The sequence below is a fragment of the Tetrao urogallus genome, assembly GCF_951394365.1.
Source record: "Tetrao urogallus genome assembly, chromosome: Z".
Taxonomy (NCBI): domain Eukaryota; kingdom Metazoa; phylum Chordata; class Aves; order Galliformes; family Phasianidae; genus Tetrao; species Tetrao urogallus.
Window position 1 is genome coordinate 59386427 of NC_136816.1, and position 144179 is coordinate 59530605.

Here is a 144179-nt window from a genome sequence, read left to right on the forward strand (position 1 = left end):
TAATTTGTTAAGTGCTTATTATGTATGCAAATGCATCACTTTAAACTCCTAAGTAAAAAAGATGAGGTGAGAGTTACACTACTAGAAGAAGCTTACCAGTGCTAAGTTTCTTATCTGTGCTCTTTTGTTAATTATAAATTTGTACACTTTAAACTCATTGGATTAAATAGCTACACAACAAATTTACAGTGAAAGTTTACGAAGCACCCTCTTGGCTACTCCAAGATATACAGCAAGTCAAACTTTCAGGGTACCTCTAAACATTTTCTGCATAAATACGAATATATCAATCTGCAGACACAACTTTCCTTTGCTTATTTGAGTAAAGCGTGCAATTACTTGGGCTTGAATATTTTGTGCATACATTTCCAGGTCTGCCAAAAATCCCCTTCAAGTTCAAACAGTTACATAATTAATGGATATATCCCCAGCGATCCACTTGACAATAAAAATTTCTTGGAGTATCAGCTGGACCCAGTAAAACAAGTTGAAAGAAATTCAATGAATTTCAGTAATTATCATTCAGAGTTCTGCAGATGCTTCTGTCTTTTGAAATGTCATTACCTCAGTTGCCATGTAGTATTTGGTTCATTTTCAAAGTTTGAATGTTCTGTAGCTGACAGTCCATTAAAAAGAGAAAATTTTGAGTATGATATTTTCTCTTTGAAAATCAGAGTGATAAAAAACTGTGATTGCTACATACAGTTGTCTTATTGCATAATTTGGGATGAAAAGGGATTCCGCATATATATAGGCACACAAAAATATGATTAGGTATTTTCCATATTAAAAATGTTAGAATCTTTGAACTCAGTTACTCTCCAAGAATGAGTAACACTTGAAAGTACATCCTTGAGTATCACAAAGTGACATAAGGCCATTTTCTTCCTTTGATTCATTCAGATGTGTGTTTAATTTGATTGCTCCATGTTCTGATCTCTCTCTCTTTTTTTTTTAATGCACTGGAGTTTAGAAAACATTGTGAACACTGCATGTTTATCTAAGTTTTAAATTGTACAGTCACATTTTTGAGGCAGACCTGAGGAAAAAAATCTTTTTTTTTGTTTTGTGTTGTTTTTTTTCTTCATTTCTCCATTTTCTTCTTTAGCGGCCTCTTGAAAAATCCAGCCTGCAGAAGAGAAATGAAGTGAATAAAGAACTACTTAAAGCTAACAGCCCATATTGGTAGCATTTATATGCTAAGCTCTTACCACTATTTTCATACTTGCAGAACAGTAAATAGTCATTTAATTTTTTATAAGTGAAGTACAACATTGCTTTTCCTGGAACGGAAAAACTAAAGAGACGTGTCACAAAAGCAGACAAAAAGTGATTGCTGAATCATTGTTATGTGCACATGGTGTCAATGATAAAAATGCTTAGTAATATCTAGAAGTCAGATAAACAAATCATTCTTAATGCATTTCAAGATTTTTTCAACAGATTATGTATGTTATAAATTAAAAACCTACAGCCTTTAAACTTTAATATAGACAGAATATTTAGCTTGGAGAAGAGTGCCCACTTGTGGCAATAATTACACCACAGGCTTATCTTGCACAAAGAAAACCTTGCCACACATAGGCAGCACAAAAGCAAAATAACCTTACAGTTATTTTCATAATATACAGTTATTTTCATAATACACAGTTATGTATATATCAGTATGAGCTTCAATGATCAAGCATTGCAGGTTACACCTCAGAAAAATGTAATGTTACTAGTCATTCTGTCATTTCTCCAAGATCCATTCCAATTTACCTATTGGATAATTTTAGTGTCCAGGTTCGTATTATAAGGAGGATGGGAAACATAAGCATATATATATTTTATTTTCATGAAGATGTGTAGCTTACCTTCCACAAAGCAAATATGAGCAGTGCAAGAATCAAGAGTCCAGCGAAGATACTCAGAAGGATAACCCATAAGGGGACTGAACCTGGAGGGAGTTCTTTGGAAATCTTAATCATGGTCTGCAAAGTGTTCAGAACGTAAGCAATAAATAAATTGTCCGTTTAAAATATCATCAGAGCAGCATGACTGTTATCATATGCGCTGAGTTTCCAAGGTACTACTTCAATCTAAGAACAAGAATTTGCAGGAAGGAATGGAGCAAAAAGCATTAATAATAGGAATAGTAAAGAAAACACAATGTATAAAGTAGAATCACTTATAAGTAACCCAAGAGGGCTTTGAAAATACTACCAATTCATTAAAAAGATCATTTTAATTATTCTTTTATCCGCAGATACAGGAAGCATTTACGCTGCAACAGGCAGAAGTAATTCAGACACATCCCAGGCACACGGGTTGGCTAATTCTGACATTTGGCTCAAATGTGAATTCACTTACTTCTATTTTGAGTAGGATAGTACATTACAACAAATGGCAATCAATTTGCTAGTAATGAATGAGAACAAATGATCCAATGAAAGATATTCTATGTAAATCCCTGAATTATCATGTTGTTACCTCCAATTTTTGATGGTCATTTCTCAAAATCAGTGATGAGTTTTCACTCCGAAGTAATGCTTTCACAACAAGGGTTAAGCTGTGAATACTTGCCTGGAAGAAGAAAGAAATGCCAATGGTTTACAGTAGGTATTTTGAAGTATAAATCTTTGCAGAAATGAGAAATTTGGAAGTGAAACTTAATGCTCAAGTTCTGGGAGAGATAATGAAAACTCAGATTCAAAAACTGATCAAAAATCCCTTACAGATTCAAAAAGTCTTTCCAGCTTAAAATTTACTCAAAAGTAATATGCTTCAATATAACCCTCCATACATCTGCTGAATTAGAATTTGTGGATAGGCTAGAAACTAGTTTAAAAAAAAGAAAAAGTCAATGCAGAAAAAGTAAGAGTTTTCTTTCTAACATGTTTTGAATTTCCTTTACAGTTCTAAATACTCTAAGGTAAATAAAACATGGAAATTAATTTGTAGAAATCTAAACATTTTTTAATACTTGAGAATATGCAGACAAGAAAATTAAAGATATAATTTCAATAAACAGCGCAAACACTGATTTATTTTTTCCAAACTTAAAGATGGGATTTACTTACTTTTATGATGGTAGGTTTCCATACTCTCAAAGAAACATTCACTTGAGATATGTCAGATGGGGCCAGGGCACAATCAATAGATGCACAGCTGAATGTATCACACTCCTGTTTAAAAGTCAGCAACATGAACTAATAGTAGTAGATTTTTCACATTATTAAAATAAAAACGTGTAAACATACTATACCTATAGATCATTGTTTTGTTGTGATATTAATCCTCAAAGGGTATTAATTTTTTTTATTATTATTTTTTTTTTAATACAAAAACTACACCACAGTATGTAGAATGAGTTGAGATTCTTATGATACGGTAGAACAGCTCCCTATGCAATCCCTTAGCCTGTAGAAACCTCAGTTACTGCAGCTGTGCAGCAGAGTTCCCTGACAGAAGCATAGCCTGTAATTGCAAGCCATACTTTTCTGCCAGCACAGCTACAGCTTAAACATTCAAAATTGTGGGATATCTAAATTGAGATAGGAGAATTCAGGTGTCTTTACTTACCAGCTGGAAGTACAGCAGACATGTTTGATAATTTGGAAACATGCTAGCCCGGATTGTTACCACCCCTATGAAGGATATATGATAAGCATGGCAAAACGCTCATCTCTTGGCATGGTTTCATTCGTAACAGAAACTGAGCTTGTGCCACTTGCATCTCTCTGCTGAGTAGGTAGTATGATGTCTTTCTGCTCAATATGGCAACATAACTATGTTCCTCTGTCTGAATGTGAGAAGCTAAACTTTTTCATACTGCTCCAGCAACTACATTTCTAACAGTTGTATTTGAAAATATTTTTAACTGATTATCTGAAAAGTTGCAAAGGAAATGAGAATTATCAATATTATTTGACAATTACAGTGGGAAAATGAAGGTGAGGTTTACTCATCTGTCCAAAGTGCTGCCATTATTTACACATTTGTTGAATTAAAAACCAAAAACCAAAACAAATAAAAAACATCAAAAAAAACCCAAAAAACCAAAAAACCCCCAAGCCATAAATTCAGTTCTACATACAGTTTTGTAGCCAGAAATAATAAAAATATACAACTAGTCCTACATAAAGATACCTTTTAAGGATATTAAACAAAGTGATTTTTCAGAGGATGTAGTTTGACATAAGTTTTTATATACTAACTTCAGAAATGCTCAGCTCAATGTTAATAAATGTAAATCTAGGTTGAAAGCATACACCACAGGGAGGCTTACCATAATTGTATCCTTTGTAGGTTCTTTTATTTTTGGCAGCACAAATGATTTTCCAGAACCGATCTTTAGGTGATCTACGGGATAACTAGATTTGCAGATAGCATTCTGTTAGAAGAAATAAAAAAAAATGTACTTATTGCTTGACAATCCAACCTGTTACCATTAGAAGGTCTTGGAAACAAGACAACATTAATAATATTTTATATTTAATAACATCAATATTTGCTAATTGTAATAGTGGTAAGCAAGTAAATGCAATAATAAAACCAGACATTGCAAGAGGGCAGAAAAGCAAATTCAAACAGCATGGATATTTAAATATCATTACATAAACAAACAAGCTTTTTATGAGATAATAACTTAAATTTTATCCAGTTGCTTAAACATCTGTAGAAGCAAACAAGGTCCTCCTGGAAGATGACTGCCACATGATCCAGCAAGAGAGCAGGCTACTAAGAGAGCTAAATAGTTTTTGAATGGGAATCCAGAGCTTTCTGCCTTAGCAAAAGACTAGTAGATGAAGTGCAGGATGCAGGAGCCAGGGAAGAGGAAAGAGTGCTGGATCACTGCTGACCCTTCATGACTCCTGCAAGGGCACCTGACAAACCATTTGATATATTCAGTGCAGAGGAAGAGTGGAGAGCTTTTTCCTTTTGCTTCTTTTTTATTATTATTATTATTTAGTTTTACTTTACTTTTTCTTTAGATTCAGGATATTCACTTTCACATTACCATAGCGAAGAGATATTGCGAATTTCCTGTGGTCCATTTTGATTTGTGAATATATATGGAAGCTTAGGTGGGTTAAATGTGGTCATTGGTTAGGAATGACAATAATGGGGGAAGGAATTAAAGAACAATCATAATTTCTTTGTACACTAAACATAAAATATTCTGATTTTTTTTTTTTTTGTTTTAAAATGAACCTTGAAATTTCATTTTTTACCATTTATTTTCTTTTTCAATGGTGCTGCACATTACAACTAATTAAACCATGTGGGAAGAGGTGTGTTTCTGTGGAAAAGATGAATGACAGAAAAGGTTCATGTCACCACTTAGTGATATTTGTTGAGCTATTCAATTAGTAAAATAGATCCTAGTTTAACATCTAGAGTCATGGGACTTGCTGGAATTGTGATCTCATCCATCAGCTGTGGAAGAGTGAAATGGAAAAATGAGGACTGAAGACATGGCTTATTACTCCTTCAATATGTCACAGTGCCCCAGATAAGGAAGAAGACAGAAGATTGCCCGTGCCAGAGAACAGACATACAGGAATGCTAATTTCAGAATGAAGAATATTGAAGATGTCATGGACATTGAGCTCTAGATTTAAATGCAGGGCTAGAGTATTCACAAGAAGCACTGCTAAGAATGGAGACAATCAGAAGCTCAGTAGCCAGAACTAAGAAAGAAAGTTCTGCCCCTGGTATCCCAGTCTGAACTTCTCAGCACTTGGCAATATACCAAATCAACATTTTTATATTCCAATTATTGCTCAAAGCTGTTTTAAACTTGTTCATTTCCTTCTAATAATTCTTTTCTGTCTTCCTATGAAATATTCACATATTACTAAAACAAAAGCATCTAATCTTTTAGTCTAAAGAGATGTAGGCTATGAAGCAATATATAGCCCCAAATGTTTGCACTTTTTAACATGAAAAAAAAATGTTTTAAACTTAATAGTAAAAATAATGGTAAAAATACAAACTGCATTCTTACTTGGGAATGTGACAATGCTGTAATGTAGAGAAGAGTGTTTTTGGCCGTTGTTACATCAGGATACAAGATTTGCAGTGTGAGATTTGGCATTGGAAAATGTTCACCTTTTTCAATCTGTAAAAATGAAAAAGTATTTTGATTAATACCTTCTTATTTTATTGGTAGTTGATTGTATTTTTTTACTTTTTCCCCCTTTAGTAGTAAGCTGCTTGATGAGTTATGTTTATGAGACCACAAATGGTATGATCTGCAGTCTACCAGCTGTTTTACATTTCAAAATCCTTGCTTTTGAAATGAGATGAATGATATCTAAAAAAGCATCTACAAAAACTCAGGGTTACTGGATTTTAACTTGAAGAATAAGAGAAATAATTGTGAAAAACACTGTAGGTGGCCTAAAAAACACAAAATATTTGCAACTGCTGCTTAGTGAAAGCAAGACCTTTTCCTTGGCTTGCGTTTTATAGACAAAGTTGATTCAGAGACTTTTATCCTGACTGTGTGCAGAATCGTAGTTCAGCTTTGCATCTGACACTGGGAAACAAGGATGCTCTCATGATAATGCTAGATTCAGCACTACTGCAACTTGAGGCTGGGCTTCTACTCCTGTACGTACATTTTCCGAGAGATTTTGATTTGCAGTATGCATTCCATTAAGAAGACAATGTTCTTAGATCACAGCATTCACCTGTTCCCAGCTGGCTGGATTTTGGAAATATCTATTCTAAACTGTAATGGCCAAAGACTAAGTTTACTCGCGTGTGCAGTCGCTCTAAAATACACTTGAATTACTCCACAGCAAACGAACCATTCTGAAAACTTCTGATTCACCTTACTCCAAAGCAAGCAAGAAAACAAGTGTTAAATATTGTCAGAAGTGTCACGTACTCCGTAACTTGAAGCTATCACTTTAAATGACCCAAATTAAATGAGAAAAAAAAATACTTTTATTTTTCCTTACCCTATAATGCAAAGTAACTTCATCCCCTATCTGCTCTGTTGTGTTAATAGCAGTAGGAATGGTTTCATTTGCAGCAATTATAACATGGTGCTCTTTGAAAACACTGCAGGTTAAAAAACAAAAACACACAAACAGTAAGAACAAAAACTTCATAAAAACTCCAAGTGAGATAATCATATAGGTATTTTCATTATTTTGTTAATCCTCCGGGTCTAGTCTTGCAAATAAGAGTGTAATGCTGCTTCCACTGAAAACAACTCTTCCTTTTCTCAGTAGTGCTCTCCTGTCATATACATTTCAAATGCTGTGCACAGTAAAATCAATGAAGTGAACAAATATTGCCTGCACAATTCCTTATTGTGAGAGAGTATGGCCATGTGAAATGGGCAGTGTTCACATAAAAGAGAGAACAAAGCATTCTTTTAAATTTGTCTAGAGAAGGATGGACTTGAACACTTGAAATACACTCCAAATGAATAATTTAATATTTACACATGTACACCATGCCTTGTATTCTACTGATAATATTGATGATGGATGGAATTTAACTGAATTCCAGCTGTTTCTGAAAATATAGTGTAAGATCTGCATTAAAGCTTATCTTAGAAGTGATAAAAACAAACCCCTGTAAATATAAAATTAAGACTAATTTTTGAAGACAGAAATCAAACACCACACCTCACAATATTACAGTGATAAGAACTTGTGTCTGCCCTTGTTTCCCTTCTTTTGTACCTGAAATGCCTTTGAATGAGTACAGTAAGAACAAAAATAATCAAAAGCTGCAAACTGCAAATCAAATTTAAATTGATACAGAGGAGCTACAGCAAAATGCAGTAGTCACTGTCACTTATCACTTCACACGCCTGCTCTTTTCAGTGAAGCTTGTGCTTCGTTTTCATGAGACTGGAAATTGTCATTTGTAGATACTGAGCACAGCTCAAAAACAAAACAATGTTACAGTCTATTTGAACACCTGTCATTTACTATGCTAATAAACAGAAGCACAGTGAAGCATGAATACCTTACAAATATTAATCCTACTTCGTATTTTACAGGAATTGTAACTTGTCCTCTGTTGTCTCTCAAGGTCTCAGGTGGTTCTTCACTGTCACTAAAATAAAACATATGCCACTCATGTCAGACTGTGATACTCATCTGCACATGCAACAGGGATACTGGGGGCAAGAGGTACAAAGAAACTGAAATACACACAGTTCTTGTTATGAAAACCTACCAACCAGTTCCAGTCAATTACTATCTTCTAAATAAAGTTCAGAAGACTATTTCCAGTAAAAAAAAAAAAAAGTAAGTCCTGAACAAGACCCAGCTCAGAAATGCATCTTTGTTGAAATTACAGATTGCTGACTGGATGGAAATTGAACAAATAAGGACCATTATTTTCATACCATCTACGTATTTTGCAGGGAGAGCAAACACTGAGGGCATGTTCATCTCTGATTCATTCAGTTCTATCACAGAAAACATCCTCAATGTCCTTGCTCCTTGAGGGCGAGACATTTTTGATAAACTGCAATTTATGATAACACATATGGTAAGTTTGTAAGAGAATAAACCTTTTCTGAAGGTAAAACCACCACTTTCTGACTCACTTCTGGCTCACAGGATCAACAACTTTTTATTTAGACTACTCAGTCTACTGCAGGACCAAGTACATCTTTAAAGCTTCCAGCTCTATAGGTTGTTCAGGTTGAAAACAGTTAGTTGTAGAGCATTCTAAAAAAATCACAGTGTAAACAAGCAAAGATTGCAACTAACCTTGTAGCATATACATCAACAGTGGCATTTTCCAGGAGATATGATGCATTGAATTGGAATGATATTTTGAAGGAAATCTGTTTGGAGAAATATATTGCATGTATTTAAAGAAAAGAAAAAAAAAAAAAGAAAAAAAAGGAAAGAAAATCACATTAATGAAGTAAGTTTGGGCTGAAGAAAAATGAGTAAAATTATGCTACTTTTACCTGGGATCCTTATTCATACCTTAACCTTTTCTATGAAGGAATTTATTTTTTTGAATTTTCCTCCAACATAGAGATAAATCTAGAAGTCATCACTTATTAAACAGTAGCCTCAAAATTTTCAGAGCCAAGAAACCTCAGCTAGTCTTATTTCATAGTGTATTAGAAAGACATAGTTATATAAACTTCAGGAGAGCAAACTTCTGTCTTCTTAAGGAATTAGTGAATGCTGTCCACAGGGAAACTGTCCTTAGGGAGATAGAACAGAGCTGATAGTTTTTAAAGGAAACCTTAGTAAAAGAGCTCTTCACCTCCCAGTATAAGAAAACAAGCAGAAGAGGCAGGAAACCAGCATGGTTGAACAAGGACCTGCTGGTCAGGCTGAAAGATAAGAAGGAAAATTACAGGTAGTGGAAACAGGGACAAGTGGCCTGGGAGGAATACAAAGATGCCTTTGGACACGCAGAGATGGAAAGCGGAAGGCAAAAGAGAGTGCAGTTTCTCTGATAGATGAGGAGGGAGAACTGGCAACAACAGACATGGCAGTAACAGGGAGAGGCACTCAATGAGTTCTGGCAGTCAGCATTATTGCACTAGTCTTGTCCATGAACCCCTAGGTGGCAGTCAGGGGAGCACTACAAGTCTAAGATAGCCTCATTAGGCTCAGTGTGTACAACTGCACAAACTGGGCTGAAGCCAGTGGGACGAAATTCAACAAGACCAAGTGCTCGGTCCTGTACTTTGCGCCAACAACCCCAGGCAACCCTACAGGCTGGGGGCAGAATGGCTGGAAGACTGTGTATGGGAAACAGACCTGGAGGCATGGGTCAATGCTTGCCTAGACAGGAGCCAGCAGCGTACACAGGTGACCAAGAAGCCCAATGGTGGTGGCTTGGATCAGAAACAATGTTGCAGCAGAAGCCAGGAACGGATCATCCCTCTGTACTCTGCACTGGTGAGGCTGCAACTGGTATACTGTGTTCAGTTTTGGGCCCCTCACTAAAGAAAGACATTGAAGCCCTGGAGCATGTTCAGAGAAGGGTAATGAAGCTGGTGAGGGCTCTGGAGCACAAGTCTTGTGAGGAATGGCTGAGGCAACTGGGATCGTTCAGTCTGGAGGAGGCTCAGGGGTGAACTCGTCGTTCTCTACAGCCACCTGAAGGGAGGTTGTGGAGAGGTGGGGGCTGGCCTTTTCTCCCATGTGACTATGACTAGAGGGAATGGCCTCAAGTTGCACTAGGGGAGATTCAGCTTGGATGTTAAGAAATACTTCTCTGAGAGAGTGGTTGTTTGCTGGAATGGGCTGCCCAGGGAGATGGTGGAGTCACTGACCCTGGAGCCATTCAAGGAATGTTTAGATGTTGTACTGAGGGATGTTGTTCAGTGGGAAATATTGATGATTGGTGGACAGTTGAACTGAATGATTTTAGGTGTCTTTTGCAATCTTGGTGGTTCTATGATTCTGAGTATATGCAGCTGGTAATGTGAATCCTGGGGTCATGAAAGAAATTGCTGATGAGGCTACAAAGCCATTCTTCATCGTATCAGAAAGGTCATAGCTGTAAGGCGAAGTCCTCCCTGATGACTGGAAAATGGAAAACATTACTCTCATTTTTAAGACAGGAAGAAAGGAAGACCCAAGAAACTACAGTCTGGTGATCCTTCTCTCTGTACCTGGGAAGATCATGGAGCAGATTCTCCTGGAAGACATGTTAAGGCACATGAGAGATAAGGAGGTATATTTGAGACAGCCAGCATGGCTTCAGCGAGGGCAGACTATGCCTGACAAATGTGGTGACCTTCTGTGATGGAGAGATGACATGAGTGGAAAAAGGAACAGCAACTGCTGTTTTCTACTTGGACTTGTGGAAGACCTTTGACATGGACTCACACCACACCTTCAAATTGGAGAAATATGGATTTAAGGGTTGGACTATCAGGTAGATAAAGAATTGACTGGATGGCTGTAGCCAGAGGGCTGTGGTCAACAGCTCTGTATCCAGGTGGAGGCTGGTAATGAGCGGTGTCTCCCAAACGTACATCTTAGAATCAGTGCTCTTCAATATTGTCATTATAGATCCCACATAGGCAGTGGAATTGAGTGTAATTTCAGCAGGTTTGCAGACAACACCAAGATAAGTGATGGAGCTGACACAACAGAAGGAAGGGATTGCAATCCAAAAGGACCTGAACAGGCTTGAAAGTGGGTGCATGTAAACAGAATAAGATCCAACAAGGCCGAGTGTAAGGTGTTGGACTTGGATATAGGGGTAATCCCAGATATGAGCAGACTGTGAGAATAATTCATTGAGAACACCCCTGCAGAGAAAGACTTAGGGGACATGGTGGATGAAAAGCTGGATGTAAGCCAGCTTACAGTGCTTGCAGCCTGGAAGGCCAACAGTATACTGGCCTGCATCAGAAGAGAGGTGGCCAGTAGGGAGAGGGAGGCCTTTGTTCCCCTCTGTTCTGCCCTTATGAGACCTCATCTGGAGTACGGTGCCTAGGCTGGCATCACCAGCACAAGAAGGATGTAGAGCTGTTGGAGCAGGTCCAGCAGAGGGCCGTGAAGGTGATCAGAGGTCTGGAGCACCTCACCATTGAAGAAAGGTTGAGGGAGCTGGGATTGTTTAGTTGTTTAGTTTGTAAAAGAGAAGGCTCTGGGGAAACCTCATTGTAGCTTTCCAATACTTGAAAAGAGCTTATACGCAGGAGCGGGGGGGCTACTTTTTACATGATCTGATAGTGATAGGACCAGGGAAAATGGCTTTAAACTAAAAAGGTAAAACTAGGTTATATATTAGGAAGAAATTCTTCATAACGAGTGTGGTGAAGCAATGGAACAGGTTGCCAGAAAAGCTGTGGGTGCCCCGTTCCTGGAGGTGCTCAGGGCCAGGTTGGATGGGGCCCTGGGCAGTCTTAGCTGGTGGGGGGCAGCTTTACTTAGAGCAGGGGAATTGGAACTAGATCATCTTAAAGATCCCTTCCAACCCTAACAACTCTATGATTCTATGATGATTCTATAACATCTGATCAGTGTATTTTCTATAACATACCCAAAGCAATATTATATGTGTTTAGAAACAGAACTTTCTAGTCAGGTGTGCCACTTGCCTTCTGCTAGTATGACTGATATGACTGAAGGAAGTGTATATACACTTTTTACATCATCACATACCACAGGTGACTCTGCAGGTTCCCAAAATCAGATGTTTTCCTGTTTGCCTCAGTGCACTGATTTGCCCACAAGGGTGGGTGATGAGAAATTTATGTTGGGAATAGCTTAAGACAGTTTTTGGGCAGTACTGGACAGTTTTTGGGTGTACTCCAGAAAAAAAAAAAAAATTTAAAAAAATTTCGAAACAAATGCCCGGGCCTTAGGACAACATGAAAGAATTAGGTTTTTAAGGTAGGAAAATTGTTTACCTCTTCTTCAGGTTTTAAAAATGGATATCCCACTTTACAGGTGATGTTGTGATTAGACTCACAACTATCTTTCTGTATATCCTAAATAAAGAAGAAAGTGAAATCATTATCATGCATAAACTTTTTGAATTCTGACTAAGCATATATATTCAAAGGCTGCTAAAGGTTCCTATTTTATTATGTTGGCCACAGTGTGTGGATGCAGTGGAAGCAGATGTTGAACTCCTGGCTAATATCCCATTGCATTTCATTGTTGTGTGACAGATGGCAGCAGAGGAGCATGCAAAAACACAGCTGCTTAGGAGATGCTATCTGAGGCTGGATTAAGGAAGGCACTAATCTGCAAAGCTACAAAGAGAGTGCTTCTATGTCAAAGGAGTATATTGGAATGACAGGAGACATTCTGATAAATAATGAGGCAGTTCTGCATAGATAAGTATATATTCTACATGTATTATATATATATTCAGATAGATCTGAAGTGGTGATTGATGGTTCTGGCATTTATCTGGGATGCAGCTATTTATTGACAAAGTGGCACTGTGAAATCCATCAGCCATTTTTAGATGGTGCAGCAAAGTTGGCTTAAGACAAAACAAATACATCCCTACAGAAGTATAAGCAAGGATAGTACTTCCAGTGAATATTTTTTAATCAAACAAGATGATGTTAGAGCAGTGAAATTAAGTCTTAATACAAAGGCTTCTTTAGATCTCCATAGCAATATAAATTATGAAAAATGTGATGAATGTGAAAAATTCCTACCTCAATGCCAGCAAAAATAATATTTGGAGAATACTGAACCAAAGCTCTGGTATTATAGGCACTGTCTTTTTTGTTCTTGATAGACAGCTGGATGGTGAACCTATCATTGCGTGACTTGACAATGAATGGAGAAGAGCTGTAAAATAAAGTACCATTGTTGGATGTCTTAACTTTTTATATATATTCTTAAGAATAAAAAGAAATATCTTTTAGTGTCCATACTCTATTGTTTCTGTTTTGGAAATCATGGCACAGTATTAGCTTATCATTCTAAAGATTTTATATTATACATTCAAATTTTGTACAGTTATCAAGCAATACAATAAACCCAGAGTAGTTACCTGTCTCCAGCTATGCTTGCTTTTACATTCAGAACAAGATCTGAAATGCATTTATTTTTGGCTCCACAATCTTTTGTGAAAGGAATCTGCAACAATAGTATTTTTATTCTCAATTTTATTATATTGATTATTAAAATCAAATATTTGCATTTTAAATCTTCATCTAACCTTATATAAGCTCTCCTTTCAGACATTCAAAAAGTATTCCCTAATATTAAACAGTTTAACATGTCAATATTAGCTTGGAAAAGAGAAGACTCCGGGGAGACTTCATTGAAGGCAGCTAATAAACAGGAAGGGAGTCAATTTTTTACGTGATCTGAGCGTGATAGGAGCAGGGGAAATAGCTTTAAACTAAAAAAGGCAAAACTAGTTATATATTAGGAAGAAATTCTTCACTGTGAGAAGGTGAAGCACTGGCACAGGCTGCCCAGGGAAGCTGTGGGTACCCAACCCCTGAAGGTCCTCAAGGCCAGGCTGGATCGGGTCCTAGGCAGCCTGAGCTGGTAGGGGGCAGCTCTGCTTAGAACAGGGGAATTGGATCTAGATGATCTTTAAGATTTCCTCCAACCCAAGCCATTCTATGAATCTGTACTGATTCTTCAAAGTGTCAGGTGAAACATATAAGGGAATGATGAGGAAATTCAAGTGATTCATCTAAGTTAGAAAAATAGGCAAAAGGAGAAGTATGAATGATGCCAAGAACTACTAAGATATACAACTAATATTTCCCTGCCAAAGAAAAAAACAGAAGACTGTACAATTACTCTCTATCTTCATTTAACTCCAGACAGCTTTAAAGCTAGGGATTCCTATACTGGTTCCCAAGAACTACTTGAATTGAATTCTTCACACCTAAGCAGATATTTAAAGGACATATCTATTGGATGGGCTTAAAAACTATCTCTCTTTGAACAATACTTTCAGGTCTTGTGTGGGATATGTGTTTTACCTTAAATATTTTGTTTATTAATACAGAATCTTGCTGACTTACATATTCAGATACTGAATTTGGCAGGTTGTTGTCAAGAACAGGTCCACTCTCTGGATCAGAGAAATTGAACTCCAGCAAAACCTTTACAGAGTCCTGAAAGTCAGGCTTGTCCTACAAGATAAAGAAAATAGTATTGCTGTTATGGACATTCACTTTAATACCTAAAGCTAGTTAAGGAGGATAGAAAAGCTAGTTAAGGAGGATAGAAAAAAAAACAACAACAACAACAAAAAGAAGGCTGAGATAAAATATTTTTCAGTCACACTGTCACCATCCTAGCTAGATAAATATTTGAATGCTTACAATTGATGATAATGCATTTAATGTGCAAGCCAATCCTTATAAATAACAACTAATGCTTCTGTGTATGTCATTATCATAAAAATGTCACACAGCAAGAGAGTTTCCACCACAGTTTCATTTAAGAATATCTCAGAAATGTCAGCTGGTAGACTTTCCTTTTTAGTTGTGCTTAAAGAATCAGTAAGACAAAGAAAAACTAGTATCATCTTCACTGAAGTCAAATTGAGGTTGCTGCTAAGAAATATACTGCATACTCAAGCAAACGTTAGCTGCCATTTATCATTAGTTTTGAATTACGTTACTGCTGTGAAGTTGCTAAACATTTAAAATGTGGGGAGCTTGTAATAAACACTCAGTTCACCCTGCACATTAGTTATAATCTGGGCAATTTCATTCCTGTAGTTGCTAATTACATTTCTTCTTTTACAGTCAATTAGTATTCTCTATTCGCAAACCTAATTTGAGAGTTTTTGATTAGAGTTTTATTAGAAGAAATTGCACCAATAATCAAATTAAACTTACAGCCTATGTGCTCCAGCAGTTTTGAATGTGCCAAAACTATTAACTATGATAGTTGCTTAATTCAACTGAAATGTGTTGTGCTCGTTTCTAAGACAGATCCATAACAAAGAGACAAATGTAAACAGAGCATTTAAAAAGTAAATAGTTTGCATCTATGTACATATACAAATATCTAAACAGTAAATGCACTTCATGCACAGTTTTAGGATTAAAAAGTCCAGTTTACAATTAACGGAATACATCTGGATTATTACAGTGCCAACTAGAGAAAAACATAGCCACTTTAAATGATTTACTTGCCAACATGTAGAAGTTATGTTTAATACATTGTGACCCTTTGATAGTTATATTTTTTTGCATTTTCCTCTCATGAGTTTCCGTGAACAAGCTTCGAGATATCTGTCTTTGTGCGTCAAGAGTAACCCAGTACTGTAGACCTGCAAAGGAAATTGAGATTAATATTCTCCATGATTTTACCTCCAGACATTCTTTTTTGCACTCTTAAAAAGGGAGTTGTATTCAATTTTTGGAGAAACAAACTAATGTGGGCATAACATTTTTGTAACATATCTCAGAGCTTTCCTACTTACTGGATTCAAATATATCTTCCTTTGACTTTAGTCTGGTCTTAAAACAAATCGTGGCATTTATGCATATTGTTTTTCTTTTGTTTATCTGACAGTTTTGCTGTTGGATATTGATACTTTTGGGCATAAACTGCATAGAAACATTTACTTCAGCCACATCACGAGACCTTAACAAAAATAAAACAAACAAATGAAAATGTTAGAGGAAGCATCTTGAAGACAATATTAGCAACTTATTTAATTGTTAAGAATGAACATATAAAATTTGCAACACTGAACACTGAAATACACACATATTATAGTCTAAATAATTAACTATACACTTATTACCCATTATCAGTAAGCAACATATTAAAGAGAAAATAGTCACAGGGTCTCTCCACAGTCTGTATTTGTTTCAGACTGATGAAAGGAAGTATCTCAAAAAGGCATTTAAGGAACTCTAAAGAGCTGATTCCACTTCAAAAGAGACTGAAGACCCAGACTGATTCTTAAGGACAGCCTCAGGCAAACAAATTATTATACAAGGGCTAGAGGCTAGTGTGTCATTTTTAGTTTGTGGATAGATAAACAGGCTGGGATTTACTACCATTTTTTTCCCACTTTTAACACCCTTCTGCCCTGCTCCCCTGTAAACCTTTGCTTTGGATCTCTTCATTCTTGGCCTTAATATGGAATATGCCAGTGTAGTAAATCATGAGAAAATGGCAGAATGGCTTCTTTTCCCCCACATTTATGATTTGACATGACAGTGAAGAAGCAGATGAATCCTGTACCCAGAAAATGTAGGGGTGGCAAGAGTTGTATAAAAGGGCTAGGTGGCAGGAAGGAAAAGGACAGGAGGTCTGGGACCCTGGGAAGAGCAGCGTGGGCTGCAAGCTCTTACTTCCTCCTCGTAGTCATCCCTTACTAGACAAGCTCTGCCTTTCCTCTTTCCCATCCTGCATGCACTGTGTGTCACTTAGAACAACAAAAGCTTTGTTGCAGCTGCATGGTGACCAGACTGAGGAGCAGGTCAAAGTTAAAAAATGAACAAGGAAAATAAAGGGTGAGAGGGGACCGGGTGACTTTTGTTCCAGCTGGATGAGATTCTCAGCTAGTTCACTGCACGGCTGCACAAACATTTGGGAGGAGAGCAGTAAGCAGTGGGACTGTTCAGCCAGTGCTACTCCTGCCCAAAGAGAAAGCCAAACTTCCATATGAAGAAGTATGCTAGTCACTCACACGTACTCTCCTATGAAGCAACAATATTAAATGAAATCCACATGAAAGAGTTTTAAGAAAAAATTTGCTTTACCTCACACTTAACGATAGTTATAAGAATTGGCTTAGCATTGCTGACCTGTCTATGGAGCATTTATCACACTGGACTATACGACTCACTGAGAATAAGTGGAATGTATGTGGCATCCCTGTTCATCAAAAACATTTCAAGGAATCTCTGGAAAAGAGTTTTTTGATGTTCCCGCACATAAACTTGTGAATTCATTCCAGTGCTGACAGAACAATAAATTACAGTAATATAAATAAACAAAAGCTGCTGTAAGCATTGAAGGCCAAATTGGAAGAGTGAAAGATTCTTTTAATACTGTCAAGACTTAGATTAGATATCCATTGCAACAAAATGATGAGAAACTTGCAGAACGTAAGCAGTTCTCTCTGGGACAAATCTTTACTGTCTTAATGTGAATATTGGGTATTCTGTATACTACTGTAGAAAAGACCGGTTATGGAAGATTCCAGCTTTTGTAAGAACAGAGATCTTAACAGACATTATCCTACATAAAAGTTGGAAAATGCCACCAAAATTGAAGATAGAAAATATTAATCATAAAATGTTATCAAATAAATGATATTGATTTATTTGATAAAATGTTATCAAATAAATGATAAATTATATCAAATATAAATTTTGATTTTGTTTTTCGTGGGGTAATGTAGATCATAACTTTAAAAGTCTGAAGTTATACAATTATTGTACTTAATGCTAATCATTGCATCCTGATACTACAAAGATTTTGATGCATTCTTTTCTATACTGAAAGTTGTCATATTAACTTTGCAGAACATTGGAGGAAGATAATACAACAGGGGAAAGGGCAGAGGAGGAATGGAGTGTAGAACAGTGTAATTGATTGTGTTTAAAGAAGGTTAAAAGTTTCTGTGATATTTTTCTATGTTAGGTTGCAAAAGTTAGAAGTCAGAAAAACAGAGCCAGAAAAATGACTTTGCTAAGGAGTCTTCTATAAGCTGTGAAATGAAAAAAATTCTCAGAAAATCTGTGGCTTTTAGGTGATCTGTGTTACATTCCAAAGTTGTACACTTTTTTGCTAAAGGGTGAAATAGCGGAGAAAGCCAGCAAAGATGCAATCTGGTGACACAGGGAGCTTTTATAAAGACAAGTCAGCAGATAAATGCTAGGAAATCTGGCAGTTTGAGGATGGTAAACAAGACCTGACAGATGGTTAGAGGGGCAACAGGATGGGGAGCTGGCCTAGAAATTGCCTTACCAGAGAGAGAATTATGAAATAGCTTTAGCTGTGCTTTAGAAATGAGAGATTAAGTGTTATCTCATTTATTTATATTACTGCTATTTTTATCTTCTTCCTTCAATGTACGTTGCTTGTTATTCCATTGTAATTGTGATCTTTTGTCAAACAAACAATGTCACTATTCACCAAATAGTTTTGTTTTTTTTTTTAAGTTTCTTTTGTAGGGTGTCGAACTAGAATTTTATTAGTAGGAGAGAAATGAGTTGCATTGTCTTAGTGATTCCCTTACATTTGAACCTATCTTTCAAATTGCTAATAAAATAATATATGGCATAAAAGAAAATGCTTTCTCCCAACTCCCTTATTTTACTTTGTTCCACAGGTGGAATCAGTTTCTATTCTGAATATGACTTCTGAGGATAGCAATCACCAGATGCGAAGACCCTAAAGCATTCTTATATCCATTAGTATTATCTAGAACATTTTATATTACTTCCAGAGACACATGAAAATATGAAGAGTCACATCCAGTGTCAGAGTGAGATGAAACCAGTACAAAATCAGTATTCTCAAAACAGTCCAAACTGTAGTGTAACCAAGTTATGTATGTATCACAAGATAAATAAATGTTTATTTTCTAGGCTGACAGCTGCTGTGAATATCCATACCAGAAGAGGGCAGCCCCACCAAGGCCTCCAATAGTGACATCAATCAGACCGTCATCGTTTAAATCCATTTCTCCATGCACAGACTGGCCAAAAAATTTCACTTTCTCCCCATCTCCACCAGATGCAATACGCTGTGAAAAGCATTACGAGATTTATAAAGTGCAGGCTGATTAATTTCTTAGGAACATGCAACACGCATTTGTTGGCAGTTAGATGGCTTTTAAACTTTTAAAATAGATTTAAAATCTATTAAATTTTCTTTACAATACTCCTAAAAAGATCACCATGGTGAGAAATATGCTGTAAATATTCAGAATTACAAAATATCTACTTTTCTGGCTGCATAGAATATACCAGGAGGTTTCTAATAAAAACATTTAAATATATCTTCTAACAATATAGAGTCAAATTTGGTTAAATCAGACTGACTTTAAAAGTACCGAACATTTTAAAAAAGAAATTATCATGGCAAGTGAACTCACAATTTGATTCTGTGTTTGAAAGACATGCGGAAATGAGAATTGTCCTACACAGACTTACAGAAGCTGCCAACTTGTAAAATTTTACTTCATACCTGTGTATATTTTTTACTGATTGTGTTGCCATGGCCATGATAAATATAAACAGCTCCCCGATGATCATCCTCTAAGGGAGATCCTATTACAATGTCATTATACCCATCAAGGTTGAGGTCCTTCACTGCAGCAATTGCAGTCCCAAAGCGTGCTCCACAGGGTTCATTCTTAAGAACTTTGCAGGTGTCATGTTTTAATGGTGAGCAGCATGTTTGTTTTATAGGTTCAAGACTCATCTGATACTCAAACTTTGTCTGTGAAAGGACAGATTTAGAGTTAGTGGATTTCCACAAACATTTTAGCAATGCGGGTTTTAGAGAGCTCCTATACAGAAGACAAACTGGTTAAATGAAACAATTATGTACTACTCATAATGACTGAGTGCACTGTAGAAAATGATTCTGTAACTATAACATTTTTAAGCAGGGGGTGTGAAAGACAATCTCACTCCCTCATTTCTGTATCTGCTTATGCTATACGTATGCTTATGCTTTAATTAGTTTTACAGGAAAGCACAGTGTCATAGAAGTATTTGGATGTTACTATAAGTGATCCACTTCATTCTCAACACAGTGAAAATATTTCTTTCAAAGACAGTCTTTTAATTTGAGAAGGTAAGCCAAGCTTCATAGGAATCATAGACGGCAATACTGTTATCTCTTACATAGTTTGAATTCTGTCCTCAGCACAATCAAACTCCATGCCCACACACACATACTCTTCTGGCCAACAATGTCCAGTGTGCATGAGACCAAAGCCACACATACAGCATGATATGTAGCCAATCTTTCCAAGAGATTAGCCCTAAGAATTTAATGATTAGTAAAAAAAAAAAAAAAAAAGGCCATTGCTATGCCTCCTTTGTTTGAAGATGGATAAAAGTAACAACAGGAAAAAAATTTCAAACACTTGCAATTAGAGGACTCTGAATTCTTGTTTTCTAGCCAATGTTATTCACCATCAATCTGTTGTTGGCAGCACACATGTAGAAACTGGAAAAGCTATTTGTCAAATAGACCCAGTTTCTTCAGGCCCTTTTTCTGCCACTGTGTTTTAGGACACCATTACTTCTAGGACCTATTGTGATAATAATTGTTATCACAATTGTAACAATACGCAGTAATGTTGGACTAAAAGAGGGGAAAAGAAGAAAAAAGATATATATAGAAACTGGGAAGGAGGAACTTATCAAATGACTAAAATCATCTGAGGTACTCCTTAATCTAGCTGTGACACACTAAAAAGTTGTTGAATGTATGGGATTTAGATCTAATTTGGGGAGTCACAAAAACATTGGAACAGATACTTTCAGGATGGATGAGCCCTACTTCTCCCTCATGCATGACAACAGAAAGAAAATATGATATAAAAATTAACCTTGTAAATTTCTGTCTGTATTTTGTTGCAGTTTAGAGAGTAGTGTTTGTCTATGCAAAATACTCTACTAGAGTAAAAATGAAAAAGTTTGAGAAGTATTCAAAAATAATCAGTAGTACACTCTCTGTTCTTAACAACATGTTTCTCTGCTTTTCAACACATCATTCTTCCCAGCTCAAATTATAATATTTCATTAAAATAAGGATATGAAAACAGGAAGGAACACAATATGTTGGTCAACAAATATAATCCTTACCTTGTTCAGAGCATACACATACACTTTCCCTTGTTCCTCTTTTTCAGTTCCCATATATGTAGGAGCTCCAACAAGGAGAAGGTCTGTAAATGAGTCTCTGTTAATGTCAATTGTGGTGATAACACCCCCAAAGTATGAGCCAATCTGCAAGAACATAAAGGTATAAATCAGAGGTAGAGTCAGCAGCATCATGCAACAGTTCTGATTCCAAGATCTATTTTACAGCAGCTTACAACAATACCATATGTCACCATTATGAAGACATTTTCTTTGCTATCTAGAAGACCCTTTTGGTCAGTTTGCCTTAGAAGCTTGTTTTCTGTCCAAATTTGTACTTGCTAAGGGGACTGACACCTCTCAGTAGAGAGAGTTTGAATAGAATTGTCCTAGGGAAGCTAGTCACAACAGTAATAAATAGAAAGAGGACAACCAATGTTCTTAGGCTTGCCAAGGAAAAAAAGTGGGATTATAGAATGATTTGGATTGGAAGAGACCTTAAAGATCACACAGTTCCAACCTCTTGCTGTGGGCAGGAGTGCCACCCACCGGATCAGATTGTCCAGGACCCCATTCAACCTAGCTTTGAATGTCTCCTGAATGCAGCTTATCCCCTCCCAGTGTGTAACTTAAATCTCCTCTCTTTTAGTTTAAAACCATTCTCCTTTGTTCCACCTGTTTCCAAAGTGATATGTTCATAGTCTAGGCACAAGGTGTGGGCTGAATCTAACATTAATCTACAGCTAAGCTATACACCCTTTATTTCCTTTACAATCAACATGAAAAGTAGTCCTTTCTATGCTGGATATTGGCCTCAGATGGGCCATATCACTCAAACCTTAAAAACACTTGCTTTTCTTCGTTGACTCTAAAAGTCTCCAAGACTGATTAGCTGAGATGCAGATGTCAGCTACAGAAGATGAAAATCAGATTTGTCCTGATCAAAGATTGTACTGCAGCATAGAGAGACAAGAGTCGGCAGGTCTTTCAACTTGTTTAAGCAAGACATTATATTACCTTCTCTAATTAAGTAGTTACATGTTATTTTTTTTCCTGAAGGAAAAGCTGCTATTCTATATAATGATAAACTATTCAATATTTCATGCTATATCAACTGATTCTCCCCCACAGAATGTTGCTTATCACAACTGTTTCTTGCCAATAACATCTTTTCCAGGCAGAGGATAAAAAATTGCCAGTCCAGAAATGGCTATAACCACTTTCACAGCAGCAAAGGTTTACCCCACATACAGTAGATTTCCAAGAGTCTATGACTGCTTTACTTCCTGCTACATAATAGACCAGAGCATCTACCTAAATTTGTTTCTGATCTTGTAATCTTTCTGATTATGACTCACAGTTCTATTTGGTTCTTCTGCAAGAGTTTTCTCATTTGAAATCATTGTTTCTATTTGTCGTGCTGTATTCATCTCGTATGCTAATCAATCATGAATGCATACTTACTTGTTCTCCTTTTAACCTCTGAAGTACTTGCACTTCTCTTCCTTCCATTTTATAAATGATGACTTGACCAGTATGATTGTATCGTGGCTGTCCTGCTATGTACAGCACACCTCCAGGTGTCAATGCTGAATTTACGGTATAGCCTACGAAGCAGAAAAGAATTCATGATGCAGTACACACAGAATGCATCTGAAATACTTGCTGTGATTCAGATGCTTTCTAATGCCTGGCTCTACAAACAAATGCTTACTCTTAATTGTACTAAAGAACAATACCAGAGTCAAATGAAGGTGTATTTGTCTACAGGCTCACAGTCATGAGCATCACTGTGTCATCAAACTTGTTCACAGGTTGGTAAGTTTAAACTTCAGCAGAATTTTTATAATGTACAGTTTGCTATCCTTAGGGAGAGTAAGAGGATGATGGTACAAATGAAATAGAGTCATCATCATAGGATCATAGAATGGCTTGGGTTGAAAAGATCCTCTAGTTTCAACCCCCTGCTATGTGCAGAGTCGCCAATCACCAGACTAGGCTGCCCAGAGCCACATCCAACCTGGCCTTGAATGCCTCCAGGGATGGGGCATCCACAGCCTCCTTGGGCAACCTGTTTCACTGTGTCACCCCCTCTGAGTGAAAAACTTCCTCCTAGTATCTCCTGTGTATTAATTTAAAACTACTCTCCCTTGTCCTGTTGATATCTATGTGTGTAAACATTGTTCCCCCTCCTGTTCATATGCTCTCTTCAAATACTGGTAGACCACAATGAGGTTTCCCCAGAGCCTTCTCTTCTCCGAGCTAAACAAGCCCAGTTCCCTCAGCCTTTCTTCACAGGAGAGATTCTCCAGACTGTTGATCATCCCAGTAGCCCTCCTCTGGACCCATTCCACAAGCTCTGTATCTTTCCTGTGCTGGGGACCCCAGGCCTGGATGGGGATCTAGTTCATTTTTCTAGCAAAGAAAGATGGGGCCTCACAAGAGCTGAGCAGATGGGCACAATCACCTCCCTCTCCTGCTGGCCACCCCTTTTTAAATGCAACTGAGGATATAGTTGGCCTTCTGGCTGCAAGCGCACACTGTTGGCTCATGCCCAGCTTCTTGTCCACCAGGACCCCCAAGTCCTCCTCTGCAGGGCTGCTCTCAAGGGGCTCTTCCATCAGTCTGTATTAATACCTGGGACTGCCCCGGCCCAAGTACAACACCTTGCACTTGGCCTTGTTGAACCTCATTAGGTTCACATGGGCTCACTTCTCCAGCCCGTCCAGGTCCTTCTGGATGGCTTCCCTTCCCTCCAATGTATCAACCACATCACTCAGCTTGGTATTGTCTGCAAACTTGCTGAGGGTGCACTCAATTCCATCGTTTGTGTCATTGTTAAAGATGTTGAAGACTGACCACTGACAGACACAACTTGCGAAAGGCCTCTAGCCAGACAAAGAACCGCTGATCACAATAGCTGGTTGAAAAGAACAGTTGTCATTGGCTGTCAAAATGATAGTGTCCTGGTCTGACACTGGTCAAAATGTTCCAGGAGCATTTTGAACCCATCTGTCTTTAGTATTCGTGACAGTTTAACAACCTGAGTGAAGACTAATAAAATTTGTAGTTAATAAAAATTATAGTAAAATTGCAAGTACTCTAGTGAATAGGCCTGAATTGGAGATATTAAAAAAAGTTAATGGAAATCAGTAAATAAGGAAAAAATGTGTTTGGTGGAAAAGATTAAATGATTCTTTTGGTGACTTTTCACTAGTGAAAATGTGGATGAAATGAGAGAAGGTATGAGAGAGCCAGGAGGTATAGAAAGAAGAACCCAGTGGAGCACACAAGGCAACAGAGATGCCTTTTGGTATAAATGCCTAAAAGAAAAACAATAGCTTGCCAATATATAATACATTATTATAAGGAGGATGGTGGTAAGCTCTTCATATTGTCCACCAAGTGATAGAAAACTGCTTAATTTTAAGTAAATAAGATTTAGATGGAAATTATATAAAGCTTTTTATGAAGGCAGAGAAAAGCTTGAGAAGAGTGCAAGGGGAATTTTCGAGATCTCTGAACATATTAAAGATCTTTATTGGAGAAAAGTCCAGATATAATTAAGGTTACAAGTTTTCAGATTAACTTTTTATTGATTGCTTCTTAAAGAATAAAAAAAAACATACAATAGACATCTCCATAAATTATAAAACTTCCCAGACTTTTAGAATGTAAGATAATTCATTCTAATAGATAATACTTAGAATGTAAGATAAATGTTACAATATGGGCTAATTTTCTTACCTAGATATGCTGCAAGGGGTTCAATTTTTTCTGAATGTCTGTCACGAAAAGTGTCATTACTTGGTATTGAAATATCACTGTCCTTCACCATGACCACTGTGCCATTCCAGTCATAAGCACCAACTGCTCCAAGCATAACCCAATCCTTGTGTAGAGAAAAACGAAAAGCTATTATCTATGTGAACCTTTTCTCATCACAGCGCTTAGCTGGGCAATGCTTTCTGTATGCGCATCAGATTTAGTCCTGCTTTTCTTAAAATACTGTGGCCTCCAAATTAGAGGATGTCTCACACTTTTTGATAAAAACACACACAATTAAAAAAAACATTGACCATTCAGGAAAAGTAACAGATTGAAATATATCTCCTGCAAGTTTAGCCCATAATGACACACAGGATAGAAAGATGAAAGAGATTTAGCAAACCTAGTCAGAAAGTACATCTAAATGCAGTCCAAAGATGAACTTTTAGAAAGATGAAATTTTCTCTGCTCTGCTGAACTTGTATTTAAAAAGCACCTTTTGTCAAGGACACTGTTTGCTTTGCTGGAAGGTAGGAATGCCGTCTTCTTGATAAAAGAGACATCAGATACCCTGAGTCCTTCAACACAAAAGAACTGAGAACCCACTACTGAAGTCAAGCTCTGACAGCAGTTCAGTTCTATGGTAACTTCAAACATGCACTATACCAAATAGATAACCTTAGAAATCTTCTCAAGGTTCTCTATGAGAATAATACCTGTATGTAAGGTGAAGTACAGCGTTTGAAGGATAATGTACAATCTCATAGCACATAGTGAAAATGGACGCAGAGTATTTCTGCAATGAAGTATTTATGTTAAATCCTGATGAAGGTCTGTTATTCTTTGTTTTACCACTGATACGCTGAGTTGTAAACAAAGCTGCATAGAAGGTTTTCCTATGGATGTCAGTTTGTCTGACTCAAATGCTGCTCAGTTAAATTATTTTCCTTTTGTGCTCTTTTCAACTGTCACTACTTTTTCACATCTGTAAAGTGTAACTATTTCCAGTTTATTTGATCTCATGCTAAATTTCCATTTAATTTGTGTACATCAAGCATAGGAATTTTCTGATTTTCAAAAATAAATAACATTTGCAGGAAGTGATTTATTCTACTAACAAATATTCCCAGGGATTTTGACATCCCGTTTCCTAAGTATTTACCCCCTGAGAATTGAGGTATTCAATATATTAATAGAGCTAACAATGTGTTGTGTTACTAATAATTCAAACCACATCCATTACAGAAATAGTCATTACATATATATCTTCAGTTTAAAGTTCATCAATACAACATAATAACAATTTGTATATTAATATTTATAGAGAACAGTTTTACAGTTAACATATTATAGAATATTTCCCTGGTAGAAAAATAGTATGGGAGCATCACATTTAGAATTAGTGTGAATAAGACACTTATTTTCTCCCACTGTTTAAAATTCTTCTTCATGTACATTGTGCAGAATACTGGTCTAAAGGAAATGTGGAAATATGCAACAGCAAATAAGGAGCAGGGCTGCAGAAAGAATTCTGAATGCTCATTCAAAATCTGTGATATTACCAACGAAAATCTACTTTGTAAACTAACTTCTCTTTTCAGACAGCTTGTTTACCTGGGAGTAATGAGCACTGAAACCAGCCTGTGACATCTCCATTTCAAATGACGCTGCTTGCTGATCAGTTGTTGCTATTAAACAAAAAAAGATGTGTAATGAAAATGCTTGCATGATAGTAAAGGACAACGTAATTAACAAGACTATTTTGTGAATATAACTTTCAACAGATTTTCACAATAAATACAGAAATTAAGATTTGTGTTACCATTAAATGAAAGAAACCATTTCCATTTTAAGATCATGTCTCAGAACTTGTCCAAGTAATACTTCTGGGCTAAAACTGAGATTTGACCTCAGGCTGATGTTAAATATGTTTGGAATGTTTGATTAATATGGTTAAGCCATTTTCCACTTGAGCTAAGCGAACAATAAAATGCATCCATGTAACCCCAGCCTCATACTCAAGCAACTAAAAATTTGTAGCTGGTAGAAGTTTAAATGAAAAACATTTGAATCTTTGTTAAAAACAAATTAGGAAAATCTCAACATTCCAAGATTCATAAATGTTAGGGAAGGGCTTGGGAACAATAATTCTTCCCAGAAATTCAAATGAAAATGTTTCTATTTCTCTTAAGTGACTGAATGAAAAAGGTATCATGTGATTTAGTAGTACTGTCAATATCTTTTCAGGTAGTCACATACCACATACTAAACTGGCAGGCTTTCAGCAGGGTGCTTTGCTCTCAGGTATATAAGCATCACAAGTAAGGTAACTATATTCTGCATATTGATTCCTTCTTGAGAGCATGACATGGTAACAGGTATCAGAAAGGAACTAAGATCTGTGTTCTGAGGCTTGTCCAAGAAGAACTGATAATTTGCTACCAATTGAGCACCGAGGCAAACCTCAAACAGGGTGAATGAGACTGAGGCATAGCCAGATACGGCTGCACAAATTTCAGGCATCAGGACTACTAAATAATACTGAACTTCTGCTACTCAGCAGCTAAACCACAAAGGCTGCTCACTCATGTATGTCTTTGCTAATTGCTGGGATTTATGATTAGCTACAGTAAGCAGACGAACTCAAACACAAAATGTTCCACATACAAACATGGGCCAGTGTGTTTCACAAAATGTAGCTGCTTTGCTAAGTCTGAGAAAAAATTGGTTCTTTTAGAGTATAAAGATTTTAAGTTGCACATTTGCTGATAAATAATGTTTTTCAGTAACAGCATTAATCATGCAACAAAAGATGCTTGTTAATGAGCTGAGAAAGACATGACTCTCATAGCTTCAGGCAGAAGACAATGCTAGTACTGTCAGTATACGCACTTCTGAATTCTGCTTAGATAATGGCCTTTACTCTAACTTTCCATTGAGTTTCAAACTGCCAAGCATCTAATAAAGGATGTTTTGTGAAAAAACATTTGTGCCTGCCTACATATTGGATAAAGCATAAATATGCTGTTAAAATGAGAAGTACATGCCATGAGACACAGAGACATATGAAAAAGATTATGTGTAAAAATCCACTGGCTGTCAAATGTGAGTTTTTGTTGGATTTCATTACTCAGCTCTCTCCGAATTTTCCTTTGCAGTATTTTTAATGACAAAGAAAACAAAACAAAACCAAGAAATCTACAAGAGGAAAAATATCAGATGTACTCCTATACTAGCAGAAGGCTATTTAGATTAAGACTTGAAGCACATTCAGATACAGAATTTCATGAATCCAGTTTCTTCTGACCTCCACATTACATACAGAAATCAGTTCAGCTACACTGTATAGTCTTAACACAATGCACACATACAGTGAACTAAATTGTCCCAAGAAAGCTGTGAGGGACAGAAATAATCTGCTTTTCTTCCCATTCACCACAATGTATCCATGCACAGAGTTGCAAATCTAGAATAGTTCCAGCAATGCTTTGGGTAGAGCAGGAAGCCAGGCCTAAACAATCAACAAAAAGAGGCTTATTGAAATTCTTAATGACTGAGTCTCATCATATTTTGTTATAAAGCTAAGATCTCATCTTACTTTCCACTCTAGTTTGCCTTGCAGACAGAGGAAGCAATTTCTGAGACTTCTGCAGGTGGAAGAGGGGGTATAAATTGTTTCATTTCACAGGGGCCTCATATAGAAATCTTGGAACAGACTGAAGTCCTAATGAAGATTTGGAAATCAAACAGGCTTTTGGGTATGAAGTTATCTAGAACTTGTACAGGCTGAAAGAAATCAATTTTTAACCTTTTTTCTTGATGTTTGGATAACTATTTTTTTGTAATACAGCCAAGTCTATCTGAAACAAAATTTGAAAATATGGCAAAAATATATCAAAGTACAAGAATAGTAATAGTTCATAAGTTTATTTCAAATACAAAGTTGTAACATTCAAGAAGCAGATATTTGCCTCTGCATATTTTGCAGAAAATTAAAACTGAGTTCAAGGAATACTGCAGAACTTGCTGATACTTAGAAGAGGTATGCTGAAATATGCTGAAAATACCACATACTAAAGGAGTCCTATTAATTATACAAACAGATAATATTTCTATTATTCAATCACATTGCTAGATTCCTCTTCATCTACCTAACTACAACTGTACCATTGGAACACAAAACTTGTTTAAATGTTTGTCTTTTCTTTACCAATTTACTAATTTAATTTACTAATTACTAATGCCAATGGAAGGGCTAGAGCGTGCTAAAGAAAGCATTCTCTCGTCAACAGAAAGTTGAGGCCAGCACAGTTTCCTCTGCTATTTGCATAGGCTGGGACTCCATGTGATAGCTAGCATTAGCTACCACAGCTGCAGCACAGGAAGTTCCGCACAATTGTGCGCAAGAACTTCTTTACAGTGAGGTGACGGAGCACTGGAACAGGCTGCCCAGGGAGGTGGTGGAGTCTCCTTCTCTGGAGATGTTCAAGACCTGCCTGGATGCCTACCTGTGCGACCTGGTGTAGGGAACCTGCTTTGGCAGGGGGGTTGGACACGATGATCCCTGGAGGTCCCTTCCAACCCCTACAATTCTGTGATTCTGTGATTCTGTGATTACCTGATGACTACAGACTACTGAAAGGGACAAGGTGAAGCATAACAAAATTACACTGTCTCTTCTGGTTACATTTTGTTGTTCAGTGGGTTGTACTATAATGTGATCCTTGAATCCGAGTACTCAAAGTGCACTGATGTCCAGAAATATCCTTTGTCCTGCCATGGACCAATAAAACAGTCTATTACATTTTCATTAAAATTACATTATATATAATAGGGGTGATTAACAGATTTCATTCTAATAATAAAAGACAATGATTTTTCTTATGTCTCAAAAACTCATGGCTGTTTTCAACTTCTCTTTGAATAACTGTTTTGTAACTGAAAGTGTATTCTTCCTATAAAACATACACTTAACAAAAGAGCTTCTATTCCCTGAACTTTAAAGTACTGAGTAAGCTTCAGTAAGCTAAACTTGGGTTTTCAGAGAGTTAAATTAATCTCAAGTAAAATTGGTTTATAAATGAGGAAATAAAACCCTTCAGAAAGGGAAAAAAATAAGAATATACAAAATGGGGAAAAAAAAATTAGTAGCAAACAACTGATGATAGAAACATTCAACTCACACTAAATGATACACTACAAACACTTATATGTCTAAGAAACATTAACGGAAATTTAAAGACCTTTAATATAATCTCTCATATTTATTTATTTATTTATTTATTTATTTATTTTGACATTCAACTCAACATTATCTTTTGTTCCAGCCATAAACTACACAATTCTAGCTACTTGGAAAGCTGGAATGTTAAAAAAAAATAAGCCCAAACAGATGGATGTTGTCTTTGTATGACACTAAGCCCTTCAGAGTTGGTCACTATAATTTATAACTAATAAACTTCAGTCTTCTGTTACCAGCACTGTACTTGAAACAGAGTTGGATGGTGTTGCCTAATTTGGATGGAGAATGTGAGGAGATATTAGGAGATAACTTTTCTCTGTTAAAATCTGACAATCACAAGCATTTCCAGAAGAAAAAATATATCTTACCAACTCTCTATACAAAATTCACATTAACTTGTACAGCAAACTAATACATTGTAGTTAATAACTAACCATAAAGAGAATTTAAAGGCAAAGGCAGACAAACACATGATCATGGGGCAGTCTAGGACACACTCTTTTACATAAGAGAAGGCGAGTTCAAGTTCACCCAGGGGTAAAATGGTAATGGTTACTATAGTGACCCTTCTTACCCTTCTAGGCTACTGTCTCCATCTGCTCTAATCCATCTGAACATAATTCAAATTATTATCTATGTTTTTGATGTGTACTGTAAAATATCTTTATGATCAGCTGAAAAAATACTTGCATAACACATTTTATGCAGCATAATACACTGAAAAAGAAGATAAAAGCAAGTGGTCTTGTGTTTGCCTCAGCAGTAATGCAGGCATAAAGTAAAATTTTAAATAATGTCCTACCTTCAAGGGCAAATATTCTCTCTCCAAGGGCTTCAACAATAGTTACAAGAGCCAATTCATCTGAGACATTGAAGAAATGCTTTTCAGTAGGCTTACTGGCAATTGATTTTATTTCCTCTACAAATTTCTCAGTACTTAAATTTCCTCTGCTGTAGCTGCCAAGAATCTACAGAGGATTAAAAAAAGAGAACCAAGGTTATGTTTTAAATCCTATTTTTAAAAGATACCTTAGAGGAAGGTAGTCAGAAAATATTAGAAAATCATATCTAACCTTCATTGTTCTATTAAAACCTCCCTCAGATTTATAGCCTTCATTGAATAAAAGCCATTGTTTTGTAACTAGAACAGAACTGTATGAGAGCTCACTATTTTTTTTTTTTTTTCTGCAAGCACCAATAACAGCAAGCAAAGCAATTGTATGGTGTACTATATATATTATCCTCAACTGCTGCTTTCATCCTTTCATCACAAAATTCCTACGATTTGTTGACATAGACCTTAATTTAGAAAACAACAAACAAACAAAAAACAACCCTGTTCCAGACAGAATATATAATTGTACTGACTTCTAAATATGTACCACCAATTCTTCTCACAACACAATATACAAACTATTAAGGACATACTTATTTATGAACAGGATAGTTAGTTTTTGTAATGTATAACTTTGCCTGTAAATACATCATGACATTACATTCAGTATGATGCTACAAGACTTCAGATTTGGCTAATAGTTTCAAAATTGCTGCCGTAAAAATTCAGGATGCCTCAGAATAAAAAGGCTAATTTTTCCAATTCTCTGACAAACACTTATTTTTTCTGGGGGAAAAAAAATAAATCTGTGCACTTTCTTGCTTTGAGAGGGAAACCCCAAACACATTTCAGTGTTGTAGCATTCCTGGACACTGAAGCAATTCAAATTTGGTTTTAGACAGTGATTTTAGCTAAAAATTACTGCATAATCAGCAAGGACATTTTTTTTCAGTGCTCTCTAGCTTTATAAATGCAACTATTGAAAATGCCACCTGTATGTAACTAATCTTCAGTTCTATGATTTTATTTAATTTAAAGACAATTACTTTCTTGAAAATGTTTGATCCCCTATTATGCCATTGTACGGTTACTCATGCGAGGAAAGTAAGCTTTTCGTCATCTGGTAACAATGCCACCAAGGGTCATTCTTTAAGGCATGAAGGGGAAATAAAAAATCTATACTTCATCAGTTTTGGTGCTTGAGATTATTTAGTCTGTTCTCAGAACCGGAGAGTATTAATAAGACAGGTTGTTCTTACTAGGAGAAAAAAAGAGAGAGAGACAGCAACAGAGACAACCCAATGTATCTTAAAAGTTAATGAGAAAAAAACAGATGATTCCAGCATAGAATATACAAATATAGCAGAGGTTACACCAAATCTATCATTAATTTTTCCATAACACTCTGTATGAGTTAGCTTTCATCATATTTAACCTCTCATTCAGCTACTGATATTGCTCAACCAGTATTCCAGCACACAGTGCATCCATAACGCTCCTTTGCTCTTATTGTTTATTTCTAAGTGGATAACATGTTTATACAAACTGTTCAGAAGATTTGAACTAATCTTCTCTGTTCACTATTCCTTTTTTTTTTTAAAAAAAAAAGATTATATTTTATACTGCCTCTTAAACTCTTTTATCTTCACAGAAAAAAAAAAACCACAAATGAACAACAACAAGAAAAAACCAAACCAAACAAAAAAACCCACAAACACAAAACCAACCAAAACTAAACCTTAAACCTTGTCAGATAATTTTTTCTTTCATGCTTTAAGATCAGAAAAAAAAGGTAATTTTTTTTTTGTAAATCTCCGAAATGATTATATTTCCACCAAGATTCTGCGACATAAGCGTTTTAGACAGACATCTGAAAGGTGAAACACTTTTAGACTCCTACTTTTATTCCCATTACTTTTCACTTACAGCAATTGCAAATCTCTGAATGTTTTCATCCTCACACTTATCAATCACTTCTTGTAATCTGTAGTTGTCGTGTGATTCCCCATCAGTCACAATAACCATTACTTTTTGTACTCCTCTTCGTGCACCATGAGCCTCAGTAAATGCCTCTTCCCTAAAGGAGGTATAAAGGGTTTGAAAAAGGCAAAGTCAACATCTTGCACACACATCATTTTGGTTAGTCAACCCTGATACAAAATACGTTACATTAAGTAGAACGTAGGAACAAAGAAATAAAAATTAACCAGGAACAAATACTAACAAGACCAATTGGAATTTAGATGAGAGTTTACAGTCAGTGTTTCACAAGGATTCTTTCAACTGTGACAGAAGAAAAGCACAGTGTTGGATGGTGAATAATTATTTTCCTAACTGAATACACTGTCATCTTAAAAACAGTTTTGGTAGCTTAAAAAAAAAAAAACAAAAAAAAAACATGTCAATCAAAACCCCTTCTCCAAAATCCACATCTAAAAAAAGTCTATTTTCATACTAACACAGCACTTTCAGAAGCCAGAAGTATTTCTTCAGTTACCAGCACGCATCTACAGCAAAACAGGATGTTGTAGACGTGGCAGAAGTAGGCTCCCAGTGAGTGATGGCAGGCGTGGGTGACTCAATGAGCACCGCAGATGGGGAAAGGAACACTGAGGGGGTGTTCATGCAGGCTGGGCATGACATGGTTCTGCACGGAACCATAAAAGTAAACGGTGGAATAGGGTTCTGGAGAAGATGGAAGCAAGGCTTCCTCGTTTTAGAAAAGTACCACCAATCTTAAAGACTGCCCACGCAAATAAAAGCGAAGATTCATCTCGGATGACAACCAAAAATGGAAGTTAGGAGGGACTGCAAGAGCTGAGGAAACTTTGTTGATACTTCCTGTACGTACCAGCCTGTGAGGGTTTGTGGCGCACAGGGACTTTCTGAACCACATACAGTTTCTCAGTATTTGCTAATTGATTCTGCGTGAGCTTGCTTGGGCTCCATGGAATCCCTACTTGTAACAAAGTATTCCTCAAATATTACTGTGAAAAAGTAATAATGTTGTTGGGTTTAAGGCATAGCATCAACAAATCAGATACTTAAACAGTTAATCAGTAGGATGTTGCAGATTTAAACTAGAAGAATATTTGGGAAGAGAGACATGCTATGTCATGGAATAAAGTAAAGCTGTTATGCTGGAAGTAGGAGAAAAGGGAAAAAATATGAAAGGCTTAGCAGTACAGATCGTTGTTATACTTGTGTGTATGAATATAGTTCATTCTTGGGTAATCTGTGCTAAAGCCATCTCAGAGTCTGATCACACAGCACGTGCAGGACAGTCAGGGCATCAGGCCTGGCCAGCATGGAATCATATAAAGCAGGTACTGCTTGACCAAACCGATCTCCTTCTATGACCAGGGGACCCACGTAGGGGATTAAAGGAGATTCAGAGGAGGATCACAAGGATGATCAGAGGGCAGGAGCACCTCTTCCGTGAAGATAGGCTGAAGCAGCTGGAATTCTTCAGTCTTGAGAACAGGCTCCAGGAGACCTCATTGCAGTCTTTCATTGCTCAAAGCGAGTCTAGAGGATAGACTGGGAGGGACTTTTTTTTTTTTTTTTTTTTTTTTTTTTTAAATCGGGGAGTGTAGTAGTAGGACAAGGTAGAATGGTTTCAAACCAAAACAGGACAAATTTTGATTAAACCTAAGGGAGTAATTCTTTACTATGAGAAAAGTGAAATACTGGATGGAACAGGCTGCCCAGAGAAGCCTGGATGCCTCTACAATGGAAGTGTTCAAGGTGAGGCTGAATGGAGCTTTGGGCAACCTGATCTACAAAAAGGCACTCCTGTTGGTCTTTAAAGAACTCTCTAACCCAAACCATTCTAAAATTCTATTAGTTTTTATTTTCCCAGTGCTCTAGAAGATTTAAAGACTTCTGACATAAAATTTCTAGACTTGTTGACAAACGTGGATTTAAATCCCACAATAATCTTAACCTCAGAAGAAAGAAATTAACATTAAAATTTCAGTTTTTTCCCATTTCCTCTGAAAAACTTAATTTCATCTATCCCTCTGCATACACAGCTCCTACCTAACCTACATGTATACCCAAGTCCTTCAATTGCCTTCGCTTAGGACTACAAACTTATTCCACATGTTTTCTCTTTCCCATTTCCTTCATTCATGAAACAGCTGCCTTTTCAGGGTGCCACATGTAACTGTCATTGAGGTTGGACAGGTTTTTTATCCAGCCTCACCTTAAATCTCATTTATCTAGCTAAATGAAGTCATCCTATTTTTGACATCTTTTAAACTTGTTCCTGTCATATTCAGGAAAATATTTAGTGAACTTACCTTGCTGTATCTATTCCAAGGGCTGTCATAGTTTGTGTGCCACCCCTCTGACGTATTCTCAGGGCTGCAGCCATCACTTCTTCTGTTGTTGAGTAGGTATTCAGGTAAAATTCATGGACTACAGTCTGCCCATACTGGACAATTCCAACCTGAAACACAACATTTATACTAAAAATCAACCACCATTAAAGAAAGTAGCTACATCTCTTACAGTGAGGTAAATGCTCATCTGTACCTACAGCCAGGAGAAAAAAATGTACTCCATGTCTTTTCCCCAAGTATGAAGCACCTATAAGCATTTGAGAAATAGAAACTGGAAAACAGTTAATGTCAATGAAATCTTTTCAAGTTTCTAAGTTGTTTCTTTATTACAAATGGGAACAAAGTAAAATGCAAGCTTAACTCCTTGTTCTTCCTGACACAGGGTCATTTGAAATGCAGATCTGCTCACTTCTAGGACAAGGCACTCAACGCCCTAACAAGCAGTCACAAGTTTTCAAAGGGATTTCCTTAAAGAATACGAAACTGTACTGCACATACAACTCCTAATTCTGTCCAAACATAAAGCTCTATAAATCAACAGACTATTTACTCTACACACAGCCTAGAAACAACACTCTGTTGATAAACTTAGGTCATTGGGGTTGAGAGGAAGACCTAAGCAACCATATCTTTATAAAGACAAAAGAGCATAACCATTATCACAAGAGGAGGTAAGCCAAAGTAATATCCCTGACAAGTGTCAGAGGAAAAAATACAAAATGGCTGCTCCTGGAATGAGGGAGTGATGAAAAGACTCAAAAAAAACGCAACCACCCTGGACTGAAAACAAACACAAATGCTTGAGGGAACCTGCTGCAAAAACAAACTGTAAAATGAAAAGAAGATATGCAATATCCTTAAATACTAATTAATTTCCCTCATTCATTTCTGTCACTTTTAATGTTTTGGCAGGTACTTGACAGCTTTTACTGGGAAGAATCCACACAGTGTTCCATTAGCATATTTCAATTTTATGTTACATATGGCAATTTATAGGTATTATTTAGGATAATGCAGTATTACATGGCACATTTATGTCTCACTCATCTATTTTTAAAACCACTCTAGCATGTAGATACTAAGCATCACATTATTTTAGAGGTGGCTTAGTACGTCCTTTGCAATTGCTTTGCAAGTGTTTCCTGGGGTACTTTCATAGCCTCTCAGACCATGCACAATGTTTGATTGCTGGCATTCACTGCTTATATTTAAACAAAAAGGGAGACTTGTAGTAGAAGAATAGATTTTGTCAAATTTTTGGTACTAGTCTTTGATGTCATGAACATTATGAAACACTATCTAAATAAAATTACAAAAGTATAATGCAAAATCTATCCCACCTGAGTCATTTTAAACTTTTCTCTCTAAGTTTTTCTCTAACCGATTTTTGGCATCTGTCTGTGAAAGCAACACTGAGACAACATGCTATAATTGTTTCTGTTCTGTAGATAATACTATATTCATGACTGATTTTTTTTTCTTCTTTTTGTTTTGTTTTGTTTTTGTGGTAGCAGTCAACAAACTATTTCTAATAATTATTTTATTTTGCTAATGATTATTAGGAAGTTATTAGTCTCCTTCATATAATCTAATCTGAAAAGGATGCTGTTGATCATTTAGAACGATTACTATTGACTGATGAAAAACAACAGGTTTTCATCATGCTTGGCCTTTTGGATCAGGAGGAAAGCCTCAATTATTTCAGTATCATGCACAAGAAACACAGCAAGAGATTTCTGTTTGTCAGTGAGACTGCTTTTGTGGATTCAGACTCCTTCACTGAAGATTTTATTGACATCAAGGGTTAAACTGATCACTGACTTCTGCCAAGATCAGGATAATAAGTATCTGCCCATCTTTCACTGTTCGAGAGACTCATGCTGATGTTGTCTTTTTCCTAAAAAAGACACTGACTTGTATCATTTCCTACTTGAGAGGAAGCACTGTACATGATCATAGCAAGTAAACATTTTGAGCATTTCCTTCTCAGGAAGTGAATAGGAAGAACATCTGAGTCTGGAGAACTGTGCTGTGTTGTATAGCTTGTAAATCAGGAAGGAAAAGGGGCATGTGGTTATCTTGTGGGATACAATTGTTCTGTGAGACCCTTCCTTAGCAGTAGTGTTGAAAACACTAGTCATCACATTCTACGTCTTTCATGACATCAGTGATGAGCCACACCTCACAAAAGGTAACATAACTTCTCAGAATAGACAAAACAGTTCTAGGCTGCATGTCCAGGTCTCCTGCAGGATCATAAATTAAAGTTCAAGTTTTAAAATTAGAATTTTATTATATGAGATGGTGATGAAGGTTTGAATCTAACAGAAAACCATTAATGAAATACCAGCGCAGTGCAAATATACCATTATATGATAATAAACATCTTCAAACTGCAGAGCTTCAGCAACCCTATTTTAAATGAACTCATTAATTTAAATCTGGAAAACACAGTAGAGTTATGCTGATAAACATGAATTCTGCTCCACTTCAGAAAAAACTACATTTTTCCCAACATTATTGACCGTAATCTACTGAACATCTTCTTAGTTCTTAAATCTAAGCTCAGTACCCTAGCATACCACAGATCTTATATTATACAAGGGAATAATTCTTTAATTGTCTCCAGTTCCTATGAAAAAGCCATTGCAACAGAGAACATTGCAAGTGAAAAGGCTGTTCTACTTTGGAACAAAACATTCTAAATGACAATAACTTCCCGTTGTTCCTTCTGTTAGTGAAAGCAGACTCTTTTTTGGAGAGCATATTCTGGCTTTCCTAATCAATTACTAAACCATGTTGTACATGGAAATTACGTGATGGGATTCACATCACAGGGGTGTGGGAAGTACAGCCAAACCCAGCTACAATTTGTTTGGTCTACCATGCTCAAAAAGAGTCAGACACAAATTGCCTTTAAGCCACTAAAGGTGTCTTTCTCTGTTCTATTTTTATTTTTTTTAAAACTTCTTTAAAACAGTTCTGTTCTTCTGGATATAAGATATGGCACGACATGATTTATTAGTCCACTGATACAATTCTTAGGGACATAATAAGGATCAGGCCAAATACCTATGGCTGGCTATCTCTTGTGTTAATGGAAAATAAAAAACATGTTTTAAACTTTCTGAGTGCCATTACAGTATAGAGCTATGAAGTTAGAATTAAGCATATTGAAGTATTTTTAAAATATCCTTCTATGAGAAGGCTGTTCATATACAACGGATTGAAAAAGTGCATTCTCATATTAAAAAAAATTGTCTCCATAGAATTTAAAAGAGAAAAAGAAAAAAGTTATTTCTTTGCAGTTGTATTAAAAAGTGAAATAAAGCAGAAAGAAATATTTTTGTCTTCACATTATTTTTCTCATTTAATCCATATTCCATTTCCTCTTCTCTGTTGTCATGTTTTCTTTCCAACTTCTATTCCTAGGCTTGGGATATGTACCTTAACTATCAATAAGGCATTATTTTTCAGAGAAGGGAAAACAGGAAAGGAAAGAAGCATTTCTGAAAAATATTATACTAAATTTGTCTTTTTGCATCTGAGTCTTCTAGCTTTCACTTTCAAATATGCCAAATGGGATACTGAGGAATTTCTGTTCTGTCTTACCACAACCCTAATGGCTATTGTTCATGCACAGGGTAAATGAGAGTGGAAAATAATTCTTCTAAGTCGGTAATCAAAACATAGTTTTGAACAAGTCACACCCAAGCTAAGAAGCTATTCTGTAATCACTTCATTCCTTTCCTGAATGAGAAGAAAACAATTTGAAGCCAGTGAAAGTACACTGGATTTCAATGAGCTCAAAAATCCTAAGAAAACGAACACGGGAAAAAATGGTTAAAATAGAGAAAGTAAACAACTGCTCATTTATTTCTATTTTGTTTCTAGATGAAGGAGAAGAAACCAGCCTGCTCTGCTATTTCTCCTCTTTCCTATTCAACAGTAGTTTAAATGCAGCCTCTGAGAAAGGAGAAAGCATGGGTGGAAGAAGCAGAATAAACTTTCTACTGCCTGTGGCTATGAGTGTGTTCTTAGGGAGCAGGGGGGAAAGAAGAGGGCTGGCTAGGATAAAATTCTTAGGAGGAAGGGACAGGAAAGGTAACGAGTTCTCCCAAAATTCCTTAACTATTTGCCTTCCATTTCCATTTTTCCCATCTTTCTCTACCTTTTCCCATTCTTATCTGCCCCTCAAATGTTTCAGCTCTTTAGTAACCAGATGCCAAGGCTGATGCTCTTGAGTAAATAAGCATACATGTGAGAAGAAAGGGTAGCTATGCCAAAACTTGGAAAGAATGGATTTTGCAGGTGGAGATAGCTGACTGCCGGAATGTGAGCAGGAGATCAGCAAGAAGACCTTTTGTGCAGGACAAAGCAGGAATCCAAAATCAAGTAAAAGAGGTGTGGCAATGTAAAAAAATTTAGAATCTCAGGGTGAGGAACAGGGTGAGGGTGCAGTATCATTGATTGCCCTACATACTCTTCCCATGAAGCCCTTTGGGCACAAGGAGTAATGACTTTCATGCAGCCATTGATCTTTAAGTATTTTCCCAAGATAGTATGTGCACTTGAGCAATCACCACTTTAAGGACCAAGAGCATTTTTTTTTTCCTTCTGTTACATCTGACAGCGTTTTTCCCTCTTCCTCACACTATCTAGGAAAGTGGCATGTATAAAATAAGAGGACACAGTTGTGAAGGTGACAGTTTATACGTAACAATTTACCAGCTTGCATTCAGCACAGCCAATAGGGGACTTGGATGTTAATCCTATTAACTTGGAAAATGACAGAGATATTCCTTGTGGACAGTTGTATCCTTTACATCTGCAGGAGCTAATGAGAAAAAAAAAAAAAAAGATTTTTGGCCTATAGCACATCAAATACCATAAAGGATCATAAAAAATCCTTTGCTTTGGGAGGAGAGAGAGGGTCAAGTGACAGGAGGTTCTTGTCAATCAGACTTTCTATGTTAAAATGTTGGCCCCTTCCTCATTTTATGGTCAAATTGCTGTTTGCATACTCTATTGAAAACTCTGTGAAACATATCACGCCCTGAACTGTGGTAATTGGTTGTAGCTTCTGATGAAACTGCTCTGATTTACTGCAGCAGGGAATTTGGGCCTGTTTAGGAAGAAAAGAAGTTTCTGCCATTAAAGAAATGCAGCTTTAAAGCCATTTGCTATTGTCATTTCAAATTTATATGCTTGGTGCTCCACAAAACAAAATTTTGAACACCGCTCCAGAAATCTTACAATCAAGGGTCTGAACTATGAATGTCTGTCTTAGAGGAGTAGTAATGTCCTTTGTGCTATAAAGACGAGAAGCAACTGTGAAAAGGAAGGGAGCAGGAAAGGACAAAGCTCAGACTGCCTTACTTAAGACACTTAACTTCTGCCACTCAGTTAGAAAATTGGTCTCCTCAAGCAGACTGAATAGCTGGAGAAGAGAGAACCTCCCTGACATCACCACTCAGCAGCACAGACAGACTCAGTAGTAGTTTTCAGCTGCTTTGTTCTTGCACTCTATTACAGTACGGTGTTATAATTACAAAGAGTTCCATAGACAGTGCTCTTATTTAATTTCCTGCGATTTTTTTCTTTGCCCTGCAAGTTAAACAACAATAAAATGTCTATTACTTTACCTGTGTTTGCTGAGGACCTATATCCATGTTTCTCAGAAGACTGTTAAGGAAGGCTGTGACACTCTCCCATGGATAAATGCTATTGGACCCATCAAGGACTATGACGATGTCCAACTGGGTTTTACACTCTGCAACACAGATGGCCACGTAGTAATTGATTTAAATAAGGTTCAAATATATAATTGCAGCTAACTATTATGATTATAATAATTTTATGATGTACTAATAAACATATATCCCTCTATAACGGGTCTGAGCTGACGTGCTTGATGCAAATTGTCATTCAACAACTTTTCTATGGTAGTTTATGTGGTTTGGTATTCCTTTGAACAGCAAACCACTCACTTGCAAACTGATGTTTAAGAATGGGATTAGAAGATCACATAACTGGAATATTTACTGGTGAGCATGCCTTATTAAATACCAATTCCTCTCTGATATTCCAAGGTACCAGGCCTTTAAGATTTTTACATTACTAAATTGGGTTTGAATTAAGTTTTAACAACATGCTGTCATTGTTTAACAAGAGCCTTTTGGCCTTGAGTAAAAAACATAAGCAACTATTTTTAGCAATTGTGTTTGGATGTTACATAGCCCTCTAATAATTGTTTATATGAAGATAAACTCCAAAATTAGAAAGAATTTAGGTTATATACTGGCAATGAAAACATTTACTTAACTTGGTAATGCTACTAGCTAAGGAAAGGAGTTTGTACTTTTTGGTATGCCTGTGTGTATACATTCATCTTGTTTGGCACTTTGTATTTTCAGACACACAAGAGAATTCCTGTGGCATGCATACCTTGTACAGATGGAGCAATTGCTTTCACAGTTTCAAAAGTGGAGCTGACATTGGAGCAGACTCCAGTTGTGTAATGCAAACGCCCACATTTATAAGCATAGAGCGGTCCACATGCCTTTAAAAGATGAAAAAGGGTGAAATATTTGGTATGGTACCTAAGGAAAACACAGACTTCTCTTGAAATTGGCAAAAAGTTCTTCCTTACCAGAAAGCCTCCTTTTGGGTTAGTGACTAAGGTTGTTCCAAGAGTCATGTTTTCTTTTACTTCCATGACGTTAGGCACTGAAGTAGCGTCTATAAATAGATTAAAATGTTAAGTATTTGAGAATGTGGAAACAAAATGTTAAAGTATATATCTGCTACCACAGGGCTTCCAGCTTCTAAAATAAAACACAGAATGACACTGATTCCATCAAATATTTTAGCACCCCTTCATCCTCCTCTTTCAGTTCCAATAACAAGAAAAAAAATTGAGACTGGCTTTTATCCCAGAAAATTTGTCTGCGTTGCTGTCTCAAATAGTTTTCTTTAACTACAAAAATAATAAAGTAAAAATAACAGCACTATAAAAGCAAAACATTATTGTTCACACAGTTTTGACAAATAGAACACATTCTTTTTTTTTTTCCTTGTCTTGCTATACATGAATTATAGCTTCTATGTTTGCAACTTTTTGATTTTTTTTTACATTACTGACATTAAGATTTTCAAGGGAAAAGAATGAAAAAAATAGGGTGACAGGCATATTTAGGAGAATTCATATCAAGGGGAAACCTCTTTCTGTCTGCAGTGAGTATCTCTTGACACTAGACAAAGAAACAGATGAATATTTACCTGCACCTTATTTAGGTACTTCAGTTTGGCTCTTGGTAGCTATGTGATTATCGAAATCTTACTGAATAGGCAATAGGAAGGCTCTCATTGGCTCCAGGGAGCTTTGGAAAGGGTGGCCTATGAATCTATGATCCTTGGTCTTTCTGCCAGAATTTCCAAACCACAGTCAATCAGTGCCAGTCATAACAATATTTGGATAACACAGCCAATGCCCATTCTACAAGTACAAGCATGTTTTCCAAAGGGCAATGAGGAGCTTTAAAATAAAAATGTTTTTGATATTACAAACAGAACTTCCTTCACATTTACTTCTGAAGTCAGAAGTAAATTTTCTCAATAGAAATAACTTTAACACTTATTTCTTAAATAAAAATCTCTTAAAATTCAAACCTCCACATATCAGCTTCATTTGTTTTCATACCTGGTAAATTCAGCTTTATGCAGGGGGATTGGTTGTCCCTTCCTACAGGGCACTTGTACACATCTCCTGTTCTTTTCTCAGGTTGGCCAACTAATGGAGAACCAATAAGTACCCTGCAAATTAAATATGTTATCTGAAATTTCATCTTCCACTAAATGCATGAGAATTGGCAAATAAAATTTACAGACAGAACATACCTGCAGCAAGCTCTTCACAAAGAATGTAGAATGGAAAATACAAAAAGTGTCTAATATTGCTCATTCAGACACATTAAAAAGAAGCTCTTCTGTTTCTTCTTTAAAAAGGAACATGGAAAGGAAATATTCCTATATACCAAATATATATTTAAATAGTATTAGTGGGTGGATTTTCGAAAAACATTGTGAGCAGTATGGAAGGAAAAATATGTTTTATTTGTGTCATTCTTGATTGTTAATATATTTTAGGAGAAAAATTTCAAATGTCAGTGCTGAGCAGGGATCAAATTCAAAAGGGGAGGCTCTCAAACACCAAGCAGAATGTCAGTCAGCAGTTCAAAATACATTACAGATGGCTTTTATTCTGTGCAATTAAAAAAAAAAAAAAAGATTATATGATCAAAAATCTCTATTCTTGCATAATATTTTGTAAGAACTAAAAATTAACATTCACTCCTAGATTCAGTGTTTCAGCAGAAAATGCTTTTTAGAGATGGCTGCTGTTTTTGTTCTCACATCTTTGTCAGCCTTGCTACCCGGTGAATGGCTGACTCCATTAAGTGAAAGGAAGAATACAAGTTAAAATGGAATCATAGCACATGATGGAAACAGAAACCCTGCCATTAAGAGTAATAGTTATGTAAGATTTGCTCCTGGACGCTTAGGTGATTATGAGTAGTTACTGTGAGAACTAATTTTGCCTTTGATCATAGATTAATGATTCCAGGCAGAAGATATATGAACCAACTACAGAATACAGGTAAGATGTTGTCTAAGGATTTTAAAAAGAAGCTGAAAGGAGAATTTAAACCCAGTACACCATCCAGCTTCCAAATGGATATACTGAAAGAGCTTATTGTCATCCAGTATGATTTTTTAATATTTAAAAGCAAATCAAATGGTCTGAGCACATATTATATCTGACTGATCTTTCAAGCTGAAAAAAGAACATTACAGCATACACCAAAACTTAGAAGCATGCACAACAACCTCTAGTGCATCTCTGACTTCCATTTAACTGCAGAAAAGCTGAGTATGCTTGACATCGCACAAGAGGTGATCAATCTCAGTAGGACTATGACCACATATTGTGCTTTTTTTCAGAAAAAAAAAAAAAAAGAAGAGTCCTGTGAATTAAGTGGTTTGAAAAGCCACTTTATCTGTTGGCCCAGTGGACTCTACTTTTTCTTTGAGAAACAAGTGCAATCTGGTTTTAAGAACATCTGTTTCCGTTGAAAAACTCTACCTGGGATATTTAGGTAGAGTTATAGCACTTGACAAAGCACCACAAAAGCTTTTTATATTTAAACTACCAGCCTGCAGCTTTCTTGCTCAGTATGTTGTTACACTGCAGGAAGCTGAAAGCTTGAAAACTTAACAGCAACTTGGGAGTTCAGTGTTCACAGATGTTGACACTCATTGGCTTAGACTGTGGTCTTCCTTCAGCCAATGGGAGAGTAGTAACTTCTGGCTCATATATTTTTTGCATGTACAAGGTTTCAGGACAGTCATCGGCAATATTACTGTACAAATACCTGCTCCTAGAATGGACGCCACTTCCTAAAAGTCTAAATTAGCTCAAAAAAGGTCATTATTTATCTTTCTTTCATTATCTGAATGCAGATTGGTATTTAAACATCCTGCAACAAAGACAGTCAAGAACTAGCACTTTCAAAAGCAGGCTTTGCGATTTCATTTCAGTGAGCACTTCCCATGCTGTGCAGACTCAGACACCGAGCAGGCCTGGTGCCTGAAGAAAGGATCCACTGAGGCACCGCGGAACAGTGTGGCTGTCAAGCGGCCACATGTCCTTCATCCCAGGCTGCCAGAAGTCCCTGGGGTTTATCAAGAATGTCAGATTGCTGGCAAAGCTTGTGGAAAAGCAGAGAAATCAGCTAACAATGATGCAGACCTCAGGGTTCCCAAACCTTTCACCATTCAATTGCTATTTCAGTCCTCCAACCCCATGATTTGCTTGTGATGTTAGTTCTTACGAGGCGAGAGCATAAACTGCTTATCAAAAGACTGACAAGTAATGATAATGGTAAGCACACCAAAATCAAATTTATAATTCAGGAGAATTATAAAAGGAAACGGCAGGTGAAGAAGGCAACGCCAAGTCCCAGATGACAATATATTACCAACTGAGAGATACAATTAGGCCTCCGAAAGAGAAGCTAGGAATTGTATTACTAAACATTTTGACAGAGAAACCTTCTCACCACAGACACCAGAAACTCAGCTCAGATAATGACTGACAGAACACTTCAGGAAAAGATATGTAAAACAGGTTAGGTGCAGCAGGAGCAATTTCACTCATGATACGTTAATACTGGAAAAGATGAACAATTATTTGGTAATATGGAGAATGGTAAATGGAGAAAAGAGGGCTCGGACAGAACATAAAGCTCAGCTCTAGCATGGAGAGAATTTACCCAATTTATGAACTCATTTCTGTCTTTGAGGAAATCACAAAAATATAAATTTTGACTTTGATTTTTTTCACCCAAACTTTGCATGCGTCTCTATGGCGGTTCATCAGTTTAAGAAATCTGATGAAGACTGACAGAAAGCGATCCTGCTTAAATATTGGGCATATTTAGAAACACAGTATAGAACTTTAGTCACTGAATATCTGATAATTCGGAGTTTAAACTTAAGAAAAAAATCAACTTACCATTTTCCTTCCTCATTTTCATACTGTTGAACAGTGTACCCAAACATGTCTTCAAGTGACCCACTGAAAGTCATTGCATTTTTCACATCAACGTTGGATGCACCAATGAGGTGAATGAAAGCTAAAAAAAAAAAAAAAAAAAAAAAAAAAAGTAGCAATATGCATGAAAACCAAGACTTTTAGATAACAAGGTTCAGTTACTGAAGGTAAATGACAAGGGTTGAAAACGGCATTTTAAGCATGCTTACCATAGCTAGCAAGAGACTTAAAATGTACTTTCTCAGACATACATACACAGCTATATTTAGAGATGGACTTCTGCAGCCAAAACCTATATGTTATTTTGAAAAGTCAAAATTACTGAATTACTAGTCAACATTCCCACACATACACGAAAATAAGGTTTTTTCACTTTTCTATGTTCTGAAATTCTAGCAGTGATTTCTTCTACCCTTGTTATGCTAAAGTAAATTTTAAATCATTGATTCATCTGCAGAGTGGTGCCTTTAATACAGAAGAACCAAAACTTAGTCACATTTATAAAGCATTAAGATTAGTTGAACAAAACAGTTATATAGAACTTTTATCTGAAATAAGCATTTTATGATCATTTGCTGAAATTTAACAATTAAAAAATCAAAATTCATAATGTTTGCTGGATGTCAAACCATTCAAATAATGACCAGTTTACTAAAATACTTCTGTTACTCATTACTGAGATGATGATGTTCTCATAGAAAGCTTGTTACTATAATTAAGCTCCCAAATGGTCAATACTAATCTGTCTCTCTCAGCATTTTATTTCCTGCTTACTGCAGTAAAATATCACAAAAAGACTATTTATCACATAGTAGGTATTTCCAGTTTCACTGAACAGCAGAAAAAAGAAAAGTTCGTGTTATTTCAGCTTTATTTCCTCCAGTCAGAGTCAGGAAATACAAAATAGGGAGCATACTAAAGCAAATCTTAGTTTTATTCTTCTGAAAAGATTAATTATAAGCAATGGGGAAAAAAAATAATGGGAGACAGTATGATGGGAAAAAATTTGCAAGAAAAGTAATTCATGCATCTTCTGCCTTTACTAATTGTTTAAGTATAATTTTTAAAAATGTTGCTATTTCTCTTTATGTGCAAAGGATATTTTTCTCCCTCTCTCTTGGTAATCAAAACGTAACTAAATCAATAAAATATCCCTTAAAAAAAGTAGTGAATTGTCATTGTCTTAAATGTTTTTAATAGCATTTTGAGAATAAATATAATTGCTATTATTTTTTGACATAATGAGTACGATGAGAACATCATTACATAGATTCCCAATTTACCTCTTATACAATTAAACAGTTCCAATGAGATTGCCTATGCAATGTCTATCACACAACATTCACTTCATTCATTATTTCTTCACAACAATACAGCTCAGAAAACTATTGTGATTTTTACAGCGTATTCATTATACACTTGGTCCCTGAAGTTTTCTGAATCTGAGATGTGATCCACTCGAACATTTTTAATTTTAAAGAATATATATTCTTTTCTAGATTCCAATGTAACAAAACCTGAAAATGTGAAATGCTAAACAACAATGTTGACATTTTCTTTTTGTCTTCTATCATTTGCTACTACTTCCCTAAAGCCTCCTAATTCTGAGAGAGGTCAATTCAGAACCACAAATAATAATAGCTTTTAAGAAGTAGAATTAGAAAAATTAGAAGTTGCTAGGAGGGGTTAGACTGATCAGAAGTAAAAACGAGGACACACCACAGAGCAGGGAATGGGCCTGTAGATCTTGTTGACAAACTATGTTTTGTATGCTAAATAGCATATATTCAATGGATAACTAGGTTAATAAAACATAAGACCATAATTTACAAACCATATAGAAAGTGCATCTGATTCAGAAAATGTAGATTAAAAGAGTGGAAGACCACACAGGAGGAGCAGCTATATTTTCTCTCTGTGTATCAGCTTCCATTTACTCTTGAAGATCAAATGCTATATAAAGACTTGATTTGATCCAGTAAGGCTTTCATTTTCCCCAACTTCCAACTTCAGTTTAGCTAGAAATCAGATGTTCAGAAGTTTGATTTTATGATACATTGTCTGGGCTATTTTACTATGCAAACACACAACACAACCTCCTGTGGCTTCCATGTTGATCACAATATATCATGATCGTACTGAATAAATGTAAAAGCGTGCAGATGGCAAACTGAAAAGCGGAGTTAGTAGTGATCAGTGCCACACTGATACACTGCCAACTAAGAAAACTAAGAACAACTTCACTTTAATGGTTTTCAAGTTTTCTTTCATTTCTTTCAGTATGTTATAAAAAATTGGCAATTCACAGTTCAGTAAAAAACTGAAATTGAGACTGTGAAAATGATGCTTTATAAGCACTATATAAGCAAGTATACATATAACAGTATTTAGCTTGTATTCTTCCAGATTAGCAGTTTCTCTCTAAGTAGTATGCATTCTCACCTGGTTCAAGGAAACTGATGCTGGAAAAGTAAAAAGAGTACTGGCAGAAGCCAGTGGAAAAACAAAAACTACAGTGATGTTGGAGAGAATCTTGAAAGCTACATGGAATAAGAAGAAAAAAAAAAAAACAACAAAAACCTGCACTTTTTTGAGGCATACGGTGCTTGGCTACATACATAGTCACAATCACCGTAGGTAAATTAAGATTTTGAATGATTCTGTGATGTGTTAACAGAATGACTAAGAAGGTAGGTCAAAGTACAGATCAGGGACGCACAATATAAATGTTTATCAAAGGATAAAACTGAAGTTTAATGTTTTCTATGTTCTCATTTTATAATAAATGAGAAACTGCTGAAGAACTGGGACAAGGACCCTCTCACTGCTGATTTGAAGAGTACAAAAACTTGCTAGTGCACATGGTATTCATAGTTGAGTACAGTCTGTACCTATGCATGAAAGGTTAACACTCAGTCACCAAGACAACAAACCAAATATTATTGTAATAAAGTACTGCAAACCTAGAGTAGTAGCTCATACTTGTCCAGTAGCCACTAATAAGATTTTTCCTTCCTTCTGTTATACTTAACAGAAGTTTTAACCAGACTTTCATGCTGTCTGCCTGATTGTTGTGTTAAACTAGACAAAAATGCTTAAAATAGATTTTCCTGGTACTCGTCTGTGTGGTTATTGCCTGGACCTCTAGCCTCTGCAGACAAAGAATTGCAGAAGAGGCACCCACATTTTCTCAGAATAGTTGAAAGTAAACATAACCAGAATGGCAGCACAAACTTTAACACCTGGCTCTTGACTGCTGAAAAAAAACATCACCTCAAATCACTCACAATAAATGACACCATGGAAAGTAACTGAACCGAGAGAAGAGAGCATCTTCAGTTTGGATATTTTGTCTCTGTATGGTCTGTAGCTAATAACAATTGCACCCTCTATAATCAGAGGCTATTCTTGGAAAGGACAAGTTTGTACATTACATTCAGCAGAGCTTACCATGTTGGCTGCACACCACTTCTCTACATCAGAATTTCGTCAGAATCACCCAGGAAGTCAAACACTTTGTGCTACAGCATTTTAAAAGCCCTTATTAATTCCTCTGTAATTTGCTAGGAGAGATTTAAATAAAGCAAGTCTGAATGCAGCCATGAAAGAAAAAGCAGAAATGTCTTATGAAAGTATGCACAACTAGAAAATAGTGGGAAAGTCCAAAAAAAGTGCCTGTAAGAGAAAAAAAAGAGAAAAAAAAAAGCCTGTAAGAGAAGAACAGTCTGCATCCTTCCTTGGCAGTAAAAGAGAAGTTTAAAATGAAAATTAAAATAACACTAAAATATTTTATAGACTTAGGAAAAGAAAAAAAAAGAAAACAGAAAAAAAGAAAATGCTGCTTTGGTGTCTTGTAGTTATATTAGAATGGTATTTTAAATGATCTGTAAGCAATATAAGAGTGCAGTGTGGAACAGTGTGTTTGATAAAATTGTAATGAAACCTAAGTGACATCAGGAAGGATGACCAAGCTTCTAAAGCTAGGATGCATGACAATTAGCCAGGGGAGTAGGATTGGGAATATTGCCTTGGACTCCCACAAAAGCATAACACGAAAACAACAGAAAATAATATCATTCTTCACAATTAGACTGCCTCTGACTGGTAGAAAGGGAAGATTAAACATGCATTTGCTTGCAAATATTAAAAAAAAGTGGTATTTGTAACATGACGTCTAGCATACAAAAGTAGATTATTTACATGTGCACTGAAGGGGAGAATCTTCATTTTACCTTTTACTTTACGTGTAATAATGTCACTGCAGCACTATACACAACTTATGAAATAGAGAGTCAGTTACTGAGATCCCAAATGGAAGAAAACATGCTTGTGTGGTACAATCACCATCTGTGAGCTGGAAGGCCAAAGTGCTTTGTCTTCGTGCTGAAGGCCACAAAGGCTGTGGCAGGAGCCTGCACTGCATTCAGCTCTGGCTGACTAACTATCGTTGTATTTCAAATAAAGCTGTAGATTAAGAAAAAAAGAATGGAGAAAAGTTTAACTCCTGGAAATTTTTCAGTGGAGCTTAAATTGAGCTATTTACTTTTCAGGGCTACAAAGGAACCTTTGTTTAATTTTGCCTCCAGCTTTTTTCTTTAATCTTTAACCTTTGAAAAGGAAAAGACTTACTTTCTGGAGTGAGCCCGTATGATTAAAAAAGACTTATCATTAAATGTAGATAAATATCCAAAAAAGACACAGAAGTGCATGTTTGGAAATGGTTCCAGGTTCAGTAGCTACTTGCTTTTCAAAGCCAAATTTCAAACTCATTAAATAAAGCTTCCTCTGCCAGCTTTTGTACTGAATAACTTGTACTGGAAAATAGCTTTATAATGTGGTGTCAAGCCTGAAAATACAATGAATCGAAGCTTTGTAATGTGATTTCGAATGAGTAACTCAATGCAACAGTTAAAACTTCTGTACACATAATAGCAGAAACCAAGAATATCTGTTCCACTCAGCAGCTGTCAGAATAAAACCATTTTGTCCAAAGTTTGGAACATTTAAAATCATGCCTCTCACTGGAACATTTCTTAGCATTTTGCAGTTTCTCACAGAAGGGAGAAAGTCTTAAAAATATGCAGTCACTTACAGAAAAAAGTGAGGTCAGCTCCTAGACATGTACAAATGTATACAGGCTTAGAAAATTCAGCAGCTTGCTGAAAGGCAAATAATTCCCAGAAAATGTTTGAGCTCATCTTCAGTGATGTTCAGGCCATCTTTTGGGTGTACTTGCTCCATTAATACTTTACAATTTTCAAGAACCTGAAGTCCTTGTGTCTGCCTCTAGCCACATTCTTCTCTGTTGTCAAAGACCATTCTTCCCACCACATCTGCTTCTTAACAACTATCTACCTATTTACTGATATTTTTTTTTAGATTGAAGATATTTATAGTTATTTGCAATTAATTCAAATTTCAGACAAAAGTGAGGTTAAAAGGTCATGCATATTGTTTTCTGGAATGAAAGTCAGAAGTTTAAAAGGGAACAAAACGTTAATTTTGTGCAAAAAAGTTAACTGAATAAACAAGGATTTGTTATGCTAAAAAAAACCAAAAAACAAAAAACACAAAAACACTAAAACATGTTCCTCACAACACTCTAAAACTACTAACAATCTGTACATTTTCTTCAATGCAAGATTTCTCTAGACTGATAGGAAGGATCAAATATGATGTTTCAATTAATTTTCTACGAGTTTTCCATGTGCCTAGTTACATTGGATCTCAGTTTTGCCAGCTGATGTCCTGCTGCCCGTAAATAAGCCCCTGTGTAGCCTCACTGAGACCAGTACAAGAAGTCAGGTACAGCTGTTGCTTCAGGAAACACATGCTAAAATCCTTAGCAAGCATTAAATCCTGAGTGATTTTTCACCTGACTTCATATTGTTAACTGGACTGCTAATAGGCTTATTTCCAGTAAATTTTGTTTCTGTTACACTAAATGAAAAGCCCACGTAGATTAAGTAACAATCTTACACTTTCTTCTATACAAGGATGCAGCTTTGGAGTATCCAGAGACTTATTATTATTATTATCAGGCTAAATAATTTCTAAATATTTCTAAATATTCTTTCCAGATTTCTAATGATATTAACTTCTGTAACATGTTCGGCAGGAGGAAGCAAACTCAATTTTTTTCTACTCAAACAAGGAGCTCCTTAGTGCTTAGTGCTCCTTTTCTAGCCTTATATAATCAAAAAAATCACTTCAAGTAACAGATTCCCCAACATTATGCTTATGACTCAGTCTGAAGATGTTGCAACAACTGGGACTGTGCAACAACTACTTCAAGAAATGGTATGCCCAACTTGACACAGGACTACTCCCTTACTGTTAATTATCAGCTAGTTTACACACATTTTTGAATCAGAGTTGAAGCTCAGATGAAAGACCCCAGATATGTTATCAGAAATTCCAAGACAGAGGTGTTAATAGGTGTTCAAGTGCAAGCATTATGACTATCCTCCACTCAAAAACAGTTTATTTTGATAGATTGATGACTTAACTGCAACATGCTCATATCTTTCATAATCCAGTGTACTAGTATACAGTTTACTGTACGGTCAAGGAAGACAAAGCACTGAGTTGGAGTAAATTACTACCTGTTAATGTTCAAATGTCAAATATCACTGTCCATATTTCTAAGCTTATGAATCCACCATCCAGGTGGGGACATACACACCTCAGAGTTAATCTCAGATGTGTATAATAAAAGAGGAAAAAAAAAAAAAAAAAAGAAAGAAAAACAACTTGCAAACTACAGTTAATAGGTAGAGAAGGAATACCTTTCCTTGTATTTCTGATAATAAGCCACCCATGATAATTTTTGTTGGTATACCTAAAACACCTAGAAGTCCATCAAGAGAGGGGTGGCCAGCAGGGACAGGGAGGTGATTGTCCCCCTCTACTCTGCTCTTGTGAGGCCCCATCTGGAATGCTGCGTCCAAGTGTGAAGCCCCCAGTGCAAAAAAGACAGGAAGCTGTTGGAGAGGGTCCAGAGGAGAGCCACTAGGATGATCAGGGGACTGGAGCACCTCCCCTATGAGGACAGGCTGAGGGAGCTGGGCTTGTTCAGCCTGGAGAAAACAAGGCTGCAGTGTGACCTCATTGCAGCCTTTCAGTACCTAAAGGGAGCCTACAAATAGGAGGGGAATCAACTCTTTGAAAGGGTTGATATGTGTAGGATAAGGGGAAAAGATTTTAAGTTGAGGGTGGGGAGATGTAGGTCGGACATCAGGGGGAAATTCTTTACCCAGAGAGTGGTGAGGTACTGGAACAGGCTGCCCAGAGAGGTTGTGGATGCCCCGTCCTTGGAGGTGTTCAAGGCCAGGTTGGATGGGGCCCTGGGCAGCCTGGTTTAGCATTAAACGTGGAGGTTGGTAGCCCTGCATGTGGCAGGGGGGTTGGACATTCATGATCCTTGAGGTCCCTTCCAACCCAGGCCATTCTGTGATTCTGTGATTCTGTAACACTCATTTTCTTCATTTGTATCATTTTTTAGCAGATAGAACCACTATGTCGCTCCATTTTCCTATGTTACTACTGCTTAAAAATTATAATTCCATGTTTCCCTGTTCAAAATATTTACTTCAGTGGAGACCTGAAAACTAAGAGTTTGCTAAGAGTTCTTAGCAAAAGGACTTTCACATCATTTTTTCAAAGTTGCTGAATCAAGGGCAGCTAACTATAAGTTGCAGTAGCAAAAAACAAGTTGATTTTTAAAATGCTGAACTCCATTTAAACTGCACAGGTTAATACCATAGCAGCCTAATAGAGAAAACACTTTTACAAAGGTAAATATCCTAGTCAGGTTCTTTCGTTCAAAACTTACTACTGCTCATTGGTGAAAGGGAAGGTAAACCAAAGACTGTATGATTTCTTATCCTATCTAAATAAGAAATCTTCCCTCGCACTGTGTAGTTTAAAGAATATGAATCGGTGTTTTCTGTTTGCAAAGATTTTTAATTTTAACTGAGAAATCCAAGCAAATGACCACAATAGTCCTTAAGTCCAACCATCCATGATCATAAATTATTTCCTAATGTAGAAATGGCCAAAGAAACCACCACCACCTGCCTGCCATGAAAGACACAATACCCTAGAGAAAAACTGAGTATCACCAAAACAAAGGCTTGTTCACTGTTCTAAAGTCTGCTTTTGTAATTGCATGGAACCACCACAAAAACGACTGTTGCAGCACAGGCTGATTCATAAACTGCTGTTATGAACTTTTATTCACCTTACTGAAGCAGCTTTACCCTCTGCGTGATTTAGGACAATCATAGAAACTTTTACAGACTCATTATTTTATATGTTGGTAGCTAACCTCCAGTTTATTTCTGAGGTGAACATCATTTACAAGCAACTGATGAAAACTAAACTTCTGTAAGTGGAATAATGTACTAGCATTTCAGAAAGTGGCATGCAGGGCTTGCAAAAAAAAAAAAAATCTGATGAAGTAAAAAGGTCAACTTTGCATCTGTATCTCACCACTGAAACAAAAGCAATAAAACAATTTTTAAAACAGCAGTAACATTTACGAAGAACAATATTATTACGTTCTGTGTTATATATTTGTAGTCACTATACCTCATTCAATTAAAATTTTAAGAAATTATCCAAAAGCCATGGATTAATAATATTGAGTAGCAACATTGTGAAAACTTGATGAATAAGTGCCTCATAAGTCATTTCTGCTAGTTTTAAAAATAAGACAGTCTAGTAGGATAAAGTACATCACCACCTCTTTTGCTGTTCTGTTGTCGTAGGGATTTTATTAGGAAGCCAGCTGAAAGTGTCACAGAATTTCTACTGCAAATGTTCTTTCTTACTGATCAAGAAACAAATCAGGGAAATTTAGAATTAGCCATTCAGAGATTTTAAGAGGAAGGTTTGTGTCCCTTCCAAAAAAATTAAAGCTGGACCCTAGAGGGAAGAAAACAAACTGCATCTAAAAGTCGCGATAAGAGAGAGCTGTCTACATGCCTTACTGGAGCTCATAACTTATGTTTCCTACCCACAACACATGAAATAAATCTCATTTTAAGATATCTGTCCAGCTCTGCCCTGTTCAGAAAAAGGTATTCAGGCTCTACGGGAGCTCCAGAGAGTACCTTTTACTCTTTCTTTGAAACATCTTCATCAACTTCATCCAAATACCATCAGACCTTAACAGTGAGGAAATTTTATTTTCTTGTGTAAATGCCACTTGTCCGGGGTAAATAGAAGTTTGTAAAGATAAAGTCAGATACTCTGGTTCAGGTGATATTTAAGAATGAATTGGTTTCTGAAGCCAACAAGAACTGCAAGGGTTGAAAAAAGACCCCCTACAAAAGAAAAAGAACCTAGTGCCACCTACTTCAGTAGCACAGTTTTCCAAGCATTTGTTCAAGTACTTGCTATGCATGGTACAAGTGCTCCTTGAACTCTGGCAGTTTGGGGCTGTGACCACTGACCTGGTCATGAGTCTTTGGTCTACTGCTCTTTGGATACTACTATTGCCTTCATATACCACAGGCATTTCTAAACTGTCCAGAGATAAAGAGGATCAATTGTTAATGTCTCAGCTCAGAGTCTTGAGGGCGATCATTGTTTCTGAAGGAAAAACATTTAAAGATCAATGAAATAAGCCTCATGTCTATTTGCAAACAAAATGCTCAAACATTATTTTAAAGAAATCATTAGTTACTGGAAGGCACTCAACTGACAGATAGACAGGCAAGTGCGCATTAAACCCCTATCAGGTACCTAATACAAGCATCTTCAAACCACCAGCTTAGCCATGGCTTGAGAAACAATTCCTCCTGCTCCCTCAACCCTGATAAGAGGCCAGTATTGTAAAAAGTCACAGATGTGGCACAAATGTACATTCTAAGTATTGTAGTCATATAAACAGGGCAACTCAAAATGCCACTAAAACAACAGCAGCAAGCACTCTCTTCTATACAGAGCATAGGATATTGCACTACTGCGTCCAATCTATTGCTCACAATCTCTATAACAATCTCTCTTAACAAGGTCCACGTTAGAGACCTTTTGCTCCCATTATTCTGTCTGAAAGGTTATTCCAATCTTCTTATGTTCCAGTAATAGAAATTTTCTGCTCTCTGACACATATTTACTTCTTGCTTGTTCTTTTGTCAAAATAAGAGTACTTAAGCTAGAGAACCAGGCAGTTTTAAAAGCGTTCTAGAAATAAAACTGAAAACATTTGATTTCAAAATATGTTTGTACAAAGCTCTAAAGATTTTTTCAGTAAGTTTCAATTGTGCCCTGCTTGAAAAGACTTTTAAAAACTTTACAACCTATACGGTCTAAGCATATCTTCAAAGTTTGGAAAGGTTAGACTTACTGTTGTCAGTATATATTGTCATCGTCTATTTTGTCATTTCTGAAATCTTAATAGGATTTCTGTGTGAAAATAGAAATAGTACAGGATCATGCAGGAAGATTTGCATGAAACATGTGGACAGCTTGCAATCGCTTACGCAATCATAAATCTCTTTATCAAGAGGTTTGTATGCTTGACTAGGCAACTAAATGACTGCCTATTATTATATTTGTAATAACTGATGTCTGAGATTTAAGTGAAAAAGCATAAAGCCTTGCACTTTGGACAACTTAATGTAATTGTCAGGTTAATAAAAAACAGTGCTTCCATTGAAACATAAGTAGAAATATATAATAAAAACACCTTTCAATATAGTAACTTCTGACTTTTTCTAGCTGCTTCTTCTCAATACATTCATCCTCAGAAACTCTGTAACGTTTATTTCAATTACGTTGATATTTTTTCATTAAAAATTGACTACAGACCATGCTGAATGCCTTTGTCTTTCACAAAACAAGAAATACTGCTTTTGTATTTGTCACACCACATATGACACTTGTCTAGCCATCCCATCAGAAATTGTACTGACTACATAATGAAAGGATTAGCAAGTTCTCTTGAGCTCCCAGTATCACAATTCCTAGTCCCAGGCTTAAAACTCCTCTTCTTTGGATACAAGATTAACCATATTAGCTGGTGTCTTAGAATAGAAAAATTCATTTGGAAGAAACTACAGATATTTCTAACATTCTACTGCTGCTGCTTTCAAGGATGAAAATTCATATTCAACACAGCATCTCATACTTTCTATTATACTGTAACTTTTCATTCTTCCTCACCGCTCCGGAATTTGGGAACATTCCCTCAAGATGCAACTGCTCCTTTTCTGCCTTTTACCACAACTGCCTGAAGTACCATCCGACAGTGAAGCAAGCTGCTGCTGCCCCAGGTTTGGCAGCTCTGTCTGACAGCAGATGCTCCCCCAGTAACAGGTATGGAAAAAAAAAAATCTGTTTAAGCTCCTTCCCTCTTACCTACACTATAGCAATACAGCAATTTTGATTCAGGAGAGGAATAAATTATACAGGGATAAAGTGCTCATCTTTACAAAAGGGATGGAAGTGTTTTCATAGCAACTATCTGAGTAAGATAAATGACAAACAATGTAATCAGTAAATTTCCCAAACGCACAAATCTGAACACTTATGCCACTATTAAATATTTGAGGTCCCCGGCTGAACACTAGGGTCAGTGAAAAAGATAATTATCTTCAGCAGAACCTGTTGCAGGTTTCAAAACTTCAGAAGCCTTTGAAGGAAACATTAGTGAGCAGTTGATAATCAACTATCAGACATTCTAAATGCAGCATTTGTTACCTAGCAACTCTAACTGAAATTTTGAGATCTGTAGATAAGGATCAAGTCTTTGTGGTAAAGTCACCGTTTCAGCTACAAAACACGACCATGAGCTAAGAGTCATTAGCTTTGTCATGAAGACAGACTCACAGAATGGCTTGGGTTGGAAAGGATCTCAAGAATCATCAATACGTTCTTTGAATACGTTCTTTTTTTTTTTTTTTTTAACACCAACCTGTATTCAGGACTATTTTCTGAATTGCAGAGACTCTGGTTGCAGTATGTTATGCAGGTACAGTCCCAGCTTTAAATCAGTTTTCTTTCCTATCAAGATCAAAAACCTAAAGATCATCTCCTACATGCCAAGAGATTCAGCACCCGAGTCAGTGTGGAACACTTCTGCAGTATATGGAACAAGTGCTTTGCAGAGATGTTTACAAAACAGGGAGCACTTTTAGCCTAGACCAACAACTTATCAGAAAAGGATCTTAAGCCTCATACCTTCCATTCTGTATTACTCCTTAACCCCTGGACTCTTTCCTCGCTATTCTAGGCTTGTCTTTGAGTAGGAATTGCATTCTGGACCAGAGGAAAAAAAACTCCATAAAGTCCTGTATGTACATTCCTGAAAAGAAGGACTAGTTTCAAGCAATTAACATTCTCTAATGGAAAAGCTACTTTGCCAGAGAATTCTTGATCATTTCTAATTTGACTTCGAGTAACTAATAAAGCAATATGAAAGTAATTACATTAGCTATGAATATAGCATTTCACAAACAGCAGGCAATAAATTAGAGACTCCTGCAGAAAAGTCTGAAAATGCTGGCAGTGTTTGAAAGTCCTGCTTCATGTTGCATTTCCCAGGAGACACTGATTATTTTCAAAAAACAACAATCAAGTATCGTTTCAGAGAACTTTTCATCACACTCCATTTTAGGTTAAAAGATGACAATTTTTGATGAAAACTATACTACATTTCCAGTAAAGACAAGTTCATAAGCTTACAGAGAATATGCACTAAACTTTGTATTCTGGATCGCGAAAGCAGTTATTCACGAATCAAAGTCAATGCCCTACATGAGTCAAGTATAAAAAATGTGGTAAGACTAAGTATTGTGCTTATTAAGCAGTTCTTAGGACAACTGTCACAAGAAGCTACACAGTCAATGTTTACTCTTTCCTCTACTGAAATAGCCCAGGCTTGACCCATGTCAGAGCCTGAATTAAGAACTGCAACAAAAACCACAAGATCCAAAAGGGTAGGCATTTTCTTAACTCTACACTAGCAGTACAGTAAGTTTGCAAAATACTCTCCTATAATAAACACAGTAGTCTCTAAATCCAGGCTGTGGCTATTAAAATACCAAAGACACAGCAAAATCAACTACTGCAATGACTTCATTTTTACTTTATTCCCATCACCTTAAAGCAAACAGAAAAATCCTAAATCCCGAAAGCATTGAAGACCTTGTCCTAACATTTAACTTTTTAATAACTTGCAGGCATTTTACAGGAACTGAGATGGAACAGAACACCCACAGCTCTGTCATTCTCCACATTAGCACAGTTTATGGCAGAAGAAATATTAATAGTTATGAATCTGAGCCACCTCAACAGCACCCAGCTCAGCATTTTAATGCCTTCATTTCAAAATAAAAATTTTAACTGCATCTTGAAAAAGGGAAACATAAAAGCATCAGAGAATGAGAAAAAAACAAAGTCTGAAATTTTGCTGTATTTAAGAAGGAAGAAAGTAGATTTCTGAAGAAATTCCTTAATTTCTTTTTAATACAATTTGAAGGAATTCAAATTCTGAATTGTAACAAGGATTCTTATTTGCTAACACTCTAATTGCAGTTGCATGTTGTTAAAACTGCTTTCTTTGATCATCTGTAGAAGAAATAGACCACACACTGGACAAACATAGCTTCATATAAAACAACAGAATGAACATCTTTGGAAAATTTTTCTCCGGTGAAATAAGAAATGTAATCTGCCAAAACAAAATAAAACAACCCTAAAAAAAAACCCAAACAAATAAACACATACACACAATCCCATTTATATTCCCACCTTATCTTTACAAAACGTAGCATGTTTTTTGGATGGGTGATGCAGCATCTGGACAGCAATTAAAGAAGCTCAATTCATATGTAAGTCAGAGAAGGCAGCTATAATACACTTTCATAAACAAATGCAAACAAGTGACAGCAGCTGAGATATGAATTAAATGCTTAAAGTTATATGATCAGGGCTACTTAACATTTGCAAAAATGATACAAAATGATGAAAATTACCCCAGATTATTGCATGTCCTTAAAAGCATCAATGAAGTTACATCACAAATTCAGCTGAAGAGCTACTTGGCTGTTGTTATGATGAGAGCAATGAGAGAATGGTCATAAGCTCATTTGTAACCAGTTCTTAACTCAAAGAGTGTGCAGCAGTGAACACGTAAGAAAGAAAACTTCCCCAGGCCAAATACTATTAAATGGGGTGTAATTTCAATAAATACTTATCTTTTATTTAACTTAATAACTAGCAGGATTATTTTGGTCTTTCTATGATGGCAACATATTATGAAACAGACTTTATCCTATGATATAATAACAAATGGATGAAAATGCCAAAGATAACAGAATTAATAAACTAGGGTCTGATCTCAGTTAGTTTGCAAGAGTTAAGTCTATGAAGTAAATAAACAGATTTATTATCAAGACAATTTCATGATATATTTTAAAGCTTTCTTCCCAACAAAGACAGTAAGTATTAAAAGTTTTGCAATGTGTAATCATTTATTTTGGAAATTGAAACACTGGAAGATAAAACAAGCTACTTGCTCAACGATTTATCTCACAACACAATACAAAACCCAAACTTACATACTACTGAAATTAATAAATAATGGTAAAAAAGCCAACTTCCACATTGTGGACTGGTTTTATTTCATGCATATCTAGTTCACAAGACTTGAGTAAGTGCTAACAGAATGGGAAAATATTTTTCCTCTGATTTGCAGATAACATGCAAGTTCTGTGTGTTATCTAGACACAGACCTTAAGGTGTTTGCCAAACAAAAATCTTTGTCAATATAGGCTTTCCAGCTATTTAAAATAATTTCAATTTTGAAATATATTAACATCCCTGGAACTGTGCCAGGTTAAGCATCTGCATGACTGAATATAGCCTACTTTCAAAACTATGCCATTAAGCTGTTTCCTGAAACAGGATGCAGTTGTCTACAAAGTGCATGCATATTTATTTTACTACAAAAATGCTTACAAAACAAGAAATGCCACCCTTCCATACTTTGGACAACTGGATTTGTACTTCTTTTAGAGAGTTAATGACATGATAGCAGTAGCTAGAAAAAAAAAATATTTGTAACTTTCAAATTCTGTGTAGAATTGTTACTTTAATTGCAAAAATAAAATAAAGAAAGAATCACTATGGTTTTTTTTGTTTTTTTTTTTAACCAAATGCTTGCCTGCTTGCTTCTGCTTTGTGCATGCTACCGTAACATAGGAGACACAGACTTAAAAAAACTGTCACTGTAACTTTCTTACAAAAGTTTACAGTAGAAATTCTCCACAATTTCCTTTTAAAAAATGGAATAACAGTCTTAAATTTGGTCTGGTCTGTAAAAATACCAAACCATTCGATAGCTTGTCTTTTCACATCTGAGGGCTTCCAATTCAGTACAACTTCCTACCAACAAATTAAGGCTGGTGTTTCGGTTTATGTGACTTAGCAATACTTAATATCAAACTCACAGAGCTGGCACAAGTCAGCACTCAGAGCACCGTTACTTTCTTTTTCTATTTGATCTAGCATAAAACTTTCAGGTTTTTGTTATTTGTTCCGTGGTTTTTTCCAAATGAAATTTATTTTTAGTCAGTCTCCAGTTCCCTCCTCCACTGCAACATTTAAACAAGGAATGCTTATTTACTCTCACCACCTTCATCACCACACACTGGTTTAAACTGAACAAACAATATGCTACGGTCAATTTCACATGCGTATGCACATCAGAATCTGAAAGCAGTTTGTGCTTCTTCACCCTAAGATCTCATTGTTCAAGTGAAGAAATCAGACTCATTGTGGCTTTCACTGAACAAATCAAATAACTGGAGAAGTAACTTTATTTTTACTGTTGTCACTGTCTTAAGCTAAAATTCTACTTACAAGTCTGTAATTTTTATCTCCACATGATAATGTATATGTTTTTAAACAGGTAACAGATTATGAAATTACTTCTATTGCTTGTTGTAAAAAAAATTCTAATAAAGACTAGAGACCTGGTTCTTTAAGCCTTACTCATATATTCATATGGCTGCTTAGAACTGGGTACTAATTAGTTTCAGTGCTAATTCATCAGAACACAGTGGTAACACACATCCCTTGACAACTACCCTGTCTACCTCCTCCCAAATCCCCTCAAACAATGTCCCAAAGAGCATTTGGAAAGACTACTGAAACAGACACATTGAGCTTCACAATCTGTCAGGCATCTACTGCCACATTAAAGAGAAAACTGTTACCCTAATGAGTCAAGTTTCTGAAAGATCACTTCAAACATTTCACAGAAAGCCTCTAATAGATGATCCCATTTCTCAACCTTTCTTTTTAGGATATGGTTAATGAGTTCCTAAGAAGACCAAGCATAATTTATGGTTAATGAGTTCCTAAGAAGACTAAGTATAGTTTGGCTGTCTCACATGACGGATTTTCAATTTGTAATACTGTTTTCACACATTTGAGCTAAAATAAAGAGTCTGACACAGTTTTCTGCTTCATAGTTTATTATCTTTTTGTACACATTCCAGAACATTAAGCTGACAGTCTGCTTTAACATGAAGAATAAGCAGCTTTGGGGACTAAGATCTGTTTCTGGTACTGCTGGAGATCCAGGGTGTAACTTGCAAAACCAGTCAGCTCTAAATCTCAGCATTTTAATCATCTTCACCATAGAATAGACATCAATTTGTGTGGTGAGAAGAAACACATAGTATAAGAAATACTATCAAAAACATAAGTGACATATCATGGTAAATCTGCACACAGTATTTTGGAAGGGAAGACTTTTAATGTCATTTTGATGTCAGTTGGAAGGGATACTGTGAAATGAAGCCACTGTTGTCAATCCTCTTCAGAGCTAGACTCATCCTCCTGGTCAGAGAGCTCAGCAACAGGGAAGCGCAGGATAGCTGCTACCCCTGTCAGCTGGCCAAGCTGCTCCCCAGACACATGAAGGCTGGAGAAAATGCGCACTGTGCCCATGTTCTCCCGTACACTATCTACCAATTTAACATATCGGGCACGTGTAGCCACATCCTGGTGCCGGAAGAGCTCATCACTGATCAACAAAGTATCAATGGCCATGGCTTCATTGGCCTTTTCCACGTGTTTTAGGCCATAAAAAGCCCGGTCAGGCTCATGCTGCAACATTTTATAGAAGTCATCTAAGGCTTTGACCTCACCAGCAGCCTTAGTGTCAGAGAGACGGCTAGTTACAGCTGGGTCACAAAGTGCCTCCTTCAGTGCGTACTTATGTCCTGATGATGAATGCACCTGGAGTAAACAAAATCAGAGATTCTTTCTTTAGTACAACATACAATTCTCTTGATTAGCCAATCACAAGTAGCTTCCACAGTACATACTTATCTTGATAATAACCAACTTGTCTCTTCCTTGAACTCTACAACTCTTTTCTTAATTCTTCTCCTACAATGCAAAGCTTAACCTAAATCCACAACTGTATTTTAAGTGTACAAAAAAAAAAATTGATTCTCTTCTACAGAAACTTTCCTGAATAAGCAAGCTCCTGCCTAAGGCAGGAGCATCTCAAAATACTGAGAAAACTTAACCCTCTTTATTTTAAAACATACAAGAAGATGACCTCTTAAGACTGAAGACATCCAGCACAAAAGCATTAAGTCCAGTGTAACTGCATATTTCTATGTTTGTTTTTACACATTATCATCACTTTCCTGTATATGCAAGAGCAGACTTCTTAGTGTAATTTAAGACTACCAAACCTTATGACCATTAAGAATAGGACCCTCCCCATTCTGAAAGTACAGATTAGGCCTGCAAGAATCCTTATGAAAGGGAAAACTTACTTTTTCAATCTGACTTCGCCTATTTCAGTGAAAGGTAAAAACAAACAAACAAAAAACAACAACAAAAAACAACAAAAGACTCCAACCATTAGAATCAAGAATATGAAGAAATATTATGGTCCACACAATCTACATCTAACAGCAACATTAACTAATCCACACCACTTCCCTTCCTCTTTAAAAACCTTAAGAAAGATGCAATGAAATTTACATGTTATACAGCATGGCCAATTAACACTACAGTTAAACTGCTTCTCAATTTGTATTTCACTTTTAATTGTGCATTAAATATGTATTTAAAGCCAATATTTCCTACATTTCCTGCTAAGTTACCCTAGGAAAAAAACATTAATACCGATTACAGGATCACAGAATCAATCACCAAGGTCGGAAATGACCTACAAGATCATCCAGCCCAACCATCAACCACCAATCAACAATAGCTCTCACTAAACCATACCCCTCAACACAAAACCCAAATGTTCCTTGAACACCTCCAAGGTTGGTGACTCCACCAACTCTCTGGGCAGCCCATTCCAGTGCCTGACCACTCTTCAGTAGTATTTTCTAGTGTCCTAAATCTCCCCTGGTGCAGCTTGAAGCCATTCCCTCCAGTCCTATCACCAGTTACATGAGAGAAGAGCCAAAACCCAGCTCACTACAACCTCCCTTCAGGTGGGTATAGAGAGCAATAAGGTCTCCCCTGAGCCTCCTCTTCTCCAGACTGAACAATTCCAGCTCCTTCAGCTACTCCACCTAAGGCCTGTGCTCCAGACCCTTCACCAGCTTTGTTGCCCTTCTTTGAACCTGCTCCAGGGCCTCAATGTCTTTCTAGCAGTAAGGGGCCCAAAACTGGACACCACTGTTTCTGTGATTCTGTGTGTGATTCCGTGTGAAGTTACCCAAGGAAAGAAAAATCTCTGAATGTTGCCTAACTACTTTGTAACTTGAGAGGCATGACAATATGCCTTTCTATTACAGCATCCCTTACGATGCTGTAGTAGAAAATTATTTTCTCCAGTAAGGGTATTATTTCCCCCATCTTCCTTGTATTTCTTTTCTGTTAGCACAGACAACAGCTCTTAACCCACTTCTTAAACTTTTTAAAGACAATGTATCTCCTTACCTGTAAAAACTTGGATCTGTTCTCCAGTAAAAGTTTGTTGTCAGTCTTGACTGCCTGCTGGAACATGTAATCACAGAATTGCTCTCGAACGAAGCCTGGGCTGGCCACCAGGACACACTTCACCACCTCAAAGTTGATGTGCCGCTGGATGGCCTGCACCACCTGTTCGTAAAACCTCTCTAGGGCCCGGTCATGTTGGCTGCAGTTTCCTTTCCGTTTGCGGGGGATGTTCACTTCCACCTTGGCACGAGTGAGGGTCATGCTGGGGGTAACCAGGCAGACGTGAGCCAAGCCTTCCTGCATGACCACAGCTGCCACATCAGCACTCCACGCTGGGTCGCAGGCTTGCTCGATGCGCTCCAGCACCACGCTGTCCCACTGCTTCTTTGCCAGCGTGAACTGCCGGTTGGGCTCCAGCTCGATGGTGTGGTAGGCCCCCATCTTGACATACTCATTCTCCTGGATGTTGGTGCCTTTGACCCGCAGCTGGCAGGCCTGCGAGTCGAAGTCGATGGTCTCCACACAGAGGGTGAGGGTGGTGCGGATGCGGTTGCTGCCCACGCTGCCCGTGGACGACTCGGTCTGCACTTTGCGGATGGTGGAGGCCCGCAAGCTGTCACCCACCTGCAGCAGATTGTAGGTGTGCCACATGTCCTCCGGCTCCTCGGGGATCAGCGTCACCTGCCCCGCATTATCCTTCTCCAGGTCTTTCCTCACCAGCTTCATCCTGCCGGCGCCTTCTCTCTTCAGCCGCGGCGGCAGCGGCCCAGCCGGTCTGCCCGCCCCGGGAGGCTTAGCGGCGGGGCCGAGCGGGACGTACTCGCTACTGACCGGTCAGCCAGGGGCCTATCCTCCTGACAGCTGACGGCACGCGGCCCCGCGGCGAAATCCGGGCCCCTCGCAGCAGCAGCGACGCGGCTCCTCCAGGCCCCTGAGCCACCACCTCGCCTCACACCGTGCGCATGCGCAGCGCCTGCCACTACCCTCCCCAAGCGTACGCACCAAAGCCCGTAGGGAGCCCGTAGAACGCGCGCAGACGGCAGTCCTTTTGCATGGCACGCATGCGCAACGTCTCCCGCGCGCCGCCAACTCAACCATTCGGAGCTGGCGCATGCGCAACGGCGGCAGCGTTCAGCCACTCCCGTCCGGAGAGCAGGGGACTGCTCCCGCCCGTGCTGCGAGTGCTCCGGTCTGTCAGAAAGTCTGAGGCGGGAGGAGGGCTGTCCTGGTGCTGCTCCGTGCTGTGAGGCAGGGAGAGGGGGGGACAACTAAGTAGTTTTACAGGCATGTACGTGTGGAAGGTCATGGGTACGGATAATGGAGATGAGAACAGTACAGCTAAATAGCTGATTTCCTTGCTGTGATAAGAGAACGCTGTGATACTTTAGAATCGAACAGCAATGGTATCTAACATCTGAGGCACAAAAGAGGTGACTAGAGAGATCACGTTTACAGACCGCAATGAAAATCAGTTCAAAGTAACGCTAAAACCTGAACTGTTAGTTTGACTTTACTCTTAGAAAGAGCTTAAGGGTTTTGGTTGAACTGACACTATCTTTCTTTATACATCCTATCTTCACTTATGTTCAAACATGCTCAAAAAACTTGAGCTCCTTGCTGAATCTTCTGGTGGCTGCAGTCGAAATGAGACAGCTCTGAGAACCATAATTCATAAAAAGCTTGATGTTTTGATGTTCCCAATTCAATTTGCAGCCTGGACAAGTTTAACAAAGCAGAAATGATATAAAAAACTGTTGATACTGTTGTGCGAATTCTGCTAATTTTGAAATAGTGCTGAACGCTGTTTTCAGAAGGAACGTTGCAAATTTATTAGGAATGAGGGAAAACTGAGAAGAATGGAGACTAAAAGGATGGTTTTGTATGAAAAAAAAATGAAAAGTGAAAATATTTGATAAAAGAGAAGTTATGCTTCTTTCTAAGTGTATCAGGGCAACTGGAGCAGATAAAGTAAGTTTTGAATGTCTATACCTTAGCCATAACTGAAAAGCAAGAGATATCCTCTTAACGGTTTTAAATTTGCTGCTTTCCTCCTGGTTAAGAGCAACTCTCTGGTTTCCTTTAGTTTCTTAAGAAAATATTCCTAACAAGGAAAATAATTGGACTGAAGGATTTAATGAGATACAAGATTAGAGTTAGCAAAAATCGTATCTCCCATTATGTTGTTATTCATGTAAATCATAGGAATTTCTCTAAAGTATCTGGCACTGGCTACTGATTAGAACAGGACACTGAACTCATATCTGGCCCAGTGACATGCATTCAGTGTTCCTAATCTTGATACTGATGTAAAAACAACTTTATCAGATATTACATAACAGGATTTATTTATGAGACCTCAAACTCTCTTCCTATGAGTACACATGCTTAACTGTTAGCATGAGTACTTTCACAGAAGGAAACTGGACCACCCAAGGGAATAAAACATAAGCACACACATAACTATTTGTTTAATTTGGGCTTGTGCATACTCATAATTTGTATTAACGTTTTGTGGCTTAGGTGGAGACTGCATTTAGCTTCTCTGGAACTCCTTTTGTTTGTCTATGCAAATGCTATACTTATGGTGAGTTTTCTTTATATTCTTTGCAGTTAGGAAGTTGCAAGGGTAGACCTCACACTATTCTGTCAATAAAAATATCCATAGGTATATTAGCATTCCACATTGGTATTTATTTTTCTTCCTTTACTGCCTTGCTTTTTACAAACTTTTTTCCACTTGTTGGTTCTGGTTTAATTTTCACTAGCAGCCTTACATCCTTAGAGATGCTACACATTTCAGAGAAAGTTTGCAAATTGGAAATTAGTATCTGAAAAAATAAGGGTTCAGCTCATGGAAGCAGGTGACTTATTGCCAAGCACAAATGCTGCATAAAAGTAACAACCAAACCAATAAACACTCAATAAAGTTACCTCTCAACATATTAATTTGTTGCTGCATAGGCATTTTGAAATGTGCTTAAATACTTTCTCAAATAAATAATGAGATTTTATACAGTTGGGAACAATGTTCCACAAGTATTTAGCAACTGTAAATTTAAATGGCGTTATGTAAAATTAGCAAGCCCATTGTCACTTACAAAGGAACACATTTATTAGATGAATATGCTCTGCCTACTCTGGTGAAAAGTAATTACTGAATATTGTTATTTGTTTGAATATTAGAGAAAAAGCAGCAGAAGAAAGAAAACATCTCCAAAAGTTTAAGCACATGTAACTAAGTTCGTAAGTGCGTACTAATTTTGTAAAGAGAGCTATGAAGTTAATGTCCATAGAGTCAAGTTTTAAATTTTATGGTGTGTTCCAGTCTTGTTGAAAAACTAAGTTGAGATGTCACATCTGAGATCTTTCTGTTTATCACTTAAAAAAAAGTAATAATAGATAGTAGTAATTGCAGCAATTTATCATCCATTTTAATCACATTTCTGAGTGCAATGCAAAACAAGAATGGTGGCAAGCAAATACTTGTAGGAGTGTTATAAGGCTCTGAACATATTTAAGACACACAATCCTGTATCTTCAAGTTTTGATCATCTACCTTATGAAGAAGGGATGTATTTTGGTCAGACAGGTTATGTTCCTATGAGACCCAACCCGACCCACCACCTGCCCCCACCACTTCTATTATAGGTAGAATCATGCAAAAAACATTAAAGTCCTGGAAAAAAAAAAGAGTGAGAAAGTTCCAGTGAGAAAGATTATCAAATACAGGGGGAACTCTGTTGAGAGATTTATGGATGCTATTATTGTAAGAGCAAATGAGCAGATGAAAGTAGAGAGTAAAATTGGTAAAAAATCAGTTTTCATTCTTTTCCTTCATCCGAAGTCCTGCTTATGCAGTTTCAGGACTCCTTCCTTTTCTGTGGAAATGAAGTTCTACAGCTATTTCTTTTTGATTACTGGTCTTTTGTATTATAAAGACAAGTATATATTCTTATTTAATACCAACAACATGATTACCAGTGAGGAGAGAAAAAAATTGAGAAAGTATCAGAATAAGCATAAGAATATAAATGAAGAATTATCAAAAGTAATGGAACTCCTTTGGCTAGGTTTCTTCCTTCATCTTCTTTCAATCAGAGCTTGCGGAAATTGCAGCAGATCCCTACTGAAACCACATAAACTGAAGCCAAGTAAAAAAAACGTTAACCAACCCTGACAAGTGTTAATCCAACTTCATAAAAACTTGAAGTGAAGGAGATTATGGAGGTGTTTTTTAAGTAATCTACTCTAGGAATTCTATCAATACCCGATGAGTACTAAAATTCTTCTGAATATTCCTTTTTTTTTTTTTTTTTTTTAACCCAGTAAAGTTACCTTGTTCTTTGTTGGACATAGAAAACCAAGTGCATAAACTCTTTATATTGGACTTTATATATTGAATATGTTGGTTTATAGAGCTATTGCTCTCATGAAAGAAATGAAACACTGACATTGGAAAAATATTCTTATATAATAGTACTGTTGTAAAAACATAGATTTGAAACACTCACAGCTTGCTATTTTCTCTCTCTTACATAAACAAGCCTAATTTGTTCAGTCTTTCTTCATTGATTGCATTTCGTCAACTCTTATCACAGAACTGTAGGAATTGCAAGGGACCTCTGGTGATCATCTAGTCCAATCCCTTCCTAAAGCAGATTCCGTACATAGGAAAGAACCCAGGTGGGTTTTGAGTATCTTTAGAGAAGGAGACACCACAATCTCTTTGGGCAGCTGTTTCCAGTGTTCCATTGCCCTCAAAATAAGTTTTTCCTCATGTTTGCATGGAATTTCCTGTGTTGCAGTTTGTGCCTGCTGCCCCTGGATCTGTCACTGGGCACCACTGGAAAGAGCCTGGTTCTCCCCACTTGACACTCACTTTCTAGATATTAATAATTAGATTAATAACATCAGTCTGCTCTTTTCCATTCTGAACAGTCCCAGGTTTCACATCCTATCCACGTAAGGGTGGAGTTATTCCAGGCCCCTAGTCATCTTTGTGGCCCTTCACTAGACTCTTTCTGTAAGTTTCTTGTCTATTTTGAAGCTCAGACCTGGACACAGTATTCCACATTGGCCTCATAGGGGCAAAATAGAGGGAGAGAAAACGCCACCTCAACTTGCTGGTCACACTCTTTTAAATTCACCTTAGGGATACCATTGGCCTTCTCGGCCACAAGGAAACACTGCTGGCTCATGGTCAAGCTGTTGTCTACTGAGATTCCCAGGTCCTTCTCTACAGAGTTCCTTTCCAGCAGGTTGTCCTTTGTTGTCCTGAAACTTGTACAGATACATGCTTTTATTCCTCTCCAGGTAAAGGACTCCACACATCCCCTTGTTGAACCTCATAAAGTTTGTCTCCACCCAACTTTCGAGCCTGTCCAGGTCATGCTGAATGGCAACATAGCCTTCTGATGTGTTAGCCACTCCTCCTACCTTCACATCATCAGCATACTTGCTGAGGATTCTCTTTCATCCAAGTTGGGCTTGTGACTTCTCTGTGCATTCTTGTCTGTTTATTTTCATTTCTCTTACTTCCTTTACCTCTGGGTTTTTAGAGTCCTGGCAAATACTGAGTTAACTAAAACCAAAGTCAATATGAATACACAAACACACTTCTATACTTTTCCTTTACTCTAACATGGTTTTGACTTCTAGTGCATGCTATAAAAATAAGGAATTGGCTGGAGGACCGCACCCAGAGAGTTGTTGTCAATGGCTCAGTGCCCAAATGGAGACTGGTGATGAGTGGGATACCTCAAGGCTCGGAGTTGAAAGCAGTGTCATCTTTGTAGGTGACATGGACAGTGGAATCAAGTGCACCCTGCAAGTGTGCAGACAACACCAAGTTGAGTGTTGCAGTTCACTAGAACTAGAAGCAAGGGATGCCATCCAGAGGGACCTGACAGGCTTGAGCTATGGGCCCATACCAACCTCATGAAATTGAACAAGGCCAAGTGTGAGGTCCTGCACCTGAATAGGGGCAATCCCAAGCACAAATACAGGCTGGACAGAGAATGGCTTGAAAGCAGCCCTGAGGAGAAGGATTTGGGAATATTGGTTGATGAAAGACTCAATGTGAGCCAGCAATGTGCGCTTGCAGCCCAGAAGGCCAACCGTATCCTGGGTTGCATCAGAAGAAACACGAGCAGCCTGCTGGTCGAGGGATGTGATTCTGGCCTTCTATTTACTCTGTTCTCATGGACCCCTCTTAGAGTGCTGTGTCCAGTTCTGGAGCCCCCAGCACAAGAAGGACATGGAGTTGTTGGAACAGGTCTAGAGGAGGGCCACAAAGATGATTAGTGGGCTGGAGAACCTCTCTAGGAGGACAGCCTGAGAGAGCTGGGCTCTTCTGCCTGGAGAAAAGAAGGCTTCAAGGAGACCGTATAGCAACCTTCTAGTACCGAGGAAGGGATCTCCAGGAAAGCTGAGGAGGACTTTTTGTAAGGGTAGGTAGCAACAGGATGGAAAATCAGCTTTAAACTGGAAAAGGGTAGATTTAGACTGGATATTAGGTAGAGATTATTTATTGTGAGGGTGGTGAGACATTGGAAGTCATTCAAGTCCAGGCTGGATGGGGCTTTGAGTCTGGTCTAGGTGTCCCCATCACTAGCAGGTGATTGGAAATAGATGATCTTAAAGTTGTCTCTTCCAACTCAAGTCATTCAAAGAATCTATAATAGTATTTGCTTTATTTTTCCCTTTCTAAGAAAAAGCACATAATTAATTTGCATTATTATTCTGCTGTAATTTTAAATCCCCTTGTCTGTATTTTTCTGACATTGTTTTATTTATATATGACATTCTCTCTTATTTACCTGAGATGCTTTGAATCCTGTTCCTCTTATCTGCAATGCCTTAGCTTTTTTTAAAGTTTATTCTCTTTCACATCAACTACTAATGGAATTGGTCAGGACCCATCCTTGAGATGCACTCCTATTTGATAATACACCTCTTTTTTTTTTTTTTTTTCTTTCCCTTTACTTAATTAAAGTTCTACTTTACTACTTTAATAAATTATTCACTGGTATTACCAGTGGCAACTTTGAAAATCTGAAAAAGAAGTGGCACACTAAATTGTTGTCACTGAATAAAGCAGACCTCTTTAAAGAATGACAAACACATCGTGGCGAATATTGTTGTGTAGTACAAGTAATAATGACATCTATGAACAAGAGCTAAATATTGCAGAACTATGTTCAGATTCCCACATGTTCACATACCAGTTATTTCTTGCACAATAAGCACAGTGAAGAGGAAAAAAACCTTGTCTTGCCTTTTCCCCACTTACTGCTGCCTGCATTTTGATTATTCTTATGAAATGGATTTCTTTCTCTGTACTGATTCAGGTTCACTGTGTTCTAGTTGCTAGCTCAAGAGCTGCTGTGGAGTTCTGTGTCAAAGTTTCTAAGCACATGAATCCCAGTATTGCCTTACACTCTTTCCCACTGGAAAGAGTGAAATCCCTTGGATTTCCCTGATACTAGTTCCAAAGCATTACTACAGACATAATTACTGGGGGAGGGGGAAGAAATTTTTGTTTCTTGTCATACTTGTTTTACTGAAAAAGAAAGTAAATCCCCAACAATAAATGAAACCCTAAAAGGCAATATTACATATTTCAGTTCCGGATGAACTCATTTTTCCTCAAGTTAACCAGGCAGTTAACTGTTTCCTTACATTCCCCTTTACCATGCATGATATCTTTGAATCTAATAGGAGAAAAACAGAAAAGCTCTAAAAATAATAATAATAATTTAAAAAAAGTGTTGCAGGGTGCTTTTCTTTTTCCAAGCCAGTGCCAATTACAGTATTTCTTCTCACCTATTCGTCTTCATCTAGCAGCACTTTTCTTTCCCCCGCACGACTGCATGATTGTTGTACGGATCAAAGTTCTTAGACAAAAAACCCGAAGTTGTACCTCACGAACTCCTGCAGGAGGGCTAAATGGAGCAGAGCATTCCCGGGGCAGGCAGGCAGGGAAAGAGCGAAGGACCAGAGGCAGGGGGAACTCGATCTCTGGAGTGCCAGAACCCCACATTTTCTTCCCCCTCCCGAAGAAAGGAGGACTACTGCCCGGACCAGGGTTTTCAAAGTTAAGAGAGGGGCTTTCCTCACCTGTCAGCATCCAGTAGGAGGCAGCCATGCCTGGGCTCCTGCGAGCCACGGGCCGGGAGCCCGGGGCCGAGATAGGAGCGACGGACGGGAGCGATCTTGCCGCCGGCACGCCCGGCAGTGGCTGTGCTGTGAGTGGAGTTCAGCTCTCTGCGCCTCCCGTCCGCCTCGCAGCCGAGTTAGGCATTTCCTGTTTGTTATTCAGTCCTTACGGCTTTTTTTTTTCTTTTTTTTTTTTTTTTCTCCTTCACATCAAGAGGAATTTTACTTCTCCCCCCCCCATCGCCGCGCAAAACTTTCCTCCCACCTAAGCCACCAAAGACCTCTTAGCGTTGGAAACCACCCCCCTTCTCTTAACCCAGCTCGAAGATGTACAAATAAAGCCAACCCTCTCCCCTTCTAAGTCTCCGACTACAGCCGTTGGAAAGCAGAGCAGACCTTAAAGGGGCATCTGCCGGCTTGTAATTAATTGGTAATGCCTCCCAATAGTCAACCCCCTCAGTACAATAGGAGAGACCTGGGCATGCTTCATTGTCACCTCTCTCCCCCTTCTCAGCAGAAGAAAAACATTTCTGACTACAGGTCAAATTTAGTTTTTCTTTCCTGCAGCTCTGGAAATGAAATAACTCTCCAGAGGGCAATTTTCCCAAATCTTTATGCCTCTCTATACTGTATACTGGGGAAATACCATGCAACTGCCTTTGTCCTTGTCTACTGGACATTCGCATGGCATTGTATTACTGCAGTCTTCATTGGAAAGGGCTCTAGCCACACGATTCATGTTGCAGAAAGCAATGTTAATCATAGAATCATAGAATCATAGAATCACTAAGGTTGGAAAAGACCTAAAAGATCACCCAGTCCAACCGTTCACCTATTCCCAATAGCTCTTACTAAACCATGTCCCTCAACGCAACATCCAGTCTTTCCTTGAACACCCCCAGGGTCGGTGATTCCACCACCTCCCTGGGCAGTCCATTCCAGTGCCTGACCACCCTTTCTGAAAAGTAATACTTCCGAATGTCCAGCCTGAATTTCCCCTGGCGTAGCTTGAAACCATTCCCCCTGGTCCTATCATTAATGACACGAGAGAAGAGGCCGACCCCCAGCTCACTACAGCCTCCCTTCAGGAAGTTATAGAGAGCAATGAGGTCTCCCCTGAGCCTCCTCTTCCCCAGGCTGAACATTCCCAGCTCCTTCAGCCTCTCCTCATATGGCCTGTGTTCCAGACCCCTCACCAGCTTCGTTGCCCTTCTTTGAACACATTCCAGGGCCTCAATATCTTTCTTGCAGTGAGGGGCCCAAAACTGGACACAGTACTCGAGGTGCGGCCTGACGAGTGCTGAATATAGGGGAACAATCACCTCTCTGCTCCTGCTTGCAACGCTGTTTCTGATGCAAGCCAGGATGCCATTGGCCTTCTTGGCCACCTGGGCACACTGTCGGCTCATGTTCAGCCGAGCATCAATCAATACCCCCAGGTCCATTTCCTCTACGCAGTCCTCCAGCCACACCGCCCCAAGCCTGTAGCGTCGCCTGGGGTTGTTGTGGCCGAAGTGCAGGACCCGGCATTTGGCCTTGTTGAAACTCATCCCATTGGCTCCAGCCCAGCTCTCCAGCCTGTCCAGATCCCTCTGTAGGGCGTCGCTACCCCCAGGCAGATCCACGCTTCCAGCCAATTTGGTGTCATCTGCGAATTTACTGAGGGTGCACTCGATGCCCTCATCGAGGTCATCTATAAAGATATTGAAGAGGACAGGCCCCAGCACCGACCCCTGCGGAACACCACTCACGACCGGTCGCCAGCTGGATTTGACTCCATTCACCACCACTCTCTGCGCCCGGCCCTCCAGCCAGCTCCTCACCCAGCCAAGAGTGTACCCATCCAAGCCTCTGACTGCCAGCTTCTGCAGGAGAATGCTGTGGGAGACAGTGTCAAAGGCTTTGCTGAAGTCTAGGTAGACCACATCAACAGCCTTTCCTTCATCCACCAGATGGGTCACTAGATCATAGAAGGAGATCAGGTTGGTCAAACAGGACCTGCCCTTCATGAACCCATGCTGGCTAGGCCTGATCCCCCGGTCACCCTGCACATGCCGCATGATCTCCCTCAAGACGATCTGCTCCATAACCTTCCCTGGCACCGAGGTCAGGCTGACAGGCCTGTAGTTCCCCGGATCCTCCTTACGACCTTTCTTATAAATGGGAGTCACATTGGCAAGCCTCCAGTCATCTGGGACCTCACCAGTCAACAAGGAGCGCTGACAGATGATGGAAAGCGGCTCGGCTATCACCTCCGCCAGTTCCCTCAGCACTCTTGGGTGGATCTCATCTGGCCCCATCGACTTGTGACAGTCCAGCTGGAGCAGTAGGTCTCTGACTGTTTCTTTCAGAATCGCAGGGGGGTTAGTGTGCTCCCCGGCCGAGATTACCAGGTCAGAGAGAGGGGTATCCTGAGGATAACTGGTCTGACTTTTAAAGACAGACGTAAAGAAGGCATTCAGAACCTCCGCCTTTTCCTTATCCTCAGTGGTCACATTCCCAGCCTCATCCAGCAAAGAGTGGATATTCTCCTTTGTCCTCCTCTTACTGTTAATGTATTTATAAAAGAGTTTCTTATTCCTTTTCACACCAGCAGCTAGGTTAAATTCAAGCTGGGCTTTTGCCTTTCTGATTTCACCTCTACACATCCTAACAACTTCCCTGTATTCATTTTGAGTGGCCTGTCCCTCTTTCCACAGGCGGTAGATTCTCTTTTTCTCCCAGAGCCTCAGGAATAGCTCCCTATTCATCCACGCCGGTCTTCTTCCCCGCCAGCTCATTTTGCAGCTCAGGGGGACTGCCTGCTCCTGCGCCCTTAAGACTTCCTTTTTGAAGAGCAACCAGCTCTCTTGGACCCCTTTGCTTGCTAGGACTGAATGCCAGGGGACTCCCCCTATTAGTCCCCTGAACAATTCAAAGTCCGCCCTCCTGAAGTCCAAGGTAGCAGTATTACTATTCCCCCTCCAGGCTCCACCGTGAATCACGAAGTCTATCATTTCATGAATAATGAAATTATTATGAATAATTTCATTATGAATAATTTCATGTTAAGAATATGGAGGAAGAATATCAGCCCACTGTAAGTGATGATCAGGTCTGAGACCATCTAAATAAAGAATCTGAAGTTGCACAGGTCCATGGGACCCAAAAAGATCCATCTACAGGTTCTGAGGAAACTGGCAGACAAAGTTGCCAAGCCACTATCCACATTTGAAGGGCCATGACAGTTTGGTGAAATTCCAGCTGACTGAAGAGAGGAAACATAAAACCCATTTTCAAGAAGGGAAAAAAAAAAAATCCAGGGAACTACAGGTGAGTGAGTCTCATCTCTATGCCTGACAAGATCATGGAGCACATGGAAAATACAGATTAGGTGATTGGTGGTAACCAGCGTGACTTCACCAAGGGCAAGTCATGCCTGATGAACTTGGAGGCCTGTTTTGATGGAGTTACACAATCAGTGGTAAAGGAGGAGCAACTGACGTTGTCTATAGGGACTTGTGCAAAGCATCTGATACTGGCCCACATTACATCCTTGTTGCAAATCTGGAGAAAAATGGATTTGATGGATGGACCACTCAGTGGATAAGGAATTGGCTGGAGGACCGCACCCAGAGAGTTGTTGTCAATGGCTCAGTGTCCAAATGGAGACTGGTGATGAGTGGGATACCTCAAGGCTCGGAGTTGAAAGCAGTGTCATCTTTGTAGGTGACATGGACAGTGGAATCAAGTGCACCCTGCAAGTGTGCAGACAACACCAAGTTGAGTGTTGCAGTTCACTAGAACTAGAAGCAAGGGATGCCATCCAGAGGGACCTGACAGGCTTGAGCTATGGGCCCATACCAACCTCATGAAATTGAACAAGGCCAAGTGTGAGGTCCTGCACCTGAATAGGGGCAATCCCAAGCACAAATACAGGCTGGACAGAGAATGGCTTGAAAGCAGCCCTGAGGAGAAGGATTTGGGAATATTGGTTGATGAAAGACTCAATGTGAGCCAGCAATGTGCGCTTGCAGCCCAGAAGGCCAACCGTATCCTGGGTTGCATCAGAAGAAACACGAGCAGCCTGCTGGTCGAGGGATGTGATTCTGGCCTTCTATTTACTCTGTTCTCATGGACCCCTCTTAGAGTGCTGTGTCCAGTTCTGGAGCCCCCAGCACAAGAAGGACATGGAGTTGTTGGAACAGGTCTAGAGGAGGGCCACAAAGATGATTAGTGGGCTGGAGAACCTCTCTAGGAGGACAGCCTGAGACAGCCAAGATAACTTTTTATAAGGTTAAGTAGCAGCAGGACGGAGGGAAGTGATTTAAACTGGAAGAGGGTAGATTTAGACTAGATATTAGGAAGAAATTCTTTATGGTGCATATGATGACACAGTGGAACGAGTTGCTTAGTGAAGCTGACAATGCCCCCTCCCTGGAAGCATTCAAGGCCAGGCTAGATGGGGCTTTGAATGACCTGATCTAGAAGGAGGTGTCCCTGCCTATAGCAGGAGGGTCAGTACTAGTTGTTCTTAAAGGTCCCCTCCAACCCAAACCATTCAATGATTCTTTGATTGTATGATCTTCTCCCTTCTCTGCAACTTGAATGACTTCACTAATAAATTACAATCAGTCAGATTCCAGCCTGGGAGTAGGAGCTTCCAGGGTTCGATAAACACTCAGTAAAATACCATCTTGCAGGACTTTATTTTCATATTTTCCAAATTATGCTCAGGTTACCTGACCTCCCTTTATCAGTGTGTGAGTTCTTACATTGCAGCTACAGAAAAATGATTTAATTGTTCACAGAACAAAAGGAGCAACGGTCTCTCAATCAAGAGAAAGAGAAGTCAAAATACTCTGTGGATTTGAGGATCTTCTTGCTACTAGAAATAATAGAACAGAGAGTTTGGTGAATAAGTGGAAGGTAATGGAATTTTTCTAAGTTCCTTGGGGACTCGTAAACTACAGCTGTTCATAATCACTACAATAGCTAAAGACATCTTCCAACTTCTGTCTTACGTTTTATGAGGACACATTGAATGCACTTTTATTTGTAGACTGTGGAAATGCAAATTTTAGAAAATAGTGCACAGTTTTAAACCTGGATTTAAGAGCGTAGGTCCCAGTTCAGGAATAATTTATGCATATGCTTGCCTTTAGATATTATGTAATATCTAATCTAATTACCACAGTGGGACTACTCAAAGTTAATGAAATTAGGCACATATGTTACTTTTGCTGAATGAAGATATTAGATATGTTGGCCTCAATTTAAGGAAGTAAACGCGTTTTTTTTTTTTTTTTAGTTAAAGTATTTAGGCATAAAACAAAAGGGAACCAAATTGGAATTCAAACAAAAAGATGAGATTTTGGAAAAATCTGTCATTTCTTTTTTTTTTTTTTTTTTTTTTTAGATCAAGTTACTTACAGTTTTAGACTGGTTTCAAAGAATAGCATCTTGTACTGTTATTTTAAAAACAAACATTTGTATTCCTTCTGTATCATTATACTTCAACTAAACGCACGTGAAGAAGTTGAGTTTGCTTCAATTCTGTGAAAGATTTCTGTCTGTAATGCTGGTCAGCTACTCCAGTGGACAAACAGGGAGACTAAGTACTTGCACGTGGATTAAATTATTCAATTCAAACCTATTTGAACTAGCTGTAAATGATAGTTAGTACTTATGTAGGGAATGCACACCATGGTGGAGCGTAAGGCTTCTTGAGATTAAAATCATACATTCCTGATGTAAGATTGCTTCTGATTTCCTCTAAATTATTCTTCTTCTTATTTTTTATATTTCATTTTCTCATAAAAGTCTTGCATTAGGCAATGTCAAAAAGGAAGACAATAGAAGAGATGAACTGTTGGACTGAGCTAGAATTTCATACTAACTGGAATGCATTCAAAAAAGTATATTACATTATAGACGATTGTTTATTTTTGAATACCAAGTAATTCAGAATAAAACACTCCTACTGCTTGTAGAATAGCTACTGTCTCTGTTCAGAATATATATTTTTATATATCTTGTTCAGACAGCTGTTCAGAATATACATAGAATATACATAGAATACTCAGCAGATACTGAGTTCTAAGTTTTATACAAGGGCTGCTTCTAGGCAGTCTATTTCAATGTCACCACTGTCACCAAAGTCACTACACTTTGAGTGAAAATTTTCTGCATAACATCCAATCTGAATTTCCCCTCCTTTAGTTTAAAACCATTCCACCTTGTCATATCGCTATCAGACCTTGCACAGTGTTGGTCTCCCTCCTGATTATAAGCTTCCTTTTAAATAATGGGAGACTGCAATGAGCTCTACCCTGAACTCTCTCTTCTCCAGATTTAACAAGCCCAGCTTTCACAGCCTATCTTCACAGGAGAGGTGCTCTAGCCCTTTGATCATCTTTATGGTTTTCCTTTGGACCCAGTGCAACAGCTCCGCTTCCTTCTTGTGCTGGGGGCCTCAGGCCTGGTTTCCATACTCCAGATATGGCCTCACAGGAACAGAGTAGAGGTGTCAACCACTTCTCTTCCCCTGCTGGCCATCCCTTTTGGTGCAGCTCAGGATACTGTTGGCCTTCCAGGCTGCAAGTGCACTCTGCTGGCTCATATCCAACTTTTTATTCACCGGGACCACCAAGTCCTTCTCCTTCAGGGCTGCTCTCAAGGAGTTCTCTCAGTCTGTACACTCGTCTGGGATGGCTCCAGCCCAGATGTAACACCTTGCTCTTGGCCTTGCTGAACCTCATTATGCTCATATGGACTCACTTTGCGAGCCTGTACAGGTCCCTCTGGATGTCATCCTTTCCTTCTGTTATATCAACTGCACCGCTTAGGTTGGTGTCACCTGCAGAGCTGCTGAAGGTGCGCTCGATCGCACTGCCTACATCACTGATAAATATGTTAAAGAACGATTGAGTGCAATAGCAGTTCCATGGAATCTGATAGAAATATTTGTGATGTAAGGTTAATTTAAAGGCTTTGAAGAATTGGACTGTGAAAAAATAGGGAGAAAAAAAGTCAGGAGGACATACTTCTTTAAAGGGGAGTCATTTCTATGACAAAATGTAAAAACACTCCCTGTCCTAAAGATAAGAGTCAAAGGAACTGGAACCAAAGCTTTAGAAACAGTTTCAGTGGTAGGCTCACTTCTAAGCAATGTGATTGTAATGTACAGAGAACTGATTTTCTGTTGAAATTGTTCTACCATTTTCCTTTATTTTGATTGTTACGTAAAGGACATCTGTAATCTGTAGCACAAAAGAGCAATGACTTTTGAATTCATATAGCCAAAAGTATGCTTAACTTACTTCCATTAAAGGAATAGTATGACAGAATCAGTGAATGTAAGAGAGATGTAACATATTTCTGCAGTGTTCACTGTTATTTTTACAGGATATTATGCACTGCTTAAAAAATGGTGCAGAGCTTGTTCGTATAACTTCTAAGTGAAGATTTATCATTGAAAGCTCTTATTATCATCTCTGATAGTATACATTGTACTGTGGATTAGTGATATTTACATTTAAATTTTTTCTTACACTTGCTTATTCACGGTTTCCAAGCTGTCTTTCACCTTGACTGCTCTGATGTTCATTTTCATAGTCTCCATTTTTTCCAATCTGATTCTACGACCATGTTAGAATTCACTTGGCAAAACCTGTGGGACTATAGTCTTGTTTTTATTATGTCTGATATATTCAAGGGCTCCTTTTTTAAGTACCAGAAATAAGATGTTGTAGGATTTGGTATGGTTCCAGCAATACTCTGTGCATAAATCTTTTCATGTTTTACAGCTCAGCTTTTAGCAGATACTTGATATTCTTGGAGAATGTCCATGTTTCTGCTCCATCTGTATTAACTAAAGGTAACAAATGTGCCAGGAATCCTTTTCTACTGTATAAAGGGATCTTCATAAAATTTTTGTTGTGCAGCTTGTGCTAGTTTAATTAATGTTGGTAGGAAACATGGAAGAAGCCTTTTGTGTTCTATGTTAAATTTCTTCTCTACAGAACATATTATGTAGTATCTGTCAATAATCATAAAATATTCTTGAACAAAATTAGTATGCAATCTGTATTCTTACCAAAATAATCTTGACTTTTTTCCTTAGCAGATTTAAAGTATCTCACATCCTCAGTCACACTGCTTTACTTTTCTACATTTTCTCAGGGCATTTTTTAAATTCAACATTGATCCTAAGTTTGTAGAGCTTGTCTTGATCAAAACTGCTGTATCTTAATAATATAGGCATCTTAAATGTGAATTATTTGCACATGTGAAGATTTTGGAACAAGAAGGGGTAAATTTATCTAGCATGTTTCACTTTATTCATTTATTTACCATTAACCTCTCCTCTTTCTATCACTTGCTGTGCTACTTCAACTTCCTTTGATTCATCTTCCTACAAAGAAAATATATTTAAATCTTGGTTCAGAGTTTTCTCTTGCAATATGATTTTAATTTTCTGCTTGCTTATTTACTTATTATGCCAACAATGTATCATTGAGCTCTGTAACAAATTACATACTTTACCATAATTTTTTTTCTTCCTGTTTTTCACAGATGCATACATGCACTCCCATTTCTGTTATTTTGCTCATTTATTTCAAAAACAACATTTAAATACAGAACATTGTCCAGGTTTTCATTTAATCTTCATGATCTGGAAAAGAAATTTACTTTTATGGGAATGTGAGCCTGGTCATGATGCCATTGTATGTTTTATTGCATAGAGTTAAAAAACAAACAAACGGCCAATAAGAAAAATATTTCAGTAGTGCAGAAACTTCAACTCTTGTAATAATTGCCTTTTTATTTTTTAACTGTGTGATTTCAAGACAAATTATGAGTTTTCAGCAATCCTCTCTAACGAGCAACACATTGCTAGCTTTTTAGTGGATGTTGCAAACCAGATGCCTGCAGATATTCCACTTTCTGTTGATAACTGTAACTCTTTGTTTCAGAAGTACTATTGAGATCCGTAATCTAAATCGCAGTACTCCACTTGCACTTTCATGTGAATAATTTGTTTTTGTGGTTTGAAACCCTGTGATGGTTTTATCTTCATGGTTGGGTCACTCTGGTAAGGCATAGTCCTGGCATTCATAGAGAGGCCTGTGCTGGATTTTATTATCCATTGTTGGGTTTTACAGAAGCAAGGTAATATTAAACACATGGGTAAGTCTGAAATCTTACTTCTTGAAATCTACGTATTTTGGTTTATGACATAGACGGATAGGCATCTCTAGCTACCTTAGGCCAGAATCTGAAACCTTATGAATATGAATTATGTAGAAACAGTGGACTGCTGACAGAGAAGGTAATACACATTATTTTGTTAGAAATTAATGAGACACTCACTTTCAAATTCAGAGTTATAACTTGGTATTCTTTTTTATGTAGAAAGTCTTTTTGAACCACATCTGCAATCTCCAGAGTTAACTAAAAACTGTCAGACTTCTGCTGGGATTCCTGCAGGTTCTGTTGAAACTAATGCTTGTACTTAAGGATTATGGCTTCTTCAGGCCAGAAAGGTTTAGAATGAAAGTATAATACAGCTGTTCAACTGGAAGAAATCTTCTGAGATCATTTAGTCTTAACTACAAACTCTGTAAGGAAGTAATGCCTCCTATTTTATTAGAGAAGGAGGGGAACCTGAGTGTTCAAGTAGGCAAAAAGTTGGCCATGAGCTAGCAGTGTGCCCTTGGGGCCAAGAAGACTAGTAGTATCCTAGAATGCGTTAGAAAGAGCTGAGAGAATTGATCCCCCCCCCCTACTCTGCTCTGATGAGGCCACATTTAGGACACCATGTCCAATTCTGTGCTCCCCAGTTTCAAAAAGACAGGGATCTCCTAGAAAGAGTCCAATAAAGGCCCACAAAGATGGAGCAGCTCCCTCATGGGGGAAGGCTGAGTAACCTGGGTCTGTTCAGCCTGAGGAAAAGAAGACTGAGAGGGAATTTGATTAATGTTTATAAATATCTAAAGGCAGGTGGGAGGCAAATGGATAAGGCCAGACTCTTCTTGGTGATGTGTAGCAGTAGGACAAAGAGTAGTGGCTTAAATCTTGAACATAGAAAGTTCCATAAAGACATGCAGGAGAAATTTTTACAGTAAGTGAAATGGAGCACTGGAATATGTTGTCCAGAGAGGTTGTAGAGTCTCCTTCCATGGACATATTCAATACCTGTTTGGATGTCTACCTGTGCAATCTACTGTATGCTACCTGCTTTAGTGAGTGGGTTGGGCTCCCCCCACTGAAGTCACTGAAGTTGGAAAGGACCAAGAAGGTAATCTAGTCCAACCATCAACCTGTCACCACCATGCCCACTAAAACACATCCCTCAGAGCCAAATCTGCTCTTTTATTGAAAACCTCAGGATGGTGACTCCACCACTTTCCTGGACAGCCTGTTCCAATGCATCACTGCTCTTTCTGAGAAGAAAGGAAGAGAGTAAAATTAGATAAGAAACCTGTGATGAGCACTTTGACAAATCACTAGGAATTGTCACTACTTCCATTAAACCAGACTGATGCATTAGTTTCATAAAAAGAAGGTCAAATATTCTGCTAGTTTTACATCCTTTTTATGTTTTAATAAAAGATTTTTTATTGCAGAACTTTTGTTGCTTGTATACATTAACTTTATTATGTATTTTGTATATGCCCCAAGGCAAATTCTCTTCAGTCAGTGCAGCCCATGCATGCTGAAAGGCTGGACATCCATGGTCTAGACTACAGGATAAACACAGCTTCTGTCTTAACTTAAAAAGAGAAATTTCTCACAGTATTTTAATTTTATAGCAACAATCTTTCCTGATGCAAAAAGTAAGCAGCTGTGTTTCATTTCTGTAAAATAAGCCTTGGGTGTAGCAAATGTAACTTCAGCACTTCCTAGAAATTGTTTAAAGTGTATAGTCACAATGAAAGAGGAAGTTCTGCTCTGACAATGGGAGTTTGCGATCAGTAGCTGTTTGTTAGTCTCAAAACTCATCCCCTGTGAAACAAAATAAAGTTGCACCTACTGCATTATTCTCCTTTCCAGTTTACCAGCCATAGAGCTAGAAATTAAAAAAGTTATGGTACATGTGCATGATTTCTTTAAGTATTTTTTGTTTGTTGCAATAGTACAATCTTAAAAAAAGAGAACAGTGCAAAAAACTTCCATCAGCTGGCAGGATATTGTAACAGGTTTTAGCAACCCGAACTTACTTGAAACTTAAGAAGCAAGGAGAAGGAAATTCTCCATACTGATCGTCACCACTGTCAACAAACAGTAACTTTATGGACAGATGCCTGCTTGTTCTGCTGCAGGGTAATACTGCAGGTGATGCAGTTATTAGAAGAAGCACCAAAGTTGCCTCTTTTGTAGATAGGTGAAAGATAAAAGAAATATTTTTTTATGTGTTCGTCAGTCTGAAGTCAATTTCTTTCATTCTCAAGATATTCCCCAGTATAACAAGCACGGACAAATCATGTCTGTTTCTTCAGACAATATCATATTCTTTAGGAGTAACTTGTGTCACCTTCCTCAAAGATGGTTTCTTAGAATAAAGCTGAGTCAAAGAGCTGAGAGACCACACTAGGGTTGTTAAAATAACTAACGTATCATCTGGAACCAGAATTAATTTCATTAATAATATTGTGATCATTGCTAAGTCAGCAGATATGAGTGTTATGCCTGGATTAATTTGTGCTTACTGTCTTTGACACTCGTTTCTCAAAGCCAAGATTCTGGTTCAGATCAACACCCTTTGCAGAACCTTTAAAGCTGGCTCAGCAATTCAAGTAAATTCTCATGGAGCAATTCAAGAGAACATTGCCCCCTGTGCTTTGCAGCCTTTTTGACCTTAGCCCGAACAGGTTGCATTCTTCATTAACTCAGTCTGGCACCATTATCAAATACCTATGCACCTAACAGGCAATCCTCTGCCTGAGATCTTCAACATTTTTAAGAAATCTTTCAGACTCTAATGTAAGGTCTTCTGTCTCCAGGACATAGTTTAATTGGGTCTGCTAGAAGAAAAGCATGTTTATTTTAATGAGTGCCTGTGTTAAGATAAAGTGAGTGATTATACCCATTACCACATTTGTTCACATTCCCATTTCCTCTCCTATTTAGAGGCTTGTGACCTTTTCTGAAAATGTTTTACCTAGCCAGTGAGGAAAACATATCATACAGATGTGATAACTTTATTTCTTCTAGGACGCTATTACCTCAGTTTTCAGCTAAATAATTCTGACTGCAGTAAAGCTGATTGAGAAATAGCTCATAACCAGAAGAAAAATGCTTTTGGTGGATCTTTGGTGAGATTTTGAAATAGTATTGAAGTGATATTTTTTCCAGAGATGATCCAAAGCTAAAATTGCACCAGCTTGTCTACTTGACATTTGCATTACAAAGCTCCAGGAGATGCTATTTGTAGATTCAGGCATGGTTCCTGGGTTCCTGGATTATTAATTTGATAGGGAGATAAAAATCCCAGCTTCCAAGTTTACCATTTTTTATGTGACATGGATTCTGATGTGTACAGATTTGTAGTAACCTCTTATGATGTTCTGTGATTCTATGATTCTGAAGTCAAGTAAGTCAGAGTACTGTCAGATGAGTTCATTTGTGTAAATACTTTGTCTTGTTTTGCGGAAGAAGATAAGAACTGAGCAGTGAATCTGAGCAAACACTGTGCTGTCTCATGTTTGGCGTTATTTTGTTAGTTGTATGTAGCTACTCTGGTTTGTTAATGCCATACAGCCAGCTAGTACTTAGAGAAACATGTAGATACTGCTAAAATACAAAATGAAGAAAGGGCTGCAGAAAGAGGAGTTTAGACTACAGCAATCAGCACAGTGCTATGCCTTGTAGAACTAATACTTAGTTTAAGATAAGACAGCCAACTTAGCTGTAGGTATGGCAACAAGATTCATAGTGGTGATTACGATGCTGAATCAGCAATGTGTGCTTTAGATGGGAAAGAGCAAAGCTGTGGAGAAAAGAGCCTTGAAAATTCACAGACTTGGTAATCATAAAAATTAACTAATCCAAACTGAAAGGTAAACTGTAATTACAGACCAATTTTTTATACAGTTATTAGCCACATAGCTGCATGGACAACATCAAGAAAGTTGTACAATTAGGTACATAGTAGCACCATAGATACAATGTAAGATGCTCTAAATAGACTGAGCAAATTAAGGTTTTTATAAATAAACATAATTTACTCATTGCACGTGGTCAGTGAACTGATAAAACAGAGTGAACATCAATAATATTCTATACTTGCTTATGTTGATTTTTTTAGTGTTACCATCTTTTCCAAAATTTATCTGCATGCTGTACTTGTTGGGCAAATTGGTAAGGGATTGTTTCAGGAAGCAGACTGATATAAATTCATTCATTTAGGGCAGTTAAAATGAGAATAAGAACTGAAATGGTACGTTATTAGTGCTACAAATACTATAACATGATAACATTATATTATAAAAATGATTTATTATAATTTGATTTAACCTTTCGTAATACATTATTTTTGTTACTGTCTTACATTTTTTTCTGTTCTACTTGGTCCTCAGAGACTATTTTTGGTGGGGAAAAAGAAGCTTATAATTCAGAGAAGTGATCAATTGTGTGCTTTTCTTAAGGTATCAAAATCCAATAAAACTTATAATTTTCAGTCAGTTTGAATTAGTATTTCACATGCCACTTGTCTTTGTGGTCCTGAGCTGTAATTTTATGTTACGTAAGTAATTTTTTGTATGTGTTTCAAGACATCATATTGACTTTCTTCAAAATGTCAGGCCTGCAAGATGCTTAACAAAACCTGTCACGATAGAGGAATAGTATTTCCATTGAGTTGGCCAATTTTTTTTTCCAGACTAAACAGATCTGAAGGCCAAGGGAATTGTTGTGTTTGTTTAGTCTGACCTACTGAAGAGCACAGTTTTGTTGTAATGTACTGTTTTGGTAAATAAAAATGCATTTCTGTAGTACTAGGGAAAATAAAACAATGCAAAGACAAATTTTATTTCTTTTTTTTACAGATTTATTCAACCCACTGCCTGTTGTTTTCTCCAGCATAGCTGAGAATTTTCAAATGGGGCTTCAAATTCTTTGAGCTAATAGGGTTGAAGGAAAAGTTAGAGACCCCCCCCCCCCCAAAAAAAAGAACAAAATTAGAACTGGAAAGATATTATGTTATGGAGCATTTCTACCCATTTGTCAAATGGTATAAATGTCAAATGTCTTTGTGCTGAAATTACCTAAGATTATCATAAAATCTAAGCTTGCTTTTTTTTTTTTTTTTTTTTTTTTTTTTTTTTTTTTAATCTTTCTTGGACTTCAGAAGAAAAGCATCAGTGTTTATGAGAGGAAATCTATGCAAAAATACAACTGGCATGATGCATTCTTCTTAAAATGCAGCTTTTCACATAAAATTACTGCAAGCAGTCCACAGACAAGATCACCAAATATCATGCTATTAACAATCTCATTCATTCATGAATATATTGGAATCATAGAACCATAGAATCGTTAAGGTTGGAAAAGACCACTAAGAGCACTTAGTTCAACTCATCACCACTGTGCCACATCTCTCAGTGCTAAAGTTACAGCTTTGTTGCCTTTCTTCAGACATGCTTTAGGGCTTCCAAGTGTTTTCTGTAATGTTTTCTGTAATGAGGGGGCCAGAGCTTTATAATCCGTTAATTTTTTTTTTTTTTCACTATGAAATAGAAATAATACACTGCAAGAGAGAATGTGGAAATAAAGAATAAGTTTTAAACAGCATGATTTTTATTTTGAAATAATCACAATTTCAATTTGAGGAAGGTTTGTCAATAAAACACAAGGTATCTCTCGAGAGGTATAATATGTATTTGCAGTTGCTGAATCATAGCCATAATTATGTAGTGTGGAGTGTTATATTTCTAAGCTGTATTTCTGTACTACCTGCTTGTCAAAAATAGATGATAAAGTAGCTCTGTAGAGTTAATTTTGAGACTCAGCCTAACAGCTATTCTCTCTCACATACCGGCCAGGACTAAAGAAAAGCCAACACTGTAGCAAGAAAGCAAAGATGTTATTTATATTTTTTATCACCAGCTTTATTGGTTCATTTGTGGTCTATTTTCTGCTACAGAAATCAGTATGAAAACAGATGCTATAATAATTAATGGATGATATTCCATGAAAGGCAATGCAGATTTTTGTACCACAATAAGTTGTATCTAGAACAGAAACATTTGTGGGAAAACTGTATACTGTAGTTTGTAGTAAGCAAAAACACTGGTCAATGAATATTCCTAAAAGAACAGTGTTTAATAACAAGCAGAATGGATTTAAGAACTATAACAAAGCAAATTCCCTGTAAACATAGCTCTCAGGAAATGTCGTATGCAAACTGTCCACGCCTTTTCCTGACAATGCATTGTGTGATATCTGAACTTCTTTATCCCAGGTCTAACACTTAGAAGAAGTTATCTTGAATAAATGGAGGGTCAAGGTTTAGTCTTTTTTAAATATATAAAAATTGCTGAGGAGGTTTTCGTGAAAAATAGGTTGATTTTAAAAGAACATGTTTAGACAAGTACAAAGAATATATTGAAGTTTGGCATTTGTTTTCTTAAACAAACCATTGAGCAATCATTTAAACATTGCATGATCCTCATGTAGTTCAAGTTTACATCCTAACTAAAATACAAAAAACAGTTTCTTAAGTTCATACAGTATTTCTCATGAGAGATAGAATCAGTGAAATTTCTTTGGCTTTGTTTTCTACTTTTTTTACTAAGTCAGATAACATTTTTAAAATTACACTTTCCCAAAATGATATTTTAACAGTCTTTTAAAAGGTTAAACAAATTTTTACCTTTTAGGAATCTATTATCTATAAACTGTGCACAGTTTGGTTGTTATCAAGACTAGTCTAGGTTATTTTTTATCTGACAAGGTGAAACTTTTTGACAAAAAATAGAATTGGCATGCATAACGATGAAATCAAAAATGATTATTTGAAGGCTGGAAGAGGGGTATAAAATCTGATGTGCAGGTATAAGACTCAGGCTTGGATAAAAACTGATGTAGCTATTAATACTAAATAGGATGTTTTTGATCATAATCTCTGTAACTTTTCTATATTTCTGACTCTGAAATCAATATTGAAGAGAAATCCTTAGTAAGTTACCTGACTATGTTTTGTGATAAGATACGTCTTATGCAATTAAACTGTGTCTGTCTAATCAAAGCCATTTGTCAAGGCTTGTTTAACTATCAATTAAATGAAGAAAGATCCCCCATAGCTAGAATAATTCTATCTTCTCAAAACAACTATAGAATTCTCTTTTACTTTCTTTTCTGCATCAATTCTAGAAGGAGTTTACTTTTCACCTTAGATTGAGTGTAACATTCAGTTATTAAGGGAAGTGAAGTGCAACTTTTATTAATCCATATACAATACAGAAATATTGTCTTTGTTATTATTAGGAAAATATCTGCTACTATCAAGTAGAATATAATGAGATGTATGTAAGCATTATTTTTTATTTCCTGTTTTCTCTTCTTCTAAATCTGTAGCTCTGGAATATCTTTCTTCTGCTATTCAAATCCTTTGTTCATTTGTACACCTGTGCGACCTGGTGTAGGGAACCTGGTGTAGGGAACCTGCTTTGGCAGGGGGGTTGGACTCGATGGTCTCTGGAGGTCCCTTCCAACCCCTACAATTCTGTGATTCTGTGATTATCAAAACATTGATTAATATTTTCTCGGAAATTGTTCATAATTTTGGGCATGTTTCTTTGTGCAAGATAATTAAGTTGGAAGTGAAAATAAGAAAACAATACGTGACCTTGAATAAACTACCATAATTTTAACATAATGTGAGTGAACATCGCATCCAAAATAAACAATATAACAAGTTCTTGAAATGATACAACATATTCCATTAACCTTTGAAAAAGCAATGTGTGAATAACTGCACATCCGTTCATTCAGCATGAAAATGTTTCACACCTTTTCCCAGGTGCTTCAACTCTGTGATGCAAAAATGCATTATATTTCTTGTCTTCCAGCAGGAGAGCAGCTGTAATTTACAGAATGAAAGCAGAGCTTATATGGCAAATAGAGTGAAGATAAAATGAAATATGAAGTATATGTATTGAAGTTTTGACTGCAACTATAATTTACTCCATGGTTGTTTAGAAGTTGAAATGCCCTAAAATAATGTACTGTAGAAAAGACAAAGAGATTTTCAAGCAGCTGTATGAGAGATCCTGACTGGAACTAGAAGAATCTCCTAATGTAAAATAATAATTAAAAAAAAAAAATTAAAATATTGTGAAATATTGCAAAAACAGAATCTGTTTTTGAACAACCCTGAACATCTGATATTGTTATGGTTAAATACTGCATTCTTTAAACCTGAAGTTTGTTCAGCCTCAAATTGACTTCAGGATTGCTATAAAATTGGATTAATTACATCCAATTTTTGACATCTGAGAATGAAGTGAAAGCTGGTTGTTTATGCTCTCTATAACTGAAGATGGAAGAGAGTTTATTCAGGAACTGATTCCTCCATCTTAAAATGCGTGTTATGAGTGATCCTGTAGAAGATCCATCTCTGAAGAGTATGTAGAATGCATTTATCACATCACTCTGGAGTTTGAAGATTCATGGCTACCATGCACGTCATTCTAGTCTGTTAAATATTTTCTGAAATCAGTGTGTATGACCATACCAATAGCATGTTTCAGAGATGTAATACCTATCTGCGAGAGTTCTCATGCAATAGAGGAGAAAACTATGGTTCCTGAATACTTCTTCTTCAGTCTTCATCTTCCATCTCAAAGAAACATCTTCTTCAACTTCTAACTGTAATTTTCCATCTTCTGGGATAGAGCAACGCTGGAGGTCAAGGGGCTGGGAGCAGCACAGACAGACAACAGGTCCAGCTTGACCTATGCCTCAGCAGCCAAGGGGCAAACTGCATTTTGAGCTGTATTAAAATAGCATCAGCCAGCAAAAATGTAACATTGGTATTGTATTACCTGAATATTGTATGCAGTTCCAGGCTCCACAACAGAAGAAGGATGTCAAAGTGCTTGAAAGCATCCGGAAGAGGGCAACAAAGATGATGAAGGCTGGAAGGCATGTCCTTTGAAGAGAGGATGAGGAGATCTGGATTGTTCAGTCTGGAGGAGTCAACAGGCAACCTCATTGCTCTATTCAGCTCTCTAAGGAGGGGAAACTGACAGGCTTTACACTTGGAATGTCAGGATAGGAATGGCACAGAGCTGTGATGGAGGAAATTCAGTCTGGGCATTTGGAAAAATTTCTTTATCATGAGGATGTTCAAACACTGGAACAGACTTCTTGGGAAGGTGGTTGATGTTCCATGCCTTTAAGTCTTCTAGAGGCATTTGGATAATGCCTTCATTAATAAGCTTTAACTTCTGTTTAGCCCTGAAGTGATCAGGCAGTTGGACTTTGAATGTCCCTTGCAGTCAAACCATTTATTCTGTTCTGTCCGTTCCATTCTGTTTTGTAGTAGGGATTTAAGACTAGAATAACAGGTAATTTTTTTCAGGAACTATGCTTCCACTCTAACAACCACGTTTCACCTGTGCCTGATATCTGGAAACAATGTCAGTGCCTGTAGTGATATTACTTTAAATAAGATCATCCTTTGCTTTACTTCAGTAACCAATACTGGCTGTCACAGTTTCGGGTGGAATACCTTATAATAGCAGGATGAAAAGCATAAGGATCTGCTACATCTTGGATGATAGTTACCTGGTTATTTGTTCTAGGTCTTGATAGGAAATTCCAATGGTTGTTAAGGACCACTGCTATACTAAATATTGGGAATATTTACTTTTTGAATGTCTGTGGTGGAATAGAAGTTTCTCAAGGACAAATACATTCAGTTTGACTGGAAAGCAAACAAACAAACAACAACAATCAATCAAACAAAACAAAACAAAAAAACTGCAAATGCACTTCAACGAATCATTTTATTATAGGTACCAGTATCACTACTGGTCTGAACATTAACTAATTGGACCACCAATCATCAGTCCTCCTGTTTAGTCACATCTTCAGCAGCATAGATATGCTAATAAAGATAGATTCTGTCTCAGCTTTGCTTTTCAGCACTAAGTGAAGAAGTAGTGCACAAAGAATTTTATGTTAGAGAATTTCTGCAACATTGAAAATAATGAGATTCTGCAAGAATAATAATGTGAAATTCCACATGGGCTTTAAATGAAACAATTTTGCTGACTTCAGCATGATAATCCTTTCTGCTGACTAAAGTAATGACCTCTAGTTTCCTTTTAAAGGGAAAGTTCATAATAAACCAAGGTAATTTTTGCAACACTAGTGTGGAAAAGACCATTTAGATTTCAAACTTGCTTATCGCAGAATTAACTATTTTATTTACTTATGTTCAGAGCGCACATACTTGGAATAATTACTTCTTACCTATACAAGCAGTTATTTCAGATTAACTGTATTTAATCACATGAATGTAATTTGTTTTGATAATCAAAGAATACAAACCTGTTCTTAAAATTTGTAATATTTTATTTCTTATTTTGGATTTGTATAAGATATAAAATAAGCATTAGCTTATGATTATTGAAGCAACACAACATTTTAAATTTCTGAAATTTAAACCAGATGTTTTTGCTTTTCATTTTGATATTTTGTATGCTTATGACAAAGGCTTTCCTGTACTACTACTTTCATCCAAAAGAAATGAAACAATTTACAATTTAGGTTGATTCCTATTAATGAGATTTCCCTTCATGAGATTATGTCCATATTTCAGGCAGAGGGCAACATTAATGCAATGTGATAAATCGTAACTCTTTTATTCAGGTGGCTATATAGGCTACAGTGAAATTCTCCTGCACCGGGTGAAATTTAGATTTGTATGGTGCTTAGTTATTATCACAAAGATTAATTTTATTGACTGTAATTTCAACAGAGAAGCTTATGGAGGAAGAAGTAGCAAAGCTTTAACCAAATACTGTAATGAATCTCTTTTCAGAGTGTCATAGTTTTTTTCTTAGACTCATATCCTATTTTCATGACTTGAATATATATGAAAACTGGACTTATCCTCACCTTGTGACATTTTATTTGATATTACCCCAAACCCCACTTCTGTTTGGACTATTTTTATTGTACTTCTTTGCCAGGACGTGCATATGGATGGACTTTTTATCTTTGATTCTTGCTGATCTCACCTTGATCCCATTAAAACTTCAACAGTGGTGATAGAAGTAATTTGTTGGTTGTTTGAAGTCTTAGTTCTGCAGCAGTGCACAGTAGGAAACTCTATTCCCCAAATGCCTGCCATGATCTCAGCTAGATTCAGGAGGAATATAATTCAGTATAGACAGAAGTATCTGGATGGAAAAGCAACTTGAGAAGCGTGTTGTTTTTTGTTCTAACTGAAACTGTGTAGTTAGAGATCTGAATCAGTACAGACTCTGCACTAGGAAGAAAACTAAAGGCAGTAACAAATATCCTGGAATCAAAAGTGAGTCCTTCTGTCTTAAGGATCAAATACACTTGGGAGAGACAACACAACAGAATACAGCTTCTGTGCAGAAGAATGTAAGAAGAACTAGGTCTGAGACTAGTTTACTTTTGCTGAGAATACTGATGAAAACTAGGATGAAAGTCTGTAGTAGAAGTATCAGAATCTATGAGATCTAGGGAAGAGAAAAGAGAAAACTTTTTTCTTTAAAAAAAAGTTGTCTAAAATCCATTCAGTATACGGAATTTCACAAAAGATAAAAGCACTTCTATGGACATGTTATTCTCTTCCCCCTTTTCTTCTTTTCTTTTTTTTCTGGCTGCTTTATGGTAGATTTTTCTTGAGTTCTTTTTTTTTTGGGGGGGGGGTGGGGTGGGGTGGGGTGTGGGGCATCTGCGGATGTGCCTGTAATATTCATTGACATATTGATTTCATGCTCCTCCATGGTGGGAGTTCAGGGTCTTCTTCTCTCCCCCAGTTTTTCCTTCTCTTGTGCTCTTTTCTTTTGTAGATTCTGCTGTCTGTTTAGCTTTTCTTTTAGGTTTAGAAATTACTGCTATGGGAAACAATAAGCATATGAAGGGCAGACAGAACTTTGAGGATAGTCAGACTTGTTATCCCCTTTCCAGACTCCTTGCATACATATACTTCCAGAATGTTATATCTGATCCCACCAACCTGGAACCTGAAGAAGTCAGGACAGAGCAGAGAAGACCTTATAGATAAAACCCATGTCAGATACAGGTGGGCCAGGAACAGTGTATGAGCAGGGAGTAAGAGTAGGCTCCAGTTCCACAAGATCATGCCATTGATGTGCTTGCAGGAACTAAGCAAAGATGTACTCCTGATGCAGCAGTCTAACAGCAAGCAAGGTAGGCAGTCAGGGCTGAAGTAGTGAAAATGAATATTTTCTTTGGGATGCTTTCAGTGCTGGACTTCCAGCTCTGCTGCTTGCTGCAGGCATTGTCAACAAGAAGGGATGGCAACTCCTCTAAGCAATCCAATTGTTTTTTTTTTTTTTTTTTTTGTGTGTGTGTGTGTGTGAGAGAGAGAGAGAGAGAGAGAGAGTGAGAGAGGGAGAGAGAATAGTTTGCTAGTAATTGTATCTGTTACTTTTACACGCAATTTTATTTCTGGGCAGACACTGGCAGAAATAACACAGCATCAGCTGGAATGGTGGAATATTTAACTAAAATGATTCTGAAATGAACTGCAAGAACAGACAGCATCACATTATTGAAAAATATATATTATATTGAAAAATGTGTAATGTCTATTTACATTTACTTCTTAATGCTGTGAATGAGTTTGAAACAAAATAGTATTTTCTGTCTTTCCTAGACCATTTCTCATAGCATTGTAAAAGTTTTCAGATCTGACACAGCTCTAGGTATTGCTAGTGAAAAATCAATGTCTATTTTAATCAGAACATGTCACAAATCTAGGATATAATTTCCAAGGAAGCACATTGATAACTAAAGAACAAATAGGCTGATTCTAATTTAACTAATTTAAAAGAAAATAATAATGTAAAGCCATTCTATCTCTGTGGCTTTGGCAGATGTGACTGAGAATATGTCAAGAAAATACCACTGCAAATGGAGTAGAGTATTTTCTCTCCCACGAGAAACAATACAGGTACCAACCTGAGAAGTCGCATTGTGCCAGCAGTGGTGGAAGCCAAATTTCCTGCCTTTGGTTTCATGAGAAGAGCTATGGCTGTACTTCCAAGTAGAGGTGTCAGGAAGGCTTTTGTGCCCTCCCTCTGACTTCTACAGCCCAGAGATGAAGTGTGATTTTTTCCTTTGCCCTTTAGCCTAATTTAATATCACAGCTTAAAAAGTGACATGAGTTTCTATCTGATTCTATCTGACGTTGTGAAGCAGAAATATGAAGAAGGACCTCACTGTATATGTTTAGAGTGAACTGACAAGACAGTTATATATAATGCCACAGTGAAGTCTCCCCAGGTCATTCTCTTCTCCAAGCTAAACATTCCCATTTCCCACAGCATGTCTACATAAGGGAGATGTTAAAGCCCTTTGATCATCTTCATGGCCATCTTCTGAACCACTCCAACTGTTCCATGTCCTTATGCTGAGGGCCCCAGTCCTGGATGCAGTGCTACAGATGGGGCCTTACAATGGCAGAGTAGAGGAGGACATCAGGTGTTCTCAGACTTACTTTTCTCTTACAGTGGGAAAATTTTACTTCCTCAGCACCTTCCTAGAGTTTTGGGAACATGGGTTTGAGAAACTTGGGAAGCCTGACTCCTAGTAAAGACTGAGCTGAAGAATTTGTTAAGTACCTCATTCTTCTCCATGTCTGTTGTTGCCAGTTCTCTCTGGCAACACTCTCACTCTTAGGAGTAACACACTTCTTTGCCTTTCTCTTCCGAGCAATGTAGCTGTAGAATTCCTTCTTGTTACTTTTCACATCTCTTGCCAAATTCAGTTCCTTCTGTGCCTTTACATTCTCAATTCCATCTCTCTATCATTTCAGGGATAACCAGAAGTTAAAGCATATTACTGAGAACATTATCCAAAAGCCTCTTGAACACTGATAAGGCATGGGGGATCAGTGACCTCTCCAGAAAGCCTGTTCCAATGTTAGACAATCCTCACTGTAAAGAAATATTTCCCAGTGCTCAATATGAACTTCCCCTGGCAGCATTATGCTGTTCTTATCCTGCCATAATTTCACAGAAGAAGAAGCTGGCAGCTTCCCCTTCTCATGGAGCTGCAGAGTAGTGAGATCACCTCTCAGTCTCTTCTTCTCTGTACTGAGATACTCTCCTTACAGGACATGCTTTTCAGCCCTATCATCATTTTTGTTGTCCTCTTCTGGAAACTTGAAGAACCATAACATTAAAGTAATGTTTATTGTTTCTTTTAGGAAGTTCTCCCAAGCTGTTTGAAACCGACCCTTACTGCTGTCAGCTAAGCCCTTGCCCTTTTAACCCTCACTTGCCAACAGCATACCATCTTCCTTCTTTAAGAAACAGCCAGTAGCTATCTTAGAGTTGCTGACTTTGTATTTTGAGTTTGTTTATACAAAAAACAACATGTAGCTTTCAGTGCTTTTATGTAAGTTAGAAAGAATGTTGTCTTCAGGAAAGAGAAAATATTCTCCACAGGTTCTTCCAGAAAAAAATTCTCCACAGAGTCCTTCTCTTCCAGAAAAACCCTTTTTAAAATGGGTTCTGTAGGACAACCCTTCTTACAACCAACAAGCTATCTAATCGTGAGAGGATTCAGCAAGAGAGCATTGTTCAGAAAGAGGAAACTGTGGGTTTGATTCTTCTCATGAAGCAGAAATAGCTCAAATTTGGTCTCATATGCCTTGGTTGAATGTCTTAAAAACATAATGCTGGGATGGGACACAACCCTACTTGGAACACTTGACCAGGAGTGCACAAATTTCATTTGAATTAGGTATGTTTGAACAAAACAGTGGGGGAGAGAAAGCATGAATGACAAATGAAAAGAGAGAATGCCCTTCAGTATGTTTCTTCTTTACTCTTTTACTCTCTGTGGTCAAATCTCACCCTGCCATGTCTGCCTGTATCATAGTCCTGGAGAGTATTATGTCAGCTATTGCAGAGGATCCAAAGGTAGTTGCCAAGAGCTGACAACGAATCTTACTACCACTACCCTTTTTGAAATCTCCTTTTTAAAGTTGTTATTGAGGCTCTAATTGTTCTTATTCAACAACAACAACAAAAAAATGGCCTCTTTCATTTTTTCTTGAATTTGCCAAGCAACATGGTAGGTATCATAGTGACTTTTCTTGACTTTTTTTTATTGCTACAAATTATATTGCAAGTAATTCTCTGACAATTCTTTAAACTAAAACAAACGGGGAAATAAACAAACCCCACACTTCAGATCACCACCACCACTACAAAAAAAAAAAAAAAATCTCCAGCCCCTAAGACATTATAAATTTGTTGTAGGAAGACATATAATACAATACAATATAATGCAATATAATACAACATAACATAATATAATACAAATATAATATAATATATATATTTATAGACCTTTCTTCACGAATCACTAGTATAGAAAAAAACAGACATTTAATTCAAATTGCCACTGCTGCTTTTTATGAATATCAAATAAACAATAAAAATTAAATAATAATATTTATGACATAAAGATAGAAAAGTTAGCAATAGACAATAACTCAGTGTTTCTTGCTCACTACTAGAAACAGCAGCCAAGTAAGGAAAAGAAAGGTGAATCTAACCATCATTAATATTATTAAATAGCATTATTTCCTAGAAAAGTGTTTGGTAGTTCTGTAATAATGTGATTCTCAAAAGTTTGTGTTGGCAGCAAATAATATGCATTCTAAATCACAAATATTTCTACTCATGAAAAGGACAGTCAATGGCATTGTGCTAACAGGCATCACAATGCTAAGTCAAATGTGTCAAATTTTTATCGAGAATGATGTGCATTTCTTTTAGGCATTGACTTGTCCTTAGTACCTACTCTGATTTTAAATTAGATATATTGCGTGGTAAAATACACCTGTTTGAGAAATGGGTTCCAATGTTATTAAAGCTGAAGAGCTGTACTGTAAATGTGAAGGGACACCCTCAATAAGTTTGCAGATGACATGAAACTGGGAGGCAGATGAAGCCTGAGGGTACAAAGGTCACAACAACACCATGCAGTGCTACAGGGTTGGGGCAGAATAGCTGGATAGCTGCATGGTGGAAAAGGAATTGGTGGTGCTAGTCAACAGCCAGCTGAACATGAGCCAGCAGTGTGCCCAGGTAGCCAAGAAGGCCAATGGCATCCCAGCTTTTATCAGAAATAGTGCAGACAGCAGCACTAGGGATGTGCTCATCACTCTGTACTTGGCACTGATGAGGCTGGACCTTGAGCACTGTGCTCAGTTTTGGGTCCTTGACTAAGAGAAAAACACTGAGATATTGAAGCACGTCCAAAGAAGGGGAGCAACTACAACTGCAACTCCACAACTAGCTGAAAGGAGGTTGTGGCAAGATGGGAGTTAACATCTTTTCCCACATAACTAGTGACAGATGAGAGACAGTGGCCTCAAGTTGCATCAGAGAAGGTTCAGGTTGCATCCTAGGAAAAATTTCTCAGAAGTAATGGTGAGCTATTGGAACAGGCTGCCCAAGGAGGTGATGGAGTCATCATCTCTGGAGGCGTTCAAGAAATGTGTACATTTGGTGCTAGAGGACGTGGTGAGTGGGCATAATGGAGATGGGTTGGAATTGATAATCCTACTGATCTTTTCCAATCTTAATGATTCTATAAATAGCCAGACCCAGTTAGTACTTTTCATGACAGTTCCCCTGCAGTCAATAGCAGAAAACAACATTCAGGAGTACACCAATTTTTATCTGTTTTTTTTTTTTTTTTAAATTATTATTATTATTATTTTTATTTTTTTTTTTTTCTGTGCTTTATACCATAGAAACTGGCTTCAGCTAGAATAGTTCATGCTTTTTCTTCTCTATATGTTGCAGGAGATTTTCTGGATTGTAGATTTATAAAAAAAATCAAACAAAATCACAGAATGCCACTTCAGTGGTGTAGCATTACACTGGAATGGCATTGAGCAAACTGGGGTCTCCTCTAAAACTTAAGCAGTGTGTATATTTAAATCTGTATATAACAGACCTGTTATCTCAGTATTCTGCCCTTGTTTTCAAATAACTTCTGTGCTCCATTTGCAAGTAAAGTACTTAGAAATGAATTAATTTCCTGAGACTATGAAAATAGAAATATACACTACCTAGAAAACAGAAAGATTCTCCTCTCATATTTAAATGCCTTTATATTGATATATCTTCACTAGTATAAGTAGACCCTCACTGGCTGTGAATGTCTGTTCTTTGTTTCCCTACAAAATGTGTCACAAATATTTCCAATATTTCATAGATTCCATTTGATTCCTGTATTCTATACATGAATCCTACTGTGCAGGAAAAACGACACTAATAAAATTTGTTTTGAAATAGTAGAAGCATTCCTGATTTGTCTTGTTATATATCATTTTGTCTGTTCTTACACAGATTCATTGGAAACTTCTACACATTTTTACTCTTGGCCTTTCTGTAAGCCAAAAAAAAAAGGATGTGGGAACCATCACACTACGTCAGACCAGTGCTCCACTTAAAACATAATACTAACATCTGTAAACACCTTGTGCCACCCATAAAAACTCCAGAAGATCGTTGATGAAGACTGTACACATCTTCTTGACTACTAGAGTATGCCTGCACCTTAAAATTTACCATTAGCTTTACTAGACTTTGCTTTATGTCCAGAACTATACTACCCAGAGAGCGGTGGTCAATGACTCAGTGTTCAGATGTAGATCAGTGACAGTTGTGTTCCCCAGGGGTCACTACTGGGATTTATACAAATGCCATCTGTTTGAACAGCCCTAGAGTTCAAAAATGAGTACTTGGTATGTATACCACTACAGTGCTGCACTGAAGTTGGTATCTCTGGTCACACAAAACTTGCATGTCAGTTCTTGCTTGGCCAAAAGGCAGTATATATACCTTCAAGGAATTAAGCTCAAAATCAAGTGAAGATAGTTTATTCAGATACAAGGATCCATGTAATATTTCAAAAACCAATTACATAGACAATACAGATCATTTTGTCACTTACTGGTTTTCTTTTTTACTTATGAACAAAAAGCATTAATTATTATTCTATGCTTTTTCTATGTAATAATTTTCAAAAGTTGTCACTTTTACTCGGTCTATAACATATATTCAGTCTGGTCTACACAGTTCTGAACTATTTCATTTTATACCATTATTGGTATAAATATAACATGCTCTGCTAGTGAATTGAATATTAATTTCACTATTTTGTGTGCTCACAGTACTTCCTCGTTATCTTTAGAAGATTATTTCTTCAGAAACTTTGTCATGCACTTTTCTAACAGAAAATGAATCAGGAATTATGTAGCATCAAATAATACAGTAGTAAACCTGCTTTCCATCCTGTCTAAAATGATAATTTATGCAGTGTTCTGACTGTATGAATAGGCCTTAGAAGAGAGAGAAAGGAGAGAGGAGGGAAAGAGAGCAGCCAAAGCCTATTCCAAACATCAGACAATAACTGCAGCCGCAGAAAAGCACCTGAATTCTTTCCACAAAGGGAGAACAGTTTTGCCAGAAGAATTGCAATGGCCATTTGGCATTTCAGTTGTTGGTCTTGCAGCATATAATCACAGGGTTTATTTAAATTCTTGAGCAATTGCAAGTCTTCTAAAAACATCATGTTCTGACACCCATCAAGCCGAAGGAATGACAAGTGAAAAATACATACGAATATAAATTGTGTTCTTCCTGAGGGTGCATTTTGTAATAAAAAAATGATTGAGCTTGCATCTGAGTGAACTTTTTCATTATGCTTTGTTGGATTCCTGGAACTCACTTGGTAGCAATAACATTGTGTAATTATTTTATTAAGCTACTTTGAGTATTTAGCTTAATAATGAATAATTATGTACTCTAGGCAGAGAGAGAAATTTTCTGCTGCTCCAGTACAAGAGTAACTGTTCTTTAGAGAAGTGCATCCCATTTTTCTCAACATGTCAAACAGTTTCAGGGACAGATGTGATGATTTGGAAATCACAGCTGTCTTTTCCTGTTCGTTTGAAAGAGATCACTACTGAGAGCAATAACCTCTTCTTCCTTCATGGGGTGACATTCCCAGAAGAAATATATTTTATGCAACAGCTTCATAGAAAGGAGTCATTGAATGGCCAATACATGGAATAAAATACCAGTGTGGTGTTGACATCGCAGCAGTTAAACTCCAGTTTACCTCTATCATTGTGTTCTGGTTGAAAGGTCATCTTCAGGAGCTAAAAAATTATGGTCACCATCCAACACAGCACTGACTCATAGAATTAATGTTAATTCTCCTTTGTCAACAGTACTCTTCCCGTCATACATGCATTTTCTGTTTGGGAGTCTCAAATAGGTGGCACAGTACAGGCAGAATGCTGAAGAACAGAATAAAAAACATATTTTGAAGCTACTGAATCAGTAACATCCATTCTTCTGTAATCTGAAAAATGAGTATTCTCTTTCTTGTGGAAATACCTTCCCTGAAACATATTTTTCTTGGATCCATCTCAGTAGTGGGAGAGAAAATTTGAAATTCATTCATTAAGAATATCCTTTATTTCAATACTTTAAAAAGTACTGAATAAAGCACAGCCGTGCTGCATGTCAGTCTCCAATTTGTAAACATGTGGAAGCAGCTGAATAGCGATGCTGGGAGCAGCCTAAACTCTGTAATGTAGTAATTCTCAGAATGAGTATGTCACATGTACATAGATGTAATAATATGAATATATCTGCCCAGTATTTTATTGGGTCTAGGAGCTATAGATCACAACGTTAAATTTTAATTCCTTACTCAGACTGTTGAAAAGTGTGTCTAAATAAAATAACGACTTAACAATAAATGCTCTGTATTTGGACTTGAACACTCAGTTCAACAACACACAAACTCTCCACCCTGCCTGCAAGCTGGATTCAACATTCCAGTCATTTAACTGAATTTACAAACAAATATACAGCTAAAATAATGTCTTCATATTAAACTACAGCTGCAAGCATTATGAGAGTATCGGCATCAAAGCATGCCATAATAATGACTCAAGACTATTCACTGTAATATTCTACTTAAAAGGTAAGCAGAGAGAAGTGCCCAGCTTCAACTACACACTTTAAGATTTGTGTAATGAGAGAAAGTTTTGAAGGCTCAGAGGATTTGGGGATTAATTAAAGTGTGAATAAAAGAAGACACATCTTATGTCCTGAAGTGCATACAAGGTAGAGTTTGAGAACAGTCACAGCTATCACAGATTAAGACTGAGTCTAGGTTTTGAGCTTGACTAGGGTAAGAGAAGTGTTATTTCAGTGTATCAGCTAGAAAATCTATACAAACAAGGCTTCAGTTGAGGCAGAAAAGGAATTTAAATCTACTTCCCTGATATGTATACATATATATAAAAGAATACTGAAAGGAAGAGGACATTAAATGCAAGAAGACACATATATTCACACAATTATTCCTGAGGAGGAAGTGGGAAATAAAAGCCCACATGAAGATATGCCCTGAAATTAATCTTCAAGCAAAAATCTGTGGTGACTGCTTATCTGACATAGTTTATTCCCCATCTCTAGCTGTTAAGTTTACAAATCTCAGCTGGGCCCATTTGGTATTTATCATTTCTCTAGGGAGAGAAGGGAAAAAACACTGTACAGACTTCCCAGTCTTTGAAAGCCCAAAATAATAGCTGTTACACTTCACATTGGCTGACCTTTGCAAGTGAGGACATGCCTCCAACTGGCTCAACTATTTTCTCAGTAAAGATGTCACTGTGCTGCACATACTTCATGTTACTGGAGGAAACTTCAGTCATATCTTAGTAATCCAGTGAAAGCAGCTTTCATTTTCATGAGAAGATTCCTTCCAAACTGCACCTAGCAAATTAAGATGATAAGTAAGGTTAGATTGCATGACACTGCTAAGCTTAAAATATGGTATTACTTCATCAATTAAACATATGTGTTATTGCAGTAATGTTTCAAATACGATGCCCTAATGTGCCCTACAAGCACTCAAAAATAATTACTTCAAGAATGAAAACACAAGAAAAACTGTTCTTTGTAGTAAATGTTGTAGAATTTGTGATTTTCACTGCATGTGGTGTAGTCATTTTCTGTGAGCTTTGAAACTGTGACAACAAATGTGGCTTAAAAACTAAGATGGACTTCTGTCATGACAACATGGAATCTCTCACTGCTTAAGATCTCATCTCTCCTTGATAGTGTCAGACAATACAGTAAAGACTGGGATCAAGTTCAGTAAGGCTAAGAGAAGAAACTGCACTTGTAAAAATGAAATTACAATCAAAAGAGAAGTTCTTACTCCAAAAATTTTCCTCTGCCTCAGCTGTTTTAAAGAAAAAGGGAGGCAAGTGAAAAGAGAATTGTACTTCTGTGCATGAGTCAGAAGATCTTAATATTTAATTTTCCAAGAAAACAAAACTCTGAGACTTTCTGGAGCCCAGAAGTTTGTAGATGGATTTCAAAGGGGGGAAGCTTTAGTGTTAGGTTATATTTGAGGTCACAATCTATGCCTATTTAGAAGAGGCCTGGGAGCTTCATCTACATTTGTGTGTGATATACCTGAATTCTAAATGGGAGGAGAATAAATTGAAAACTCATGAAACTGGGAGTTTGTGTTGTAAATCTTATGCAGTTACTAATCAGAAGAATAAGTCTAGTTTGCTGCTGCCAGATGGTAGCCACATACATTTTCAAGTCCTGACAGCAACTGGTGTAATATTCAAATCAGTTGTTATCCAAGGCCCTATTCTGCAATTGAGATTTTATAGACCAGAGCTACGGATCAGTCAGTTCTTTCTGTTCCAACAAAGCATAGCAGAAGTTGAGAGCATGCAGTTTTGTTATTTTGGAGGTACCAGCTGAAAGTTTTGTGGGAAATCTGTGCTTACACTATGACATGCCAATATGATGCATATTGGAAATACAATTTTAATATTGCTCAGGAAATACTGTAAGAGGTCAGAAAACAAACAGCAGCCGTTCCCCATTCAGCCCCAGTCAGCCATTTCATTAACTTTCTGATACTATTATAGATGTTTTGACTTAAGTCAGGGAGAAGGGAATCTGAGCACCCCTCCCACAGGAAAACCTGCAGTGCAGCGTAATGGGAAAGGAAATCTCTGCAAACTCTGTTAGAGGGTTCTTAACAGTCACTCCAAATGGGAAGGGAAGAAGGCAAGGTTTGCTTTTTTGTAAAGGGAACAACAAATTCCAGTGGATATCACTGCAGACTGCAGTCAGAGTAATTCCAGGCAATCAATTGCAGAACAAGCCACTCAGTCAAGGAGATATCTAACAGACTTTTGCACAAACTTTGGGGAAGAAGCCCCAGAAGTAAAACACATAATACTATTATGCGTCTGTTGTAATCTTTAAAGGCTAAATGAAATCAAGAATACTACGCCACAAAACAAAACAAATCATAAGAGAGAGATTCTTTCTGATTGTTAGGAAATCAGAATAGTATTGCCAGTTCAAACACTCTAAAGGACAATTTTTTAAAAAAAATTTGTATGATACAACTCATTGGACAATGTTCTGCACAGAGTAAGCTGCTATTTAGCTGCTAATATTGGAGAAGAGGAAACACTATAATAAGAGCAGCTGTAGCATTGCAGTTATAAATTTTAGTGAAATAACCAAACATCGCGGATCTGTTATGCACAGAAACAAAATTTGGTTTCTGGATCAAAGACATGGAGAGGTGTGTGGATTCTGAAGACCTGTTACAGCTTCTGATTCACATGATGCCTGTGCACTGAAGGTATTTCACTATTTATTTACTGTTAAGGAGCGGTACACATAATGTTCATAACAATCACAATTTGGTATGTATCAAGCAGGATGAAATTGAATGTCTTTGAGTGAAATAATGAAATAAAAATAAAACAAAATGAAATGAATGAATACTTCCGGAATGAGACGAAAGATACTACAGTGTGACAGACAGCTTGAAAACAAAAAGAAAATCTGAAAAGATGTATTAGACAGGGTTTATATGAGAAACATGCAAAAACTACATGAAACAAGTGAAATGGAATAAATTCTTCAGAAAGAAAAGTCTATTTGTTGATTCTTGTAGACTTTAAGGCTTTTTCAGCTAGGATCATAGTTTTCTTTTTTGTGTCTGTAATGTACAGCTGTGGAATTCCGGCATTAATCAGGGCTCTTTGGAGCTCTAGCAAAACAGCAACAGTTCCAAATAATAACGAAATACTGCATGTGGCAGAACTACTGTTGTTGGATGACTAGACTTTAATTGAGAAGACAGTAAATATTTTTCCTAACCTTTTCTTTATTCTTTCTTTCTTAGATAAAATGAACGGTATTACCAACGTGAGTATATTAAAATAGCTGGGTTGAAAGTGTTATAGCCAAATTCACATCACAGACATGAAGTTTAGGAGTTGCTTGAATCATTGTGAGAGAAAAAGCTAAATGGAAACTGTATTTATTGTAATTAATGAAATAGCTGGAATTGATGCAAGTATTCTTTAATGAGTGAGAAAGGAGATGAAGAAAAAAAGGTGTAATATAAACAAAGTATGTACAGCAGAAAGGAAAATTGTCTAAAGTATGCAAATGTTTGACAGAAAGGAAATTGTATTAAGTAATGAAATAGGCAACTTTCTGAAAACAAAAAAGGAAAGAGAGGAGCTCTGGAGGAAACAAAATCAGAAAGTAGAGCCTGATAGGCAGCAAATAAAATCAATCTTTGAAAATGATTAAGATGTTCATCTTTCAAAAGAGGACACTGAAATTGAATGAATTGGACGTGGAGTACACTGCTAATCAATTGAAGAAAAAATGAGGATAACTAAAGTGATAACAGAGATTAATTTGAAAAAAAAAGACAATCAAATGGGTTTGCAAATAAAGAAAATGATAAAAACTTAAAAGAAGGTTCAATTCTTTATTGCTTTAGCTTATTATTAAAAATAAAAAAAAGCAAAGCAAGAATGTTTTACAGAACTGTTATACCAAAAACCATTTTCTGTAGGTAAATGTAAAACAAACCAAAACCTACCGATGGTATCTGAAGCAAACTGAGCCGGTATGAAATGTGTTACTCAGAGAACTGTTTTTCAGTGCAATATTTGATTTCATGGAGCATATACATTAAAATGCAATATTCAGCACCCTCCTTTGAAAGAATGTAATTGAGATATGATCTAGCATTTCTGTGACAGATATTAATACATAAGAGGATGATAAAAACAATGTTGATATTCTGCATCAGAATAAAGCCAGTCAGTTCAAGAAGAATAGAACAAGAATAAGTATAGAGTAATGATTTCTCTGTATGGATATGATAGTATGGATTCATTTACTGGCATAATAATGCTGCTTTACTCTCAGTTACTTTCCTAACCGTGTTTCTGTTTCATTTGGTTGTAGATTTTATTTATTAATTTATAATTATATGTTGTGCCACAACCAATCAGTGAGTAGACAGTTTTCAGAGAATTTAACTTGGTATTGTCCCCCTCTATTGTGAGGCCCAATCTGAAGTAATGCGTTCAGGCCTGGGGCTCCCAATGTAGGAAGGACGTGGAGCTCTTGGAATGTGTCCAGAGGAGGGCCACTAAGATGATCAGAGGGCTGGAGCACTTCTCCTATGAGGAAAGGTTGAGGGAACTGGGCTTGTTTAGCTTGAAGAAGAGAATGCTGCAGGAAGATCTCATTGCAGCCTTCCAGCACTTGAAGGGAGCATATAAACAGGAGGGGAATGGCTGTTTACAGGGCGGAATGGTTTTAATGGTTTTAAATGAAAAAGGGGAGATTTAGGTTAGATATTAGGAGGAAGTTCTTCACTCAGAAGGTGGTGATGCACTGGAACAGGTTGCTCAAGGATGTTGTGGCTGCCTCAACTCTGGAGACATTCAAGGCCAGGCTGGAAGTGGCTCTGGGCAGCCTGGCCTGGTGGTTAGCGACCCTGCACATAGCAGGGGGTTGAAATTAGATGATCACTGTGGTCCTTTTCAACACAGGTTATTCTATGATTCTATGATATGATTATATTTCTCTTTTCTGAATATCCTAAGAACTGGGCAATGCCTATTATTATTAATCCCTTTGTATTGCTGTGAAGTTTCTCAGAAAATACTCCCAACTCTTTTTCTCTGAGTGGGAAACCTTGGTAAAAGCAAGTTTGTGATAAAGGTTGACAAAAAGTAGGAAGGAATGAATGCCGGTTTTATTGCATAGAAGCTGTACTGTGTGTGGCTTAATGCTGACAGTATGTTGAAGTACTTCAGAATTTCATTTCATTTGGCCCCGCCTGTGGCAGTGGGGCTAGAGATTCATGATCCTTGAGGTCCCTTCTAATCCAGGCCATTCTGTGATTCTGTGATTTTGTGATTCTGAGTAATTCTAGTCCCTTGCTGATTCTCTCCATGAGGCATCAGAAGAGAAGTATGTAGAGTTTGTGAAGTGCTCCTGTGATGTGCCATATAGTAACTATTCTCGCTTGCTTGATGAAACAGTTAGGGAGGATGTGCTTCAAAGAGTTTTGCTCCTTTGCTCCCCAAGCATAAATTTTCCAAGTGGAAATGTCAACTGAACCTTGCAAATGAGCTATCATAGACACAGAAATGTATTTATTAGTACAAAGAAAAGTAGATCTTTTTAAAGCAAAGTAATTTTTACGTTTGTACAGAGACATATTGCTCTCAGTTATTTCTAAGGCTGAACCTTGTTTACTAGTTCAAAATTGTACAAGGCCCAAATTGGTTTTAGGCTGAGGTTGGTCCTTTTTTTTTTTAATAACACCATTATTCAGAGGCAATGTTATAGGAGAGGTTGTAAATCTAGCTTTTTAATATTTGGGGTTAATAAAGATGTAGTATTTTTAGTAGTTTATAGTATATTTCAATGTGATGAGTTATGAAAAAGGACAGAAGACCCCGAATGATGGAATGAATAGTAGATTATAAAGTACTGCATTTAGTAGGTACCAGTGAGGTGACGCACTGTAGCTAATGATTAACATAGTACAGGAGAGACAGGAACCACTTCAGTCACTAAAAATAAAAAGTAATGAAGTGAAAAAGAAATATGCTGGATATAATCGTGATGGAACAAATACAAAAGATGTTAAAGACCAAGCATAAACAATTGTAGGACAACCAGAAATGAAAAACATTTGAGAAATAATTGTCCAACTAAATAAAACTCATAATGGCACTAGGAATAAAGATTACTTACAAGAGATGACAGAACTAGGATGCTATTTACTGACAGAAAGAGGTATACATAACTGGACTTATCAAATGACTTAACTTTGGATTTCCAAAAGAATATAGGGACAGACAGTCATTTCCCAAGGGAAGAACATGAATAATAAGAACTTGCCAACAGAGATGATCAAAAAATTAGAGTGCCTGTAGCCTGTGCAAATGTCAGGACAGACAGATCCATTCCAGAACTCCCAAGAAAGCGGCAAGAGAGATAAGAAATGTTTTAGCAGAGACATAATAGGAAAAGCTATTCTGAAAGAGACAGGGATTGAACCACTGGCTTTACTTAATATTTTAGAAGATATCAGTGAAGATTAAGATGATAACCAATCTCTGAAATTAAGTCAGTGGATTGTATAGCTGGAAGGCAGCAGTGACCAAGATAAATAGCACACTGCACGTTCAATTATCTCGGCATTATAACAGCAAGTTTTTGTTAGGTAGTGGAAAATCTTTCCTTTATCCATTTAGAAGTTGAGATATTGACATTTATTGCAATGAATTCTAATTGCAGCTAATGAATTATTTACAACTTTATGTTATTTGTTAGGAAAAATGGAAATCTCTCATTAATGAGGAGTGATCTATCATAATTTCATACACTTTGGAGAATCCCAGCCTTTGCTCTTAGAAGTTCAGTAGTTGCAATCAACACGAAATTAGTAAGGTTCAAGTACCCTGGAACTCAGCTTTGTTTAGTGTTACTGTCTTATGCAGTCCTGTTGTTTTCCAATGATTTAATACACAGGGGAAAGACTCCTCATTTTTTAATTAAGTACAAGATGACTGTTGGTTATTCTATAACATTCAGCCAAACAACATACAAGACACTGACATCTCTTTCTAAAATTTAGTGTAGTCTATTTTTGGAGTCAAAAAGTGAAGCTGTAATAGATGTAATCCTCCTTGTCTTGTTTTCTATTATTAGGATCACAGACTGTTATAATAAGATAAATTATTGATTTTTTTTTTTAGTTCTAGGGATCAGTGATGCCACAGAAAACACTTAGAATTCATATTGGAGTTGAGGGTTTCTAGAGAAACATCATTTCTGTAATGATTTGTGAGTTTACTTCAATGTATAAAGGCAATGGGTGTATTGTGAAATCAACATGTATATCACTATTGCAATGGATCAGCATTAAATATTTGCACAGCTTTCAAAATATCATAAAAATAAAGGAATGTAGTAGGCAACTGATGCCACCTACCTGGACTTCTGCCTGTCCTTTCGTATAGTCCCATACCACACCCTTAAGTTGGAGAGATATGAATTTGAATATTGGTCTATTCTATGGATAAGGAATTAATTGGAAGGTCAGAGGTTTGTGGTAAAAGGCTCGGTATCTAGGGAGAGACTGATGATAAACTGCGACTGTGTTGGCACTGGTACTCTTTAAAATCTTTATTAACTATATAGAGGATGGGATCAAGTGCATCCTCAGCAACTTTGCTGATGACACCAAGCTGAGCGATATGGTTGATACAGCTGAAGGAAGGGATGCCATCCAGTGGCACCTTGATAAACTCGAAAGGTGAGCCCATGTAAACCTAATGAGGTTCAATAAAACAAAGTGGACAGTTCTGCACTTGGGTTAATCCCAGGTATGTATGTAGACTGGGAGAGGAACTCCTAGTGATGATAGATTTGAAGGTCCTTGAAGATGAAAAATTCAAAATGAGCAAGCAATGTGCCTTTGCAGCCTGGAAGGCCAATGGTATCCCAGGCTGCATCAGAAGAGGGGTGGCCAGCAGGGAGAAGAATGTGACTGTCCCTCTCTTCTCTGCTTTCATGAGGCCTCATCTGGAGCACTGTGTATTGAACTGGACCCTCAATTCAGGAAAAGATTGTCAATTGACAATGTTGTTGACAGTGTTGAGCTTTTGGAGAAGGTTCAAAGGAAAGCCACAAAGATGATCATAGGGCTGGAGCACCTTTCTTATGAAGACAGGCTGAGGGAGCTGCACTTGTTCAGTCTGAAGAACAGAAGGCTGCGAGGAGACCTCGTGATGGCTTTCAAGTATTTAAAGGAAGATTTCAAACAGGAGAGAAATTTTACACAGGTAGATAGTGACAGGAAAGGAAGAAATATTTTCAAATTAGGGGGAAGATTTTGATTGGAAAACATGAGGAAGTTTTTCACTGAGAGGGTGATGGGATTCTCTACAAGGCTGCCCAGAGAGGTTGTGGATGCCCCACCCCTGGAGGTATTCAAGGCCAGTTTGAACAGGGCCCTAAGCAGCCTGGTCTAGTACTTAACCTAGTAGTTGGCATCTCTGCTGGTGGCAGAGATGTTGGAACGTGATGACATCTGAGGTCCCTTCCAACCCACACCATTCTTTGATTCTGTGATTCTATAAATAATCCGAAATTTGTACTTATCCAAAACAACAAGTGGTACATTATATGAGATTGGCCTGTTCAGAATGCAGTAATAACTTATAATTTGAAATATCATAAAATGGGAAATGGAGTTCTGAGAAGAAATCTGTTCTTTGTTTCCTTAGCTTTAGGAGGTTTGGGAGAGGATAACAGAAATCTCATAGTGAGAGTAACTATGTACTCATTAAAAAATAGAAGTGAATAATAGATATACAAAAAATTCTGAATAACACTAATCCTTGTTTCAAAAATGAAGTCCTTTACAAACTATTGAGAATTGTTTGCTTCTATTTCTACAGAGAATTTCATTAGATTTTATTTTTTGAGACATTCTTCCCATCATGAAATCTGTGTTTGAGAACAGATTCCCAAGCTGATGATTTGCCTAAGAGAAAAATGTAATTCCAACGGAATTTATTTGTAAGATTCCCATTGGCTCCAAATGGGAATTAGAGCAGGGTGAATATAAGAAAGAAGCCTGTAATCTGTCTAGCAGACTGACTCATCTTTGCTGCTTTTTAAATTATGTTTCCTAACTCTATCAGAAGAAACACAATTACTAGAATATGGTAGTGAAGTAAGAGATGTCTAAGCTGGATGTTATAGAGAAAGACCTGCTTTATTAATTAGGTAATGCTGAGCAATATATAGTAAAACAAAGGAAGAAGCGTATGAAAAAAATTGAATAGTGTCTATACAAAAGAAAAGTATCCTCAGTGCGTGTCTTTCTCTATTGCAAATTCCACAAAGTTAAATATTGTTTTCTGTTATTCTGGGTGGATACTTTAGTTACGATCAAGCAGCGAAGATAGTTTCACTGATGAGGTGTGGAAAACTATTTCCTTTCTGTACCTTCCCCCTCGGTTACGGTATGTAATTCTGTTCTTTTCCCACAAGTACTGTTATGCTGTTTTCTGGAATAAAAGGTGTCAAGATGTGCCGGCCTTCAGAACAGTGGAGCATATATCTGAACATAAGGAAAATTATATAGGCAACACATTGTGTAGTTGAAATTGCCTTGATACAATTTGTTGTGCAGCAATACTGTAAAAATCTTGCAAGTGGCAACATAAATTTATGGGAGAACAAATAAAATGGTCATAGATCTCTGGCTGGTACACTTCGATTCAATACAGAAGCATCCAGCCTCTGCAGTAGGCAGTGTATCAAACTCAAGTTTTTGATTTGCAGATTTTCCTACTTGACCACAAGAGGCAACTCTAACATTAATTAATGTCTTTCCAGCTTCTGTTTCGTACAGTGCTGTTCCTGTGAATGACTGAGGTGGGGTAAGATAATCCACAAAATTGTTGTACTTTTGTATAATGTATTATGTATTCACAGATAGCATTTTCTTTTATTTTTTTAATATGTATATATATGTGAGGAGGGATCAGAAGGCTTCCTGACAAAAGGGATGTGTAATTTCTTCACTGTAGTTTCCACAGATTATTATGTACTCATAGATTAAGAAACTGCCAGTTTAGGGACAATTGCAATGTTCATATATTTACATTGGCATAAAGTTTATCTATCTTTGTTTCTACCTCTTAAAGAAGAGTACATTTAAGCCTTAATAGCTGACATGTATAGTAAGATCCTGTGCTGCAATTATGCTATTATCAATTCAGTTTTGATAATGCTGTAAACTAAGGATGTAGTAGGAACTATGGAAGGAAGAAGATAAAGTGATAGCTAGATGGAACGAGTTTCAAAACAAGGTGGCAGTTCTTCACACGCGAGGTAGCTAACCCTTGCAACTCCCTACCAAATACATTGTGAACTGTAAATATCTGTGGAGGTCCCAGAGGAAATGGGAAAATTTAATGGAAGAGAAATTCTCTAAAAATTACTAAATATACAGAATCCATTTGTAGGCTATGAAGAACAATACTTGAAATACTTGAAATCTGGCAGATTATAGGGCAAGACACTGTGTATACTTGCCCTGTTCTTTCTCATATTTAGGCATGTGACTGTGATTCTTTCTGGGTACCCAGCACTGGTCTTCACAGTCATTGCTATAATCCAGAATGGCATTCTAGTGTTCTTGTTTTTGGGAATCAAAGTTAAATGTAAAATAAATACAGTAAATAATGTTCATTTACCAGATATTACATCAATAATAAAAATATATACAATATTATTTACTTTAAATACATACCACAAATACACAATCTGCTCATTTCCTTCTCATTAAGTACTCCATGAAAGAATAGCAACATCATTGTACTCTGCTAGTCTTCCTATCAACCATAGTTTAGTTAACAGGAAAATTTAGACTGAAGGTGTTTAGAAACAGCACTGGATTCTAAATATGGACAAATGAAACCCCTCCACCTCCATCTAAATATTTTCCAAACACAAAACATGTGGTCAGCAATACATCACTTTGGATGCCTTTCTGATAGCATCCCATAACGCTGTTAGCAGTTTGCCTTGATATGTTAAACAGTGCCATGCATTATGGGGTGAGAACTCCTTGATTTATAAGCATTTCAGAGCAGCAGTGTATACATATTCATTTGGCATATACAAGAAGAGATTCTAGGAAAGCTCAATTGTCTTTTGATATTTTTTTTTTTGTTATTTTATTCTGGCACGTTACAAAATGTAATTTTATTACTTAAAACATCAGGGAAAATAAACAGAATGTGGTTCTTAGTACTGAATTCTGGCCCAAACTCCTTTAAATCAATAGAAAGCTTAGTTTGATTTGTATTGGTCTTGGATCAGGCTTTTCTTTCACCATAAAGTAAAGACGTTATATTATTGCAAAAACTTTGTATTCAACTCTGTACATTAGAATTATTTTGATCTCTTTAAAATTGTATTTTATCTTACTGTTTATTTTGCATGTTAAAATGGATTCCCTTTGTTCTCCTTTCAGATGTTCATTTCTAATATTTATTAGGGCTCTGCTGCTTCATGACCCTAATTCCTCTATTTATGATTTATTCTCTTCTTACAAATAGTTATTCTTTTTTTGTCCTTGTAATACCCTGCTCAAGTGTAGAAACATTTGTAGAAGACCGAAGTTATTTCACTGTAGTATTTTTGCATGAAGAATTATGCGGCAGTAAAGTAAATGATGAGTGGAAGGAGGTCATATCTTTACTCTTTTCCTCTTTAAAGCAGTTTCCAGCGGGTGTGATTAGCAGCCACTTTTAGTTCAGCATCTGTATTTAATCAGAAGTTATTTCCCCATTTCCTAGACTGCTTATTGTAACACTTCACCACTTCATCTCTCTTCCCTGGCACCCAGGCAATAAAAGAAAGGTTTGTAACTTTCTCCTCTTTTTTTTTTTTTTTTTTTTTTTTTTTTTTTTGTCTAGCCTTGACAAAACTTAAATATCTGATTTTTGTAAATAAATAAATGTTAACAAATGGAAAAAGTATGACTAGATAAATGTTTTCAAGGCTCTTCTGAAGGTTTTGCGCTTAACATCTGCATTAGCAGGAGTCCCTCAGAAACAGAGAATGGAGTTAAAATTTCTACATAATTACACATAATTTCAGCTTACTATTGCTAGAGGTGTAAAGAAGAAGTTTGTTTTCATTTATTTTTTTCCTTCTTTGTTTTTTGGCACATTAGAGATATTGTTCCCTATATCTGGGCTCATAAGTTTGCATTAAAGAATTTCCCCCACCCATCACTTCACCATCTTCCTCCAAAAAGGAACTTTAATTAATTATTTCATGTAAACTGTTAATCAAAAGTGATTTATATAATCAAGGTAAAGCATATCCAGAAACAATGATTTAATTGTATAAAGTAGGAAGAAATTTTTTCCTTCCTTTTTCAAGAGAAGAATTCTCTTTTCCTATGTGAGGCTTAGCTGCAAAACCACTGGAATTCATTGTAGATAATTACAATGTGAAAATGATATTTTATTGACAAATGCATATTTTTTTAATCAGACAGCAGACATGAAATAAGTAGTATTAAAATCAAATATATTTTAAAATATCTCTTTCATGAAGGTCTGCCACCAAGTTTCTTTAGTACCAGATAAAGAATTCTTTTGATTTTCTTTGAGCTATTCTCCATGTAAGATTCATTAAAAAATTATTTTCTTCCCTTGTCTTTGTTTGCCATAATGCCAAAATAGATTTCTGTGCTATGTACAATAAATACAAAATATCTTCATGGCAAAGATCTGCTATGACCAAAAGATGCAGATCAGAAATAATCAGCAAAAAATCCCAGCAACTTTTATTTCCTACAGGTGACTCTTGTGAGCTTATGCAGAGTCATACCATACTGCAGATTCATACTGAAGCTAATTGCTTATTCATTCCCAGATCATGGGAACGGAGGAAGATTCCAAGAAACTACTGAAGTACGGAAAGTAAATGAACAAATTTAGAAGTTAAAAGCTCACGATCAGGAGTTATAATTTTAACTGATTGTTGCTGAACTGTATGCGGTCCATGAGAGTGAAGAATTTTAAAATGTTCTGTGTGGAGTCTAAAATCCATATCAATACTTACAAAAGATAATTCCTCTCATCTTAGAACCTAATCAAAACTTAATTTGTTTTGGAAGCTAAGTTCCTTGAAGTTCAGTGAAATGAAGTAAAATATAAACTGAAAAAGAAAAAAGCATCTTTTTCACTGAGTATAGACAGCAAGGCATTTAATATACTTTAGAATGCGATTATATTGATAAGGATAATGTTACTCAGTTCCTTTTTTTTTTTCTTCTTTTTTTTTCCTTAGGAGTGTGAAGAAAGAAAAGGAAATGCAGTTCACAGGCTGTGAAATATAAATTGTCTTTTTCTTTAATGACGTTTTTACACATTATTCAGATTTTCCCATCATTGAACTTCCAGGCATAATTCAGTGTTACCATTTACATCATTAAGGAATGTCTGGGGGCAGTTCATTAAGACTGCGAGGAGGCAACTATCTTTATATACAGGTATGTATGCTTTTCTTGTCTGTTTGCACATCTGTTACTTCATGCAAGTAACTTGAATTAAAGTTACTCTGCTACCTTGTGGCTGTAGCTTGAAATATCATCTCCTTAGTGGCTTAATTTATAAAATAGTCTATTATTTATGTTATTTATTCTACTTGGCACATATGAAGTTGCATCCAGGATACTGTGTTTAGTTTTAGACTTCTTCCCAGCGGAAGAGAGATCTCTGTTTCTCCAGAGATTGTGTTGCAGAGATGATGAATTCCTCCTTTGCCCTCATATTGCTTCTGTCTCACTTTTAAAGCATAGAAGCAGAACATGGAAGAGAAATCTGCTCTGCTGTTGTTCGTGTGCCTGTCCAAATGGCATACCTTTGTGATAATGGTCCATGAACAGTGAAGGATGTCGCATAGAATCCAAGAGAACTGAAAACAAAGATCTGAGTCCCAGATACTTATTTCATTATTTCACTATTTTGAACTTTAAACCTTGTATAACTTTTTGCTTTTAAAACAGATAGAATAAGTACCGCTCTCTGTAGACAGAAGCACATCTAGCACAGAAGCAAGTACATATCAACCTCATCCACTAAGAAACTGGGGAAAGACTACACAGCCAAATTTGTTTTTTGAAGTGTCTGGAGAAGCTGCCAATGGAGATATAATGATGGAGATAGCATGTGTCGTTGTCAGCTTATGTTTCAGGAGGAGCAGTCTGATCATGAACACTGTACAAAGTTTTCTCTCCTGCATGGCACTTACCTTGTTATGTTCTGGGCTCTGCGTTCTTAACATTCCACTGGTTTGCTCCTCTTATGCTCACTGGGTTGAGAGCTGTTGTGTAGTGTTCCAGGGTGCTACCCGGTCCTTTTTTCACCCCCTTATACCTCAGCCATGACCACAGTGCTCCAGCTTGATCAGATTGTTCAGGTAGGGCCTTATAGCCTCTTACATTCTTACAAATCTTTGTGGAGACTTGCATGAGAGTATGTAGACTATTTTGGTCTTTCAAACCTGCCAGGATTGTGACAAAGTTGTGTCATAGACTATGACTAACATTCTTGACAGGAGCTAGAAAAGGATCACTAACTTGCTCTGTGAAATAACTTATGTATAATTTTTTCCCACTGAATGAAATTTCACAGTATCAAAAATCATTTCCTATGTGGGAAATTCTACACTTGGTCTTGAGCAAAGTACTGGACTGCAGGATTTGCAGCAGTTTTGAAGTGCAGGTGGTGATTTTATTGAATTCCTGTTTGGGGAGACCTGAAATACAATTTTTACAAGCATTGGTAGAATTTAATGGATTTGTGACTTCAAGAATGTTAAACATTCCTAAAGTTCCCAATAACAGTTGTATGTGCATATATAGCTATATATATATGTATGTATATATATACGTATTCTATATTATTTCAGCAAGTCAGTATGCAGCTGTTTCACAGTAATTTCCAAAGACTGGCTGCCTGGAGAAGAACACTTTAAGTCACGTGTGTCTAACTTTGTTATTTCAATTTTAGTGAAGAGAATTTTCAGCATTGTGGAATAAGCTCCTTAATGACAATTAATTAAAAAAAAGTCAAAGATCATATACTAATGAGAAACAAAATCATAGAATTTTAGGGGTTGGAAGAGACCTCTGGAAATCATGTAGTTCAACCTTTCTGCTGAAGCAGGTTCACAAAATCACAGAATGGTTTGGATTTGAAGGAACATTTAAGATCACCTAGTTCCAACCCCTGCTGTAAGCAGAAACACCTCTCACTAGACCAGGTTGCTCACAGCCCCATCCAGTCTGGTCTTGAATGTCTCCAGAAAGGAGGCATCCACAGCCTTGCTGGGCAATCTGTTCCTGTATCTCAAGACCCTCATAATAATGAATTTCTTCCTGATCATCTAGTCTAAATCTAACCTCTACCACTTGTCCTTGGTAAATTTCATGAGGTTTGTATGGGCCCACCTCTCAAGTGACAGGTATCTCAGCCTTTCCACACAACGGAGATGCTCCAGACTTGCATGCATGCATTTGTTCCTCTCCAGGTGTGGGACTTGTCAGAGTGATACCCACTTATGAAAAGGGTCTGAAGGAGAATTCAGAGAGCTAGAGGCCTATCAGGCTGACGTTGGTATTTAGAAAGATTATAGAAGAGATCTTTTTGAATGTAATCACACAAAATGTACAGGACAACTAAGGCATCATGGTTTAATGAAAGATAGATCCTGCTTGACTGACCCAATCTGCACCTATGTTCATGTAGTGGATAAAAGAAGTCTACTTGGACCTCAGTAAAGCCTTGGACTATGTCTGTGACAGTATTATCCTGGATAAGCTGGCAGCCCATGGCTTTCACCGGTAAATTTCTGGCTGGGTAAAAGATTGGCTGGATGTCTGGATCCAGAGAGTGGTGGTGAGTACAGTTAAATCCAGCTGGTGACCAGTCACGAGTGGTGTTCCCCAGTGGCCAGAACTGGAGAATATCTCATTCAATACGTTTATTGATGATCTAGACAAGAACATTGAGTGTACCTTCAGTAAGTCTGCAGATGACACCAAGTTGAAGGGAAGTATTGATCTGTCTGAGCATGGGAAGGCCCTACAGAGGGATTTGGACAGGATGGATTTTTTGAGCAGTGGCCAGTTGGATGTACTTTGGCAAGATGAAGAGCTTGATCCTACACTTTCATCACAACATTCCCATATAGAGCTACAGGCATTGGGCAGAATGGCTGGAAAGAGAAACAATGAAAAAGAGTCTGGGGTTGTTAAACAATGAGTGGTTGAACATGAGCCACCAGTGTACCCAGGTGGCCATGAAGACCATTGGCATCTCGGCTTGTATCGGAAGTAGCATAGTCTGCAAAACTAGGGAAGTGATTGTAGCTCTGTGCTCAGCACTGATAAGGGCTGCACTTCTGGTGCTGAGTTCCATTTTGGGCTGCTGAGTAGGAGAAAGATATGAAGGCAATGGAGTGTGTCTAGAGAAAGGCAACAAAGCTGGTAAAGGTTGTGGAGCACAAGTCTTATGAGGAGCAGCTGAGGAAATGGGCTTTGTTTAGTCTGAAAAAGAGGCTCAGAGGAGACATTACTGCTGTCTACAACTACCTGAAAGAAAGTTGTGACAAGGTGAGAGTCAGCCTCTTCTGAGTAACTAGTGATAGGATGAGAGTTTATAACCTTAAAAGTTGTGTTAAGTGAGGTCTAGATTGGATATTAGGGAAATTTCTGCTCAGAAAGAATGATTATGCATTGGAACAGTCTGCAGGGAAGTGGTCCTGGAGATTTTCAAGAAAAGGGTGAAGGTAGTGCTTGGGGACATGGCTTAGGAGGCATAGTGGTGGTGTGTTGATGGTTGGGGTTGATGATGTTAGAAGTCTTTTCCAAACTATTCTATGATTCTGTGATTCTGTCACTCTACACTTGTCCTTGTTGAACCTTATAGCGTTTCTCTCCACCCAGCACTCTAGCCTGTCCAGATCTCACTGAATGGCAGCACAGCCTTCTGTGTTTTGGTATATAAGCCACTAAAATGGGAGACAAAGAAAATCTCATTCAGATTTTCACACGCATCCTGTTTTAAATAACTGAACAAGTGCATTCAGACATGTAACTCTCTTTTATATAGATCACAATCATCTTATCAAGTTAATTCCTATTCCTCAGCAGGGGAAAAACACAACTGCTACTGCAAATTCCTATGTTCTTCAGAAGGGCTCTCATGAAAAGGGCTTTCATGAAAAATGAAGGAAACTGCTACTGAGTTCAATTTCTTTGCCTGTAGAGGATAGGCAACAGAAAAAAATCATAAGCGGAGAGATTTCTTAGAAGTCTGTGGTCACAGAGCAGCATTCTGTGACTACTGTAGATGCAAACTCCTTTTTTTATGTAATTTTTATAGATATAAGCATTTACATTCTGGGAGAAAGATGAATACTGTATACTGGAATTAGTATACAGTATCAGTATATCCAGTTGGATTATTAGTTTGCTTATTAAAAAGTCAGTATTTTTGGCTCTTGTTTAGCAGGATGGGGATTTCTTCCTTTGCCCAGGTACTATCAGTAGTCAAAAACAGGCCAATTTATTCTTTGCCAGAGAACATTTTTTTCTGTTGAATGTAGAACTGCCACAAATATTTGAGTTTTGGTCACAATGTAATGTGCTCTGAAAGTAATATATCTGACTGCTGGAGGAAGTGAGGATGAGCCTAGGCAAAGAAAGTGAAATGAAGACTACCAGTCTGGAATATCCCACACTCAAGAGACAGGCTTTTCTAGATAATCCTGGAAATCTTTGGAAAACCCAGTACCCCAGACAGTGCTCTCAGATAAGAGGTGGGAAAGAAGCAGGAATCAGGAGCCACCTAGAGACTGAAGCTGCCAAAGCAGTTACTATCATAAGTTAAACAGACCTGAACAGATCTTAACAATGTTTTATAGAGTTCTAACTAGTTCTGACTTTTTGCACTAAGGAGATCAGCTACACAATCCAGTCCCTTCATACCTTTCTCTCTTCTCAATTGTTTACTCCAGTTTCATCTTTGTTTAGGTTATGCCTTCTGTACCTAACCATCAAATTGAGAACTGCATATGAAGTGTGCATGTGGAGTATTACAGTGAATATAGCTTTTATTTGTTGATTGATTTGTTTCCAGTTTTTCACTTGTAATGTTTGTGTGGAGATGTTGTCGTGATCAATATGGATTGTCTGTTCTTGTTCCTATTGCTGTAAATAGAATTAATAATGATGCAGAAATTAATGTGATTGTTCACACATGGCATAAGATTAGGACAGTGCGTACTGTAATTTTTCAGTTGAAGAGCTCAGTTAGGCAGGAAGAGAAACAAACTTTTAGTATACAATAATAGCACTATTGCCACATTGAATAATGCAAAATTACTTAGTGCAAGATTAATATGATGTTCACTTGGATAATGGAAATTATTAACTATAATGTGAAGGGTTCATCTGGGAACAGGTGGATATTTGCATCTAAGCTGCTCCACACTCTGTGGAATGACCACAGAGGAATGTGGTGGTTAATATCATCCTTAGATAGACGTCTACAATTGGTCAGATGAATAATTTCTTGTAAGTGGCTGTTGCTCTCCACTGACTGTACTTGTAGCTTAGAAGGACAGGCTCAGATGTAAAATCCATATGATAGAAATCTGAAGTTAGATGACAGTAGTCACGCTTGAAGGATCTGGTATCCAGTTTCACTCCTGTTAGCAAGTACAATGCCCTAAAGATGAAAAGCTACATTTATATGTCTGCCAAAAAAAAAAAAAAGTGAAAGAAAAGTTCGATTCACAGATCAGCAAGAAAACAAAACCAAAATATAAGTATCAGCACTCCTTTTTAATATTGCAGAGTTTATGTTGCACTCACAAACTTGAAATTTGTTGGCTTTACTTACCAGTTAAATTACATTTCTTCTACAGTATAAAGTTAATAGCATAACTCAGCAAACTGAAGGCCTTTTGGTATTCTGTACTTGTAGGATGGTGTTGTGTCTTAATTTGCTGTTTATATGCACTCCTGCTTGGTATCTATACTTTAAGAAGAGATTATGATAGAAAGACACGCAATAAATTTTGAAGAGGCCTTGGAGAGTGTTCAGAGAAGGGTAATATAGCTGGTGAGGGATCTGTAACACAAGTCTTAAGATAGACAGCTGAAGGAACTGGGATTGCTTGATCTGGAGAAGAGGAGACTCAGGGAAGATCTTATTGCTCTCCAACTAACAACTAACCAAAAGGAGGCTGTGGCAAGGTGAGAGTTTTCCACATAACTGATAATAGGAGTAAAGGAAATGGCCTCAAATTGCACCAGGTTCAGGCTGCACATTAGGAAAATTTATTCTCCAAAAGAATGTTGAGGTGCTGGAATGGAGTGCCTAGTGAGGTGGCTGAGTCACCATTCCTCAAGGTGTTCAAGAAATACTTAGATATGATACTAAAACACATGCTTTAGTGGGAAAATAATAGGTGGACAGTTTGGACCGGATGATTTTGGAGCTCTTTTCCACCCTTGGTGATTCTGTGATTCCATAAAAACAAAGCTTATGCTGTCAACAGTTTGGTTCTATACTCAGGATTTGAAATTGCTAGCAAGTTTCAATTACATTTAAAGGAGGAAAGAAGTCTCAGCAATAACTCTGTTTCAGTAAATTTTACAACAGCTGGATCCCAGATGCTGAATAGAACCTAGATCACTGTGTCCCAGAAAGAGGAGACAGAATTCAGCTGCTACAAATTTAGTTTGGCAGTGGATGGCTGCCAACTAAGTCCTTCAGGCCAACCACATATCCCCTTTATTGAGGATGTGAAGGATGTTTATTGAATAATATGAGAGAGCAAAGAACGCATATTCTTTTGAAATAATACTTCCCAAGTTCCACTGACCACAAAAACAGCTTTTGAATTGTTACTATTCTCAGTGTTGTATAGAATCACAAGGTTGGAAAGGACCTTCAAGATCATCTAGTCCAACCGTCCTCACATTACTGTTGCTACCACAAGCTATTAAAACATATCTTGTATCTCCTCACCCAGATGCCTCATGAACTCTGTCAGGGACACTGATTTCACCACGTCCCTGGGCAGCCATTCCAGTGCCTGAACACTCCCTGAGAGAAAAAGTTTGTCCTTATGTCTAATCTAAACCTCCTCTGATACAACTTGCAGCCATTTCCTCAGGTCCTGTTTGCTGCCTGGGAGAAGAGGCCAAACCCCTCTTCACTACATCCTCCCTTCAGGAAGTTGTAGAGTGCGATGAGGTCTCCCCTGAGCCTCCTCTTCTCCAAACTAAACAATCCCAGCTCCCTCAGCCGCTCCTCATAAGACTTGTGCTCCAGACCCCTCACCAGTTTCGTTGCCCATCTCTGGATACAATCCAGGACCTCTATGTCTTTCTTGTAGTGATGAGCCCAAAACTGAACACAGTACTCGAGATGTGGCCTCACCAGTGCTGAGTACAGGGGGATGATCACCTCCCTGCTCTTGCTGGACACACTATTTCTAATGCAGGCCAGGATGGCATTGGCCCTCTTGGCCACCTGGGCACATTGTTGGCTCACATTCAATGAAGCATCAACCAACACCTCTAGGTCTCTTTCGTCTTCAGCCACTCATCCCCAAGCCTATAATATTGCATGGGGTTATTATGGCCAAAATGCAGGACCTGGCACTTGGCCCTGTTGAACCTCATCCCATTCACCTCAGCCCAATGATCCAGCTCATCTAGATCCTTCTGAAGGTCCTCCCTACCTTCAGAAAGATCGATAGTACCTCCCTACTTGTAATCAGCTAATAAATGACTAACCTCAGTTTACCTTTGTCATCTATCATACTGGAATAAGCTTATCACTTAAGCTTGATATAATAGATGACAAAGACTGAGACACAGTGTCTTGACCCACTCAGTATGTTTTGAGGGAGGTTGTCACAGTTTTATGATTTTTTGGTTATTGGTATTCCACATCATAACATCATTAGAGGCTGGTGCAGGCACAAAAACTTTGTTTTTTTTGACCATGGGGCAATTTACTCAGCTCCTGGCATGATGGCTGCAGATGAAGCTCACCTGTCTGCAAGGGGTAAAAGGATCCTAGCCCAGGAGCTGGCGGGCCTCATTTAAAGGTCTTTAAACTAGGTAAGAAGGGGGAAGGGGACAAAATGAGGGCTGCTGAGGCTGCGTGGGTAGTTCAAGGTTCAAAAGAGAACTTGATGGGTGATGAGGGTGGAGTTCAAAGGGATGGAGTGTGGCAGGGGAATGCTGCTTCCCTGAAGTGTCTATACACTAATGCGCACAGTATGGGAAATAAACTGGAAGAGTTGGAGATGTGCGTGCTGTCGCACGGCTACGATCTAATTGCGATCACGGAGACGTGGTGGGACAGCTCGCATGACTGGAAAGTTGTCATGGAGGGCCATGTGCTTTTTAGGAAAGATTGGCCGGCGAGGCGGTGGTGGAGTTGCTCTTTATGTGAGAGAGCAGCTAGAATGAATTGAACTCCACCTAGGGGATAGCGGTGTAGCAGTGGAGAGCTTGTGGGTGAGAATCAAGGGGCGGGCTGGTATGTCTGACACTGTTGTGGGAGTGTGCTACAGGCCCCCTCATCAGGAGGAGGAGGTTGATGAGGCCTTCCACAAGCAACTGGAAGCAGCGTCACGATCCCAGGCACTGGTGCTTATGGGGGACTTCAATTATCCAGATATTTGCTGGAAAAGCAATGTGGCCAGGCATGCGGTCCAGACGGTTCCTGCAATGTGTTGAAGACAACTTCCTGATGCAGGTGGTTGAGGAATCGACGAGGAGAGGGGTACTGCTGGACCTTATTCTCACTAATAGAGAAGGGCTTGTCAGGGAAGTAAAGGTCGGGGGCAGCTTGGGTTGTAGTGGCCACAAGATGGTGGAGTTCAAGATCCTGAGTGGAAGAAGTAAAGCAAAAAGTGGGATTGCTACCCTGGATTTCAGGAGAGCCAACTTTGATCTCTTCCGGGACCTACTTGTAGCTATCCCATGGGCTAGGGTGTTAGAAGGTAAGGGGGCCTGTGAGAGCTGGTGGGCATTTAAGCAGCTCTTCTTCCAAGCTCAGGATCGGTGTGTCCCTGTGAGGAAGAAATCGGGAAAGGGTGGCAGGAGACCTGTGTGGATGAGCAAGGAGCTCGTGCACAAACTCAAGGGAAAGAAGAAAGCCCATGAAATGTGGAAAAAGGGTCTGACTACTTGGGAAGAACACAGGAATGTTGTCAGGGCCTGCAGGAATGTGACAAGGAAGGCTAAAGCCCACCTGGAATTAAATCTGGCAAAGGGGATAAAGGATAATAAAAAAGGCTTTTTCAAGTACGTTAACAGTAAAAGGAAGACTAGGGAGAATGTGGCTCCCCTGCTAAGTGACAGGGGTGTTCTGGTAACGGGGGATGCTGAGAAGGCGGAGATACTGAATGCCTTCTTTGCTTCTGTCTTCAGTGAAAAAGCTCCCCCTCGGGAATCCGAGACCCTGGAGGTTAGTGAGAGGGTCTGGGGAATGGAAGACCTCCCTTCAGTCAGGGAAGAGGTGGTCCGAGAGCGCCTAGGCAACACCAATGTTCACAAATCCATGGGACCCGATGGGATGCATCCACGGGAGCTGAGGGAGCTGGCAGAGGTGATTGCTGAACTGCTTTCTGTCATCTTTGAGAGGTCTTGGAGGACAGGGGAGGTGCCTGAAGACTGGAGGATAGCCAATGTCACTCCGGTCTTCAAAAAGGGCAAGAGGGAAGATCCAGGCAATTATAGGCCAGTCAGCCTCACCTCTGTCCCTGGAAAGGTGATGGAACAGCTGGTGCTGGATGTCATCCCCAGACAACTGGAAGAAAAGGAGGTTATCAAGAGTAGTCAGCATGGGTTCACCAGGGGGAGGTTGTGCTTGATCAACCTGGTAGCCTTCTATGATGTTGTCTCTGGCTGGGTGGATGGGGGAGAGCAGTGGAAGTAGTCTACTTTGATTTCAGCAAGGCTTTTGATACTGTCCCCCACAACATCCTTATAACAAAGCTGAGGAAGTGTGGGATAGATGAGTGGACAGTGAGGTGGGTTGAGAACTGGCTGACTGGCAGAGCGCAGAGGATTGTCGGTGGTGGTGCAGAGTCCGGTTGGAGGCCTGTAACCAGCGGTGTTCCTCAGGGGTCTGTGCTGGGTCCGGTCTTGTTCAACATCTTCATCAATGACCTTGATGAGGGGATAATGGCCACCCTCAGCAAGTTTGCTGATGATACAAAGTTGGGAGGATTGGCTGACACGCCTGAAGGCTGTGTTGCCATTCAGCGAGACCTGGACAGGCTGGAGAGCTGGGCAGAAAAAAACCGGATGAGGTTTAACAAAAGCAAGTGTAGAATCTTGCATCTGGGGAGGAATAATTGCATGCACCAGTACAGGTTGGGGGATGAGCTGCTGGAGAGGAGCTCTGTGGAGAGGGACCTGGGTGTGCTGGTGGACGACAGGTTGGCCATGAGCCAGCAGTGTGCCCTTGTGGCCAAGAGGGCCAATGGCATCTTGGGATGCATTAAAAAGAGCGTGGCCAGCAGGTCGAGGGAGGTGATCCTCCCCCTCTACTCTGCCCTGGTAAGGCCTCATCTGAAGTACTGCGTCCAGTTCTGGGCTCCCCAGTACAAAAAAGACAAGGATCTCTTGGAAAGAGTCCAGCGGAGGGCCACGAAGATGGTGAAGGGCCTGGAGCATCTCTCCTACGAGGAAAGGCTGAGTGAACTGGGTCTGTTCAGCCTTGAGAAAAGAAGACTGAGAGGGGACCTGATCCAGGTCTATAAATATCTAAGGTGTGGGGGGCAGAATGGCAAGGCCGGACTCTTTTCAGTGGTGAGTGGAGACAGGACAAGGGGAAACGGCTGGAAACTGCAGCATAGGAAGTTCCACACAAACATGCGCAAGAACTTCTTTACAGTGAGGTGACAGAGCACTGGGACAGGCTGCCCAGGGAGGTGGTGGAGTCTCCTTCTCTGGAGATGTTCAAGACCTGCCTGGATGCCTACCTGTGTGACCTGGTGTAGGGAACCTGCTTTGGCAGGGGGGTTGGACTCGATGATCTCTGCAGGTCCCTTCCAACCCCTACAATTCAGTGATTCTGTGATCATGTAGTGCACTGGGAGTTAAAGAATTAATGCTCCAGTTCCGGATACCTTTCCCAGAAGAGAAGCACTACATGCCCCAGAGGACTTTGTGTTATTTGTGCTTCCATTTTCCACTCAGAGGGAAAGATAAATTCCATTCACAGATCCTTCCTCCTCTTTTTTAATCATGGCAGAGTGTGAGCTCCCCAGATAGTCTTGCCTCAGCATGGGAGTAAGGCATTCAGTTTTCAGACACTCTCTCATTTTATTTATTAGCTTCAATTCTAATTCTATTGTGCTATATTGTGTTATAGTGTGTTCCGACGTCTTGTTTAGTAAATTAGTTTGTTTCTCTACAGATCATTTCTGCTGTTTTGTTTTTAGGCCCATCAATCTACCCTGCATCCCTTTCTTCCCCTTTCCCTTTCCCAGGCTATAGATCCATGGATTCCCCTGCCCCGTTAGTCATGGAACTGGGCTGAGCAAGCCCGTAAACCATTGACAGAAGTGAATCTTTTTCTATGTCCTGAATCATGCCTCCTCTAGTTATCAAGAGGGTCTCTGCCATGATGGAATCATCCAAGGCTCAGAGGAATAATACATATCAATTTATTGAGAGCTTTCTTAACAACAACATTTCTTCCCAGGCTATGTCTTCAGGCAATAGATACTCCTGGGCCCTCTCATTCAATGCAAACAACTCCTAAGAAACGCTTTCAAATGTAAAACTGCCCACAGAGCGATACTGGTTGTCTCATGCTGATTTGAGACATTCCTTACCAATCTCAGACACAGAGTTGACTTAAATATCTTACTTATGTAAGTTAAATATCTTACATGAGTCTACAGACTGCCACAGAAGCCATCCAAATTTAATTTGTGGGTGCTGTATCTGTACTTGAGAAAAATCAATGACTTCTATAAACAATGCTCCTGGATTAGACTTAATTTCTACTGTTTTTACAATATTTATTATAGCACTATATGTTATTATTGCTGAAGTTCTTGTATTTACTTTCCCTCTTACAATCTATGAAGACTACTTTTCATTCATCAGATACTGATATGCCCTGACCTTAGTCTTCAGTTCATAACTTGACACTGCTTTGTGGTCTGGTTTATGAGCAAATTTGCCGACAGAAAGCTCCATTCTCATGAGTGATTATAATTCTTTGGTTCGGAATTTTAGATGAACATTTCTGTAGAAACATTTTTCCAGCAGACTTGTTAGGGAGCTGTTAAACCCCTTCTGAATGACAGTGGCTGTCTTTGAAAACACACTTAATGAATATTCCACTTTGAAGCTCTGAGCTCTGGCAGAACTCAGATGGTTGTGATCAGCAGCAAAGAGCCCAGCTGGAGGCCTGTTGCTAGTCGTGCTCCCCTGAGGTTTCTGGAACTGGGTCTAATCTTGTGTTATTCACCAGTGACCTGCATGAAGGAATAGAGTGCAACCTCAGCAAATGTGCTGAGGACACAAAGCTGGGAGGAGTAGATAAGCACATCAGAAGTCTTTCCTGCCATATGGTGAAACCTAAACAGACTGGAGAGTTTGGTAGAGAGAAACCTGGTGAGGTTCAACAAGGGCAAGTGTAGAGTCCTGCACCTGAGGAGGAATAACCTCATGTATCAGAACAGGCTAGGGGCCAACTCACTGGAAAGAAGCTCTGTGGAAAAGGGAATAGATGGACAATAGGTTGACCATGAATATGGCCTGATGGCCAAGGAGGCCAATAGTATCCTGGAGTGCGTTAAAAGGAGTGTGCTAGCAGATTGAGGAAGGTTGTTCTTCCCCCCTACTCTGTCTTGGTGAGGCCACATCTGGAGTACTGTGTCCAGATCTGGGCTTCTCTGTTCAAGAAGGACAGGGAAATACTGGGCATAGGACTGCAAAGATGATCAGGGGCCTGGAATATCTCCCTCTCTTCTGAGAAAAGGCTGAGAGTCTTGGGACAGTTCAGCCTGGACAAGAAAATATTGAAAAGGGATCTTATCAGTGCTTTTGAATATCTAAAGGAAAAGTGTCCAGTGAATGGGGCCAGGGTCTTTTGAGTAGTGCCCAGTGACAGAACAGGGAGCAATGGACACAACCTGGGCCACAGGAAATTCCATCTGAACAGAAGAACCTGCTGTAGTGGACTAGATGATCTTCAGATGTCCCTTATAATCCCTGATTTTCTAATTCTTAGGTTCTGTGATCTTATGATCTACTATGTCTGTTGACCACTGAGCTTAATTAATATTATTACCCTTTAATTTTCAAGTAGTCACAGTCTTAAATGGGTAGATTGGACCTTGGTCTCTTTTCAATCACATTGAAATTTAGGTGAGAACAAAATATGGTGTATTAATCTTCCAGTTTCCATGAATAGTGTGACCTAGCATATTTACAAGACATTCAAGCTTCTCTTAGAAGGCTTTTCCTTTCCATATTTGATTCTTCTCATTAAGATAGTGCCTGACTCATCATCTCCATAATCATGTTATCATCCATTCTAACCTTACAACCATGCTTCCAGCTGTGTTTCCACTTCTGAAATTATATGCTTGGCACTTCCTGCGAATTGACTACATCCAAAAATTAAAACAAATAGCTCTGTTACTGAAACCATTACAAATGACAGTGCCATTGTATTCCAAGCAACTTTCAGTCCTGAGGGACAGGAACGCTCATACATTGGTAGAGGCTTTGTTATTATCACTGTTTTTATTTGGTGATGATAATCTAGAATCAAGATACATTCTGTATTAGGATCAGACCCTGAAATGATGTAGGAAATAAGTTTATTCAGCAATGATTTGTTTAAGTGACTAGGATTCCTGGTACCTTACTTTTTGGTTCTTTTAATAAGGAACACAAACCACATCCTTTTCATTTCAGCCTTTTGAAGATATCTAAAAACATGTATACAAAAATCCATTAGGAAGACTTAGAAAAATAGATCTTTTATCCCTGCTTCTAAGATTTGTAGAATAGTAGAAATCAGACTTATAGCAGTTACATCCAGATGCAGTGTATTAACTTCTACTTTCTTCTCCACCGTCAACTGCCAGTATTAGCTATTGCCCTCTGGTCTTTGGACTTCTAGCATATTCCTTCCTTCATTCAGTAGTCACTGAATTCAATTTTGATATCCACATTTCTGCCAATTAGGAGTTTGCTAAAGAAACTCTGTGTGTGGTGTGGCATGATCTGTTTCCTTCTCTAAAACCTCGGGAGCTCTAAGATTCAAATTTAGTTATGATATAGAAGAAAAATTACATCTGTGTCAATTCTCTTTTAGAATCTGTCTCCATAAAAATCTTATTTACCTATGTGCATTTTCTACATCAGCCACAAGATGGGAGTATTGATCTTTAAAGCTCTTGTTCTGCTCTTTTTTTTTTTTTTTTTTTTCTTTTTTTTCTTTTTTTTTCTCTTCCCCTTTTTTTCCCCCTTGTGCTGTGCCACAAAAGGACTTGAAGAAAATGTTTTGTTCCCTCCTGAATAAGTTCTGTGCAATGAATTAAATCAGTTTCTGGAAAATGTTAGTCAGCCTCTATCAGAATATGAATCCAAAGGGCAAAAGTCATGCTCACATTAAAAGAATTTCTTGTGACTAAGCATCACATTTCTCTGATACTAGCTCTGGAGCAGTTCTTTTTCAGTTTCTGCACTGACCTTTATATTTTCACTTAATGGTTTGCCCTTAACACCCTCACTGGGCTATAAGGATAAGTGGAATAACAGATCAAAACACTTTCTGCTGTATTTACAGGTCACCATTTGCAAGATTGGTAAAGCACAGCCTTCTTGCTAAAAATGACCAACTCTGAGTAATTTTTGAAATGAGGACTCACGTTTAGGAGGTATTAATAAACTGTTTACTCTATAGTTAAATTTTACTACGTGGGGAACTGGAAGGCAACTCTTTCCACTTTGGAGTTATTTCTGAACGGTGTGATCTTGTCCTATATGTCATGTGATGAATAGTGAAATGGTTCCTGTGAAGGCATGAGAAGACAATGGACCAATCCCAAACTTGTGACCCTCAAATTTCTCAACATTGATGAACTTCGTATAAGAACCTCCTTGATCTATAGTCAAAGCATTCATAACTTTTGGGAGGCCTTTATTTTCCTACAAGCTTATATGATTTATAACTCTCTTATGTCTAAAACACAGCATCATCTAAACTGCCTTTTTGTTTGTTCAGTTTATTCAAAGAAGAGAGAGAATAATTTAACCATTGCATGCTGTATGCAAGTATTAAAGCAAGAATGTAGTTTGCAGCTTGGAGATAATTTTATAAGCAGGAGTTGATAAATGCTTTTGAGAGGTATTATTCTAATATATATTTCAAAGCATTTGTCTCCTCTTTGATAGGAAAGAGGAAAAAGAAGGGTAAAAGCAGTTTTTTTCAGAGCTCGAGTACTTGCCATTGAGAAATTTTTAAGTCAAACTACAGCGTGCACTGTTGTTGTTGTTTTTATGTAAAATGTTAAAATTTCATTCTATTTTGTTTTTTCCATGGTGAAATCTTAAAAATATTCCCGAGTTTAAATTACTATTGAAGTTAGATGTAGAAAACAAAATGGATTAGCTATTGCAATGTTCATTTTCTCATTTTTTCCAGGCTTACCAACTATAGCTATTTGTAATATCTTAGCCAAATTTCGACTGCTTTTGAATGAACTAAAAACCTGAATCTTCTTGCTCCTCTATCTCAGACATGCTGAAAAGGAAGGTTTTTTTTCCTTCCAGAACAGAAAGTTTGGGTTGTCTTGGGGCAAACAGTAATAAAGCAGCTGGAAATGTGTTTATGCTCTCCCTGTGTGCTGGGGTCTCCTGTTAAATCTGAAACATTTTCTCCTCTTACTGTGGTCTTTGCTATGAACTTGGTGTTATGTCCTCTCCAAGGATAAAAGCGACTAGTCATAGATGTGTACAAATGGCTAAGTAAATATGGCCCTTGGTAAAGTGCTGTATTTAAAGAAATAAACAGGAATCTCAGTAACAGAAAGAAAATGAAGAATTATCATGGAAAATATCTTGATATATCTTTGGCAGAAATGAGCTTGGAAAAAAGATACTTTCTGCTTCTGTTCACTAACTTTCTGTTTTCTCCCTAAAAGCGGATTGTAGATGAGAAATGGCTGATGTCTTTTTGTACCTTGTCCTTGTTTTTTCTGTATGTTCACAATCAGCCCCAGTCAGCAAAACATTTTGTTTTGTTTTCTTTTTCTGTTAACAGTGTAATTATATGGCTACATAAGAATTGCCTTGATGTCCATTCACAACAATTTACTTGCAGACAATTTAATCCTTTTGAGCCTCATGCACCGCTTTAAGGTAGTTTTTGATGGAGGAGCCCAGAAACAATTGGTTTCCTGAATGAGTACTCAGAGCCTCCTGAATGTGACAGTGCAGCTCTTATGCAGCATGGCCTTTCATGCCTTCTTAAGGCGCTCCCAAGCCACCTGCTGCATTTTTTTTTCTTTCCCTTAATTAATGAGTAGAAGAAGGATTAACTCCCCAGTGGGAGGCATATGTAGCTCAAAGAGTACAGACAATTTTAAACTAATTGTATTATGGGTTACTTCCTTGGAAGGGAACTCCTGATGAAAAGTAGAGTAGGTTTACTTTTCTTTCCTGACATATTTTACTGGGATTGTTGAGTTTCTGAATGTTAAACTAAGAGGAAGGAAACCAATGAACTTTGCCACTGTTAAACTCTTTTCATGAAATGGGAATTCCTTTGATGTAAATGCAGAAGCAATTAATCAAACAACAATTTTATTTTTTATTAATGTTACCTGATTGAAAGAACCACTTTGTAATATCAGACTGTGTTACTTCTGTGACAGTCTTAGTGGTTTTAAGGATCTTTCATATAATGAAACTGTAGGTAATCATGAAAATCATGCTTGTATTGTGCCCTCAGACCTGAAAAGCTGAACTCGAGACGATTATCATCCTCAGTGATAAGATGAGAGCTAAAAGAAAGTCACAAGCTGGATAAAAGAGGAAGAATCCCAAATCTCAATGCACTCCAATGTCTGGATCAATGAACAGCCATGAGAAGGTCCAGTGCACATCTCAGTCATTTGGAGATCTATTTAGGTGTTTCTCACTCTCTCGTAGCAGATATTCTACTGGATAAGTTTAGTTTGGTGGACTGTATTAGAAAGAAAACAATTCTGCACAAGCATTTTTTTAGAGGTCCCTAATCATCATTCTCAGAGGGACCTTTATGAAATGACTTAGTTTCATGGCTCAGTCCCAAGCAAACCAATGGCTCTTGTCACATGCATTTAGGTGCCTCCTCCTATTTATTTCCATGGAAATATAATAGATATAAAGAGCAAAAGAATGCTATTTAATAGAGCAAATTCTCAGCTGCAGAAGATCATTTTTCAAGATAGTCACTACCATTAGCTGTGCGTTTTCACTGGTGGTGAACAAGAGCTTGCATGCTGTACTTGTAACAATCTGCACTAGCTGAGATGACCCACAGCCGTTGTTGCCAGTGCTGAAATGCACCACCCACCACCTCACTGTACTCACATCCATTCCTGGTTTCCATAAACATTTAGGAAGCAATGGGTACTATTTTTTCTGTATGGAGGAGTTCAGTTGCTCACCTTTGCTTCACACACATTTTTATGTCAGACACCATTCTGTCAGACTGCCCCTCTGTTGCCATCTGTCACAGTGCAACAAAATATAGTGGAATGCTGGAGGAAGGTTCAACCCCCTACTGCCGTACCGTCAACATCCACCCCTGACACTGTGGGCCGACAAAATAAAATCACTAACATTATTTTTGGAGCAGCCTTTGTACTTGTAAAACTAATGTCTGGAATACTTCTCTGTGTTCTTTCCTAAGATCTTATTCAGATGAAAGCTGTCATGCTATCTTTGAGATTACTTTGAATAATTGTATAAATCCCTTCAGAAGTTGAATTTACCTGTTCTTATTTAGTTACCTCACTTTATTTGAATTTAAGCGTTTGTCTGTGGTTTTCTTTTCAGAACAGTGACAGAATACGTTAACTAAACAGTATCATATATGGGTGAAAAAGAGAAAATAATGCCATCAAAGTTCCAGAGGCATTTCAGCTTCTCATGTGCAACAGTGATTAAAAAGTGAAAAAAAATTTTCCTCAGAGGCCTTTCAGGAACTGGAGTAAAATAGCATTAGCATATTTAATTCACTGAGGGCTTTGGGAAAACAAAAGCAATTCCCATACCTTGTGCAAGCTCCAGAAGTATTGTGGAATAAATTTACACTGCTAATTTTGTAGAGGTAGAACAGTAACCCGGTGCATTTATGATCTAAATATCTCTGCAATGCTTTGTTTTATTTCAATGACCTAGGTGTTGAAACCTGGATACAGTGCACTGTCCAGGAAAATGGTATGCATAGGGATTTGACATCTGTGTCAGGTGCAGCATGGCTTGTCATCTCAGCATGATCTCTGGAAAAGCCTAGATAAAGTAGGAAGGAACAGGGAGACTTGGGGCTGGAACGGCACTGGATTTCAGTCACAGTGCTGCAGAGTCAAACCTCGTCATAAAAACTGACCCGACAATTTTATTTTTAATGATCCCTATCTGAACTCTCTTTGATATTAAAGATGGGTTACTTTTATTCCCCTTTCCTGTCAAATTGTGGGCAAGCATCACTAAATCAAGCAGAGAGATGCAGACCTTTCAGGAAACCTGGACGTGGAGTGAACATTTTTTTCTAGCCCTTGAAAGTACATGGGATTGATCTGTTTGCTGTACAATCCCCAAGCCTCAGGCTAGGGATAAAATTTCTTAGAAGAGAGGCAAACTAAATCAATTCTCTTCTGTTGCTGGGGTAAAGTTGGTCAATAGCTAATATTTTAAAGCACCTCCATCAACAATTTATGAGATTTATTCAGTTTATGCGAAAGAGCACTCCATAATCATCACTGCGCAGTGATGGCCCAACAGGGTGTTGCTAACTGTATATCATTTAATAAAAGTTTTTCAAGTGCTCAGCATGCTTTCATCAGAAGGTGATTTTTGTTTTTATCTTTGTTTTGTATGAACATTAGGAGGTAATCAAGAAGTTATAAAAGTTGATGATTTATGAAGCTTTTGAAGAGGTGGGTGAAATTGTAAGCTAGATATAATGCTTATATTGATCACACTGTTGGTAAAAGATGATAAGTCTGTTGACTAAAACTACTGTTAAAACGAATTTTATGACTGGACGTTAAAAAGAGATTTAGTATTATTTTTATAACTTGATTTTTCTTAATAGCAACCTTGGTCAACTCTGGTCAGTATAATGTTGATGAGGGAACAAGCCCCACAAATATTTACAAGACTGTTGAATAGTTTTAGAACATTTTCTAGCCACATAGTTCTCAAATTACTCCTACAACTTCTCTTCAATTTCTTGTCAGTATTCTTGTCTCTTATAAAAGAAATTTCTGAAATTTTTATTCCTGTTCCATGATCAGAGCTTCATCCTGATCTCCTCTTTTGATATCTCTGTTTCTTCTGCTTTTTGATATTTTTATAAAATTTTCCAATTTTTCAGTCCTTTTGCTTTTCTTGTATCCTGATAATACACTACTTATTACCTTTCTTGTTCTAGTTTCAAAAGAACAAGAGAAAACAAAGTCATGATTTGTCTTTTTGCATATGTAATCCCGTACACATTGCCTACAATTTACAAAGAACTTCAAAAAACTCCTGTCTAAAGTTTCATATATTTGTCAGATTTATTCCTCCTTTTCAGTTTTTTACTCTTTCCCTGCTATGTTTTTTTTTTGTTTTTAGCTACTTCTGTTTTGGAGAGAATCTGCACTTGATAGAATCATAGAATGATTCTAGAATCTTAGAGCGGATCACAGGTTCATAGGTCATTCATATGGATCATAGAATGAATCACAGATTGTGTGATCTGGAATCCTAGAATCATGGAATGATGACCTGCACTTATTTTCCTCTTTCTGATTAATCATCACCATATGATTTGTTTCTCGTTTCACAATACTTTATATCTGCTTCCGTTATTTGTATTCTGTTTCACTGCATCTACTGGTATCATCACATCAGTACCCTTTCAACCTGCTAGATTTTGGTTATGTGAATACAAGAGTGCAACTATTAATTTTTGAAAGTCATTAGTTCTTGCTTTTAGGACTATGCATCTTCGTTCTCCATAACTTTTATCCATGTATTTTTCTTCCTTTATTTTTCTGATAATATCAGTGACCGTATCTTTATTGCTACATTTATTTCCAACAGAGTTATATAATATACAGTATTTTTCAGATAAAAATACAACTTTGCATTTAGAACAAACTCTGGTTTCTTTGGCTGATTTAGTTTATACTACATCTACTTTGTAATCTAATGACAATATGAAAATGTCCAAAGATATTATGAGAAAAATCCATTTTATACCAAAACAAAATGATGTTTTCAAAATATACAATGGTAAATATGACATGAAAAACACTTGTCAAGTAACTCATCTGCCATAGTCTGCGTTTGTGGATGATCATGTGAATCCTCACCATATAGATATCTGCAGGATATCTATTGTGTTTCTCCTGAAGAATGATTCCCCTTGAATCAAATCCATACAAAGTACATTTCTTAATAAATGCTGCCAGATGCAAAAAGAAAAATTGAGGTTACCTTTCTTCTTTCACTTACATAAATGGAATAAAAATCACTAGGATAAATTATCATTATAATAAAACAAATCTGAAAAGGACTTACTTAATCGTTTAAAGTTAAGCTGAATATTTTATTATTCTTCAGTCTTCTTTTGAGATAAAATAAAACTTACTTTGACTTTGTTTATCTCCAGAAGCACTTGAGAAACAGAGGTTCACTGATGTTAGTAATTCCTTTCAATTATAGCAGCTAAGTAAGAGCTTTAGGAACACAATCACTCAAGAGACAAAGCATAATAGCTGGTTGATTTTTTTCAAATTAATTTAGAAACTATTGCCAATAGCAGAAGTTTTATCTTTTTCCTCTATCCAAAACCACCAAGACATGTATTCTCTCTGCCAAATTTGCAGTTTTATTCCTCATGAAAATATTATGAGATATCCCTACAGTGTCTCTGAAGCTAGAAAGTTCTAGCATGCATTGGAAGTTCTTTCCAAATCAACAGGTGTTGGTAGTTCTTTTCTGGAAATTTTAGTTCCAAAAAAACCCCCATAGAATATCAGATCTGAAGTACTTTATGTGACACTAAAATAAATAAAGAAATTGTATTCAATATTAAAATAAAATTTAGATAAAATTTATGACTAAACAGTAAGAATAACATTTACATCTGATTCTGTTACACTGGAAGTATATCATACAGTCCTTCCTGAAACACATAAAGTAGTACAGAAGATAAAGAAATAAATTATATTAGGAATGCTGTTGGACTATTTCTTCCACAAAATAAAAATAACGAGCATTATTCCTTTGATTTAAAAAACAAATTGAGATTGTAATGAACTTGGATTTATTTCTACCTAATGTAAAGTCATTCCTTCTTGAATAAAGAAGAAATAATATTGAAGAAGAACTTACATTGAAAAGTCAGTAGATTTCTGGCATTTATTATAAATCTAAAAAGAATGTTTACATCCTTGGTTTTACTGTGGGAATATTAACAAAGAGAAAAAATAAATTGTAGGATTTAGACAAAAGTTATAAACTACAAGAAAGAAAAAAAAAAGACAAAAATATAGGGAAAATTAACATTAGAATTACTTCCCTTAATATTCACATATATGAATGCAAAATGGCTGGCTGTATTTGTGGGCATTAAACCAATGTACAATTCTGGAACAAATTATCTAAGCAATATGGGACTTCATGGCAACATTCATTCATGACAATGTAAATAATAACAATATTGGTAGTTTAAACATTGAACAGAAAACTAGCAGAAAGTATTATGTTATTTTTCAATTTTGTTTTGTCTTAGCAATTAACTGAATTATCCTTTACAAATCAGGTAACCATTGCCTGCTGAAGAATTAGTTTAGATCGAATTTTTGCAGGTAAAATGCTCAGTTAGAGAGTTACATCTCATTCTCCTCCTGAAGGTCCTTATTTTCTCTTGAATAGATGTGAGGAAAATCTTTTATAGTGTGTTAGAAAATTGGCACAAATATTATATGTTTATGCACTGGACACTGATGTTTTTTAGCATGGATTCCCGCACGATACAAGACAGAACAGCTCAGCTGAAGGCAGTGGAGCAAATCAATCAATACTGGCTAAGGGTTTTGTCCCCAATCAGTGTTTTGATGGGAAGACAGAAAAGGGACACTTTACTGTCATGTGCTGAAAACATTGTGTGTCTTACTGGGTCAGGCTAAAGACTGCCCTTTGGAAAAGAAAATAAAATCACTGCCTCTTGGCTAAGTAAAAGAATTGTGCAGTTTTGAGTACAAACAATAGAGCCTTTGAACTAAAGATGTGCAGGCATGAAACTGTTTATTTATAGGGAAAAATGACCCACTTCTCTGTGAACGTGACCCAATTTAATCTGTTAGAAAAAAAAATTGAAAAGCTATTTGACCTAAATTTTCTGAAGCAAAAAGGTGTGTGGCAAGCAGGGGACTAGAGTCCATAGTGTTCATGAGGCAGCATTGTTTACAGGTCACTTGCTCCATGAGTCAGGCAGGATTTTGTTTCTTTTAATAGGCTGTGATTAGAAACGTTACCTGAAGAACTTCCACAGAGCTTTGATCTGTCATGTTACTCCTTTGCAACTTTCTTTGGGATGCAACTACATTGTAAACACCAGTATTACTTCAGTTCCAACAGAATCTCAGATCTACCCAAGACAACATTTGGTGATAATAAAGTGCCTTACTCAAACAGGTATGCAAAGACAAGAAGATTTTATTAAGAATTTAGTTGAGAGATTAATCTCAGCATGATCTTCTTAAGAGCTCTACCTACAATATCACAGTCTTTAGAAATAGGCAGAAAAATTGTAGTTTCATTAGTTCATGTGATCATGAAGTGGAAATTCCATGGACTCACTAGGTCTGAAGAAATTCATGGTTTTTTTTAATTCATTTCTTAAATCTGTTTTGAGAAGAGACCTGTTTTGACTTTGACCTATTTCATGTTCTCTGTATGTACATTAACATACTGAATGATCAGAGACAGTCAAATCTGAGTCACTGCCGAAATATTTATTTGCTGTACTTCAATGGCAAATCTTCCCGTGCACTCTCAATATGAATATCATTAACTTTTTAACTATTAACATTAACTATTAGCTATTAACTATTTAACTATTAACATTAACTATTACAACTTTAGAGAATTGTATGTGACATGTAGACTTCAAAACATGTTGACATTTTTTTGTCAAAAGCCCACATATTTCCAAGTCTTTTCTCAGGTAAATCAAAAGCTAGATAAAGAAGGCTTGGTGGACATCTCTATTTTCAGTCTACAGAACTGCAAATGTAGAATGAGTCATAGCTGTTTCCTGTTCTTTTGCTCCCAGAGTTACGTAGGGACAACGAATTTGGGAGAAGGAACAGTACTAGCGCGCTGTCAGCCAAGTTATCAGTAAAACTGAGAATGTTAAATAACAAAAGCAAAAAAAGGCAAGTTGAGGTAGTGACCATCACATAGAGATCTATAAAATTCGATGGAGATGTATTCACCATCTTGACCATTTTAGCATTTACCCAATGATCATTTCTTCTTATAAATCTGTGACAAATAAGAATTTTTTTTTCTTAATTAATGTTTTTGTTCATTATTTTAGATGTGCTTTGCATTATCTTGATTTGGCTCTCTACAGTGCATCTGGATGGGCAGTAAATAGCCCTTTGGAAATTTGGGAAGTAACTGCAGGAAAATGCTGGAAAGTAAAGTAAGACTGAAGAATACCCTATAAGGACATAGTGATCAGAGATGTGTTGACTTTAAGATTTTATTAGGTACCAGTAATTCTTCCTTTCTCAGCAGTTCACCTTGCTACATTTACCTTATGGTATCATAAAACTTCAGTTTTAACTGCTTGATTCAGTGGGTGTTATTAAGATTTTCATTGCTCTAATATTATATAGAATAATAATATCTTTTGTGAAAGGCTCTTTTGTGGAAGGTGTAATAAAATATAGCAGCATGCTAGAAAACAACAGGATTTCACTCTGCAGAAGTTTCAGTCTTCTTACCTTTAACAGAAGATACACTGTGTGATTCATTCAGCCACTGAACATGACTTCAAATTATAAATGTATAATTATGTTTATGTGGAATATACATGGCCTGGGCTGGCTTTAGCAGTTAACTCCATTCTATACTGAAGACATTCTTAGAAGTCTCGCCAGTCTGTTGAGCAATCTGAGTATGCTTACTTATTCATATCTTTAAAAATTTGCAACTCTGGCAGAACACGATTGCACTTATCTCAAACACAAAAATAGAGAAAAAGAACAAAATTCTTCTAGTCCAGGTGTGCATGTCAAAATTAAAAAAGGAATTATGAATATCATCGTATCAAATTCAGTCCTTCCATTTGCAAAGATTTCCAGATACAAGATACCTTTTGGTATCTGTTCAACCTGTCCAACTGCAATGCTTGCTCATTCTGATGAGATAATTATCTAGCAGTATCAATTTTGACAGTAATTCTCAACAGTCAAATGGTCTATCACAGAATGATTTTTATTTTTTTAGCATCTGTAGTGAATCTAAGATGATAATCTTCAGGTACAGGATTTAATACTCCTAAAATAACTGCAGCTCTCCAACTAATATTTGAAGTTATTTGTTGTTTTCTTAACATTACTCATCTTCAGATTTTCCACTTTAAGTTTTGCCCTTGTATTAACTGTGGTGCTAAGCACTACTTATATGTCATAGTGACAGATTTACAGTCTTGATTACCCGTAGCTTTCCTAGTCATCAGCAGTGTGCATTTGAATATGAACCTTTCACAACAAACTCTTCTTATTTTCAGACAGCATGTGGCTTAACATGGCCTTTTTAATCTGAGGAATTTAACATTAGAAATTGAAGCTAATTAAGTAAAGATAAGAGCACTGCTGGTTATTATACATTTGGAAATAAATGAGACTTATGAAATTAGTGTAATACTGGATTGTTGAAACTAAGTTTTTAATTTTTTAAGTAAAGTAATACTTTAAAATTAATAACGTAGCCAACGTAGCTGCTAAAAACATGTGTTCAGAATTTCTGCTGACAAACGCTGTAAAAACTGAGAGCCTTGTGCTTCTAGAGAAGTTTCTTATCAAATGCAATTGTTACAAGTGTTTGGCTGACCAAAGCCTCTATCTTCAAGATCACCTCTAGCACCATTCCAATCTGCTCTTCTGTGTCTGTGCAGGTAGTCTGCTTTGAGTGTTGCTGCCATTGTAGTACCAGTACCTGCCTCATCATGTGCTGTCTGGAGTCATCCAAAATGCTGGACAAACATCCGAATTTGAATTTGACTCTGAATTTTCATTTTATTAAAAGTAGCTATTAGCAGTGAATGGCTATCCATTTCATTGAATATTATGTTTATTTGAAATTGGAATTATTTTTTATTGTTCATGTTTTTTTTTTTTTCCTATGGACAATCCTCCAGAATTTACCTTTTCATAATCAGAATTCTGGACTTTATTTAAGGCATGATTATTTTAAAATTATTAGTAAAAATAATTATTATTTTTTTCACCACAAAGAATACCTATGGTCTATGCAGAATCAGTCAATAAAAGTCTTGCCCTTTGTATTATTCATTGTTCTTAAATATTTATTATGTCAATCAGAAGATGAAGTCTCCTCCAAATACTGCCTGGCAGAATTTATTTAAATGTAAATTTTGTAAATGAAGCATAAAAAGTTGTTTGTGTTTCAGAAGAAAATAAAAAAATATATATACTGAATGCTTCTAGAATAGAGTTTGCAGATTCAGTTTCACAATGCTGCAAAATTTGTTACCGAGCTGTGATTCAGCCCTTGGCTTAGTAGTATGGAATTAAATAGAACTATGAATAAAAGGAGATTCTCCCTCTGTATATAGAAAACATAAAAAATAAGTTAACATTTAGTATGTGTTCTGAATTGCCTTCTAGAGTCTAATGATCTCCTTTATGACGTAACAGTATGATTGCTTAATAGTACTTATTTTCTGTTGTTACTTCAGTGTTCAGTTTTTGGTTAAAAGCCGATTCCTGAACAGAATGCAGATAACATTACTCAGTGTGGAACTGTAGTAAGTACAGTCCTGCTCTCACGTCTGGGAAGAGAAGTACTGTAGTTGTTGCAGGAATCTTATAGCAAGTTCCACTTGTCTTATGGTTTGTGTCTTACTTTATTTGTCTTGGGCAATTTGCCCTTCATCCTGCTGAGTCCTGACTGTCTCCATTCTTCTGAAAATAATCACTTGCCTTACGGTAGTTAACTTACTTAGATTTTGTCTTGTCTGTCTTTGGAGCTACAGTCTCTTTGAGCACTGAATTGTCAACAGCCATTCTTCATGATCTCCTTTTCTGTGCAGAGATTTACCTCTTTATTCCAAACTTATCCCAAGCTTTTCCTCTCCAAAATTATTTTTGCCAAATCCTAGTGCCAGGACAGAGCCCAGAAAAATCCACAATTCTGGCCATTGTTTATTGAGGAGGAAATGGAATCCTTTCCCCTGCTTCCATTTGATAGGAGGGGCGCTGTTGGTTCCCCAAATTTCTTTTAATGAACATTCCAGCAGGTTCTATGTTCCACAGATTTTTCTCTCAGAGAGGAACTCATTTTATTTAACTGTCTTCCTCCTTTCCAATCAGCCTTACTGTTATCCTACTGTTTATGATTTGGGCAGCTCTCCCAGAAGACTGGTCTGAAAGCAGAAAGAAACAAGCACTGATTCTCTGGTTTGCTGAAGAGATCAGGATTTCTTGCTGCATATTTCATACAGCTGTGCTTTCTTGGCTATCTCTCTCATTTCCCTACATAAATTCCACTCTTTTTTTTCTCCATTTCACTCATTTTTTCTCATCCATAGCACATACGGATTTCTAAGATGATAAAATCAAAGACTCATTGAACTCACTTGTTAAGAGGGAATCACTTTGGAAGTACTTTGCAGTGAATTCATAGGTTCTGAGTTTGGAGGGACTCAGAATTGTTGTGTACTAGAAAGAACAGATGCTTCTAATTTATGCCTTCTTCATTACTGGTAGACTGAAATTTACACTAAAGTTAACAGTAGTCTGTTTTGAAATAGATCATCAATACCAAAACTGTACTTACATCTATTAAAAAAATTAAAAAATTGAGTGAAAATGAAAAAAATCCTTGAGCACATATTTACTGAAAAACTATGGGTTGTTTCTTGGTATAGGCCATCCTGACACTGCAATGCATCAGAGAAAATACTGTTCTTCTGATTCAAACTGCCATTTCTATACAACTTTACTATGACTATATGAGAGAGTTTTACAAAACGTGGATGATCTTTTCTTAGCCACCTTGCTGTAAAAAGTTTTCTTCTCTGCAAAAAGTCCTAACTGAAGTTCAGTTCATAAAATGCCCCAGAAGTGTTACCTAAATGGTTACTGCATGCAGCTGTATGTGTTAATAACTTATGAAATATAATATGAAATATAATACTTTAAACTTTTTTAATAAATCAAAACTTTATTGCGGCAGAAAAGAAATAATTGTCTTACTTTCATTTATAGTATGATACCCTACAAGACTTGGGAAGAAATATTTCTTTCATTGAGTAATTATGTAGTTACATTAGGGGTGAAAGGGGACTTGATTTCCAGTGAAATCTCAGGTATTAGCCTCTTTTGGAAATATGATCATGGCTAGATGAAGTAGCAGTCTGTGCAAGGATGTAGACAACAATTATTCATGGATTTTAAGACCCAGAAGGGATAATTTAGTCTGACCTCCTCTATAACATAAGCATTATAATTTCACACTGCAATACTTCTTCTGAGCCTCTAACACATCCCTGCACAGTGCTGGAACAGTTTTAATAAATTCTGAAGTTTTATTTTGGCACAGAACAGAAAGTGGAAGTTAGTAAGAAAGAAAATTACCAGTCCTTTCTCTGTCTCACTGAAATAAGTGACAATTTTGCCTAATAAATTACAGCCAGTATATGATTTCACAGCCCAGCTCTATATAATATTCTGAAATCTTGAATGGTGTAGAAGGCATATGCAAAATATAAATATTGTAATTTATTTTAAATTAGTGAGGAATATTATGGAATATTATAGCTGAAACTCCTTTCAAGTGATTCACTGGCATTTTCTTTCAGTATCTGCTTCAGCACCATGAAGACAGTTAGAGCACACCTGATTTACTAGTTTTTACATTCTACTTCTGCTCTAGATGTGTACTTCTATTTAATATTATTTGTCTATGCCAGAGAATATCTTTTAGTATACACGATGTCTCCAATATGTAATGATGACAGCTAATTCAACTTATCTACTGGGCAAAGTTACTTTTCATGAGCCTGAAGACCTCCTTTTTTTTTTTTTTTTTTTTTTTTCTTTCACTTCTCTCTCTTGCTTATTTCTCAGCTGTTAACTGACTTGAATTCATGCACTTGGGCCCAAGCATTCATACAGCTGGATTTTTCTTTTGTTTTCAATCTGTCTTCGTTTCTTCAGTTCTTTCATCTTTATCCTGGGGCAGGGAGATGGTGGAAGAAA

General features: G+C 37.5%; 2 protein-coding genes across 2 annotated transcripts; both read right to left on the reverse strand.

The window, feature by feature from the left end:
• Positions 1 to 1033: 1033 nt before the first annotated feature.
• On the reverse strand, positions 1034 to 73162 carry ITGA1 (integrin subunit alpha 1). The gene is made up of 30 exons (XM_079548063.1): positions 73099 to 73162; positions 46006 to 46126; positions 43132 to 43244; positions 42082 to 42170; positions 41877 to 41991; positions 41075 to 41202; positions 35388 to 35536; positions 33010 to 33160; positions 31051 to 31216; positions 26621 to 26694; positions 24986 to 25130; positions 22703 to 22845; positions 21242 to 21385; positions 19608 to 19862; positions 19034 to 19164; positions 15877 to 16040; positions 15587 to 15723; positions 14462 to 14572; positions 13468 to 13553; positions 13127 to 13262; positions 12362 to 12442; positions 8733 to 8809; positions 7978 to 8067; positions 6954 to 7056; positions 5993 to 6106; positions 4271 to 4375; positions 3063 to 3167; positions 2473 to 2565; positions 1857 to 1973; positions 1034 to 1129 (listed from the first exon to the last, which is right to left on the reverse strand). Exons 1-30 carry the CDS (start codon positions 73124 to 73126, stop codon positions 1085 to 1087), a joined length of 3516 nt encoding a protein of 1171 aa, XP_079404189.1. The 5' UTR covers positions 73127 to 73162; the 3' UTR covers positions 1034 to 1084.
• On the reverse strand, positions 62872 to 65706 carry PELO (pelota mRNA surveillance and ribosome rescue factor; the record flags this gene model as incomplete). The annotated part of the gene is made up of 2 exons (XM_079548635.1): positions 62872 to 63303; positions 64981 to 65706. The coding sequence occupies 2 exons, from the start codon at positions 65704 to 65706 to the stop codon at positions 62872 to 62874; spliced, it is 1158 nt and encodes a 385-aa protein (XP_079404761.1).
• Positions 73163 to 144179: the final 71017 nt, after the last annotated feature.

Coding starts and splice junctions, on each gene's coding strand:
- ITGA1 (XM_079548063.1), bottom strand. CDS start 73,126: ATGGCTGCCTCCTACTGGATGCTGACAG. Junction 7,057..7,977: donor GTAGGATTAATATTTGTAAG/GTATTCATGCTT, acceptor TTTAACCTGCAG/TGTTTTCAAAGAGCACCATG. Junction 1,130..1,856: donor TCATATTTGCTTTGTGGAAG/GTAAGCTACACA, acceptor TCTCTTCTGCAG/GCTGGATTTTTCAAGAGGCC.